The sequence below is a fragment of the Marmota monax genome, unplaced genomic scaffold (genome assembly GCF_021218885.2).
Source record: "Marmota monax isolate L192 unplaced genomic scaffold, Marmota_monax_Labrador192_F-V1.1 WCK01_AAM20220418_F8-fsc00102, whole genome shotgun sequence".
Classification (NCBI taxonomy): Eukaryota; Metazoa; Chordata; class Mammalia; order Rodentia; family Sciuridae; genus Marmota; species Marmota monax.
In genome coordinates this window covers 600175-722070 of record NW_026692494.1, presented here as the reverse complement: position 1 = coordinate 722070, position 121896 = coordinate 600175, and the positions used below count along the sequence as shown (strand labels likewise).

The 121896-nt window shown below is 42.0% G+C and overlaps 9 protein-coding genes and 1 pseudogene across 9 annotated transcripts; 4 read left to right on the top strand and 6 right to left on the bottom strand.

Moving 5' to 3' along the window:
* Positions 1-250: 250 nt before the first annotated feature.
* LOC124092270 (olfactory receptor 7G2-like) lies at positions 251-1204 on the bottom strand. The gene has a single exon (XM_046443733.1). It carries the CDS (start codon positions 1184-1186, stop codon positions 251-253), a length of 936 nt encoding a protein of 311 aa, XP_046299689.1. The 5' UTR covers positions 1187-1204.
* A 16893-nt stretch (positions 1205-18097) lies between these two features.
* Positions 18098-19036, bottom strand: LOC124092269 (olfactory receptor 7D4-like). The gene has a single exon (XM_046443732.1). The coding sequence runs from the start codon at positions 19034-19036 to the stop codon at positions 18098-18100; it is 939 nt and encodes a 312-aa protein (XP_046299688.1).
* A 6124-nt stretch (positions 19037-25160) lies between these two features.
* On the bottom strand, positions 25161-26099 carry LOC124092268 (olfactory receptor 7D4-like). Its single transcript, XM_046443731.1, has one exon. The coding sequence runs from the start codon at positions 26097-26099 to the stop codon at positions 25161-25163; it is 939 nt and encodes a 312-aa protein (XP_046299687.1).
* Positions 26100-36146: 10047 nt separating this feature from the next.
* Positions 36147-37084, bottom strand: LOC124092267 (olfactory receptor 7G3-like; annotated as a pseudogene).
* Positions 37085-46543: 9459 nt separating this feature from the next.
* LOC124092266 (olfactory receptor 7G3-like) lies at positions 46544-64170 on the top strand. Its single transcript, XM_046443730.1, has 3 exons — positions 46544-47036; positions 53759-53769; positions 63238-64170. Exons 1-3 carry the CDS (start codon positions 46544-46546, stop codon positions 64168-64170), a joined length of 1437 nt encoding a protein of 478 aa, XP_046299686.1.
* A 4048-nt stretch (positions 64171-68218) lies between these two features.
* LOC124092335 (olfactory receptor-like protein OLF4) lies at positions 68219-69157 on the top strand. The gene has a single exon (XM_046443790.1). It carries the CDS (start codon positions 68219-68221, stop codon positions 69155-69157), a length of 939 nt encoding a protein of 312 aa, XP_046299746.1.
* A 5387-nt stretch (positions 69158-74544) lies between these two features.
* Positions 74545-87350, top strand: Znf317 (zinc finger protein 317). Its single transcript, XM_046443789.2, has 7 exons — positions 74545-74734; positions 79524-79658; positions 80651-80790; positions 81271-81397; positions 81842-81937; positions 82984-83066; positions 84305-87350. The coding sequence occupies exons 2-7, from the start codon at positions 79628-79630 to the stop codon at positions 85622-85624; spliced, it is 1797 nt and encodes a 598-aa protein (XP_046299745.1). The 5' UTR covers positions 74545-74734; positions 79524-79627; the 3' UTR covers positions 85625-87350.
* A 10935-nt stretch (positions 87351-98285) lies between these two features.
* LOC131424177 (olfactory receptor 7D4-like) lies at positions 98286-99230 on the bottom strand. Its single transcript, XM_058579297.1, has one exon. The coding sequence runs from the start codon at positions 99228-99230 to the stop codon at positions 98286-98288; it is 945 nt and encodes a 314-aa protein (XP_058435280.1).
* Positions 99231-106007: 6777 nt separating this feature from the next.
* On the bottom strand, positions 106008-106862 carry LOC124092337 (olfactory receptor 7D4-like). Its single transcript, XM_046443793.1, has one exon. It carries the CDS (start codon positions 106845-106847, stop codon positions 106008-106010), a length of 840 nt encoding a protein of 279 aa, XP_046299749.1. The 5' UTR covers positions 106848-106862.
* A 10134-nt stretch (positions 106863-116996) lies between these two features.
* LOC124092336 (olfactory receptor 7E24-like) lies at positions 116997-117950 on the top strand (the record flags this gene model as incomplete). Its single annotated transcript, XM_046443791.1, has 1 exon — positions 116997-117950. A coding segment is annotated over one exon (954 nt), but the record flags the coding sequence as incomplete, so codon positions are not given.
* Between the last annotated feature and the right edge of the window lie 3946 nt (positions 117951-121896).

Sequence of the window (121896 nt, the reverse complement as noted above, 5' to 3'; positions counted from 1 at the left end):
CACTAAAATAGAACCCCCAACTCAGCCCTGCCTGATGGAGTTAGAGCAACAATATGAAGCTCAGAGATTGAAATCATGTCTGGGGGACAAAAAACACATGCAGATTCGAAATCCAAATTGATAATTGGACAACATGTATCTAGTCATATTTGGAAGAACTTGATAATGAATAAGTAAGGTATGCCAGGTCACCACTATTTCTGTTACTCCAATTGAATCTGGAAACTCAAACCCAAAGAAGATGACATGATCACAGAGAAGGCCTCCCACTGATGAGATGTCTCAGGGCTCCCTTCATTTCCCTGTTCCTCAAGCTATAGATGAAGGGGTTCAGCATTTGAGGGACCACCATGTACATCATTGAAGCCACTACGTTCTTAATGGAAGAGTCAGTCACTGCAGAACTCATGTACACTCCAAAAGCTGTGCCATAGAATAAGGACACAACTAACAGGTGAGACCCACAGGTGGAAAAGGCTTTATACCTTCCATCCATGGATGGCATTTTCAAAACAGAGGACACAATTTGAGTATAAGAGAAAATAATCCCGGAGAGAGGGATGCCAGCAAATAGGCTAGTCACTGAATAAATCAAGAGGTTGTTGATGAGGGTGTCAGAACAGGCCAGCTTGATGAGCTGAACGAGTTCACAGAAGAAGTGGGGGATCCCCAGGTCTGTGCAGAAGGACAGTCGAAGCACCGTCAGAGTGTGCAGAAGGGCATTCATAGTGGTGACCAGTAGGCACAATAGAACCAGCAGGACACAGAGGCAGGGGTTCATGATGGTTGGGTATCTCAGTGGGTGACAAATGGCTACATAGCGGTCATAGGCCATCACCGCAAGGAGGCAACTTTCTAAACCACCAAAAATCAAAACAAAGCAGACCTGGGAGAGGCAGCCTGAGTAACTGATGCTCTGAGTGTGTGTTTGGATGTTCACCAGCGTCTTGGGGATGGTGGTGGTGCTTATACAGATGTCAGTGAGGGACAGGTTGGAGAGGAAGAAGTACATGGGGGTGTGGAGGTGGGGGTCAGAGCTGACGGCCAGGATGATGAGCAGGTTTCCCAGGATGGTGACCAGGTACATGGACAGGAACAGGCTGAAGATGAGGGGCTGCAGGGCTGGGTCATCTGTCAGTCCCAGGAGAAGGAATTCTGAAACAGCTGTGTGGTTTCTGGGTTCCATGTTCCTAGTGAATCCAATGGAAAAAAAAAAAAACGAGGAGAAAAAGACAGAATTGATGTGTTCTATACAAACAACAGCAGAATCAACCAGGATCATAGCAATACAAAATTCTTGATAACATTTTGGACTTTATTTTGTTATACTCTGGGAATGAGGACCCACCACGTATCTTTGTACAAACATTTCCAGTAAACTCACCATCTCTAAAGTTTAATAACTAATGTTCTGAATTTTTCTCACGTATATTGTGAAGCACAGGAATATTCAGATCTTTATTTACATTCTCCCACCATTCCTCTTGTTCAGACCTCCCCTAATCTCCAATGTCTTTATTAAACTTTTTTTTTCCAAATATTGTGCCAAGTGGTTAGACTGTCACTAAGAATCAGATAATTCCTTCAGAATTATCCCAAGCCTTCAAAGGAAAAGAAAGGTCAGAATGAACTTATGCAATCTGTTTTCTTGAGCAATGGTATCCAACTTTGAAGGACTAGTCGCATTACAGATGTATTAGTTCATGCTTTCATCCCACGGACCCATGAGGAAAGTTCACAGACACAAGGTACACTGTCAGTGTTTGCCACAAACAGGATCACAGCTAAGATCCTCTGACTGCTGAGGTGACTCTCTTGATCAATCTCTGGACAGTACAGAACTGCATTGCCAAACCTTCATGAATGTATCATAATAAAATCTTATAATCTCTTTTTAATCTTAAAAAGTTTCTTCCTGAACATAGCCCCCCAAATTCTCTTGATTTTCAGTTCACTGTAGCAGGTAGAGAGCATCCACCCAACTGGATGAGTTCAAATACTAGAAAAATGTCACCTTTCCACGTGAAGCACATAAGACTGCCTTGGAAATGCAGGCAAACTGCTTTAGCAATTAAGTCTAAGAGAGGCTGGGTAACCATGCTGAAGAGATTATCTGCTTTGTCCTAAGCAAACTTCTTCCAATAATCAGATGGATAAATAACAAACAAGTAGCTAAATGAGAGAAAGTGTGAAAAGCAAAAGTTACTATGAAAAGAGAAATAAACAAAATTTTTGGTGTTCATAAAACAGGGGTTTACAAAGTTACAGGCTTAGTTCATCAGGGTTCATAACAGGAATATCCCTGGGAGAAATGTTGTCCTTTCCTGAGGGAGAAAAGGCAGCTATGACAGGAAAAGATGGTTGGTATAACATTAGACTCCCACACACTGATTGGAATCCAGAATCCAGCATGAGATCTATGGGAGCTGGATGAGCAACTCTGGTGTCCTCCCCCCACTGCTTCCACAGGATGAAATTCTCCTAAGGCATCCGCCCCATCTCCAATGCACACACTAAGTGGCCGTCAGACCCCCTCTGACTCCACTCCACCAACAGTGGTGCTCAGCGTCTCACCTGAAGGTCCAAAGCAGGAGGTCTACTCCCCCCCCTAAGTAGACACAAGGACTGAGTTCTGGTCCGGAAGGCTCATCTCTGGAGGAGGCTCAGGTGCTGCTCCCTGGCTGGGGTAGTGCGTCTGAGTGAGGTGGTCACAGGCTGACTCCTGCAGCCTCCATATCCCTGGGGCTCAGTATGCAAAGCTCCTCATTAGAGCAGCTATTTCACCATCATCCTGATCCCAGGAGTGAGTGTCCTTAAAGACCAAGTCAATGGAGGTGAGAAGTTCAGAATCGCTCATGTCCTGTCCCCTGAGGCCAGGAGTCCAGCACTCCGTTCTCCCCTTTGTGGCACACAGAACACCACACAGAGCATTTCTAATAAACTCCAGTTTTCACTTCAAGTTACAAAGGCATCACTATCGGATGAATGATGTCAGGAAGACTGATCCCTATTTTAGAGTAAAAATATGTCCTTTATATGTAAGTATAAAAATAAAAATATAAGCCAGGCATAGTGGATCACAACTGTAATCACAGCAACTCAGGAGGATTGCATGTTCAAGACAAGCCCAGGGAACTCAGCAAGACCCTGTCATAAAATGAATAAAAAATAAATAAAAATTAAAAGGGCTGGGCATGTAGTTCAGTGGCAGAGTGTCCCAGGGTTCCATCCCTAGATATGCAAAAAAAAAATTATGAAAATATTAGCAAAGATTCAAGGTGCTTCTTCTTTCTTCCTTACTTTCTATTTATTTTTGTGGTATTAGGTTTTGAATCCAGATCCCTGCATGCAAACTCCACCACTGAACCACAACTCCAGACTGATTTTCAATTATGAGGCAATCTCACTGCGTTTCCCAGGCTGGCCTCAAACTTGTGATTCCTTTACCTTGTCCTCCCAAGTGTCTGGAATTATAGGTGTGTGCCACTATACCTAACTACAGTGTCTTTTCTTAAAAGTCATGGAGCATTTGCTGAACTTTATCATTAATTCTCTGTATTTTACACTGAAGATTGTAATCTGTTTTCTTTGATGACCACTGAAGGCCAAAATTATAAATGGGGCAGTTACTCCCTATTAAGAATTTTCTAAATATCTTTTCTAATTCTATCACATTAGTTTGCTTTTGTTTATGTTTTTCTTGGTGCATTATAATTATAGATGATAATGGAAATTCATTAAACATATTTGTTCATGCATATAACAATTTAATTCCCTAGTGCCTTCCTTTCCCTCCCTCCATCTACCCCTGATTCCCTTCCTGTACTCTACCAGTACACCTTCTATTATGTTTAATTGTATGTTACAATTCAGACTCAATTGTGATATATTCCTATATGCACATAGCATCATTTGGTAGATTTCATTCCAATTATCTTCCTTTCCCTTCCTTTCTCCCTTGACTGGTGACAATTTTCTCTACTTTATTGGTTTTCTTTGTATTTTAATGAGATCCTCTTTATCATTCCTTTTTTGTTTTCCCTAGTTTACATATATGAGAGAAAACATTTGACCCTTGATTTTCTCAGCCTGACCTTTGTTAGTTAACATAATGTTCTTCAGTTTCATTCATTTGCCAGGAAATTTCATTCTTCTTTATGGCTGAGTGAAACCCCATTGTGTCTATATGCCACTTTTTTATCCATTCATTTGTTGACAGACAACTAGGCTGGCTGCACAACTTGTCTAATGTCAATTGCACTGTTATAAACATTGGCATACATATATTTCTATAGTATTGTGATTTGGGGTAAATATCAAGGAGTAGAATAGATGGTTCATATGGAGTTTCCACTCCTAATCTTTTGAGGAATCCACGTTCTGATTTCCATTGTGGTTGTGCTAATTTGGAGAACCACCAACAATGTGTAAGTGTTACTTTTCCCAGTATCCCCACTAGTATTTATTATCATTATTTCTATTTTTGGCAATGTCTATTCTAAATGGGGTGACATGAAATTTCAGTGTAGTTTTGATTTGCATTTACCTGATTGCTAAAAATGTTGAACATTTTTCATATATTTCCTAGCCATTTGCATATCCTTTTTGAGAAATATTTAGTTCATTTTCTCATTTGTTAATTGGATAAAATTTTTGGTGTCCAAATACACACACACACACACACACACACACACACACACACATATATATATATATATATTCATCCTCTGTCAGAAGAGGAACTAGCAGAAGCAGAAACTGGGTACAGTGCTTACAGTGCTGCACATCTATAATCCAAGCAATTCAGGAGGCTGAGACAGCAGGATCATAAATTCAAGGAACTCTCAGCAATTTAGCTAGACCATCAACAACTTAACAAGACTGTGTCTTAAATTTTTAAAATAAAATTAAAAGGACTTGGGATAAGGATTTGGAAAATAGCTCAGTGATAAAGTGCACCCGGGTTAAATCCCTAGTACAGGAAAAAAAAAAGTAGTTAGCAAAGATTTTCTCCCATTCTGTAGACTCTCTTTTCATGCTTTAGATTAGTTTCTTTGCTGTACAGAGCTTTTTAATTTGAGACCAGCCCACTTATTGATTCTTGGTTTTATTTCTTGAGCTTTAAGAATCATATTAAGAAAGTCGATGCCTGCATTTACATGTTGGATTGTTGACTCTGTAATATCTTCTAGCAGAGTTTCTTGTCTAATTTTTTGGTCTTCAATCCACTTTGAGTTGATTTTTGTGCAGGGGGAGAGAGAGAGAGATCTAATGTCTACATACAGATATCCAATTTTCCTAGTACTCAAGAAAATATAATCCAAGGTATCCTGACTGCCGAAAAATTACTAAAGTAAAATCCAGTAAGGAATACAAAGAAAATCTGGCACACTGCCAGATTGGGTTTTACTCTAAGAATGCAAGGTTGGTTCATTCTCTATAGAACCATAACATACACTCCTAAAACTGTGTCAGGTCTCTACTCAAATGTCAACTTTTCAGTGAAACTTTGCTTCATCTTTCTCTGTACGATTATAATAATTTTAACACTTTCTTACCTGATTCCCCAATGTGTACTCTCCATAACATCTAGTAGTTGATACCTTTCTCATAGCATCAGGTTGGGCAGCCAGGGGAGACTCAGAGCAAAAATTGGCATGTACAGATTTATTAGGGCGTGCACATGGTATCAATGCTTATGAAAAAAATGAGATAAAGACAAGATTAGGAAAGTCCTGAGCTGAAATATGACACTTTTCCAATGTCCATGTCCATGTTTGGATATGAGGTGCCCCTTATACCTTCTGCATTGATGCAGAAATATTCAGATTAAATGATTGCTTATGAGAGCTGTAACATAATCAGTCCATCCTACTTTTTAAATTTTTTTTTTGAGAGAGAGAGAAAGAGAGAGAATTTAAAAAAAATTTTTTTTAAAGTTTTTGGCGGACACAACATCTTTGTTTGTATGTGGTGCTGATGATCGAACCCAGGCCGCATGCATGCCAGGTGAGCGCACTACCACTTGAGCCACATCCCCAGCCCAGTACATCCTACTTTTAATGGACTGTGTGGCAAAGGTAGGCAATTGAGGCACAAGTGGAGGAGGTGGGTTGCTGGGGTGTGCCCTGGAAGGGTTGATTCCCTGTGGTACCTCTCCCCACAATTCCTAGCTACTGGGAATGGAGCAGCACTCCTCCCTCCACCATACCCTTCTGCCATGATGTTCTTCCTCCCCTCAGGCCTAGAGCAATGGTGTTGACTGACCATGAACTGAATCTCTAAAATTGTGTGCCCAAATCAACTTTTCTTCCTCTAAGTTTTTCTTGTCAGATATTTTGGTCACAGTGATAAAAAGATGACTATCATGGTGTCCATTCATCTGGCAAAGCAATATGGAGATGAGATGTAGCTGGAGAACTGTCCCATATTGTGGCAAATGGACCAGGTTTTAAGTTGTGTATTGATCAGCCTTTGGTTGCATCCTTGGGAAGGAAGCATGAATTTCAGTACAGTAATAATTTTCTTCTGGGGAAGTCCCAGAAAAGGGCTAACAATGACGAGCTGCCTGCCAGCAGTACTCCCAGAAGGTGGGGTAATACATCTAGTAGCACATCACAGTGCCAGCTACACTTACATTTCTTATTTATTGCATATTGCTACCCTCATGGGTGAATGCCCCCAGAGGAAAAGAATTCCCATCAGTTCTTGTACCATTGCATATGCAGAATCTAGAACAGAACATGGCTATACTGAGCTATCAGCTTTTGTGGAATTAATGAATAAACAAACAAACATCTACTGGGAAAAAAATATTTCCACTATAACTGGAGTGCCTAGTGGTAGAGACTTTCACACATATCTTTCTTTTCTTTTTTAAACATTTTATTTTTGCCATGCTGGGCGCTCTATCACTGAGCAACATCCACAGCACTTTTTATGTTTTACTTGGACACTGTGTGTGTGTGTGTGTGTGTGTATACTTACCCATGCTAGGCAAGTGTTCTACCACTGAGCTGTGTCACTGCTCAGTTTATTTTATTTTGAGACAGGGTCTCAGTAATTCACCAACTGGCCTCTAACTTGCAATCCTCCTGCCTCAGCCTCTGAAGTAGCTGGGATTACAGGCATGAGCCACCTCACCTGTCTTGAACTTCTTGATATATGAAATTCCATACACACATGCAGCATGAACCAATCAAATCTAACCACCCTTTTCTACCCTCTCCCAACTGCAAACCCTTCCTATTCTCTAGGAATCACTAGTCTACTTTAAAGTCAACTTTTATTTCTTAGTTCTTACATATGAAGGAGAGCATGTGGTACCTGTAGTCCTGTGTCTAGCTCATTTTGTTTAACATAATGTCCTCCATTTCTATCTGTTTTGCTGTAAATGAGAGGACTGTAACAGGGACCCTTTAAAATTAAAAGCTCCAGATTGACTTTTGCCCTTCCATTTCCTAGTAAAAGTTTTTATGTTTTTGTTTTTGTTTTCCCCTCAATGAACTTTCTCAAGTGGAAACTGAAAAACTATCCCGCTGCCTAGGTGGGCACCAGGGAAACAGGAATTCTGACATGTCCTATGGCCAGCACAGCCTGTGCTGTGTACTAAATCTATGTATACATGTTTCCTGACTTTTGCTTCTGGGAGTTGTGACCCCCTGTGTAGGACTGGTGGAGGTGAGCTACCTGTCTTTCTAGGTTTAGCCACTATTCAATTCACTTTTTCTTTTTACATTTCTGCTTATTTCTTATGTGGGAGGGCAATCAAATGCAGTCAGCTGAGCTTTCCTGATTTGCCTGCCAGTAAAAAAAATCATTTTTCTATTCATAGAAAATGAATAATACTCCATTGTGTATGCATACCAAATTTTTCTCATTCACTTATATGTTGATGGACAGGGAACCTTATCTATTGTGAATAGTGCCACAATAAACAATGGCATGCTGGTGCCCCTTTGGTATACTGATTTCCTTTCCTTTGGAGAGATACCCAGAGCTGGGATAGCTGGATCTGATTGAAGAGCTTTCTCAGAGTGGGGATGTAGCCTAGTGGTAAAGTGCTCTCCCAGCTCGTGTGATGCCCTGAGTTCAATCCACAGCATGTGAAAACACGCACACACACACACACACACACACACAGACTAAAGTACAAAACAGAAGTCTCTTTCAATGTTTCTTTTTTATTATGGTGTGTGTGTGTGTGTGTGTGTGTGTGTGTGTGTGTGTTGCTAGGGATGGAATGCAGGGTCTTACACAGGAACTTTCTTATTGTTTTTATACCAGAAAGGGCAGCAGGAGACTCTCCTGGCTATGGACTCACATGGTTGGTTATAGATCCATCGCTGTAGGGGAGACACTGAGATTCAAGGAAAGGAGGTGAGTATATCCCCGGTCAGCTTGCCCTTTGGTTTGATGGAGGGTCCTGGTGGATTCCAAATGAGTCCTCTTTCTTACCACTCAGGTGTTGTTCTGTGGATGTTCTCTCTCCCTCCTATCTCCTCTTTCTTCCCTGCCTCGCCAACCTCTTCAACACACATTATTTCATTTGTGCTGAGGAAGGAACCCAGGGCCTCACACATGCTAAGCAAGCACTGAGCTACACCTCCAGTCCCAGGCTCATGCCCTTCTCTGGAAGGATCATGTCGGGATTGAGGATCTCTGCTCAAGTCCTACTAACAGGGAAACAAGGATGTGGGCTCCTTCACCTGAATCTCTGCCTCCTTTTTGCAACTGTCTCCTTTGCTCTGAGTCACCTGAGATTCCTGGGGCAACAGGACTGATCAATAAGCATTTTGTGAGGCAACAGAAACTTTCTTATCACCAAAAATGCCCGGCCTGCCAAACCCTGAGATGAAGGTCTATGAGACCATGCCTGGTCAAGATGGTCTGCTTTGACAGCTGTGCAAAGCCTCTAACAATGCAACCCCTGAACGTTTACCCTCATTCTCTTCTACATAATTAAACCTCAAAGTTTGCCAGATCCTTAATAACAAGGCTATTGGCTCTTGTCTCCCTGGTTGTCCTGATTAGAGCTCCTTTTCTGCTTTTCCCCATTACTTTTTCTATTTGTCATTCAGGATGATTGTCAGGACCTGATGACTTGTCTGACACCTCCTTGCTGAGTCAGGCCTCTGGCCTAGGACTCCAGTAATAATAGTAATATTTAAAAGCCCTTTTTATTTTTAAACAAGCTGGTCTCTAACTTATGATCCTCCTGCCTCTGCCTTCCAAATAGCTGGATTACAGGTGTGCCCCACTGGGACTGTCCCACACTAATTATTACTGTGACACTTGTGTGTGTGTGTAGGCCAGGACAAATTTCCCTTTTGCCACATGGCTTCCTATTGTTGAATCAGCAGCAACAATAATTATAGCTGTTATCTCTAGAGTAGTCACCATATCTCTAGGCCCTTAGGTCTTTTCTTAAAGCCCATCATGCATTATTCATAGAAAATGCACAAGCAAACTTGGCTCAGCTTCACTTTCTCTCTGTTTGAGTAGATTAATATCCTTCTTCCCTTGCTTCATAAAACATCATGTGGTCTGTGATCCTGAAAGTGGCCTGAAAGTCAGCACTGACCCTGAAGTGCCCTTCCCCTGCCCAGCCAGTGTGGATGCACAGGGAACACTGCTCTCTCCTCTCCTTTGCTCTCTCCAGAGCCCCTCCCTCCACTTCTGTCATGAGCATGTCTCCTTCCAAAGCTCACATTCTACATGAATAATATCAGTTGTATAGGTTTAAAAAATCTCAACTAATAGTATAACCATTTTTTTAAAGATCACATAGAAATTATCATATGGGTGTGGCATTTACATGACAGATAAAATAGAGACTCATTCTGTCTTTTTGATAAAGTTCTTCATTTCAGAAACAAATAGCAAACTACAGTCCAAAATGCCGCAGTCTGGCTGGGCACAATCAGGAGCCACTTGTCAAAAGAAACTAACTTTATTTTTAGAACCACACACGACAAACAAAATAGTCTCTCAGGAAAAACCCTCAGAGCCTCAACTGCCACCACCGGCTTTCCCCAAGCCTCTCTCTCCCCCACAAGCTTCTCTCCACCTCCCACAATCCTCCTGCTCTTGAGGCCGATTGGCTGGGTCACGTGGGCGGAGCCAAAAAAGTCCCCCAATGAGCAGCTCCGTGGTCTGAAAGGGCAGGGAAACAGTCCAATGAGCATCACCGCAGAGGAGCCAATCAGCTAGATGTTGCTGGGGCCGAGGAGCCAATCAGCTAGATGTTGCTGGGGCTGCTGTGAGCCAATCATCAGCCGGCAGCTGGAAGTTTGCTGGCAGCTGGAAGTTTGCTGGGGCCCCTCAGGCTGTGGCTCTCAACATCTCCCCCTCTCTGTTTAAACAACAAGCATGTGGCTTAGGGACCGTGCCTGTTAGGCAGTCCAATTCAACATATGGTCCTTACCCGTCATCGGATGAACTGACCTCTAGGCGTCAGCCTCCTGTCTTAGGTTGGTACCACTGCAATTGGATCATACCCGTCACTGACTACCGGTCCAGCATACAGCCATACTTGTGGATAGGCCTTTGCACCTGTGGGGGGGTGAGGTTCTTTGCCTCACCTCTGTTGGCCCCCAAATTTTAGACCATCACTAGTAGAGGAGGATGCATGACATTAAGCCAATTGAGGGCTCCTTTGAAAAATTGTACCACCGGTGACATCATCAGCAAAAATACCCCAACACTACCATAAGTCGCTGCACCAACAGATAGTTCACAATGCATACAGGTGAGCTCACAATGTGTCCAGGCAAGTTCTGCAAGCAGTTCAGTGATGGCTATTGTAGAAGCTGTAGATTGGTTTTATCTTTGACTTCACCAGCACTGGGATGAAGATAGGAATTCTGGCAATAATGGCTAAAGAAAAAATTATGTAACATTCCAGAAGGCACTAAAAGAAAACAATTTTCTTAACAATTTACATTGTCTTCAATGTTTAGAGTAAAAAGGGTTATTTTAAGTTTATCTTTGGGGAATATATACCCCTTCCCAATTCCTTCTTTTTGCTTTAATAAGTACATTTTAATAGTTTGATGAGCTCTTTCAACTATGCCTTGTCCCTGTGGATTGTATGGGATTCCTGTTATATGAGTAATGCCAAATGTTGAGCAAAATTGTTTAAAAGAGGTAGAAGTATAACCAGGGGCATTATCTGTTTTTAACTGTTTTGGAACACCCACAGTGGCAAAATTTTGTAAGCAATGAGCTATAACATCTTTAGTTTTTTCTCCGGCATGAAGGGAGCCCATCAAAAATCCAGAAGAAGTATCAACTGTAACATGCAAATATTTTAATTTTCCAAATTCTGGCAAGTGTGTGACGTCCATCTGCCAAATATGGTTAGGTATCAATCCTCTAGGATTGACTCCAAGATTAACTTGTGGTAAAAAGGTCACACAATTTTGACATTGTTTTATTATTTGTCTAGCTTGTTCCTTGGTTATTTTAAAACGCTTTTGTAAAGTATTAGCATTGACATGGAACTTTTTATGAAAATTTATAGCTTCTTCTAGTGTAGAGAAAATATGTATGTCATGTGTAGTTTTATCTGCTAAATCATTGCCCAAACTAAGGACTCCAGGCAATCCTGTATGTGCCCTGATATGTCCTATAAAGAATGGATCTTTTCTGTCCCAGATTAGACTTTGTATAGTGGAAAGCAAAGAGAAAACAGTAGAAGAAGGGGAAATCCTACCAGCATCTTCAAGAGATACTATAGCATTAACTACATACTGACTATCAGAAAATAAATTAAATACAGAATCTTTAAACATCACAAAAGCTTGTAAAACTGCATTAAGCTCTACCTTTTGAGCTGATTGTTTGGGTACTAAAAATGTAAAAGTTTGATCAGGGGTAACTACTGCTGCTGTACCATTATTTGACCCATCAGTGAATATATTTGGAGCATTCATGATAGGTGTTTTTCTTGTCATTTTTGGAAAAATTACAGGATGCAATGACCAAAAAGACAATAAAGGATTAGATGGTAAGTGGTTATCAAATGAAACATTAGATTTACACATGATTATTGCCCAAGTATTTAACTCATTAGCTAACATCAATTTGATTCATAGTATATGGAGTAATAATTTTATTGGGAGAAATTCCAAACACTCCCTTTGCTGCTTTTATTCCTTTGAGTATTAATTGTCCTACAGCCTCAGGATACCTAGTAAGAATAGTGTTAGGAGAATAAGATAAATGTATCCATAATAATGGACCTTCTTGCCAAAATACTCCTGTAGGAATATTTTTTGTTGGTAGTACAATAAATAATAAAGGCAAACTTATATCAATTCTATCCAAATGCATATTTTCCATATATGTTTCAATGATTTTTAATGCCTTTCTTGCTTCAGGCGTTAACATTCGGGGTGAATTTGGATCTGATGGACCTTTTAGGATATCAAATAAAGGTCCCAACTCTCCTGTTGGTATACCTAAATAAGGCCTTATCCAATTTATGTCTCCTAATAACTTTTGAAAGTCATTAAGTGATTTGAGTTGATCTACTCGTATTTGAATTTTTGGTGGACGGACCATGGTTGAGGATAATAGAACTCCTAAATAATTAATTGGAAAATTTAATTGTACTTTATCTATTGCTATCTCTAGATTATAATTTTTTAATAAGTTTGTAAGTGTGGCATAACATTCTAGCAATGTGTTTTTATCTTTGTGTGCTAATAATACATCATCCATATAGTGAAATATTTGTAGTTCAGGATTTTGATTTCTACGTGGCTGGATTACTTTGTTAACATAAATTTGACACATAGTTGGGCTGTTAGCCATCCCTTGAGGGAGTACTTTCCATTCATATCTCTGATCAGGACCTTCATGATTCAGTGCAGGGATAGTAAATGCAAAACGTGGACTATCCTCAGGATGAATTGGAATTGAAAAAAAACAATCTTTAATATCTATAACTAAAACATACCAGGTTTTTGGCAAAGCAGAGAACTGAGGAATCCCTGATTGAGCAGGTCCCATAATAACCATCTCATTATTAATGGCTCTTAAATCTTGCAGTAATCTCCATTTACCAGATTTCTTTTTGATGACAAAAATGGGAGTATTATGGGGAGATACAGGAGGTTGTATATGTCCTTCTGCTAATTGTTGTTTGACCAGGTCATGGGCTGCTTGTATCTTTTCTTTAGTCAGGGGCCACTGAGGAACCCATACTGGTCTTTCTGATTTCCAAGTAATTTTTATTGTCTCAGTGGCCCTTTCTGAAAATCCAACCCATGTCTGTCTGTTCCTTGATCTATTTGTATTGGTGCTGCTATACCTTGTTCTTGTTTTTCTAATCTTTTTCCTTTCCTAAAACCTTGTCTAGTCATAATAGTGGGTGCATTTTGGTTGATGTTATTTGTTAATGTCAAACCTAATTGATCTAGGACATCTCGTCCCCATAAATTTACGGGAAGATGATCCAATACATATGGCTGTATAGTTCCTTCCAATCTAATACCATTGCACTTCTATGGGGATTAGTTGCCACTCCTAGGCCTCGAAGCGTTTGAGTGGCTTGTTGTAATGGCCAATGTTTTGGCCATTCTTGACGAGAGATGATGCTAAGGTCTGCACCTGTATCCAGTAGCCCATTAAATTCATGTCCTTGAATATTTAGTTTTAGCATGGGGCGAGAATCTAAATTTAAAGAAAGCATAGCCCAATCTACACCTGTGGAGCCTAATCCCTTGGAACCTCTTTCTACAGTACGACTGGAAAATTTATCATGTAGGCTGGGTATTATTAGTAACTGTGCTATTCTATCTCCTGGTGAAATTACTGATATACCCTTTGGAGAACTGGCTATAATTTTTATTTCACCTTCATAATCGGGATCAATTACCCCAGGACTTATCATAAGTCCTTTTAGAGTAGAAGAGCTGCGTCCCAATAATAAGCCTACTGTTCCTTTGGGAAGAGGTCCTTTCACCCCTGTGGGAATGATTTGAACTCCCATCTCTGGAGTTAGTACTGCTCTGGCGGAGGCGCAGATGTCCAACCCTGCGCTCCCTCTGGTTTGTCTGATGAGGGATCTGATGGACAATGTGTCCTGGGCACTACCCTGATGGGGTTGCTGGGTTCCTCCAGTGCTCCGTATATTTGTGGTTTTGGGCCCCGGAGCATTGGGCCCCCCTGTCCGTTTTTTGGCAATGGAGCCCGATGCCTTTCTCCACGATATCGTGGATAAATACCTGGTCCTTGTTCGTTTTTTGATAATGGAGTACCCTCTATGGTGGTTTGAGAACGGCATTCATTAGCCCAATGTCTCCCTCTACGGCATCGTGGGCAAATACCCGGTATTCTATTCCTTTGATACCTACTTTTGTTAAACCCTCCTCCAATGGGGCAATTCCTTTTAAAATGTCCTGTTTGTTCACAATTGTAGCATGTTCTTGGCCTGGCATCTAAAGCCTGTTTTACTGCAGCTGCCACAATTTGCCCTTGTTCATTAATGTCTCTGGCATCTAAAGCCTGTTTTACTGCAGCTGCCATGACTTGCTCTTGTTCATTAATGTCTCTACATAATTTAATATATGTGTTTAAATCTTCATGTTTCTATGGTCTAATGATATCTCTGCACCAACGATTCGCTTGCTCATAAGCCAGGTGTTTTAGTAATGGCATTGCTTGTTCTGTATTCCCAAAAACTCTGGTAGCTGTTTGAATAAGCCTATCTACAAATTCAGCATAAGGTTCATTAGCTCCTTGTATGACCTTAGATAATTGACCTTGTAAACCTCCATGTCCTTGTAAAGTCTTCCATGCCTTAATTGCATCTGCAGCAATTTGTGCGTATACGCCAGGATCATATGCAATTTGTTGCTGCTGATCCTCATAAGGTCCCTTTCCTAACAACATATCTAGATTTCTCTGAGGATAACTAGCTGCTGCATTTCGCCTAGCCGTCTCCTTGCAAAATTCCTCATTGGTAACCTTCCATAACAGGTATTGTCCTCCATTTAGCACAGCTTTACACATATTAGCCCAATCTGCTGGCGTCATGTTCAAGTTGTTAATGGATTCGACCAAGCTTACAGTGAAGGGTGCTTGAGGACCATAGGTTGTTACAGCCTCTTTTAGCTGCTTCACTGTTTTGAAATTTAAAACTTGGTAAAATCGCTGCCCTCCTGCCTCAAATACAGGGCATGTTAATATTTGAGACCTTGTCTCAGGATCCCAACTATCAACTGCGGGGGTTGGGGGCCTCCCAGCATATGGAGGTGGCGCTGTTAGTTGGACACTTACGCCCTCTGGTGATAGAAAGGTGTTAGTAGCAGTCTCCTGTAGAGGTGGTGCTGTTGGTTGGACACTTACACCCTCTGGTGATAGAAAGGTGTTAGTAGCAGTCTCCTGTTGTAACTTTCCCCCTAATGGCTTTTTCTGTTTTACACTTTCTTTCTCTGTCTGACTAGCTTGAGAGGCCTTCTCTTTTACTTGAATCTTTTCCTCTGTCTGACTAACTTGAGAGACCTTCTCTTTTACTTGAATCAATATGTCTTCTCCTTCCTCTACCATTGTCTGAACTGAAGGCTTTGGACTAAGCAAACAAGATACGAATGTCCACAATGGCAATGTGCCAACTGGCAGAGTCCCTGGGCTTTTCTTTTCTATTCTTTTTAAATCTTCACCATGATGGTTCCATTGTGATATATTTAACAACTCCTCCTTAAAAAGCCATGGGCTACATTTTTGTATTGTATCAACGTATGCCCTGATTGTTCTTGATTTTACTGAGATGCCTCCTTCCTCTAACAATTTACTTAACACTCTTTCAGTTTGTTTTTTACTAATTTCTGATCCCGTATTTCTACTATAATACAACCCAACAAGATAACGCCTAACAAAACTGAAACTGAGTGAAACAAAATTGGAACAACACAAAATCATTATAATAGCCTCCTGAAATGTCCATCCGTCCTTTCTCCCTATCTGTTCCTCAGATGTGAGCGGTTTTTCTTCCATCTTACACATCTCCAGGGACAGGCAACTTAAAACAAAAGTGAAACAAAATAACAAAAGAAGAATCTTAAAATGGCTACCCATCCTCTCGCCCTGCCCTCAGGGGCGAGCAGTTCACTTACCCTCAGTCGCTCCCCGTGCGAGCCACCAAATGCCGCAGTCTGGCTGGGCACAATCAGGAGCCACTTGTCAAAAGAAACTAACTTTATTTTTAGAACCACACACGACAAACAAAATAGTCTCTCAGGAAAAACCCTCAGAGCCTCAACTGCCACCACCGGCTTTCCCCAAGCCTCTCTCTCCCCCACAAGCTTCTCTCCACCTCCCACAATCCTCCTGCTCTTGAGGCCGATTGGCTGGGTCACGTGGGCGGAGCCAAAAAAGTCCCCCAATGAGCAGCTCCGTGGTCTGAAAGGGCAGGGAAACAGTCCAATGAGCATCACCGCAGAGGAGCCAATCAGCTAGATGTTGCTGGGGCCGAGGAGCCAATCAGCTAGATGTTGCTGGGGCTGCTGTGAGCCAATCATCAGCCGGCAGCTGGAAGTTTGCTGGCAGCTGGAAGTTTGCTGGGGCCCCTCAGGCTGTGGCTCTCAACACAAAAAAAGACCAATTCTATTGGCTACAGATATTTCTTCAAATTAAACAGTTCACAATGGACTAGCTTGATGGACTTGTAAAGTATAATATCTTTAAAGGGTTAAATGACATGTCATGTCTTACAAAGAGGATATATAAGATGTGAGAAAGTAATTTTCAGCAATATCTGAGGTTTGTAATGATAACCTTCTACAGAGAATATCTTGTTAATGACAGAGTTAAGATTTTCTGGGAATTGATGTCATCAAACCAGGTTTGATGCTGTGTGAAGAACTGACTACAGTTTAATGCTAGATTTAGCAAAAGCATTAAGGTGGTTGATAGTTCCTAACCAATACAACATCACACATTTTCATTGTTTTGTGTTCTAGCTTTAGAAAAATGCATACATTTTATTTTATGAATCATGATGAATAAATTCCCTCAAGAACTAGTGGGTGGCATGAAAACAGAAGAGAGATCAGTAGGATAGAGGAAAGGGACTGAGAGGGAGGGAGGAGGAAGGAGGAAAGAAAGGAATGGTGGAAGGGAACTGAGGACACCGTCCTGGGTACACACGTGAATACATGAGAGTGAATTTCACCTTGATGTGCATCCGTAATGCACTGAATAAAAAAACTACAACTACGCAGAAGAAAGGCCAGTAGTATAAATAATTAAAAAAAAAAGTGGGAGAAGAGGAAGACATGAGGGTGGAAATGGACAAAATTAAATTCCATGCTTGTATAATTATATCACAATTAACACTAGGAACTCCACTGTTATGTGCAATTATAATGCACTAAGAAAAAAATTTTAAAAGAGTGCGTGAAGAAAACAATGAGTAGGAGGATGGACAGGAATTATTGTTTGAATATTACTAGAAAAATGGCTTCCCAGCTGGGGTGGCTGGTGGGGCTAGAGGTGGGAGTGCAGGGGCCTCAGCTGCCTGTCAGAGGGGGTTTCCTCCCCAGGGAGCACTCCCACTTCCAGGGAGGGCAGAGTCTGCATCCTGGTGCCTGAGGTCACCTCCCCCATGCCCCTGCCACACCTTGCAGGAGCTTCTCTGCCCTGGGGTGAGGAGGAGCAGCAGCAGCTGTCAGAGGACTCCCAGGTGTGGGGTGGGGGGAAGCAGCAGCCATGACAGCCCATCCTCAGGGTCCTGGACTTTGCTGCTTCTGTGACTCCTCAACTGTTCCACCCTCATGTGGTTTGTCCTTGCAGAGTCCCCGGGAAGGGGTCCTGACTTAGAGGTGCCCCAGGCATGGGAGGTAGGTGGGACTGAGTTTGAGTGACAGGACTGGGAAGGGCACCCACCATGAGCCCTGAACAGCTAACCAGCCACCGGCTAACAGGGAGTCCTTGGAGGGCATTTGCCCTTTTTGGTTACTGAGAGGCCTGAGGGTCTCATCCCCCACAGCTGTTTTACTCTCCTAATCTCAAGAGGTACTATTTTTTCTGGAAGAACTGACTCACTTTGACTCAGTCTAAGAGCTCACAGGCAAGGCAGGTGACAGAATCATGACATGGAAAATGTCCCCAAGGTGAGTTTTCTCAAGGCCCCCTTCATGTCCTTGTTCCTCAGGCTGTAGATGAAGGGGTTCAGCATGGGGGTGACCAGCACATACATCACAGAGGCCACTGTAGCCTTCCTGGGAGAATCAGTCACTGCAGAACTAAGGTAAACCCCAAGAGCAGTCCCATAGAACAAGGAAACCACCGACAGGTGAGACCCACAGGTAGAAAAAGCTTTATACCTTCCACCAGTGGACGGGATTCTCAGGATAGAGGAAACAATTCGAGTATATGAAAAAATTATGCCAGACACAGGACCAATACCCAACAGAGTGGTTGATAAATAAACCACAATGTTATTGATGAGGGTATTAGAACAGGCCATCTTGAGGACCTGAGTCACATCACAGAAGAAGTGGGGGATCTCCAGGTGTTTGCAGAAAGACAGACGCAGCAACAGCAGAGTGTGCAGTAGAGCAACCACAGTGCTGATGAGCACACAGATCAGGACCAACAGGACACAGAGGCGGGGGTTCATGATGACCGTGTAATACAAGGGGTGGCAGATGGCCACATAGCGATCATAGGCCATCACAGTCAGCAGTAAGTTGTCCATACATAGAAAAACCACGAAAAAATATACCTGAGCAAGGCAGCCTGCATAGGAGATGGCTTTGCTTTCTGTCTGGATGTTCAGCAGCATCTTAGGGACTAAGGTGGAGATGCTACAGATGTCAGCCAAGGACAGGTTGGAGAGGAAGAAGTACATGGGGGTGTGGAGGTGGGAGTCAGAGCTGACAGCCAGGATGATGAGCAGGTTCCCAAGCACTGTGACCAGGTACATGGATAATAGCAGGCCAAAGAGGACGGGCTGCAGCTCTGGGTCCTCTGAGAGTCCCAGGAGGAGGAATTCTACTGCATGTGTTTGATTTTTGGATTTCATATTGTTGAGGAACCTGATGAAAGATAGGACCTGGGGACAATGGAATATACAGAGATCAATGTTGGACAGAGGCCTTTGGTCCAGGACTTAAATTCTACAGATACTTAGGCAACTGTTCCCTTCAAATTCTCTTGCTCATTTCTTTCTTTATCCAAATTTATTCCTGAAAATTGTAATTTTTCTTTCTCTACTGCCTTATAATGAGAAGTGACACAGTTCATTTTTCCTTTACCTACTTTATAGTATTTTACAATTGCATTGGAATCTGTGTGATTTGAAGGAATTGCTTTGGATATGAGAATTGCTTGTTGTAGACTACAATTTGTCATTTGTTCCTACAGCTAGGGACATCATTAAAAAGTTTGAATGACTCTATATTCTGTCCATTGTTAAAAATTTTCACACTCATAATACAAATTCCTGTCTAGTCTTTAAAACAAGATAAGTGATGTTGTTTTTGAAGAGCTGTTTTATTTCTTTTGTAATGACATGTTACTTTCATTTATTTTGTTACTGGGAAGTTTGGAGCCAGATGAGTGGACCATGTCTGGAAACACACAAACACATTGTGTATTTTATGAAACTAACCTTTTGTCTATATTTTTCCTTGATTGCTACTTTCTGGAAAATGTTCCTATGGCAATAGTTTTGAAATTATCCACGCCCCCTCCACCCCCAGCACTCCTGAGTGCATTCAAAATTGTGCATTTTGCAGAGCAACCAGAGAGGTTAGTGAAAGTCCAACACTTCCTGAGGACTTTGTTAACGCCATTTCATCCAGTAAACTGAGTCCTCGCTCAATGTCCCTCCAACATCTGGATTCTGGAATAATTAAAAATGGGGTGATGGACTCTTGGCCATACTCACTTTGTAAAATTAACACTCCACATTGTGGGTAAGTCAAGAAGTCAGCAGGAGTGAACAAGTCTAAGAGCAGGTGAGTAAGCACATTATTGATGACAGTGTGCCCTGTCCTACTCTCATCAAAATGAAACAACTCTAGCTGCATACATATTCCTGTAAATGACAGGGTGGAATAGCCCAGGCAGAAAAACACAAACACTGCATGCTGTCACTCAGATGTGAAAACTGAAATAATTTTATTGCAGCAGAAGTAGAAAGTAGAAGAGGGGTCACAAGGGGCTAGGGAGGTGAGGTACAGGTGTGACATGGGGAGGTCAGATAACAGGTACCAGAACAGAGTTACATGGGATCTATAAGTTCTAGGGGTCTATGGCATAGTAGGGTAAATAGAGATTGCAACACCATTTATCATATATTATATAATGACCTATAAAAGAGGAGTTCAAACATTCTGAACCCATAGAAATGATGTGTGAATAAGGAGAAGGGAATGCTGATTACCTTGATCTGACCCATTGGATACATATGATCACAAAGCACTTCATGAATAGGCACAAGTATTGTCTATTAATTAAAATTTCATAAAATTTAAAAAGTGAGTCAATTCAACCCAGTATGTGAGTTTGGGAAGGACACATATTCATACCTGATGTGGAGAAAGGAAGGTGTGCATGGAGTAGAGCACGGGAGATGGTCAAGCACTTTTTCCTGTGCCTCCACGCCTGCCAGGGTTGGGCAGACAGTTGCTGGATGAGCCATTGCTGACACTCAGGCCACTGGACCTCAGCGTCAAGACCATAGGTTGTGCTGGGGATATAGGTCAGTTGGTAGAGTGCTTGCCTCACATGCATAAGGCCCTGGATTCAATCCCCAGCACCAAAAAAAAAACAAAAACAAAACAAAAAAAAAAACATAGGATGTTGTGTAGCAGGGGAGGAAGGACATTATTCTACCCAAAACCTAGAAAACAAGTGAAGCAAATGGCTGTTATCTGGGTCATTAACCCTCAAAAGGTACCCTGGAAACTTGAATAGAGCTTATACATTTGGAAAATTCCAAAGTATAAGAAAACAGTCTTTATATAACTGTGTTAAAATATCAAAATTTTCCTGAAAAAATTGAAAAGATAATTACCACATGATCCAACAATTCCGCTTCAGCCTCTGAGTGTACCTCTGAAATAACTGAAGCAGGGTGTCAACGAGATATTGTGCACATTCATTCACAGCAGTATTATTCACAAGAGCCAGAAGGTGGGAGACCCCAGTGCCCAGGCACAGATGGATAATGACCCACAATGTGGTAAACACACACAATGAGATAAGGCTCAGCCTGTAAAAGGAAGGAAACCCTCACACAGGCTCCAGCTTGGACCAGGAGGACTTTGTTCTCAAGGGAAATCAGCCAGTCACCAAAAGGTATATATGTGATTCCACTTCTATGAGGGACAAAGAGTGTTGAAATCCATGAAGACAGAAAGGAGAATGGGGGAGAAGAGGATGAAGAGCTCGTGGGTATAGGAACAGTCTTCGTGTTGCAAGATGAAAAATGTCCTGAAGTGGATGGTGATAATGGTCACAGAACCATTGTTGAGTGTACCCAATGCCACTGAAATGGCCAAAATGTAACCTCTGTTACGAATATTTTAACCACAATTTAAAAAAATATTAATAAAAATGTTAAAGGGACACTGTCTGATTTTCTTTATTTATGCTCCTCTCCTTGGTGGAGCTTTGACAAAGAACCCACCCCTCATTTCTCACGGGTCAAGAAAGGAATTCCTTCCTTAGTGAATGGCCCACTCTCACCCCAGTCCCATCTCTCTCCCTTACCCATGAAGATTGGGAAATATTTAAAATCATTCATGGAGATGCAGCTCTTACCTCCTCCTGTCCTTGGTAGGATCACCTCCAAGTTCAGCTCAGAAAAGACAGGGAATGCTGAATCCTGGAGGAGGCAAGGCAGGGCCAAGATTCAGTACTCACCAGCTCTGAGCCTCTATTTTAACATCCTGGGGGCTGATCCTTGCATGTGACAGAGGACAGAGAGGATTGGGTGATTCTGAGTGGTTCTTACACAGAAATGGTCAGGAACCCTCCATAATGAGTCCCAAGAGGTCAGAGATATAAGACAGTGAGAGTCACAGAGCTCTCAATACCCAGCCTCCATCTCCCTTCTCTAGGGAACAGAGGGAGGTGAGGAGTTGGCTATTCTCCAGAAAGACAAGGATTGCTTTTCTACTGTGGTCCTCAGACTTAGTGAGAGGCCCTGTTAGCGTACACATTGCTAGTACTTCCCTAGAGTCTCAGTCTTACTAGGGTTGGCCTATGTCCTAGGAATTCTGTTCTACCAAGTTTCCAGGTGACGCTGCTACAGCTGACCCAGGAAACTCCACTTTGAGAACCCACAGTGTAGCTCATTAAAATCGGCAAGGACACAATACATGACAGTGGTTCTGCTATCTTTGTCCAGAAGATCCCGGTGTCAGCAAACTCACAGAAAAACCAACAATCGGGCCACAGTCAAGGATGTTTGTTTTAGGACCTTTAGGAATTGCAATATAAGGAGACCCAAGGGCCAGGAGCAACTGTAGTGTGTGGTGACCAAAGTGGAAAAGGATAGAGTTTAAAAATGTAAAAATCACGACTGTACAAGTTGTTATCCACAAATTGGAATTGGTGGGAGCTAATGGTCACTGATAGGTTTGAAAGCCTATTGGCTGTTGTTGATAATCAGCCATGAGCACAGCAAGAGTAACTGAGGGTCCAGGTGCTACAGATCCTGTAGTTTGTTTGGCCCAGTCCCAAATATTCAGGGGAGGAGATGCATGGGCCCTCCACCCTAGAAGGCTTCCCAGCTCCATTCAAAGGGCTCTGAGACAAGGCGCAGGTACTTTGTAATCTCAGTCCTCACACGTGCAATTCCATAAACAGAGTTCCCTTTTGTGTGCCCACGATGGATTGTACATCCAATACTGCTGGGTGTAGGAGGAGGGTGGGGCAATGGGGACTTTGGACAATTTGGATCCAATATTTACTAACCCTTAGCAGCTTTGCAACTTTGAGGACATTATTCAACCTCTGTATTCCTCTGCTCCTTTATCTGTAATATGAGAAGTAAATCAACTAAATTTTTTTATTTTTATTTTTATTTCTTTAATGGGAATTGAATCCTGGAACAACTTTACCACTGAGTCCAATCAAAAGTTCTTTTTATTTATTTTTTATTTGGAGGCAGGGTCTCGTTGAGTTGAGGAGGCTGTCCTCAAATGTAATCCTCCTGTCTAAGGATTTCTAATCACAGGGATTACAGTTGTGTGTTACCACATCCAGGATTTATTTAAAAATTTAAAGCTCTTTTATTTTAAAGGACCATGACAAATTTCAGTGTGGAGATAAAAGAGTATGGGGCTCCCACAGTGGCAAGCTGAGTACCAGGACTGGTCTTATGCTGAGGTTTAGGTGTCTGCAGACTCAGGAGTGAAGGATGAGAGTCTGGATTCTCCTGCTTGGCCTGGGACCACACAGAGATGGGTCTCAGAACCACAGGTGAATGGGAGGCCAACCATTTGCAAATATGAAGTATCCAGGATTCTCATCACCTGTAGCTCCCAAGGAAAGCTTGTGTACCTGCACTGTGCTCCTGGAAGGAGATTTCAATGCAAAGACACACCCATAGATAACAAAAGTAATTGCATAAAGATTAAACATCCAATGCACCAGGACATTATAAAATTATGAATTAGAACTCCCTTATGATCCTTTGAATGAATCACCAGCAGAAATTGACAAATTATGATGCTATGTGATTTTAATATGTATAGCTCCATGACAATACAACGAGACATCAACAAAATTCGACACAGACAATATTGGAACATGATTAACAATTTGGACATACATAGAATAATGCTTTCGGTACTCATTAAAATTAATGACATTACTTATTCAACACCAGAGAAACACTTCATATGTTTTATGATAGGTGCTATATGCCTCGTTTTTAATTGCAACAGGAGTAAAAATATACAGAGAGCATGTTCTCTGACCTCAGCACAACTAGGCTGAAAATAAGCCACTAAAGTGTGACAAGAGATTTTCCAACTATTCAGACTTTAAGAAAGGCATTTCTACATATCACAGGGATTACATGAGAAATCTTAATGTATTGATTCAAATTTATGTATTTGTACCTTTTCCAGTGGACGAAATTAAGATGAAAATAAAGAAAGGAAAAAGGTGAAGGGAGAAATTGATTTTATAAGTAGTGAATGTGATAGGCTGGAAGTGCGCACACACACACACACACACACACACACAACACAAAATAATGTACTTGGAATTATGGGGAAGTAAGGAAGTTTATGATTTTATTAATAGGAAATTGTAGGTCCATAAATTACTGTTTAAGTTGTCTATGTTGAATGCAGACCAATTTCTATGTACATCCAACACAGTGAATTATTTCAGACATTCCAGTGTAAGAGACTCATTCCTCCAAGTCATTATTAAGTGTGTGACATGCGTCTGAAAGTTATAAAGGTGGGGAAATGGAGATCAGAGTAGAGTTAGTTAGTAAATGACACAGTAAAATATAGAAAAGTGGGATTCAATACCAAGCTACTTGTGTTAAAAGCCCGCCCTTAAATCCTTGGCTCTGAGAACTGAACACAGAGGGAGTCAGGATTCCTGCTGCACCCAGTGTGTGGGGGGGGGGTCCCTCCCCAGGGAGCACTCCCACTTCCAGGGAGGGCAGAGTCTGCATACTGTGCCTGAGGTCACCTCCCCCATGCCCCTGCCACACCCTGCAGGAGCTTCTCTGCCCTGGGGTGAGGAGGAGCAGCAGCAGCTGTCAGAGGACTCCCAGGTGTGGGGTGAAGGGAAGCAGCAGCCATGACAGCCCATCCTCAGGGTCCTGGACTTTGCTGCTTCTGTGACTCCTCAACTGTTCCACCCTCATGTGGTTTATGTTTTCAGAGTCCCTGGGAAGGGGTCCTGACTCAGGGGTGCCCCTGGCATGGGAGTGAGTTTGAGTGACAGGACTGGGAAGGGCACCCACCATGAGCCCTGAACAGCTAACCAGCCACCGGCTAACAGGGAGTCCTTGGAGGGCATTTGCCCTTTTTGGTTACTGAGAGGCCTGAGGGTCTCATTCCCCCACAGCTGTTTTATTCTCCTAATCTCAAGAGGTACTATTTTTCTGGAAGAACTGACTCACTTTGACTCAGTCTAAGATCTCACAGGCAAGGCAGGTGACAGATTCATGAAATGGAAAATGTCCCCAAGGTGAGTTTTCTCAAGGCCCCCTTCATGTCCTTGTTCCTCAGGCTGTAGATGAAGGGGTTCAGCATGGGGGTGACCAGCGCATACATCACAGAGGCCACTGTAGCCTTCCTGGGAGAATCAGTCACTGCAGAACTAAGGTAAACCCCAAGAGCAGTCCCATAGAACAAGAAAACCACCGACAGGTGAGACCCACAGGTAGAAAAAGCTTTGTACCTTCCACCAGTGGACGGGATTCTCAGGATGGAGGAAACAATTCGAGTATATGAAAAAATTATGCCAGACACAGGACCAATACCCAACAGCATGGTTGATAAATAAACCACAATGTTATTGATGAGGGTATTAGAACAGGCCATCTTGAGGATCTCAGTCAGATCACAGAAGAAGTGGGGGATCTCCAGGTGTTTGCAGAAAGACAGACGCAGCAACAGCAGAGTGTGCAGTAGAGCAACCACAGTGCTGATGAGCAGACAGATCAGGACCAACAGGACACAGAGGCGGGGGTTCATGACGACCATGTAATGCAAGGGGTGGCAGATGGCCACGTAGCGATCATAGGCCATCACAGCCAGCAGTAAATTGTCCATGCCTATAAAAACCACGAAAAAGCATAGCTGAGTGAGGCAGCCTGCATAGGAGATGGCTTTGCTTTCTGTCTGGATGTTCAGCAGCATCTTAGGGACTAAGGTGGAGGTGCTACAGATGTCAGCCAAGGACAGGTTGGAGAGGAAGAAGTACATGGGGGTGTGGAGGTGGGAGTCAGAGCTGATGGCCAGGATGATGAGCAGGTTTCCAAGCACTGTGACCAGGTACATCGTCAGGAACAGTCCAAATAGGATGGGCTGCAGCTCTGGGTCCTCTGAGAGTCCCAGGAGGAGGAATTCTGCTGCAAGTGTTTGGTTTTCGGACTCCATGTGGTAAAGAGATCTGCTGGATGATAGAGACATGGTCAGCAATGGAACACACCCAGTTATCACTTGGTGGAAAAAAATCTTTGGTAATGACTTAAAATTGTGGGTCCTATTTAAACATTTCCTCTCTTCAGCTTCTACTCTTTATTCCTTTCTTCACTCACTCATTCTAGAATTTATATTTTTTGATTTAAAAAATAAAATGACTGTGTTTTTAATGTTACAATACAAAAATAAAAATATATGCTATTTCATTTATTACGAATTATCACTCCTAAATGCTCTGACTTAACCTAGTATTAAATGGTCTTCAATTATTAATACAGTTTCAATCCTGGTTTGATGACATCTTTTCCTAAAGAATTTTAAGTCTGTCATTAATGTCATTCTCTCTGTCTCTGCCCATCCTTGCCAAGTTGAGTATTGCTCAAAATTGCTATCTCATGTTTTTTTTCCTTCCTCCTTGTGAGAAATGAGGCAATCCAATCACTCCTTTAAAGATATTATATTGTTCAATCATCTCAAGCATTCCATTATGACTTATTTAATTTAAAGGAATTCCTTTTTCTTTTCTTTTAATATTTATGTTTTAGTTATAGGTGGACCCAATAGCTTTATTTTATATTTATGTGGTGCTAAGGGTTGAACCCAGTGCTTCACGCATATTAGGCAAGCGCTCTACCTCTGAGCCACAATCCCAGCCCCAAGAATTCCTTTTTTCTACATTGACTTTGTGTGTGTGTCTGTGTGTGTGTATGTGTGTGTGCCTGTGCGTCTGTGTGTGATGATGATTTGTGATTTGGTCCTGAAGTGAGAAACATTTCTAATAGTTCTGAATGAATCTCAACATTGTGTCTTTTTTTTTTTTTTTACAACTATTGCAACCATAAAGAAAATGACTCTCTGGTCCTGAAAAGAAAAGTAGATTGGTGTTTTTGAAAGTCTGGTTCATTTATTCATTTTAAAAATTATTTATTTGTAATTGCAGTTTATTTCATTGCTTTGCCTTCTAGGAAGCTTGGAGTCTGATGAGTGGATCATGTCTGGAAAGAACATTTCAGACACGCATATTTTCACTGATTTTTTTTTTCTGAGCAGAAGTTTCCAGACTGTGCCCGTAGGGCAATGATTTTGTTATTATCCCTCACACTTAGAGCTCTCCAGAGGGCCCTCACCTGTGTGAGTTTTTCAGAGAACTCCAAGATGCAGGTGAAGACCAACACTGCCTTGTGTCACGTGTCCACGGCATTCCACCCAGCACACCTTTAAGACACGCAGGCTCCCTCTGTACCTGGCCCTTGTACGAATCCTATGTGTGCTGATGTCCTCTTAGCCATCTTCACCTTGTGAAACGGACACTCCCTATCCTAGCTGAGTCAGGAAATCTGCCAGTGTGAACAGTGCTAAGAGCTGATGTGCAGATATGTGACTGACTAAAGTGTGTCATGGCCAAATGACATGCTTCTGGTTCCATCCACATTGATGGATATGACAGAAAGTGAAATGAGCCAGGCACAAAAAGACAATAATACTCTATGTTTCCTTTCATATTTAGAGGCTAAAAAAACTTGATTTCATAGAAGTAGACAGCAGAGCGGTGGTCACTGGATCTAGGGATGGGAGGAAGAAGGGTGACAAAGGGAGGCTGGGGAACATGGACCACTGTAGAGTCGAGAGCAGGAATGTGTTCTAGGGTGCTACAGCATGGTAGCCTGGCTACGGTTTACAGCCATGTGTTATATATTTCATAAAGAACCTAAAAAATATATTGCAAAGGTTCCCAAACCTAAGCAATGATAAACGTTCTTATGGAAATACTAATCACCTTCATCTGATCACTGTACATTGACACATATACTGAATTTTCATACTGCTCTTTATGTGTAATTTTAATGTATCAAAAGCTCCTTGCTTCTCCTTCTAAGTGGAGTAGGTTCAAATCTCAGTGTAGTTTTGATGTGCGTTTTCCTGGTGGTTAAATATGCTGAACATTTTCTCTTGTAGCAGTTGGCCGTTTGCACTTCTCATTTTGAGAAGTTTGTGTTCAGGCTATTCAACCATTTATTGATTGGATTATTGTGGGTTTTTTTTTAATTTGAGTGGTTTGTGTTTTGAGCTTTTAGTACATCTGGGATCACAGCCCTCTTTCAGAATAGGAGCTGGCCACAACTTTCTCCCAGTCTGACAGTTTCCTCATTATTGTGTTTTATCCCTTGCTGTACAGAAACTTTTTGATTCAATGTTTATTAATTCCTTCCTTATTTCCTGAGCTATGGGGTCATTTAGGAAGACTTTGCATATACCTAGGTGTGAAAGTATTTCTCCTTTTTTTCTCTTAATATTTGCTGTATATCTGGTTTTATAGCCAAAATGCAAGCATAAAGAATAAAAAATAACAAAAAGTGCTAGCTAAGGTATGGGGCATGAATGACCTATGGTGGTGGGAATGACCACTGGTGGTGGGAAGCTAAATTAGTCCAGCCCCTATGGCAATAAAAGAGGTTTTCCTGAAAAAGCTAAAAATGCATCTACCATATGATCCAGCACTCCTTGGTACTGGTCAAAAAGGGCTAAAGTCAGCATGGTTTAGAGACACATGATTAGCCATGTTTATTGCTGCATGATTCACAATAGTCAATTAGGGCAACCGCCCAAGTGTTTATCCATAAAGATAAAGAAAGGTGGTACCACATGATAGACTTGGACAGCCTGATATTGAGTAAATTGAGTGAGACTCAGAGAACAAATTATTACATATATTATCTCCTATGTGGAAGCTAAAAGGGGAAAACAAATTGGAAGGGAAACAAGAAGAGTAGAGGAAGGGGATTTGGGAGAAACCCATGGGAGGTGGGGAATAGCATTGGGGAATGAAATTGATCAAATTGTGTCTTCACGCAAGCATGAGTACACCACAAAGAGTCCGCCATTCTGTGTAAACAATATGCACCAATTGTTTAGATTTTTAGATGAATTTTTAAATTTAAGTATTTATCTGAGGATGTGCACGTGGGAGGATGTGCATTCCCAAGGGAAGTGGCGGAGGGGCCTGCAGGAGTCCTGAGAGAACCAGGGAGACTGTCAAGCATGTTTTTCTTTCTGCCTGTATCCGCGCCACTTGAAAGGATCACAGACCACAGGATGCATTATGAACTGAAGGAAGAAGGACATTAGTCTACACAGGACAGAGAAATGAAATGGAGCCAAGTCCAGCTGTGTCATTCAAGGGACTGAGCTTTGCAGACATTAATGAAGAAAGGTCCACAGTTCTAGGGATATTGTGATGAGTCTGGAAATATTATCATTATTTATTGCTGTTGTTACTTTATTAACAATGGCACAGTTGTTGTAAGAAGAAGAAGCTGTCTTGTTACAACACAGGAGAGAAAAGTTTCAGCTCTGTTTAGAACCTTCCCTTTCCCCTGGATATACTGATACAGGAGCTTCATTGACACTCACTTAGGGCTCTTGAAACGAAAATGGTGCTTATATATTTGTAAAAATAAAAAGTTCAATGAGAAAGGATTTCTTTTAAAATGTTAAAGGTTTTCTCAGAAAATTAAAAATAAAATTAATAAATAGGGGCTCGGTGGCATTTATCTCAGCTACTCATGAAGCCAAGGCAGAGAAATATTTCTAGAGTCCAGGAGTTCATGGTCAGCTGGGCACCTTAGAAAGACCTCACTGAAAAATAAATCATGATAAAAAGAGTGTTACCACACAATCCTGTAATTACAGTTATGGGTTTGCTTATCCAAAAACACTGGAAGCAGGGTATTAGAGAGATGTGTACCCCACATTTACTGTAGTGAACCAGGAAAAATGACTTCCCTACTAGGGAGCTCACTAGAGCTGGGGAAGGAGGCAGAGGAGGGAAACGGGTTTGGTTTACTGGTAGCTTTGAGGAATTCAGAGGAGAGCTATTTTCTGTCTTAAATCTCCATCTTTCAGGAATCAGGCGCTCAAAAAGCTTTTATAAGACAGAGCTGACAATGGGATAAAAGGCAGTCTATGCATATATAGACTGTGGCAGGCTGCATTCATCAGAAACCAGCACAGACTGGGCTTCCTGAGCTGGTCAGGGCCAGACACAGCTGCTCAGCCTCCATTCTCAATGTGAAGAAGTTGAGGAGCTAAATCAATTGGGAGCCTTTGATTTCCAAGGTGATCCATATCATCAGCATTATTCACAGGACCAGCAGGTGGGAGAAACGCTAGCGTCCAGGTACAGAGGAGTGAAGGCAACCAACATGGCATGTGGGTAGAGCAGAGTAGCCACTGCCCTCACCAGAAGGACATTTCCCACGACAGGCTGAGCCTGGAGGACCCTGTGCTCAGTGATGTGAGCAGCCACAGAAAGGCAGAGGCTGGCCTGCACTTCCATGGGACACCAGGTACTGACATTCACATCGAGGGGGAAGAGGAGTGGGGCTGTGAAGGCTGGGGGCAGAGAGTGAGGAGTTAGTGTGGATGGTCCAGAGATTGGGTTTTGCAGGATGAAAAGTGTCTTGAGGATGGACGTTGGTGATGTTTGCAAAACATCATGAACATGACTCAGGCCTTATAATTGTCAACTTAAAACTGGTTGTAATTGTAAAGTTTGTTATGTTTATTTGCCACAAATTAAAAATTAATTAATAAAAAGCATTGAAGGAACACATTTCTGAGTAGCGTCATTGATGCTCCTCTGCTAGATGGAGCTTTGAGAAACCACCCACCCCTCATGTCTCCCTCTGCATGCCGGAGAAAGCCCTTCTCAGGTACAGTCCCACACTCACCCCTGTCCCCTCTCTCTCCCTCAGTCAGGAAGCTGCTGATCAGGGAACATTTAGCACATTTAGGGAGATGTACACCTTTCCTCTGCCTGTTTTTGGTTAGAATCACCTCCATGTCCTGCTCAGAATCAGGGGCTGAGGTGTCTCCAGGAGGAGTGCACACAGGGGCAGGGCTTACACACTCACCGCCTGGGTCCCCTCTCCACTCCGGAACTTGGAAGACTGATCTTTGATGACACACAGAAGCATGAAAGTACTGGCTGATCCTTTTAATGTCTGATGAATGATTTTACAAATAAAAAGACAGGAACCATTCTAATGAGCTCCCAAGGGTCAGAGATTAAAAAGAAAAACAACAAAGCACCAAGTCCTCAATACCCAGCCTTCCTGAACGACCCACAGGGGACAAAAAGAGACCAAGAATGATGAAGTGAGTATTCTCTAGAAAGAAGAAAATTATTATTCCTCTCTGGCCCCAAAACTGCTGTGCATCTTAATCCCAAAAGGGCTTATTAAACACACATATTTAAGGTCTATTGGAGAATTTGGCAATGTCTAGATCTTCAGAAGGATCCTAGAATTTTCCTTCTGTCAAGTTTCCAGGTGATGCTGATTCTAATGGTCCAGGAACTCCACATTGAGAGCCAGTAGTGGAGAACACGGACATTTGCAAGTCCTTCCCGCATGGTAATGAACGTAACATTGCTTCTAAGTAGTTCTTGGTGTCTGCAAGCCTAAAGAAATCCATAATCAGTTTCAAATAAAAGGAATTTATTCTGCTTCTTTTAAGGAATTGCAATAACTGGAGACCCAGAATCTGGGTCACTGGAGAGGAGGCCTGGACTCGAGATGAGTGGGGTCCTTGACACACATGATGGAAAAGAATTTTAGCCCATGTCAGTCAGAGACATGGAGGTTCATTTAGGAAAGCAGATGTACACTCCAGGTAACATGGAAAGCTCGATCCTATTAGGTAGGAGTTCAGGGATACTAAAGTGATGGAGACAGGGTATTAACAAGAAACTGCTGCAGGACAAGACAAAGAGATCAGTCCGTCCCATCCCTATTTACAGTAAGCTCCATTACCATGACAACTCCAGGCACTGAAGACTTATCACCATGACAACTCTTGCCACCTGTTCAAATTGTTAAATGGCCAATGGAAATAAAGTGGATAGTATTCTAATTAGGTTTTCTAAAGTAACCAATGGGGGTGGGGCTGTTGGAAAATATTCTAATCAGGTATCTTAAGACAACCAATTGGAGAAAATGGGGTAAGGTCTTCAATCAGGTCTGTATAGGCAAGAGAACACCTTGCAGTTCAGGATATGTGACCCTAATTTCCAGATACTGGGGCCTTGAGCTGGTGACAGAGGGCTTTAGAAGGGATGCAGGGGTCCCCCTCTCCAGATATGATCAGTGGGTATCATTATGTCCAACTTTAACCTGGAGAGAGCTCTTCTGCCACTTCCAGGTCCATGATTTCTTTGTGGGGGTGGTCTGTAATTGGAAGATCAGATAATTGTGTTTTGGACAAGAATAATGTGAATCTTGTTTTCCTCACAGCTAGTGAAAGGAAGAGGGAAAAGACAAAAGAAGAAAAATGACATGTCTCCAGTCAGAATGGCAGCTAGCAAGAACAAATACAACAATAAGTGTTGGTGAGGATGTGGGGAAAAAGGCACACTCATACATTGCTGGTGGGACTGCCAATTGGTGCAACTATCTGAAAAGCAGTATGGAGATTCCTCAGAAAAACTTGGAATTTGACCCAGCTATCCCACTCCTTGGTTTATACCCAAAGGACTTAAAAACAGCATATTTCAGGAACATAGGCATATCAATGTTTATAGCAGCACAATTCACAATAGCTAAATTGTGGCGCCAACCCAGATGTCCTTCAGTAGATGAATGGATAAAAAAATGTGGCATATATACACAATGGAATATTACTCAGCAATAAAAGAAAATAAAATCATGGCATTTGCAGGTAAATGGATGGAGTTGGAGAATATAATGCTAAGTGAAGTTAGCCAATCCCAAATAACCAAATGCCAAATGTTTTCTCTGATATAAGGAGGCTGATTCATAGTGGGGTAGGGAGAGGGAGCAAGGAAGCATTAGATGAACTTTAGATAGGGCAAAGGGGTAGGAGGGGAAGCAAGAGGGCATGGGGATAGGAAAGATGGTGGAGTGAGATGGACATCATTACCCTAAGTTCATGTTTGAAGGCACGAATAGTGTGACTCTTTGTATATAACCAGAGACATGAAAAATTGTGCCCTATATGTGTATTATGAATCGTAATCCATTCTGCTGTCATATATAACAAATTAGAATAAAAAATAAAATAAAATAAAAAGGAAAGAAAGAAAAATGACATGCCATTTTAAAAAATAAGTTGCCCCTGGTGGAACAGCAAGGTTTGTATCCAAATCTCAGAGTCAAACCCTAGGTTTTGCTGCTCCTATTGGGCTATTTTAAGAAATGAAACTTTTGTTGTCCCCACCTCTCTTCATTCTCTTGTGGAAGGAAGACCTTTTCTGGGGTGAGTACATCTTGGTACCACGCAATTGATTTCTGTTGGTCAGGCTGGTCCCTTTCTGCGTCCTGTTTGTGTGGCCTCTGAATTTGCCACACTCTGGTATTATCTGCCAGTAACCACTCTGTTCTATTTCTGCTCAGCCTGGTTTTTTGGTTTTTGTTTTATCATTTTTTAATATTGCCAGTAATTTCAAATTTAAAGGTAACTACGGTGTTTTGAAAATGGACCATGGCACTTTCTATTTCTCACAAGGGTGGGTGTGGGAAAGTTCCAAGGGTGGCCATCAGTCTAGGGATAACAAGGTGGTTTATGGTCGTCTGGTCATTCTCAGGATCCTTCGACTAATGTGGTCTCCACTATGTGATGCTAGGTGGGGGGTTTTGATTTTGTGATGGTAGAAATGAAAGCAAACCATGCAAGCAGACATGCAGGCAAGGATTTTATTAGGGTTACTATTTGAGAAGAGAGACACAGCAGCAGGGTCAGGATGCCTTCCCCCCAAAAAAGCTAGTTTTACTCATGTGAAAAGGGTGTTGGCAAGGTGCACTATGGTATAGACATGTCCATTGGCATTAGGTGCATTTCAAAGGTGTGTTTTCCCCTCTGTGGGGACTTCAACTTTGAGGCAGGACTGGTCAGCCAGTCACGCTGGAGCCCAGCATGCAGATACCTTGGGATCAGGAGGATCTGCTGCAGCTGTTAAGGAAGACACAGGAGGGAAACAGGAGAGAACCCAGGGCAAGGAGCATGTTGAGGGCCCTGGGAATTTGTCATTTCCCTGTCTCCTTAACAATTTTTATCTTTTGTGATATTTGTCCTTGGAAAGCCATGGTAAGTGCATCCTGGCCTTAATAATGCACCTGCTCTCTGAAGCTGACAAGGGATATTTTGAGCTTTTAATAGCTAATGAATGATGAGTCAAAATGGGAGAGCACAGCTATAGGCAAACTTTTAAATACAAAAAGTTTTAAAATTTATGGTCAGTACATTTTTGACCACAATGCAAAAAGGGGAAGATAAGACAACAGGAAGCAAGAACCTTCCTTGTGTTTGGATATTGAGAAATGCATTTCTACATCATACATAAATTACATAAGAAAACAAAATGGATTTTTTTTTTCCAAAAAAATTTTTTTTTATAAATTCTGGTAGAAAGGAGGATAAAATCAAAAGGAAACTGATGATAACTGAAAGGGAAAGGGGTGAAGTGAGGAGTGATTTAGTGAGGATTAAGTGGTTCAGGGGAAGAGGGTGTGTCTCACATGTGCAGGGCCTGTGTTCAATCCCCAGAACCACACTTCCTGATAAAATCATATTAACAATGGATGTTGAAGCAAGAAAACATCTATTATAGTTTTACTAACACAGCATTATGCACCAGTAAGTACTGGTTTAATTCTACTTACTTAATGCAATTTGGTTTTTGTGTACATATTTTTATGGTGATATTGCAATAAATCACCAAGTTGATCTTAAAGAAGGAGACAGAAACTTTATTTACCAGCTGGCGGTCAGGATCCACCAGCTTGTGGACCAAGGGACAGGTGACAAGTCTACACCTTTTGAACCCCTCCCAGGGTCTGAGAGCACATCTTGTAGTCCAAAACCATGTTAATCATAAGTGGCTGTTGATATAATTCCAAACCATAACCAAATGTCATGAGATCTAAAATCATAAGGAGAAGGGGAAGTGGGTCAAAATGACCCTAGTTGAGTACAAGTAAAAGCATTGCTACTATCTTCTAGACAATCAACCCCTGACAGGGTACATTGTCCAAGAAAAATGGGAACCAAAAAGAATAATTTTACATGGTATCAGAATTGCCATTTTGTGCTGCCAAACATGAGATGATATGCAATTGTCTATGGGTACAGAGGCAGGGTGTTCCCATGGGAGAAGCATTTCTTACATGATGTGGAGTCTCAGGGTAAAACAGAGTCTTTTGGGTCATTGCCCATATAGCCTGGCCCATAACAATATCATACATTAAGGTATCTCACACATACGTATAAGATAGAGATAGTCCCTAAGTAACTACCAATGTGTGATGCTTGTCTGACCCTTTCACAAGTGTGGAAACTGAACTCAGAAAGAAAAGATAGTGGGTCTGTGATATGGAGTAAAACATGGGAAAACAGGATTTCTTACAAAGCTATTTTCTTGAAAGTCCATGACTAACCATTGGCTAGGAAAACAGGATTAAGTCAGACTCAAGCATATTTTTTTAATCAGCTCCTCATTGCAGTGACCAAAATGACTGAAAAGAACCACATAGGGGAGAAACAGTATAGTTTGGCCTCAAGGTTTCCGAGGGGCAATCCATGGTTGTCCACATTCATAGCTGTGGACATGAGGTAAGTCACAACAATATGAAAGAAGGGCTTGGCAGAGAAAGCTTCTTGGCTGATGGTTGACTGATGGGAGCCAGGATGGAGAAGGAGAGAGACACCAGAGACAAATTATATCCTTCAAGGACATGGTCCAGGGTGATGAAATTCATCTAGCCATATCCCACCTGCATATAATTACTAACAATTAATACATTAAAATTATTAATGAATTAATTCACCAATAAGGTTACCATCTCATAGTCTAATCACATCACCTCTAAGATTCCTGCATTGCTAGTTGAGCTTTTGCAGGGACATCTCATATCAAAATCATAACATATGCCCAATATTTAATCTCTTTGCCTAACTCTAGAAGCCCACACCAGGATACTTGAGATATCAGAAAAAAGAAAAGTTCCCCAAGGTGAGTTTTCTCAAGGCACCCTTCATGTCTTTGGTCCTCAGGCTGTAAATGAAGGGGCTCAGCATGGGGGTGACCACAGTGTACATCACCGAGGCCATGGCACCCATTCTGGGAGAATCAGTAAGAGCAGAACTCAGGTAAACCCAACTAGCAGCCCCATAGAACAAGGAAACCACAGACAGGTGAGTCCCACAGGTAGAAAAAGCTTTATACTTTCCACCAGTTGATGGGATTCTCAGGATGGAGAAGACAATTCGAGCATATGAGAAAATTATGCCACACGCAGGACCAATGCCCAAGAAGATGGTTGCTAAATATACAACAATGTTATTGATGAGAGGATCAGAACAGGCCAGCTTAAGGATCTGAGTTAGTTCACAGAAGAAGTGGGGGATCTCCAGGTGTTTGCAGAAAGACAGACGCAGCAACATCAGAGCATGCACCAGGGCATCCACAGTGCTGATGAGCAGACAGATTAGAACCAGCAGGACACAGAAGCAGGGATTCATAATGACAGTGTAATACAAGGGGTGGCAAATGGCCACATAGTGGTCATAGGCCATCATGGTCAGCAGTAAATTGTCCATACATAGAAAAACCATGAAAAAATATGCCTGAGTGAGGCAGCCTGCATAGGAGATGGCTTTGCTTTCTGTCTGGATGTTCAGCAGCATCTTAGGGACCACAGTGGAGGTGCTACAGATGTCAGTGAGGGCCAGGTTGGAGAGGAAGAAGTACATGGGGGTGTGGAGGTGGGAGTCAGAGCTGGTGGCCAGGATGATGAGCAGGTTCCCAACAACAGTGACCAAGTACATGTCAGTAGCAGGCCAAAGAGGATGGGCTGCAGCTCTGGGACCTCTAAGGGTCCCAGGAGGAGGGATTCTGCAACCCATGTTAGATTTTCTGGCTCCATGTTGTTGAAGACCCTGCTGTAGGACAGGGACACAGTGGCAATGGAACACACAGAGATCAGTGTGGGACAGAGGACTTTGGTCCATGACTTAAAGTCTAGTAATATTTAGAAAATTAATCTCTTCAAATTCTCCTACTCAATTCTTCCTTTACCCACTAATTCTTGAGTGAATTTATACATTCTAATGCATAAAATTCAATGTATACATTTTTCTAATACCAAATTTCAAAAATAAACATGTGGTATTTATGTTTGAGAACTATGAAGTTGAATTCAATCTTTAAATCTAGCTTTAACCACAGTACTTCCTTAATAAAGCATCCAATTTGGTAAAATTACAATATTTTTTCATAAAATCTCCAGTGTGTCGATCACATCATTTTTTCTGAGTATGATAATCTTTTCTGATTTCAGGTATTGCTAAGAATTATAATCTTACATGCTCTAGTACCTTATTGTAAGAAATGACTTATTCATTCATTTATTCGAATATTTTAAGTCTGCTTCAAAGAATTCATTTGGGGCTTATATAATTTTAATTCATTGGCTTCTAGATTTGCTATTGTTTCTTTTTGAATGGTGATTCATCATTTTTCTTATGTTCCTATAGTGAATGACATTATTAAAAGGTAGTCTGAGTCTATATTTTGCCTATTATACAAACATTACCCCCAAAGTGTAAATTCCCACCTCCCACAATTTTGTTTAAGTGTTACTTGGTGCTGACCCTGGGCTCCTGCATCGGAGACCTACACCTCCCTCCCTCACTTTGTATTTTCCATTTGGAGACAGTGTATCACTACATAGCCCAGGCTAGCCTTCAGTTTGCAATTCTCCTTCCTAAGCCTCCAGGAAAGGGAATGATAGGTGTGCCCCACTATGCCAAGCTACCATCTGATCTTTATAACAAGAATAACGGGCTACACCTTCAAGTGTTACTGTGCCTGCCCGGCCCCTCAGTGTCTGGCCCTTCTAATACTTTGATGTGTGGTGATGAACTCCCAGCCATCCTCACATAGTATTTCCACACCCTATCATAGCTGAGACAGAAAATCTGCAAGACTGAAAAATTCTAAAAGCCGGTGTGCAAATATGTTACTGGACAAGGTGTGCCATGCCAAAATGAAACTATTCTAGACCTATGCATGCTGGTGGAAATAAGAGAAAGTAAAATAAGCCAATCTGAAAAAAGAATACTGCTTATTCTCACTGATATGTGGAGGCTAGAAAATTGAGGTCATGAAAAGTGAGAGTAGAGTAGTGATCACTAGAGGCCAGGACTGGAGGGAGACAGGAGAAAACAAGAGGTCAGACAGAAGGTACCAAAGTGCAGGTAGGTGGGTGAATAAGTTTTGATGATTTACAGCACTGAAGGGTGACTATGGTTTATAAAACTTGCAACAGATTTTCAGTTATTACTCTGACACTGGCATTTGAATGCAGAAGTACTCAGCCATTGATTATATTCCCAGGCATTTTATTTTTATGTTGAAAGATAGACTTGCTAATTTTCCAAGGCTGGCATTGAACTTGGGAGCCTCCTGCTTCAGCTGGTGAGGAGCTGGGATCACAGGCATTTGTCAATGAGCACAGCGTATTACATATTTTATAAAGAACCGGAAGAGATGAGTTCAAAAGTTCCCAACTCATGGAAATGAGCAATGTTTAAGGAGATGGAAATCCCAGTAACCGTGATCTGATTATTGTACTTTGTGCATGTCTCTCTACTACTTGGTTGTCATATTGATCTATTATGATGTACCTTAAATATATGTTCAACTTTTTGTGTTAATTAAATATTTTAAAATATACAACTGAAGGGGGACAAGGGAAGAAAGGAGGAACTTTGGATTGAGCAGATGGGAGGGAAGGGGAAGGGAAAGGGTGTGTGGCTGGGGGAGATGGTGGAATGAGATGGACATTATGACCCCATGTATGGGTATGATTGCACAAATGGTGTGACCCTACATCATATGCAACCAGAAAAACGAAAAAAAAAAAATATATATATATATATATACAAGTGAAATTATTGACCTAGAATGTGAGCTTTGGAAGGATGTTTACTCATAACACACAAGCGGAGGAAGGGCGGCAGGCATAGGCTCTAGGAGAGCACACAGAGGAGCAAGCAGTCTTCCCTGTGCATCCATCTGGCTGGGGAGGGAAAGGGCACTGCAGGATCAGCCAACGCTAATTTCCAGGCCAGTTTCGGGATCACAGACCACTTGATGTTCATGAAGCAAGGGGAAAAGGACATTAATCTATGAAAATGGAGAGAAAAGAAGCTGAACAACATCTTCCTGTGTGCGTCCAACGAAGACGACTCTGTGGGTTCTAAGAAATAATGAATTAATTTTAAAAGTTTTCTGTGCTAGGAACAAACAACTTTTAGAAAAATGAATGTACTTTAAACAGTAGCTAGGGTCATTGCTGCTGTTATTTTTATTAGGAAGAGTATGGTTGAAGATGCAGCAGCAGACGTGTGGCACCACAGCGGGAGGACTGGAGCACTCGGGAGAGGAAATGTGCAGTGAGGTGTGGGATGGTCCCTGGCCTCAGTTTCCTGATCCACAGGCTGCCAGCTGCCTCATTATTTGCTAAATATTCCAGATGCATGAACGGAAGTTGCACATTTGAAAATTTCAAAATGCAAGAACAAGTCTTGAATGTCTTCTGTGTTAAAATATTGAAAATTTCCTCAGAAATTCAGAAAAGGAATTCCCAAAGGATTCAGCAATCCCACCTCTGTGTAATGGTATCTACCTAAAATAATCAAAGTCAGGGAGTCAAAGAAATATTTGTACACACTCATTCCTAGCATAATTATTCACAAGAGCCAGAGGCTGGGAGAAACTCCAGCACCCATGGACAGGTGGAAGGGCTCGTGAAAAGTGCTCTTTGCAGATAATGAATAAAGACTCAGCCTTTAAAAGGAAGGCAACTGTCTCACAAGCTCCAGTGTGGACCTTGACGATGTTGTGCTCAGGGAAATCAGCCAGGCACAAAAAAGGCCAGAGATTCCACTTCTATGAGGGACACAATGTGTTGAAATTCATAAGGACAAGAACAGAGGACTGGGAGCCAGGGCCTGGGGAAGTGAAGGCAGAGCTCCTGATCAATGGAGATGGAGTGTAATTCTACCAGATGAGAAATGTCCTGAAGATGGATATTGGTGATGATTGCTGAACAATTGTAAATGTGCCTGTTGTCCCTGAACTGCATTTAGAGATGGTCAAGATATTAAACTTTGCTATGTACACAATTTAAAAAACAATTTGATTTAAAAATGTTTAAGGAACACTTTCTGATTTACTTTATTTATATTTTTCTTTGGTGGAGTTTGGACTAACCACTCTTTTCCCCACCCTTCATGCATGGGAAGGCCCTCCTTAGCGAATGGTCCCATCCCGACCCAGTCCCATCTCTCTCCCTCACCCAGGAAATTCTGCAGATCAACAAGTTTTTAACATGTTTCATCCAGACACAAACACCACTTCCTCCTGATCTTGGAAGCATCACCTCCAAGTCCAGCTCAGAAATGTCCTGGACCAGGCAAGGCAGGACCAAGGCTTCAGTACTCACCAGCTCTGTCCCTCCACTTCAGAATCCTGGGGGCTGATCCTTGCATGCTACAGAGGGCAGAGAGGACTGGATGATTCTCTAAGTGGTTCTTACAAATAAATGGACAGCAGTTCTCCATAATGAGCCTCAAGGGATCAGAGATACAAGGCAGTGAGAATCACTGAGCTCTCAATAAATATCCCAGCTGCCCTCTCCAGGGAACAAATAAATGGAGGACGCTATGTTGGCTATTCTCAGATTGACAAAGATTACTCTTCCACTGTGGCCCTAAGACTCAATGCCATGCCAACAGCTAAAAGGCCCTTTAAGAATACCCATCCTGGTCCTTCCCTAGAGTCTCAGACTTACTAGGGTTGGCCTGTGGTCTTAAGAGTTCTATTCTACCAAGTTTCCAAATGATGTGCTCCTGCTGGCCCAAGAACTCCACTTTGAGAACCCCCAGCGTACTGCATTACAATTGGCCAGGACCCAATACGTGGCAGTTGTTCTGATATCATTGCTCAAAACTTCCTAATATCAGCAAACTTGCAGAAAAACCAACAATCAGGCCAAAATCAAGGGCATTTGTTCTAGGACCTTTAGGCATAACCGGAGACTCAGGAGTCAAGAGCAACTGTAATGTGTTGTGATAGAAGGGGAGAAGGACACAGTTTAGAAATGAGAAAATCGCAACTGTACAAGTTGTTCTCCACAAATTAGGACTGGTGGAAGCTAATGCCTAGCTTATGGGTCTGAAAGTCTTTTGGCTGTCATGGATGATCAGCTCTGGACACAGCAGGAATAGGTAATGTCCAGGGATGGTAGCTGCTGTGGTTTGGCCAAGTTCAAAATACTCAGTAGAGCAGATGCAAGAGGCCCTCCATCTGGAAGACTTCCCCACTCCATTTAAAGTGCTCTGAAACAAGGTGCAGGCACTTTGCAGTCTCAGTCCGCACACATGCAATTCCAAAAGTAGAGTTGCCTGCTGTGAGACCATGATGGATTGTACATTCAATACTGCTTGGGGTCGGATGGCAGGTTGGGGCAATGGGGACTTTAGACAGTTTGTACCAACAATTACTAACCCAAACCAACTGACATTACTCAACCTCTATATGCTTCTGCTCCTTCATATGTAATACGATCAACTAACAATTAAAAACTATGTTTTTTTAATTTTTTTTTCATTTGTTCCTTTTAGATATACATGATAGTAGATTATATTTTGACACATTATACATATTGGAGTATATCTTATTCTAATTAAGACTATGGTTTAAAAAGTTTCATAAAACAAATCCCATTTGGTCACCTATAATCCTAACAGCTCAGGAAGCTGAGGCAGGAGGACTGCAAGTTCCATGTCAGTCCCAGCAACTTAGCAAGGCCCTAAGCAACTTGAACCCTGTTTCAAAATAAAAAATAAAGGGGCTAGGGATGTGGCTTATGGTTAAGTATCCCTTGTTTCAATCCCTGGTTCCCTGCCCCCCCAAAAAAATTCCAGTGCAGAGAAACAGAGAAGGCAGGGCTCCAGATAGGTAAACTGAGCTCCTGTATCTAGATTGCATGATAAATAAATGAATTTTTTTCTAATCATGTGTTTGTATAAATTCCAGAAAAAAATGAAGACAAAATGAAGAGGAAAATAAAGGGAAAAATGAAGTGAAGTGAGAATTGATTTAATGAATATTTAATATGGCGGGCTGGAACACACGCACATGCACACACACCCAAATAATACATTTCTGATTATGTGGAGGCAAGTATTGTGCCCCACAAGTTTACTAATGTGGTGTTGTAGTTCCAATACTTACTGTTTAATTTGTGCTGAAACAGACACATTTCTGTGTATATACAATATATTGAATTGTCTCAGACATTTCAGAGTATTCCCCAAATACCACCGAGTCTGACCTTTTCTGGCTGGGCACAGTGGCTCATACCTGTGATCCAAGGGGCTTGGGAGGATAGGGCAGGAGGGTCACAAGTTCAAAGTCACTCTCAGCTACTTAGTGAGGTCCTAAGTAACTCAAAGAAACCCTGTCTCTAAGTAAAATACAAAAAAGGGAAATGGAGATGTGGCTTAGTTGGTAAGTGCCCTGCCTTCAATCCCCACTACCAAAATAAATAAATAAAACATTTCTCTGAGTATTGTATAGGTGTGGAAATGGTAATCTGAGACTCTAGGGAAGGACCAGGATGTGTACTCTGACAGGGCCTCTCAGTAATTGATGTGTGCACTAAGTCCGAGGGCCACAGTGGAAGAGCAATCTTTGTCTTTCTGGAGAATAGCCAATATAGCACCCTCCCTCTGTTTTGTTCTCTGGAGATAGCAACTGGGAGGTTGGGTATCGAGAGCTCTGTGATTCTCACTGTCTTGTATCTCTAACCCCTTGGGGTTCATTATGGAAGAATCCTGTCCATTTATTTGGAAGAACCACTTAGAGAACCACCCAGTCCTCTCTGCCCTCTGTTGCACGCAAGGATCAGCCCCCAGGATACTGAAGTAGAGGGACAGAGCTGGTGAGTACTGAAGCCTTGGCCCTGCCTTGCCTGGTCCAGGACATTTCTGAACTGGACATGGAGGTGATGCTCCCAAGAACAGGAGGAGGTGGTGTCTTTGGCTGAAAGGTGTTAAATACTCCTTCATCTGCAGAATGTTAACAAAGAATTTAAAAAGAAAAAGAAAAAGAAAGGTTTCATCCCTTTTAAATGCTGAACCTTACTTAATTCACTGTCTGCATAGAGCCCTATGTGTGCCCTTTTGTCTGTGCATGGGTGCTGGGGTTTCTCCCACCCTCTGGCTCTTGTGAACAATGGTGCTAGGAACAAGTGTGTACAAATATCTCTTTGACACCCTGGTTTTGATTAGTATAGGTAGAAACCCTGACACAGAGGTAGAATTGCTGAATCCTTTAGAAATCCTTTTCTAAATTTCCAAGGAAATTTTCAATATTGTAACACAGAAAATGGTCAAGACTCTACTCTTGCATTTTTAAATTTTCAAGTGTGCATTCCATTCATGCATCCAAAATGTTCAGTGAGGAATAGTGAGGCAGCTCACAGCCTGTGGGTCAGGAAAGCGAGGCCCAGGGACCATCCCACACCTTGCTGCACCTTTCCTCTCCTGCTCTAGGCCTCTCCCTGTGGTACCAAATCTTCTGCTGCTGCATCTTTAACCTTACTATTCCTAATAAAAATAACAGCAGCAATAACTTAGCTACAGAGCCTTAGTCATTGGAAGCACACAAACATTGCTGAGCCTCTTTTCTCTCCATTTTAATAAATTAATGTCCTTCTTCCTTTGCTTCATAAATGTCCTGTGGTCTATGATCCCAACACTGGCCTGGAAGTTAGCATTGGCTGATCCTGCAGTGCCCTTTCCCTCCCCAGCCAGATGAATGCACAGGGAAGACTGCTTGCTCCACTCCTTTGCTCTCTCCAGAGACAGTGCCTGCCACCCTCCCTCCACTTGCATTATGAGTATGCACCCTTCCAAAGCTCACATTTTAGATGAATAATTTCGGTTGTATATTTTTTTAATTTTTTTTATTGGTTGTTCAAAACATTACAAAGCTCTTGACATATCATATTTCATACATTATATTCAAGTGGGTTATGAACTCCCATTTTTACCTCAATTACAGATTGCAGAATCACATCGGTTACATTTTTAAATTTTTAATTAACACATAAAATTTGGACATATATTTAGTGTACCTTGTTTTAGGTCTATGTAGATAACAGAGATAGTAGAAATATATGCACAAAGTACAATAATCAGATCAAGGTTATTGGGATTTCCATCTCCTTAAACATTGCTCATTTCCATGGGCTAGGAACTTTTGAACTCATCTCTTCCAGTTCATTATAAAATGTGTAATACACTGTGCTCACTGACAAATACCTGTGATCCCAGCTTCTCACCAGCTGAAGCAGGAGGCTCTCAAGTTCAATGCCAGCCTTGGAAAATTAGCAAGTCTATCTTTCAACATAAAAATAAAATGCCTGGGAATATAATCAATGTCTTCTGAGTACTTCTGTATTCAAATGCCAGTGTCAGAATAATATCTGAAAAATTGTAGCAGGTTTTGCAAACCATAGTCACCCTACAATATTGTAAAACATCAAAACGTATTTATCCCACCCACCTGTATTTGGTACATTGTATCTGACCTCTTGTTTCTCCTGACTCCCTCCTGTCCTGGGCTTCAGTGATCACTACTCTACTCTCTCTTTCCAGGACCTCAATTTTCCAGCCTTTATATATGAGTGAGAACAAGTAGTATTCTTTTTTTTTTTCTTCCTGACTGGCTTATTTCATTTTCTCTCATTTCCAGCAGCATGCATAGAACTAGAAGAGTTTCATTTTTGGCAGTGGGGGTGGGGGTGTACCAGGGATTGAATTCAAGGGCACTCGACCACTGAGCAACTCTCCAGCCCTATTTTGCATTTTATTTAGAGACAGAGTATAAATGAGTTGCTTAGCACCTTGCTTTTTCTGAGGCTGGCTTTGAACTCTTGATTCTCCTACTTCAGTCTCCCAAGCCTTTGGGATTACAGGTGTGCGCCACCATGGCCTGACTAGAATGGTTTCATTTTGACATGGCAAAACCTTGTTCAGTAATATATTTGCTCTTAGAATTTTTCAATCTTGCGGATTTTCTGCCTGCTATGAAAGGTAAGGATAGCTAGGAGTTCATCAGCACATGTGAAAGTATTAGAAAGGCCAGATACTGAGGCTCTGGGAAGGCACAGTGAGCACTAGAAGGTGTAGCAACTTATTTTTGTTTTAAAGATCAGATGATAGCTTGGCACAGTGGGCCACATGTATCTTTCCCTTTCCTGGGAGCGGAGGCAGGGGGATCACAAACTGGAGGCCAGCCTGAGCTACTAAATGACACCCTGTCTCCAAGTAGAAAATACAAAGGGAGAGAGGGTGGTGTCCATCTGTGGTGAGTTGCCAGCACCACTAAAAGAGAGGTTGGGAAGTGGGAATTTCTACTTTGGGTGTAATGTTTCTCTAGTAGGCAAAATATAGATTCAGCTTTTTGATAATGAACTTCATGTAGGAATATAAGAAATATGATGAATCACCATTCAAAAAGAAAAATAGAAAATCTAGGGACCCAATAATTAAAATTTTATAGAACCCAAAAGAGTTCATTGAGGCAGACTTAAAATATAAAATATTTGAATAAATGCATGAATAATGGGATTTATTACAATAACATAGTAAAGCATGTAAGGTTATAATTTTTAGTGATACCTGAAATCAGAAAAGATGAGCATATACAGAGAAATTATGTGAACTACACACTGGAGGTTCTGTGGCAAAATATTGTTAATTGAAATTATATAGGCCCCAAAGGAGTTGGTTGGTGTAGTTTTGAAATATGTAATATTTGAATAAATACAAGAATGATATCATTTCTTACAATAAGGTAGTAGAGAATGTGAGATTACAATTTTTAGCATATACCTAAAATTAGAAAAGATGAAAATATTCAGAGAAATTATATGAGCTACATGCTTGAGCTTCTATAGTAAAATGTTGTCATCTGACCAAGTTGGATGCTTTATTAAGGAACTACTAGAGTTTAAGACTACATTTAAAGATAGCATTCAAACTTCATAGGTTCTCAAATATAAATACCACATGTTTATTATTGAATTGTGGTATTAAAAATGCACACACTTAATTTTCTGTATTAGAATGTAAAAACTTAGTCAAGAATTAGTGGGTAAAGGAAGAAGTGAGTAGGAGAATCTCAAGAGAAGAATTTCTTAAAGATTTCAGATTTTAAGTCATGGACCAAAGTCCTCTGTCCCACACTGATCTCTCTGTATTCCATTGTCACCTTGTCCCTGTCCTCCAGCAGGGTCTTCAACAACATGGAGCCAGAAAATCTAACACAGATTGCAGAATTCCTCCTCCTGGGACTCTCAGAGGACCCAGAGCTGCAGCCCATCCTCTTTGGCCTGCTGCTGACCATATACCTGGTCACCGTTGTTGGGAACCTGCTCATCATCCTGGCTGTCAGCTCTGACTCCCACCTCCACACCCCCATGTACTTCTTCCTCTCCAACCTGGCCCTCACTGACATCTGTAGCACCTCCACCTTAGTCCCTAAGATGCTGCTGAACATCCAGACAGAAAGCAAAGCCATCTCCTATGCAGGCTGCCTCACTCAGGCATATTTTTTCATGGTTTTTCTATGTATGGACAATTTACTGCTGACTGTGATGGCCTATGATCGCTATGTGGCCATCTGCCACCCCTTGCATTACATGGTCATCATGAACCCCCGCCTCTGTGTCCTGCTGGTTCTAATCTGTCTGCTCATCAGCACTGTGGATGCCCTGGTGCATGCTCTGATGTTGCTGCGTCTGTCTTTCTGCAAACACCTGGAGATCCCCCACTTCTTCTGTGATCTGACTCAGATCCTCAAGGTAGCCTGTTCTAATACCCTCATCAATAACACTATTTTATTGTTAGCAACCATCCTCTTGGGTTTTGGTCCTGTCTCTGGGATAATTTTCTCATATGCTCGAATTGTCTTCTCCATCCTGAGAATCCCATCTACTGGTGGAAAGTATAAAGCTTTTTCTACCTGTGGGACTCACCTGTCTGTGGTTTCCCTGTTCTATGGGGCTTCTATTTGGGTTTACCTGAGTTCTGCTCTTACTGATTCTCCCAGAATGAGTGCCATGGCCTCTGTGATGTACACTGTGGTCACCCCCATGCTGAACCCCTTCATTTACAGCCTGAGGAACAAGGACATGAAGGGCGCTTTGAGAAAACTCATCTTAGGAGTATTTTCTTTCTTGTGATCTGTCACATGTCCTGGTGTGGCCTTCTAGAGTGAGTCATAGACCATGAAACATTGGGCATATATTATGTTTTGGATATGAGTTGTCCCTATAAAAGCTCATGTGGCAATGCAGGAGTGTCAAAGGTGATATGAATACACTATGAGATGGTAACCATATTCGTGGATTAATTCATTAATAATTTAATGTATTACTGGGAGGTAATTGTAGACAGGTGGGATATGGCTAGGTTGAGTATATCACTGGGGGCATGTCCTTGAATGACAAATTTCGTCTCGGGTCCCTCTCTCCGTCTCCATTCTGGCTGCCATCAGTCAATCATCGGCCAAGAAGCTTTCTCTGCCATGCTGCTCTGACTTACCTCTAGTCCACAGATATGAATGTGGACAACTATGGACTGCACCTCAAAAACCATGAGCCCAAAATAAACCTTTTCTCCTTTTTCTCCTCTGTGTTTTTCTTTTCAGACTTTTTAGTCACTGCAATGAAGAGCTGATTAAAACAGTAGCCATGGCCCAGGGTTGTGGCTCAGGGGTAGAGCGCTTGTCTAGCATGTGTGAGGGTTCGATCCCCAGCACCACATAAAAATAAAAACAAATAAATAAATATTGTGTCTATCTACAACTAAAAAGCAAAACAAAACAAAAAAGCAGGATGCCAGAATCCCTGAGTCTGACTTAATCCTATTTTCCTAGCCAATGTTCAACTATGGGCTTTAAGAAAATAGCTTTGTAAGAAATCCTGTTTTCCTGTGTTTTACTCCATTTCACAGACCCATTACCTTGATTCTCCGAGTTCAGTTTCCACACCTGTGAAAGGGTCAGACAAGTGTCACACGTTGGTAGTTATTTAGGGACTATATCTGTCTTATATGTGTGTGTGAGATATTTTAGTGTCTGGTATATACACTAAAATTGATTGCATTAAGCAAATAGAATCAAAGCAGTAGTTATTGGTGTACATCCTGTATTAGTAAAATTGTAGTGTCAGAACCTGCTGACAATCTGTAATTCCTGGTACAGCAGAGATGCTTAAAGAAAGACACATGCACAGACACACACATCCAGTAGAAATGAGCACTGTCTTTACTTTTTTCTCTCCTACTTTTATACAGCATTGTTAATTAAAACAAGGGAAAAGAAAAAGCATCCTTTCAGCAGCTTAATCCTTACAAATATGGATAAATATTCTCAGGAAAACTTTGTTTATGGTCACAGTGCTCCATATTTCTTATCAATTAACTTGTGGTTAGTTATTCCAGGCAAACACACACACACACACACACACACATATATATGTAAAATTTATATATATATATATATATTACACTTGGCAGAACTTTCTTTTCTTTTATCTTCTTAAGACAGCAACAAGGACACAGTTCAAAGAGTTCATACTTTCTCACAGAACTCCTGTTTTGCTAAGCACAGCAAAACTTAACTGTTTGTGTGCGTGAGCACACAGTTCCCCCTTAAATAGCAATGACGGCGATTGCGCCTGTCTTAGGTTGTGAACCATACTGCCACATTCTTACCCAACATGGAGGACTTCCATTGATGGGAAATGAAAGCCTCTGTCTTAGGTTGATATGGGCAGTGATTCATCTTACCCGTCATTGGCAACAATCATCCAAACCATCGGGGGGTGGGGGGGGCGTATGAAGTCACCACAGGAGGACGAGATAAGAGACAAGTGATCATACAGTGACCAATGAAACAAACAAGTATAAACATGCCAACTATCAAAATCACACATATCATTAATTCTTTTAACCAGGAAATATTAGGAAACCAAGATGTTAACCATGAAAATAATTCTTCATTTCCTTCATATTGTCTGATATTATCAATCATTTCTTTCAAATGATGAATTTCTGTATCAATAGGAACACTGTTATCTGTCAGATTAAAGCAACACATATTTTTTACTTGAATACATTTTTTATGGTGTAACAATAGTAAATAATCTATAGCAGCATATTATCCAAAACTCCTTGTCGTAAAACCTGCTGTTCTTCATTCAACAAGGCTAGAGCAGTAGATGTACAATTAATGTTTTTTGCCATTACACATGCCAATTTCATAGCTGTCTTATAAGCTCCTGCTGCCGATCCAGGGATCCCCACAAGGGAAAAGGTCAATGCATCAAACTCTGCTTTAGATAATAAATTTATATCGTCCATACAGTCCGATGTTAGCATAGCCATTCTTCGTAAGCGACGAAAAGGATGTTCAGGAAGCAAATCATCAAAGGAGGGAAGGAAAAGTGTGAGGTGACTAACAGCAACGTGTTCCATGAGTCATATTTGCCAGTATGTAGTTGAATGTATAAGTTCCACAGGAAAAAAAAAAAAAACAGCCTCTTGGAAGTGGCACATGTCCATAACTTGAAGGAACCGCAAAGGAATTATTACATGCAAAGGAAGGTCCCATAGATCTACATTTAGTTGCACAATTGTGAAACTCAGTGCAGGTGTCATTATCTGTTACAATAACAGTAGTGGTTATAACTTGAACTGCATTGTGGAGTAGGCAATAAGAAGGGGTGCCCCAATTAGAATAATCAGCATAAGTAATAGTTTTATCAAAATTGGAGGAAAAGGTCATATTTTTTTATTTCTTCTGCTGGATGACAGACAGGAAGCAAACAGGAACCCAATACTGCTCCCAGATGGACATCTTGTTTTAGGCAGATATTATCAGTCCCTGCCAATTGAGCCAATCTCATCCATACATTGGTATGATTGAAAGAGGCAACTTTCACAGCTCCAAAAAGGAGAAAAAAGGTTAGGGACAGCATCTATAAGATATAAAACAAACCAAAGAGGTAAAAGAATTCATGATATATTTTTGGAAGAGTCAAACCGTATTAAACGAGAAGGAATCCATTGAGGTCCAGGATCATTTTGTGGAAAAACACAGGCAGCTCCTTTTCCACACATTAATACAGGATCAGGACCCATCCATTGTCCTGTTAAAACATCTTTCCACCTTACAAGTGGATGGGCTGTTTGTCCCTTAGCATGCCATAAGAGATCTGAAGCTGTCAATTTTGTAGCTGGGTCTACAGTTAAAAAATTTAAAGTAAATAATACATGTGCCAAACGAGAGCAGGGACTGCCGCTATTCCCTCCTTTTGTTTTTGACAGATATGCTTTAAGAGTTTGATGAACTCGTTCTACTATACCCTGTCCTTGAGGATTATAAGGAATACCTGTTGTGTGTTTACATCATAAGTGTGAAGAAATCTTGCAAATTATGTACTAGTATATGCTGGTCCATTATCTGTTTTAATATATTTAGGGAGACCCATAATGGAAAAAGCTTCCATACAGTGAGCAATTACATCTTTGACTTTTTTCCCTAAATGAGGAGAAGCATAAATGAAATGAGAGTAAGTATCTATAGACACATGAACATATGCTAATTTGCCAAAAGAAGGATAATGAGTAATATCTATTTGCCATAAATTACCTGGTAAAAGGCCTCTAGGATTAATGTCAAAATTAGGAGAGTGTATCTGTGCAGAGCAGAGGGAACAATCGTGAATAATTTGAGAAGCCGCTTCACGAGGAATTTTATAATGATGAGCTAAAGAAGAAGCATTAAGGTGAAATTGAGGATGTAAAGTTTGGGGATCCCTAGATAGAAAGGCAGACATTTTTGGAGGCTAAATCAGCAGCAGCATTTTTTTTTTTTTACTAAGTGGTCCTGGTAAAGTTGAATGACCTTTGTGTCTAATAAAGAAACCTTTAATTCTGTTACTCAGGGCTGGATAATCATACTAACAAATACCAAGCCTACCTGTGTAGGTTAGGAATATCTGTAGGCCTTAAACTAAAAACTTCTGTCTCTGGCATCTCCTCTTGATAGTCTCTTTTTATAGTTATCAGACATTTCTGTCTGAGAGTCCTTCTTTGTAGCCTCCAGTCTTACTTATCTTACTTATCTCAGGCTAACATAAGGTGTATACCTTAAATTATTATTATTATTATTATTATTATTATTATTATTATTATTATTATTATTTAAAATGCCCAGGAATGGCTGTGTTTTGGTTTTAACTGTCTTTGCTGAGTGTTTAAGATGAAACAATTAAACTGACTTTTGTTTTTATCTATTATTAATAGTCAGCTGAGTGTTTATGGGAGTCATTCCTGGGGAAACTTTACAGCAGCTTCTCAGTTCTGCTAGTGCCATTTGCGCTAGGATGGGACCAGGTCTTGCTTGAACATGTGGCTTCCCTCGGAAGCATCAGGGATATCTTCCTTCTCTAATGACCCTCCTCTTTATAGCAAATGCACTGATTGGCTTTCTGTTCTCCAGTGGTCTCATTAATCTCCCTGATCGAGAGGTCATGTGGCCCAGAGTTGCAAAGCTCTTTAGAGAAGTCCCTTGTTCCCTCGATTCAGACTGACTCAGAGGGCAAGAGCCAAATATTGGTTTTCTTGGCCCTTTTGATTTAACTTTAATTTTAAATCTTTATCTTAAACATCCAGCAAATAAATTTTAACAGCCTTATATTAAGAGTACTGGGCTTTAATGTCTATAACTTTATAATTATTTATCTTTTTATTAATTGGGGTCTGTATTATCCTATCTGTCTCGTAGGTGATGGCTTATTAACTTAAATTAACCCAGGTTGTGTGTTTTTAAAGCAACACCTCTGCAAAACATTAACAGGCAATCTTTAGACTGTTTATAAGAAAACCACAAAATAAAATTAAAAAGGGTGAAAACATATTTAGTTCGTGTAATAGCTACCTTGAATTTTGGCTGAGTTATACATTATACCCCCTGTTTGAGATTTTAGTAATCTTGACAGAAAAAAAACGACTTTTGAACATAACTTTAAATGAACTAAAATCTGGCCTACTGCTTTTGTAGTCATTCTCACATGTAGTAAGATGGGACACAGAGCCTTATCTCAGGTAAGGCAGGGCTTTTTATAAATCTTAAGTGTTTTAGTTCTAAAGTTGACCTTTGTCTTTTAAATATCATTTTTCAAAGTTTACATAAATTGTTTGAGGTCACATGAACATTAGCTAACACCATATGATATCACATTTAAAACATGAATTAAAGAAAGGCTGAAAATTTTTAACCATTTGTGGAAAGATAGCAAAATATTTTGTGCTTTACAATATTAACCTTTACATAGATTAGGCTCTCATTGACTTAAAAATACATTTAAATTATTTCCCAATGTAAAAAGTAATATAAAACTTTACATATCTTATTGATAACAGTTAATAAATCCCCAATATGTTTTTTAAGCTTAAAATTACCATACAACTTTAGAACACCAGCTTGATATAATGCTCTTTTAAAGCTTCCACCTTACAGACTTCTATACCTGGAAGATATGAGCACATTAATAGCATCACAATTACATTGATGTTTTTATATTAACCAAGTTTAGCTTTTAAAGAAATGACAGTGCAATGCTCTAAAATAACAGTTCTTATTTAATCAGTTGTTTAATTTTTATGATTGCTTGCTCTTAGAAAAAATAAAACTTAATAAACACAATGTTATGGGTAAACTTATGTTTTAAGAAATTTTTGTCTTTTTAACACATGATTGATTGTAAAAACAAACTTATACAGACCTTAGTAAATCAATCAGATATCTAACAAAAATACTCATGAATGAGTAATCCCATATCAAATTTACTTTACTTATTTTATCAAAATATTAGACAAGTATATTGAACAGTGATAGCCATTTTTTGTTGTTGTTGTTGTTGTTGAAGGAAAAGTCCTAGAACCAAGGCATATTCGACATTTTATAGACATTAATACTTTATTAGTTTTTTTGAACACCTAGAAAAACTTGTAAACTTAAATTTAAAGACATTTATTTTTATCTGTTTATTAAATTTAAATTGAACCATTTTAATCACGTGAATTAAAGATCTTTGGATCCATTTTTTTAAATTTTTATGAGTGCTCCTTATATATTTTAATTTGTATATCATATATATGATATATGGACATATGCACATATAGACATACAACACATAACACAAGTGTGCACACATAACACAATAGTAAAGGCCTTGTAGCTTTTTGCAGGTGAAATCTCCATTGCAATGTCTTAAAAACTCCACAGTTGTCAAAAATAGAACTGATCAGAAAAACATTAACCTACGTCTGTAGGATCAAAATCATGAGTCCAAAAAATTCCAGAATCTAAGAAAAAGCAAGAGTCCTAGAAAAAAATGACTGGCCAGTAATTAGTAAATACCATACAATTTACTTTTTTTTTTTTTTAGGCCTCATGTCAGTCTCGTACTGAGCTTGCAGGCTTCCTTTATTTGCATTTTAACGTAAGTTTTGACTGAGGTCTGGAAGGAGCAGGGAAAACTGTTATTCTGAGCAGACACCTCATGTATAAGGCATTTTAACCATAAGTCATAATTTTTAGATTTGAATGTTGAGAATTATGATACAAGTTTAAGACACAATTCACAAAATTTTATATCTTTACATCTTGCTTTGTCAACAGATACCATACTATGATTTGCTATCCTTGTCCAAATTAATGCACTGGTACACACAGTGACATTTTGTTAGGCTACCCAATTCAAAATTGGAGAAAAACTGAATGATTGGGAGTTACTTGTCAACTTGGAAGTAAAGTTCTTTAGTTTTCCATCCTAAGTATTTAAGTTCTCTGGCATGAATTATCTGAAATCATAAACTGAACAATTACCTAAACCCAACTTTTAACTGCAAGATTGTGCAATACTTCTAAAACCCATTTAGATAAGTAGACAGAGGTAGCATAATCCTCACAGTGCAGGGAAGGAAGGCGGGAGTTCCCCGAAGCAAAAAAGGGCTTCCGCAGTGCTGGGAGTCCCTCGGTCCCTCCTTTTACTTACAGGATTAGCTCCTCTTTTGTAGAAGGTGGATCCTCTGTTTTAAATTTAGAAGCGTCATAAATGGGGGCCTCATCATCTGAGGAATCACTTTCACTCACTGAAACTATTGATTCCCTGTCCTGAACCTCCATCCAAGTTCCCCGTGTCTGCTGTAAAAATTCACGCACTTTTACATCTGGAGATAAAAGTGCATCTTTTACCAACTTCCACAAAGAAAAAGTAGCTACAGGTAAACTGTCCAGACCCTTTTCCCTTAAATATTTTTGCAAATCTTCTTTTACATGTTCCTAAGCAGGAACCATTAAATTCCCTGAGTGCAAAAACCAAGGAGATGCAGTTTTAATAGCAAGCATAAAAACAGAAGCTGTTTTTCTATTAATTACAATTCCTTGCTCCTTAAGCAAAGTCATAATTGCCTGTTACATTTGACTTCTTGAGATTTTTGATCCCATGGTACCTCTCCCCTTCACTTACCTTTGCCAGTAAGTGGAATCTCTGCTGCCCACCCAGGGACGCCGTCTGTCAGACCCGCTGACAATTTGTAATTCCTGGTACAACAGAGATGCTTAAGAAAGACACACGAGCACACACACAAATTCAGTAGAATATAAGCACCATCTTTACTTTTTTCTCTCCTTCTTTTATACAGCATTGTTAATTAAAACAAGGGGAAAGAAAAAACATCCTTTCGGCAGCTTAATCCTTACAAGCATGGATAAACATTCTCAGGAAAACTTTGTTTATGGTCACAGTGCTCCGTATTTCTTATCAATTAACTTGTGGTTAGTTATTCCCAGGCAACCACACACACACACACACACACACACACACACACACACACACACACATATATATATATATATATATATATATATATATATATATATATATATAAATATAAATTTTACACTTGGCAGAACATTCTTTTCTCCTATCTTCTTAAGACAGCAACAAGGACACAGTTCAAAGAGTTCATACTTTCTCACAGAACTCCTTGTTTTGCTAAGCACAGCAAAACTTAACTGTTTGTGTGTGTGAGCACACATCAAATATTAATGAAATTTTATCAGGAAGAGTGGTTCTGGGAATTGAACACAGGCCCTGCACATGTGAGACACACCCTCTTCCACTGAACCACTTAATCCTCACTAAATCACTTCTCACTTCACCCCTTTCCCTTTCAAGTATCATCAATTTCCTCTTGATTTTCTCCTCCTTTCTGCCAGAATTTATAAAGATAACTGAACTTGCAAAAAATCCATTTTGTTTTCTTATGTAATTTATGTATGATATAGAAATGCATTTCTCAGTATCCAGACTCAAGGAGGGTCCCTTTTCATGCTTCTGTGATTTATCTTGACATTGTTGCATTGTGGTCAGAGAATATACTGCCCATATAATTTTAATTCTTTGTATTTAAAAATATGCCTATAACTGGGCATGGTGGTATTTGCCTGTAATCCCAGTGACTGCAGATAGTCATGCAGGAATATCTCAAGTTCAAGACCATCCTTAGCAATATACCAAGGCCATAAACAACTCAGTAAGATCCCATCTCAAAATATAAACTGATCATTGCTGGGGCTGTGGCTCAGTGGTTATGTGCCTCTGAGTTTAATCTCTGATACCAAAAACAAAACAAAAAAGTTACCTACATATTGCTTTTGGTCATATTTTAGTGAAGAGTCCATCTGTGCTGATTAAATATATACATAGTCTTTTGTTTTCTTCCTTCCTTTTTTTCTTTTTCTTTTTGCTATTGTTGTTTATCTGGTCCACAGGTAGAAATGTGAAGCACTTAACCACTGAGCTATAACATTTTTCATTTTGTGACAAAATCAATCACAATTGACAAGGCTGGCCTTGAACTTGAAATCCTCCTGCTTCAGTCTCCCAGCTAGCTGAGATTAAAAGACATGTGGATCCTATAGTTACAGTTCTCTGCATTTCCCATCAGTCCAACTTGGAAATCATATTCAAATCTGGGCGATGCTTTCTGATTTTATTAGTCTCCTTGGTGAACAATTATGAGAAGATGTGTGGTGAATTCACCCAGGATATTATTTTGCTTGTCTATAGTAAAAATTCATTCAAGTAACCATCAGGTGGGTGCAAATTCAGAATTGCCTCTCTTGTGATTACCATGGATTTTTCATGTTTATGAAATCACCTTTGTCATCTCTGAGCTTCTTTTGCAGGAGGGTCTGCTCTGCCTGACGGGAACCCAGTGCAGTTACACAGGCTTCCCTGGGTTCTCCAGATGACGGGAGCCTGGAGCAGTCCATACTTGCAGGTGGCTTACTTCCCATTCGCCCTAGTTTCTACCAGGCCAAAGAGGAAAGTGCTGGACTCTCAGCCTTCACCCCTGCCCTGCACACACCCTCAGCTCACATTGGGCCCTCAGGCACCCCTCCCAGATCCCACCAGGGGTGCCTGGTTCAGCTCTCTGGGGTCCTGTCCTCTCCGTGTCTCTACACGGTGATTTGTTGCATCTACCTTTACTTACATTCTGTTTTTAATTTTTAAATGAATTAATGTTAGTTCCTGTGCTATAGATGGGTATGCAGAGGCACACAGAGGTTGATTTATATCCCCATTATTGCACAGCTCATGAGGGTTAATAGAGGTCTGGACACTGACCACCCACAGTCCATACTGTGCCCACCACGCCATGCTGCCTGAACAAGCAGTGAATCTATAAGTCGTCCTGGTTACACAGCAAGGAACTCTCTGAATTTACCCCTGTGTGAGCCTAGATCATGAATGGCGGTTCTTTCATTTAGAGCCCCTCAAGGAGAGCCTGGGAGCTCCGTGGACATCCTCAGGGGAGTTCATTTTGTGAGCTGAGAGGTTTGTGGGTTGAACCCAGGGCCTTGCACATGCTAGGATAGTGCTCTGCCTGTTTGTTTTGTTTTGTTTTAATTATTTGGGACAGGTTCTCCTCAGTTACCCAGGTTGACTCAAACTGTCAATCTTCCTTTCTCAGAGTCCAGAGTCCCTGGGATTACAGCAGGTGTCACTGTGCCAGGCACAGTGTTGTGGAACTGGTGTGTCCTGGGCCATTGCTTCCCCTTCCTATACACACAGCAGATGAACAGCAGAATGCAACAGACCTTGGGCTCCACAAACTGCCACTGGCCTCCACCTGTCATAGTGTGTTCCCAACAACTTGTCCAGGTGGAATTTTTGTCATTCCCTGTCCCTTGTCCTCAGAACACATACCACTTACTCCTAGACTTTTAGTAGAATATAAAACATTAGAAAAGAACATCAGGTAGAAAGCAGATCAAAGGAAGGACAGGGCTGTCATTGTAAAGATCCACAGGTCTCTCTAGACTAGTCACACCCAAGTGAGTCTCTTTCTCAGACCATTCTTTCTCAAATTTTAGGGAAATTTGTAATCCTGAAAGGTACCCCGTATTCACCCAGGGTTAATCCGTGCATTGTTCATCGCCTTATGCACTATACAGAATAATATCTGGAGAGGAACCCTGCATCCCCTCTAAAGCCCTCTGTCCCCAGCATGTGCAATGGCAGCCTCTGTGATGTGAGGAGGCTCTTGAAGATCTCCTTTGCTAGCAAAGCAGTCAAATTTCTTTCTTCCTTTTTTTTTTCTAAAAACCTTGTCCTGGTTATTGAATCAGCATCAGGGACAGGAACTGTTGCCATTGGGATTTCCAGTTGAAGTCCAGGACCTTGGGGTCAGGAACAAAGAACTGAGCAAGACACCAAGAAGTAACAGAGTTTATTGAAGGTAAAGATGGCACTCCATTAGGTAGAACACAGTGGGCCCAGACGGGGGCTCAAGACCCCAATGTCTGGAATTAGAGTCTACATATATCCTGAACTGTGGGATATTCTCTTGCCTATACAGACCTGATTGAAGACCTCACTCCATTTTCTCCAATTGGTTGTCTTCAGATACCTGATTTAAATATTTTCCAATCCCCCCTCCACCATTGGTTACTTTAGAAAACATAATTAGAATACTATCCATTTTATTTCCGTTAATCATGTTAAAATTTGAACCTATGGCAAGAGTTGTCACGGTGATAAGTCCTCAGTGACAGGAGTTGTCATGGTGATGTCCCCAGTGCCTGAGGTTCTCATGGTAATGGGATTTATTGTAAACAAGGACAAGACTGGTCTCTGTCTTGTCCTCCATCCGTTTCTTGTTAATACCCTGTCTCCAGGTATTAAACAGGTTAATACTCTGTCTCCTATTAGGTCCTACCTATAGGACCGAGCTTTCCCTGATACCTGGTATGTGCATCTGCTTTCCTAAATGAATCTCCATGTCTCTGACTGAAATGGGCTGAAATTCTTTCCCATCATGTGTGTCAAGGACCCCACTCATCCTGAGTCCAGGCCTCCTCTCCAGGAACTGCTCAGTCCTCTTCCAGTGACAGACTCTGGGTCTCCAGCTATTGCAATTCCTTAAAAGAAATAGAAAGAACTCCTTTTATCTGAAGCTGATTATGAATTTGTTTTTAGGTTTCCTGACACCAGGAACTACTTAGCAGCAATTTTACGTTCATTGCCGTGTGGGAAAGACTTGCAAATGTCCATGTTCTCCACTCCCGGCTCTCAATGTGGAGTTCCTGGACCAACAGAATCAGCATCACCTGGAATCGTGACAGAAGGAAAATTCTAGAATCTCTCTGAAGATCTAGTCATTGCCAGATTCTCCCATAGACCTCAAACATGTGTGTTTAACAAGCCCTTTGGGAATTAAGATGCATGCCAGTTGTGGGGCCACAGTGGTATAACAACCTTCTTCTTTCTGGAGAATACCCACCTCGTCATTCTTTGTCTCTTTTGTGTCCCCTGTGTGTGGATCTGGGAGGCTGGGTGCTGAGGACTTTGTGATAATCCATAAGTTTTGTTGTTCTTCTTCTTTTTATAATCTCTAACCCTCAGGGGCTCATTACACATAGTTCCTGTCCTTTATTTCTAAAGACATTTGTAGACCTTAAAAGGAGCATCCAGTTCTTACATGAATCTCTGTACCATCAAAGATCCTTCTTCCAAGTGCTGGAGTGAGGAGGGGACCAAGGTGGTGAGTGAGAAAGCCCTGTCCTTGCGTGCACTCCTCCAGGAGACCCATTGCCCTCCTCATTCTAAGCTGGACACTTCTGTGATTCTAACCAAAAACAGGCAGAGGAAAGATCAGCATCTCCCTCGATGGTGCTAACTGTTGTCCTCTCTGCAGTTTCCTGGCTGAGGGAGAGAGAGGGGCCAGGGTGAGTGGGGGACTCTTCCCTGAGAAGGGCTTTTCCGTGCATGCAGAGGGAGACATGAGGGGTGGGTGGTTTCACAAATCTCCATCTAGGAGAGGGACATCAATGAAGCTACTCAGAAAGTGTTCCTCCAATGCTTTTTACGAATTAATTTTTAAGTTGTGGTAAAATAGACATAAAAGTTCTATGGTTACAACCACTTTAAGTTGCCACTATTACAGCCTGAATGAATGCTCTTGATGTTTTGGACATCACTCGCGTCCATCCTCAGGACACTTTCATCCTGCAAAACCATCTACACTAACTCCTCACTCTCTGCCCCCAGCCCTCACAGCCCCGCTCCTGTCCCCGTCTCTGTGAATGTCAGTACCTGGTGTCCCTTGGAAGTGCAGGACAGCCTCTGCCTTTCTGTGGCTGCTCACATCACCAAGCACAGGGTCCTCCAGGCTCAGCCTGTTGTGGGAAACGACCTTCTGGGGAGGGCAGTGGCTACTCTGCTCTACCCACAGCCTTCCTGGTTGCCTTCACTCCTCTGTACCTGGACGCTTGCTGGTCCTGTGAATAATGCTGCTGATAAATTAGCTCCTCAACTTCTTCACACTGAGATTGGATGCTGAGCAGAGAGAGCTGGACCTGACCAGGGCTGGCCAAATCCAGTCTATGCTCCTTTCTGATGAATGCAGCCTGCCACAGTCTACATATGCATGTCAGTTGCCTTTTATCCCCCTTTTATCTGTCTTATAAAAGCATTGTGTGCCCCTGATTCCTGGAAGGTGGAGGTTTGAGACAGAAAATAGCTCTCCTCTGTATTCCTCAAAGCTACCGGTAAATAAAACCCGTTTTCCTGCCTGTGCCTCACTCCACAGCTCTAGTTCTCCCCCTAATGGTGAAGGAAGTCCACTACAGTAAATGTGAGGTACACATTTAATACTCTGCTTCCAATTGTTTGTGGATAAGCAAACCCAGAACTGTAATTACAGGATGACAATTAACACTCTTTTAATCATGATTTAGTTTTCAATGGGGTCTTCCTATCTTACCCCGCTGAGCCTGAACTCCTGGGCTCTAGAAGTATTTCTGCCTTGGCTTCATGAGTAGCTGGCATATATGCCACTGAGACCATATTTATTAATTCTGTTTTTAATTTTCTGAGAAAATCTTTAACATTTTAACAGAAAATGTATGAAGACTTTCTCATTGCATTTTTTTATTTCTGGAAATATATAAGCATCATTATGTTTAAAGAGCCCTTAGTGAGTGTCAATGAAGCCCGGGTGTCAGTATATCCAGGGGAAAGGGAAGGTTTTAAACACAGCTGAAACTTTTCTCTCCTGTGTTGTAGCAAGACAACTTCCTCTTCTTACAACAATTATACCATTGTTAGTAAAGTAACAGCAGCAATAATTAGAGCTAATATTTCCAGACTCTACATCACGTCCCTAGCACAGTAGACTTCTCCTGATTAACATCTACAATGCTTAGTCCTTCAAATCACTCAGCTGAACTTGGCTCCATTTCATTTCCCCGTCCTGTGCGGAGGAATGTTCTTCTTCTCTCACTTCGTAATGCATCCCATGGTCTCTGATCCTTTAAAGTGGCCGGAGCGTCAGCAATGCCTACTCCAGCTGTCCTCTTCCCCACCCTGACCAGGGTACAGGCAGAGAGAAAAACATGCTTGACAGTCTCCCTTGTTCTCTCAGGACTCCTGAAGGCCCCTCCACCACTTCCCTTGGGATTCCTCCACATGCACATTCTCAGATAAATACTTAAATTTTAAAATTAGTCTGATAATCTACACAATTGGTGCATATTGATTACACAGAACGGTAGACTGATTGTGGTCATGCTTGCATAAAGACACTATTTGATTAATTTCGTTTTCAAATGCTGTCCCCCCACGTCCCCTTGACCTCTCCCAAATCCGCTTCCTCTGTTCTTCTTGTTTCCCTTCCAATTTTAGGAGTCCCCTTTGTTCCCTTCTAGCTTCCACATCAGTGAGTATATATATGTGATACTTTGTTCTCTGAGTCTCATGTAATTTGCTCAATATCATGCTCTCCAATTATGTCAATCATACACCACCTTTTCTTTATCCCAGAATGGTCACCTAGGCTGATTTCCAAATTGACTATTGTGAATTGTGCAGCAATAAATATGGGCACTTGTGTATCTCAAAACTATAATGACTTTCGTCCTTTTTGACCAATACCAAGGTAGGCTATTTATAGCTGGATCATATGGTGGATGCATTTTTACCTTTTTTAGGAAAACCTCCTTCCTGATTGCCATAGTGGCTGGACTAATTTACATCCCCACCAGCAGTGTATAAAAGTATTTCTTTTATTTCCCACATCCTAACCAGCACTTATTGCTCTTTTTATTCTTTATGCCTGCCTTTTTTGCTATAAAACCACAACATTACAAATATGAGAAACAAATACGGCAAATACTTCTACTTTTAGGTGTTTGAAAAGACTTCCCGAATAACCCCATAGGCTCAGGATATAAAGAAGGAATCAATAAACAGGATGATATTAAATCAAAAAGGTCCTGTACAGCAAGGGATTAAACACAGTGAAGAGGCAACTGTCAGACTGGGAGAAAGTTGTGCCCAGCTTGTACTCCGAAAGAGGGCTGTGATCCCAGATGTACTAGAATTCAAAACAAAAACAATTCAAATTTAAAAAAATAATAATAATAATAACCCAATCGGTAAGTGGTCAAACAAATTGAACACCCACTTCTCAAAATGGGAAATGCAAATGGCCAACTGTACAAGAAAAAATGTTCACCGTATTTAGCCACCAGAAAATGCACACCAAAATCACACTGAGATTTGACCAATACCAAGGTAGGCTGAAGAAATGAATAAATGAACCATCTTTTCAAAAAACAGCAACCTACTTTTCTTTTAAAGACCAGATAGTCATTTTCACTAGAGCTGTGATATTTGTAAAAATGATACAATGTGGGGACTCATTCAGTGCTTTTAGAAATATCCTTCATTCTAGGATCAAATCACAAATCATCACACCCGAAAAACAAACAAAAATCAGTTCAAGGATTTTAGTGGCTAAAGAAATCCCTTCAAATTAAATAGATCCCAATGGAATGGCTTGAGATGAATGAACACTCTGATATCTTTCAAGGAGTGGGTAGATGATGTCATTTCTCATAAGGAGGCAGGAAAAGACCTGAGATGGTGATTTTCAGCAACACCCAAGACCAGCATTGATGAGCAGAGACAGAGTACGACATTCACAACAGGTTTAAGATGATTTGGGAAAAGAAACTGTCTTAATAATTGATGACAATTTAATACTAGATTTCGTGAGAGCATTTAGGCCTGAAATTTCCAATAAATAAAATAGCAAATTTTCATTTCAGGGCTGTTTTTACAATTATAAAAAAGAAGTCATTTAATCTTATTAATTGCAATATATAAACTTATTCTTGAATTAATAGGTGAAGGAAAGAATGAGTAAGAGAACCTGAAGAGAATCATGGTTTATATACTTACTACCCATAACTTTAAGTGATTACCAAAGACTTCTTTCCACCAAGTAGTAACTGGTGTTTTCCATTGGTATCCATGTCTCTACCCTCAGCAGATCTCTCAACCACATGGAGTCCGAAAACCAAACACTTGCAGCAGAATTCCTCCTCCTGGGACTCTCAGAGGACCCAGAGCTGCAGCCCATCCTATTTGGACTGTTCCTGACGATGTACTTGGTCACTGTTGTTGGGAACCTGCTCATCATCCTGGCCACCAGCTCTGACTCCCACCTCCACACCCCCATGTACTTCTTCCTCTCCAACCTGGCCCTCACTGACATCTGTAGCACCTCCACTGTGGTCCCTAAGATGCTGCTGAACATCCAGACAGAAAGCAAAGCCATCTCTTATGCAGGCTGTCTCACTCAGCTATGCTTTTTTGTGGTTTTTGTATGCATGGACAATTTACTGCTAACCGTGATGGCCTATGATCGCTACGTGGCCATCTGCCACCCCTTGTATTACATGGTCATCATGAACCCCCGCCTCTGTGTCCTGTTGGTCCTGATCTGTCTGCTCATCAGCACTTTGGATGCCCTGGTGCACACTCTGCTGTTGCTGCGTCTGTCTTTCTGCAAACACCTGGAGATCCCCCACTTCTTCTGTGATCTGACTCAGATGCTCAAGATGGCCTGTTCTAATACCCTCATCAATAACATTGTGGTTTATTTATCAACCATGCTGTTGGGTATTGGTCCTGTGTCTGGCATAATTTTTTCATATACTCGAATTGTTTCCTCCATCCTGAGAATCCCGTCCACTGGTGGAAGGTATAAAGCTTTTTCTACCTGTGGGTCTCACCTGTCGGTGGTTTCCTTGTTCTATGGGACTGCTCTTGGGGTTTACCTTAGTTCTGCAGTTACTGATTCTCCCAGGAAGGCTACAGTGGCCTCTGTGATGTATGCGCTGGTCACCCCCATGCTGAACCCCTTCATCTACAGCCTGAGGAACAAGGACATGAAGGGGGCCTTGAGAAAACTCACCCTTGGAACATTTTCCTTTTCATGAATCTGCCAACTGTCTTGTGTATGAGCTCCTAGACTTAGTCAAAGTGAGTCAGTTCTCCCAGAAAAAGTAGCACCCCTTGAGATAAGGAGAGTGAAACCCTGGTGGGGGATGAGAACCTCAGGCCCTCTCACCAACCACAAAGGGCAAATGCAGCTCTGGCCAATTAACTGTTCAGGGTTATGGTGGGTGCCCTTCCCAGTCCTTTCACTCAAACTCACTCCCATGCCAGGGGCACCCCTGAGTCAGGACCCCTTCCCAGGGACTCTGAAAGCATAAACCACATGAGGGTAGAACAGTTGAGGAGTCACAGAAGCAGCAAACTCCAGGACCCTGAGGATGGGCTGTCATGGCTACTGCTTCCCTTCACCCCACACCTGGGAGTCCTCTGACAGCTGCTGCTGCTCCTCCTCACCCCAGGGCAGAGAAGCTCCTGCAGGGTGTGGCAGGGGCATGGAGGAGGTGACCTCAGGCACCAGGATGCAGACTCTGCCCTCCCTGGAAGTGGGAGTGCTCCCTGGGGAGGAAACCCCCCCTGACAGGCAGCTGAGGCCCCTGCACTCCCACCTCCAGCCCCACCAGCCACCCCAGCTGGGAAGCCAGCGCCCTTCCTGTTGGGGGCAGCTGCACACTCTTGGGCAGTGCTGTGTCCTTCTGCCCCAGCAAGAGTCTCCAGTAAAGAGTCCTGTTCCCACTGTGGCTGTGCCTGTTCTGAATCTTCTGGTGAAGAAGCCACCCAGCTGCTCACAAGGGCACTGAGCACTGGGTGCGGCAGGAATCCTGACTCCCTCCGTGTTCAGTTCTCAGAGCCAAGGATTTAAGGGGGGGGGGGAGGCTTTTAACACAAGTAGCTTGGTATTGAACCACAGTCTCCTATAATTACTCTGTTACTTACCAACTAACTCAAATCTGATTTTCATTTTTAAATGCTCCTTTTTTCTTTTCTTTTTTTTTATTATTATTTTGATGGCTCTGGGTATTGAACCCAAGCCCTTGTGCATGCAAGGCAAGCACTTTCCCAAATTAGCTATCTCCCCAGCCCTAATTTTCATTTTTATACTTATAAAATTCTTACAAAAAAATATCACCCACTTAATGGTGATTTGAGGAATATCTGAAATGTCTGAGACAATTCAAAGTAATAAATATAAACAGCAATGTGTCTGCTTCAGCACAAATTCCACAGTCATTCTTCCAACTACAGCACCACAGTAGTGAACTTGGGGTGCACAGTTAACTTGCCTCCACATAATCAGAAATGTACTATTTGTGTGTGGTCTGTCTCAGCCCACCATACCAAATATTCATTAAATCAAGTCTCCACTTCTTCTCTTGATTTTCTTCTTCCTTTTGTCCTCATTTCTGCTGGAATTTATACAAACATAAAAATCTGAAAAAAGTCATTTATTTATCATGCAATCCAGATATAAGAGCTCAGTTTACTATTGATTTATCTCCCTTCTCCTTGTCTCTACACTATTTTTTTTCTTCTTATTTTGGTAGCAGGGATTGACACGGGGGGCGGCGGGGGGTTACTAACCACCACTCTTCTACATCCTCAGCCTGGATTCATTTACTTATTTATTGATTTATTCATTTGTTCAAGACAACATCTAAGTTGCTTAGGACCTCACTAAGTTGCTGAGGCTGACTTTGAACTTGTGATTCCCCCTGCATGTACCACAATGACCAACTATTTATTTTCTTAATGCCTTTTTAAAAATATTTCCTATTGGAATAAGTTACACTCTGTGTTTGTATAATATGTCAAAATACACGCTACTATCATGTATCTAAAAAAGAGCAAATAAAAAAAAACAATAAAACACAGCTTTTAATTGTTAGTTGATCTATTTTGAGTTCTCCTATTACAGGTGAAGAAGCAGAGTCATATAGAAGTTGAGTAATGTCCTGAAAGTTGCACAGCTGTATGGGTTAGTAAATGTTGGATCCAAACTGTCCAAAGTCCCCATTGCCCCCACCATGCCATCCTACCCCAACCAGTATTGAATGACAAACCACCGTGGTCACACAGCAGGGAACTCTACATTTGGAATTGCACTTGTGTGGACTTAGATTGCAGAGTGACTGCACCTTGTCTCAGAGCCCTTTAAAGGGAGCTGGGAAGGATTCCAGGGTGGAGGGCCCTTGCATCTGCTCCACTGAATATTTGGGACTGGGCAAGCCATAGCAGCTACAGCACTTTTACCCTCGATTACTCTTGTGTCCACGGCTGATCATCAACAACAGCCAATAGACGTTCAGACCTATCAGTTGGCTTTCTGCTTCCACCAATCCCAATTTGTGGAGAACAACATGGACAGTTGTGATTTTCTCATTTTTAAATTCTGTCCTCCTCCCCTTCTGTCACAACACATTACAGTTGCTCCTGTCCCCTGGGTCTCTGGCTATTGTAATACCTAAAGGTCCTACAACAAATGCCCTTGACTCTGGCCTGATGGTTGTTTTTTCTCACTTTGCTCACACTAGGAACTTCTGGGCAATGATATCAGAAGAACTGCCATCCATTGGGCTCTTCACAATCAGTGCAATACACTGGGGGGTTCTCCAAGTGGAGTTCCTGGGCCAGCAGCAGCATCACCTAGAGACTTGGTAGAACAGAACTCCTAGGACCACAGGCCAAGCCTAGGAAGTCTGAAAATCTAGGGAAGGACCAGGATGTGTGTTCTAACAGGGCCTTTCAGTAATTGATGTGTGCACTAAGTCTGAGGGCCACAGTCTTTGTCTTTCTGGAGAATAGCCAATTCAGCGCCTTCCCTGGGGAGGGCAGCTGGGAGGCTGGGTGTTGAGACCTCTGTGATTCTCACCGTCTTATATCTCTGACCCTTAAGGCTTGTTATGGAGGAATCATGTGCATATATTTGTAATAACCACTTAAGGAACCACCCAGTCCTCTGCCCTCTGTTGCATACAAAGATCAACCTCCGAGGATGCTGAGGTAGAGCAACAGAGCTGGTGAGTACTGAAGGCTTGCCCCAGCCTTGCCTCCTCCAGGATTCAGCATTCTCCTAATATTCCTGAGCTGTGTTTGTCTGCAGACATGATCTACTCCATGGTCTCCAAGTTTGGCAACAGTCAAAGGAATGAGAGAAAGATGTAATTATAAAAGAAAATTAATCAGCTCATCAAAAGTAGTAAGTTATGCTTGTTTTAAATACCAGATAGGAGCTGAGTACAGTGGGCCACACCTGTAATTCCCTTACATAGGAAGCTGAGGCAGGAGGATCACACACTGGAGGCCAAGTTGGGCAACCTAATGAGGCTCTGTCTCAAAATATAAAATCAACAGCACTGGATGTGGGTCGTGATTCAGCACCCCTGTGTCAGTCCCTATAACACCACAAAAGGGGGTCGAGGAGATGGGAATTTTCACTTTGGATGTGACATGTCTGTATGAAACAAAATAGAGAGTCATTCAGCTTTGTGAAAATGTCCCTTTCTGGAGAAATATATGACAAATGTCAAATCAAAATCTGAAAAAAGAAGAGCACCCGTTCTAGGTCTAGAGCACGCAATTGAAATTACATAGATGCTGTTGGAATTATTTGATGTAATTATATGATATGAAATATTTAAAGAAATATACAGGTAATGTCATTTGTCAAAGTAAGTCAGTAGAGTACGTGAGATTGTAATTTTCAGCAACATCTGAGATTAGATCAGTGTAAAGTACAACTTAGAATTCCATGAAAAATGATTGATTTCACCCATTTGGTGCTTTATTAGGAAACTATTATAGTTTCAGCTAGATTTAAAGTCTGCATTCAGACTTTAAGGTCCTCAAGCATAAAATAGCACATGTTTGTTTTGTATTTTATTATTGGAAAAATTCTCACATTTAATTTTATATATGATAATACATAGAATTTATTCAAAATGCTAGGGCTAAAGAAATGGGTAGGACAACCTGAAGAGAACTTTCTAAATATTACTAGAATTCACATTGTAGACCGAAGGACTGTGTTCAGCACTGATCTCTCTGTGCTGTGTTTTCACTATGTCCCTATCTTGCAGCAGACGTCTCAAAAGTATGAAACCAGAAAACCAAACCCATACAGCAGAATTCCTCCTCCTGGGACTCTCAGAGGACCCAGAGCTGCAGCCCATCCTCTTTGGCCTGCTACTGTCCATATACCTGGTCACCGTTGTTGGGAACTTGCTCATCATCCTGGCCGTCAGCTCTGACTCCCACCTCCACACCCCCATGTACTTCTTCCTCTCCAACCTGGCCCTCACTGACATCTGTAGCACCTCCACTGTGGTCCCTAAGATGCTGGTGAACATCCAGACAGAAAGCAAAGCCATCTCTTATGCAGGCTGCCTCACTCAGGCATATTTTTTCATGGTTTTTGTATGTATGGACAATTTACTGCTGACTGTGATGGCCTATGATCGCTACGTGGCCATCTGCCACCCCTTGCATTACATGGTCATCATGAACCCCCGCTTCTGTGCCCTGCTGGTTCTAATCTGTCTGCTCATCAGCACTGTGGATGCCCTGGTGCACACTCTGATGTTGCTGCGTCTGTCTTTCTGCAAACATCTGCAGATCCCCCACTTCTTCTGTGAACTAACTCAGATCATCAGGATGGCCTGTTCTGATGCTCTCATCAATAACATTGTTGAATTTTTAGCTACCATCTTCTTGGGTATTGCTCCTCTCTCCGGGATAATTTTCTCTTATGCTCAGATTGTCTCTTCCATCTTCAGAATCCCATCAACTGATAGAAAATATAAAGCTTTTTCTACCTGTGGGTCTCACCTGTCAGTGGTTTCCTTGTTCTATGGGACTTGTATTGGAGTTTATCTTAGTTCTGCTGTTACTGATTCTCCCAGAATGAGTGCCATGGCCTCGGTGATGTACACTGTGGTCACTCCCATGCTGAACCCCTTCATTTACAGCCTGAGGAACAAGGACATGAAGGGCGCCTTGAGAAAACTCACCTTGGGGACATTTTTATTGTTGTGACCCTGTTAAGTTTCCTGAGTGTGGGTTTCTTCAGGCAAAGAGAATGAAATATTGGGTCTCTATCATGGTTTAAATATGAGATGTTCCTATAAAAGCTCATGTAGCAATTTAGGCATATTCAGGGGTGAAATGATTAGATAATAAATCAGTGGGTTAATCCTTATTTGGAATTAATAATTTCAATGTATTAGTGGATGGTAACGATAGGCAAGTGCTAATAGCTAGAGGAAGTAGAACACTCAGGAGATGCCCTTGGAGACTCTATTTTCTCTCTGGTTCCTAGTTCTCTCAGTCTCTCTGTTTCCTGCCTTTCATAAGCTAAAGAGCTTTTGTATGCCACACACTTCTGCCATTATTTCTTCATCTCTGGGGCCCATTAATGAAGTGGGCCAACCATGGACTGGACATCTGACACCATGAAGCCAAAATAAACTTTTTCTCTTCTATGTTCTTCTTCTCACATATTTGGTCACAGCAATGAAAAGGAGACCAATACAACAGGCAGGAAATCTTGAATCTTCCTTAATTCAGTTTTTCTTGCAAACAAATGGTGAAACACAAGCTTTCAAGAAAGTGTCTTTGTATGGAATCCTAAGAACTGTAGTTCTTACTAGCAGTTAATATGTTTTGCTCCATGTCACAGACACACTAATTTCAACTCTTGGTTCAATTTCTACATCTATCATAAGCTCAGACAAATGTCACACACTTAGTAATCATTTAGGGAATATATCTGTCTTATAGAAATATGTGAATTTTTTTCAAATATCACAATGTTTATGGATATATATATATATATATATATATATATATACACATCAGGGCATGGACATGACTTAATAAATTAAGTAGATTTAATTTCAGTACTATAATAAAGGGACCAATTCAAATTCTCACCATTTGCTTCACACCCACAAAAACCACTTTAAGGGCATTGAGAGGTTTTAAAATGTATACAAAAAATTGGTTGCATTGAGCAAGTAATATTAAACAAGTAGTTACTTTATCAACAATCTTGTATTAGGAAAATCATAGTAGACGCGTTCTTGGTTCTACATTAATTGTTAATGTAACTTTTTTGACAAATGTGGTTCTGGGGAATGAACCCAGGCCCTGCAAATGTAAGCCCCACTTACACTTCATCACTTCTCACTTCATACCTTTCCCTTCTAGTGATTGTCAACTTCCTCTTGATTTTGACCTCCTTTCTACCAGAATGTCTAGAGATAAATGCATTTGAAAAAAAAATCCATGGTTATTTCTTATATAATAGGTATATTATGTAGAAATGCATTTCCCATATCCAAACACATGGAGGGTTCCTAGTCATGCCATTGGGACTTATTTTAACCTTGTTGCATTGTGGTTGTAGAACGTATTCTCCCTATAATTTTAATTCTTTTAATTTAAAAAATGGCCTTAATTCTCACTGTTGTCAAACGATTACATGTTCCAACTGTAGTGATGAAATAAATGTGCATTCTTTGATGGGTGTGTGTGTGTGTGTGTGTGTGTGTGTGTGAGAGAGAGAGAGAGAGAGAGAGAGAGAGAGAGAGAGAGAGAGAGAGAGATTCCCAGAACTTTTTATTTATTTATTTATTTATTTATTTATTTATTTTGGGGGACAGAGTCTCCCTAAATTACTGAGGCTGACCTTGAATTTGGAATCCTCTTGCTTCAGATTCCCAAGTAGCTGAGGTTACAAAATATGTGTATTTGGGCTGGGGATATAGCTCAGTTGGTAGAGTGCTTGCCTTGCATGCGTAGGGCCCTGGGTTCAAGCCACAGTACCACAAAAATAAAATGTGTATTCTACAGTTATTGAAAGCATCGTTCTCTGCATGTCCAATCAGTCCAACTTGGTAATCATGTTCAAATCTGGGTAAAACTTTCTGATTCTGCTGGTCTCCTTGTTGTACAATCATGATGAGACGGGTGGTAAATTCACTCAGTGTGATATTGATTTGTCTGCTTATGCTTGTAATTTCATCAGATGACTCTTAAGTGACTGCAGATTCAAAATTTCACCTCTTCCTAGTGCATCAGATTTCTCATGTTTACGAAATCACTTTAGTTATCTCTGAGCCTCCTTTGCATTAAGGTCTGCTCTCTTTGACAGGAACACAGTGCAGTTACACAAGGCTTTTCTGAGTTCTCCAGATGAGGGGAAGCCTGGGTGTAGTTCTTACTAGCAGTTAGTTTATTTCCCATTCTCCCTCATTTCTAAGGCCATCCCTTTGCACTACCAGAACAAATAGAAAAGCCCTTTATTCTCGGCCTTCACTCCTGACTCTGCAGACACCCACAGCTCACATCTGTGTCTCCCAGACCCCTTCATTGGTAAGATCCGTTCTAGTGCCTGACTCAAGCTTCTGGAGCCCTTGTCTATATACAGTGATTTATTTTATGTTCCTTTATTTGAATATAGTTTTAATTTTAATTAAAGGATTTTTTAGCTCCTGTGCTATAAATGGGGAAGCAGAGACATGGAGAGGGTAAGTAATGTCCCCAAATTTTGCACAGGAGACTTCTGGATACAAACCACCCAAAGTTCACACTGTACCCACCATGAATGATTCTGCTTGAATGATTCTCCCAGGAAGACTGCAGTGGCTTCAGTGATGTGCACTGTGGTCACCCCTATGCTGAACCCCTTCATTTACAGCCTGAGCAACAAGGACGTGAAAGGCGCCTTGAGAAAACTCATTTAAGGAATATTTTCCTTTTGTGATTCTGTCAACTGCCCTCAGTATGAACTTCTAGAATGAGTCAAAGAGGATGAAATATTGGCTGCACCAGAAATCCTGACTTTAAGTTTTCTTTTATTTTTCAGTACTAGAGATTGACTCCAGGAGTGTTCTACCACCAAAATATATCCTTATCCCTTTGTATTTTTTATTTTGAGACAAGAGTGTCACTAAATTGCCTATGCTGCCCTCAAACCTGTGATTCTCCAGCCTCAATTTCTTGAGGTGATGGAATTACAGGCTTGGGCCACCGTAGGAGGCCTGACTCTATCTTGGTGCAATTCTCTGAGCAAAGTGGTTAATTATGGACTTTCAAGACAAACAGCGTTGTATTGACCCTGCTTTTGTGTGTTTCCCTCCATTTCACATACCAACTAACTTACTTTGAGTTCAGTTTCTGCATCCATAAAATGGGCAAAGTAATATAGTGCAAGTAAATAGTGATTTGGGGAATGTGTCAACTATATTGGGATGTATGTGATAATTCAAAACATTTGTATACATAGAATTTTGACTGTCTGACGTACCTGTAAAATGAGCATCAGGTGTGTAGCACATATTAATCAACTTGTATTGAACACTTCCACATTAATCACTGGTTGTTTTTTGTTAGTTTGTTTTGTTTTGTTTTGTTTCTCTCTTACTTGGGATCAACTCCATGACTGCTCATGCTTGGAAAGTTCTCTATCACTGAGGTCACCACCAATCCACCACATTAATTATTAATTAAATCAGTTCTTACTGCACCCTGTTCCCTTTGAGGGTGGAGATCCTCTTTGTTTTGTCCTCAGTACTTCCAGAATCCATACATATAAATGAATTTAAGCAAAGTCCATTTAGAGTTTTACATAATACATGTGCTAAGTAGAAATTCAGCAGAAATGCATTTCTTTCTTTTCTCTTTTTTTTTTTTTTGTTCTCTCCTGGTTTTGAGGATTGGACCCAAGGATGCTTTATCACTGAGCTATGTCCCAAACCCTTTTATTTCTTTATTTGAGTTGGTCTCACTAAGTTGCCCAGGCTGGTCTGTAACCTTGGACCCTCATGCATCCGCCTGCCAAGCATCTGGAATTACCAGTGTGTAGCACTGTGCCCAACTAGAAATGTACTTCTTAATATGGGAGACCTCTTATTATGTTTTGGTGGTTCATTTGTAGTCCAGTTACATTGTGGTCATATTCTTTATATAATTTCAACAGTTTGAAATTAAATGTTTGTCTTACATGGCATTTGTGGTCAAATTTAGTAAATGTGCTAAAACATAAATGTGCATTCTATAATTATTGATTGCATATTTCTATATATGTCCAATAAATCAAGTTTTTAATCATGTTAAAATCTTATGGATTTTTGCTGATTTTGTTCTTTGTTGGTCTCCTTTTTTGTATAAATCATGGAGGAATACATGTTAAAGTCACAGAATGTGGTTTTTAAGTTTCTATTTTGCTTTCAATTCATTCAAAGGACCAGGCCCTTCCTGCCCAGATTACTCAGCAGGCCCTTCTGCCCCTCACCTTTTGGGTCTCCCCACCTACATTCTATCACTGCAAGATAACAGAACAAAGGACAGGAAGCTGACAGAAATGTAGGAAAGCTGAAGGAAGACCTTGGCTATGAAGAGGGGAGACATCGCCCTTCCACGGATTCCACCTCTTGGGTCCCCTTCTTCCTCCAGGAGAAGTCTTTTCTGCTGTCCTTTAATGAAGCTTCTACTTTCCACTCTACACTTGCCTCGGCATGCTTCTCTGGTGTTGTACTTCAGCATTGGGGAAGCACGGACTTGTCACCAGTAAACAACAGTAACACCAAGGCATGAGTTTCCAAACCTGGGTTTGGTAATAAGAATACAATCCAGTTGCTACTGATCCTGGGTCTCCAGGATTGCAATTCCCAAAAGACACTGAATAAATGTCTTCTCTCAAGCCTACTTATTGGTTTTGTTTCAGGTTTTTGGAGAATTCCTGAGCAGTGATTTTATGATCGTTGCCATGTGCTAGATACTTACAAATTTCAATGTACTAATAAAGTGAAGTTGCTGGGCAGGCCGCATCAGTACCACCTGGGCTTGTTTGAAATGCAGACTCTTTGACCCTACCCCAGACTTGCTGAATCAAGTTGCTGGGCTGGGGATACAGTTCAGTAGTAGAGCATTTGCTTAGCATGCATGAAGCCCTGGATTCAATCGCCAACACCACATACACAAACACACACGTGTAGCTCAGAGGTAGAGTATTCCTGGGTTCAATCCCCAGTACTGTGGAAAAGAGTATGTGCTATTTGAGATTGAGAAAGTTTTGAAGGAAATTGGTTTGCCGCATTTTAACAGACCTATAAAATATGCAAGTGGCAAATGTCTCAGGCAGTATGCAATTTAGAGTTGTGGACAGTATGAACAGTTAAAACAGTGAGATTCACTGCTACCTTAGAGTGAATGATTATAGGACGAGAAGGTGGCTGAGGACTGAGCCCTGGGGCAGCCAGACAACTACAACTTGGGAAAGCTGCTAGAGGGTGAGACACCACTTGGGCAGCTCCGCCAAGTCCGTTAAAGCTTGTGAACTACATTTCCCAGAATCCCCTCTGTCCGCGCTTCCTGGCTAGAAGCGGCCAATGAGGTACCGCGAGATTTGGAAGGCGGAAGTGAAGCGGAAGCCATTACTCTCGAGAGGCGATTACTGTAAGACACATGGGCAAAGGAGAGGTCTGCGGCTTCTCCCTTCGACCTGTTGGGGACCCTCGACTTCCTTACAGCATATGGAGCCTGTCATATGAACTTAGTCTCCGGCGGCGGCTTCCGAGACCTCCGCTCCCTCGATTGTACCCCAGCCCTGTAAGCCCGGTTTTCATCACTAATCCTTCCACCCCCCCGCCTTCCTCAGGACCCGAGAGGCCCCGGAAGCGGGGGACCAGGGGCAGGAATGAGGGTGCCGGGAGGCCGGGCAGACACGCGAGGAGTGCCTCTTAGGTGGCACGGTCGGTGGGGGTGAGAGGCTGCGGGTGCTGGAGCGGAAGTCCACAGCCTTTGAGTGACGGCGGAGGTGCTGGGAACCTGGTTAGGAATGGAGCCCTGGAGGTGGGGCCGGCGACAGACCGTCGGTTTTGCTTCTGTTCTTACGGGCACGCTGCTTTTCGATGTTGTTTGCATTTGACTTGAATAGTACCTTGTATGTATCAAGTCTCCGGTGCACCTATTTTAGTTGTCATTCTTGTGTCAGAGGCCTACAGGTAGCTTTAAAATTCCGTCTCACATCCGGTTTTTTAACTTTTCGAGAAGAGTTAAGTCTATTAATACTAGCGCTGGTTACTAATATTTTGCATTGAATTCTGCCATCTTATGTTGTGTTGATTAACCTTTTACTTTCAAATACTTGCACATTAAAAAGCAGGGCATATACCCCACCCGCAGCCCCGAAGAAGAAAGAAAAAATGTGAAAACACACACACAAACTTAGAATTGAAAGTTTGAGAATTGAAATTGAACGCGAATTCCTCAAACTAGGCTGAGAAAGAGGTTATTTAACCTCAGATCTGAGTGCTTCTATACCGCATCCTCATCTTCCCCATGGCTTTCTTAGTTACTTTCTTTTTTTCTTCTTTTTACTGTGCTAGTCAAGAGCTCTGCCACTGAGGTACTTGCTCATCCCTTTCTGGTGGTTAATTTTATTCTTGAGACAGGGCCTCCAAGTCGCCCAGGCGGCTTCCAACTTGTGATCATCCCAACTCAGCCTCCTGAATAGTGTAGTGCACCCAACTCCTCCAGGATTTTCTTTATGAATTTTACTGCTTATATATGCTTTCTCAAAAATATGTTTGTTTGTTTTTAGGGGCGGTACTGGTGATTGAACTCAAGGGCACTCAACCACTGAGCCACATCCACAGCCCTAGTTTGTATTTTACTTAGAGACCGGGTCTTACTGAATTGCTTAGCAATTGCCGAGGCTGGCTGTGAACTCGGGATCCTCCTGCCTCAGCCTCCCAAACCCCTGGGATTACAGGCCTGTTCCTGTAAATACAAAAATGTATTTGTTAATTTTGGTAATTATTAGTGAATAGACTCACATGCTTAAGTACTTTCATAGATATCCTTTTTTTTCCATATTGCTGCAAGTACACATCCATGATTTAGCGATTTCTAAATAACTTACAGGTGAAGTGCTTAACTTTTAGCAATTATTTTTAGGAACATCATAGCTTAAATTTGAAAATAATTTTGCCAAATTCCACAAACTGGGCTTTAATTTGAATTTATATATAAATTTTGAGAATATTGGCATTTTCAAAGGATATTTATTAATTGGGCACTAGGCATTGAACACAAGGGTGCTCTAACACTGAGCTACATCCCCACCCCTTTTTAAATTTTTTTAAAAATTTTGAGGCAGGGTCTTGCTTAGTTGCTTAGGCTGATCTTCAACTTGCAATCCTCCTGTCTCAGCTTCTGGAGTAGTTGGGATTATAGGCGTGAGCCACTGAGCCTGGCTCCTAACTGTCTTCATACTCTTCATCTTTCTGTGCTGCCCCAATGTTCTTTTGAAGAACTACTTTCTAAACTTAAGCATGCATAGTGTCACCTGTAGAGCTTGTTAAAGCACCAATTCTTAGGCCCACTCCACCAAGTCTTAGTTGGACTGGCATATGATCTGGTATCAGAATTATTACATTACCCTGAGCGATGTTTGTGCCCTGGCCTGCAGACCACACTTTGGGTCATACCTAGGAAACAAAATCCATTTCTTTGGTTGTGTATAATCCAGAGTTCTTCATTTAGGGTAGTTTGTTGTGGTCGTGGAGATGATGGTGGTGGTGGTTTTCTATTTTGCTTTTATTTCAACAATTGAATTTGGTCTTTTAGAAAAATTACCTTACGTATTTGTTTGTTTACAGTGCTGGGGCTTGAGCCCAGGGCCTTATGTGCACTAGGCAAGTATTTTACCTTGAGTTACATCCTCAGCCCCTAAATTACAATTTTTAAAATTACTGTATGTTTATTTGTTGTCAGCCCATGAGTAGTTTTGAAGATAGTAAATGTCTATATTTTGTATTGCTTTGTTTTTGGCACCAGTGATTGAACTCAGGGCACTTATCCACAGAGCCATATCCCCAGCCCCTTTTTATTTATTTATTTATTTATTTTTATTTTGAGACAGGGTCTCCCTAAGTTGCTGAGGTTGGCTTTGCACTTGGCAATCAATCCTCCTGCCTCAGCCTCCAGAACCCCTGGGATTACAGGCCTGGCCACCACACCTAACTGTTGCTTTTTTAAAACAGGTTGAGTGGAGGGTTTGGTTAGGGTACCTATATTACCTGTTGGAAACAAATCTGACCCTACCTTTTTAGCTCCTGCAACATTTTATCTAGTTGGTTGAAAGCTTAAAGATGGTGGAGTATACATAGATATGTTGAATTCCTAGTGCAGCATACTTCTGGACTGAGAAAACAATAGTTGTATGATGTTCTCACCATATTTGTTGCTTTGTGTATGTTTGCTTGCCTGGATAACACTGGTAGAAATAGTTGTGGCAAGGGCAAACATTAGTAAAATAATTTCTGCCTGTAGTGTTTGCATATGTTAATTCTGAATGTCCTGGTGCAGCATTGTAAAGTTGAATATAGAGATAAAGTTATATTGGAAGAATTATAGCCACAAAAGAAAACTCACATTGGAATCATCTGAAAGGGCAAAATTAACCTTAGACTGTAACTAGATGGAAGAGGCAGATCTGTCATTGTGAGAAGTGTGGCTGGGCCTCAGTGGGACATGGGAGGTTCCTGGGGTGCTGATTCAATAAGGCACTCACCCTTGGTGCCAACTCTGTGTTCACGTGAAGCTGAAAGCACTGTCTTGAATTATGTGCCCTGGCACCTTGTAGCCCCCCCCCCCCCCGAGTCCTGTCCCTGATCCTCTTAGGGTAGAGTAAGATTTGTGGAAATGGTGTAGTAGAGCTGCTTTTACTGCATCATGAAGAGCTGAGGGAGAAGTTAAACGACTCATTAACTCTGCAAAAGTAATCTCCATTCTCACTTACCCTTATGATGTCGTTCTGATTTTCATTGTTTTGTGTGTCTCGTAGAAAACTTCTGAGTTCATGGACTTACACTTCTTCCTATATACCTGTGCTCCAGCCAGTCTTCCTGCTGTGCCTCTATATTCGGGGGCCACCGATTCTTGGTGACTCTCATTGAGCACTGATAAGCCGTGAAAGTGGTACAGTCATTGAGGTGAGAAATGGCCCAGAATTTCTGCTCTGACAGTGAAAGGGTCCCACAGGCCTGAGTTTGATGGGGATCACTCTCTAAGCCTGAGCCACCTGAGCACTTTGCCCCACGTGGAAAGTGTAGATGACGGGGCTCCAGGTCCTGGCCTCAGCCAGTGGCTGTGTCTTAGCCACTTGGTAGCCTTTCTCTTCACAGGGGAGAGTGGATATTTGGTTGGATATTCAGAGACTCCAGTCTCGCATTTCATGAGTTCTTCCTCTGTGTTATTGTCAAGGTTATGCCAGCTTTTACTTGATTAATTTTTAGGTACTTTATGTGTGCTAAAAGAATGTGTGTAAATTTTCTTTATGTAGCATACAGAAAATTGATTTTTAATCTTCATTCTCCAGTTCTTTGCCAAGGTATGTTTTTTTCTGTATATGATTGTTGTGGAGTGAACTCCAAGATTATTTGCTGAAAGAGTAATGGTGAGGGAGATTTCTGACTCAGAAACACTGGTGAGACTTTCTTGGTCTCTGGGAGACTGGAAGGTGGGATGGCCTAGTTCGCTTATTTAGTATAGGTGTCCTTTGGGGGTTTGCAACTCAGTTTTTACCCCAACAGGGAGACTTTGTGTGCACACTGGTCTTTCCAAGTGCCTTCAGGGAGGAGGAGACAGATGGCTGGAATTACCAGGCTTTTCTTGCTGGAGACGGGTAGAAGGCAGAAAGAAAAGAATTTGGACAAAGAAGTGGTTGAGGTGATGTGGCTTGTGCAGCAGTGAGAAGCATAGGTGCCCGCAGTCTTCTCTGAGGGAAGAGGTAATAGGATGAGAAAGATATGCAGGGCATTTTGTGCAGAGAATCAAGTTTCTTTTTTCTTTCTTGTTCTTTTTTGGTTTTGTTTTGGTTTTTTGTTTTATTTTGTCTGTTTGCTGGGATTTGAACCCAGGGCCCTTGTGCATGCCAAGCGAACTCTGTACCATCCCAGAAGAGGTGAGGCTGATTTCAGTGGTGAAGGTCGTAATCCATGGCTGTGTGTGCCGGTGTGGGTGCAGAGGGTGTTGGAGAGAGGCACTTGTGTCCTAAGGGGAGCATCCTCTTAGACAGAGAGTCCTCCTGAGTGAGGCCAGCCTCCATGGTGAAAGGAAGATCAATAGCCTGAGGCCAGAGAATTCAGTGAGTGAGGGCTTGAGCAGTTGTGCCTGGTGACACATCAGTTGGGGACAGTGGATATGGCTTCCCACTTGAGGCCAATCAGGGAGCTTCTACCACATGGCCCGGAAGTTTGACCTACGTGAGGTAGAGGCCAAGGATTGGGCAACTTGCTGCTCAGAGAAAATGCCAAAAACAAAACTCAGAATTGTCCTCAGTGAGCAGGAGAGACACGGCCTCTGACCTCCTGCTTCCCTCTCATTTCCACAGAGGCCAGCCTGTTGAGAGCCGTGGAATCCAGAGAGTAGCTTCCTGCAGGACTTCCACAGGACTCCAGTGCCCTGCTGTCCAGGAAATTGACTCCTTCTCACAGGATGGCAGCTCTTGGCCTGTCTCCCACATTTGGTAAGTTCTGGGGTCAACTCATGCCCTTGGGTATGAGTGTAAGTGTACCCTGCAGCTCTATTGAGATAAAGGGGACATGCACCCACAGGGAGGGCTGCCAGGGGAGGGAGGGCTGCCAGGGGAGGATGGGCGAGTTGAAGAATTATGGGAGCCGTCCACTGACTGTGTCTGATTCAGGGTTTTCGGGGATTGGGGAGAGGGGAGAGTGGATATTTGGTTGGTGTGTGAAGAGGGGACGGTGGACGGGGGATCGTGTACTATCCATTTGTTATTTTAATAAAATTAGAGCAAAGTAATAGCTCCATCTCTCAGCATTTCAATTCTTCACTCAGAAACTGAAACTTTGTACAAATTGAACATCCCTAAGTAAAACATTCAGAGTGCTCCAAAATCTAAATCTTTTTGACTGCTAGCACGATGCCACAAATGCGAAAACTCCACTTAAAACTCGGGCATACCAGCTGGGTGTGGTCGTGCATTCTAGTAATCCCAGCTCTGGAGCCTGGGAATTCCAAGTTTGAGGCCAGCCTGGGCAACTTGATAAGACCCTGTCTTAAAATAAAGAGGGCTGGGGATGCAGCTCAGTGGTAGAGGGTTTGGCTTAATGCCCAGTACTGGGGTGGGGGCATTCAGACACACTAAAAGTAGTCTATGAGATTACCTTCAGGGTCCTTGTATGTTTATGAAACATAAATGAATTTTGTGTTTGGATTTGGTCCCCATCTCAAGATGCCTCATTATGTATGTGCAAACATTCTAACACCCGCCTCCTCCCACCACCAATGTGAAACACTTCTGGCCCCAGGCATTAGGGCTATGAAATACTCAGCCTGTGTGTTGCATCCTACTGGTAGGTAGGCCTGGCACCCCTCTCTGTCTTTGAGAGGTGCAGGGCTGCTGTGGTTCACAAATGGGGTGTCGGTGGTGTGTTGTTTGGGTGGGGACACTAGTGGGAGACACGGGATTCTCATGGAGCTTCTTTTCTCCTGTAGCTGTGTCCACCCAGAACCCTGCTTTTCTCCAAGAGTCAGAATTTCCTCTGTCTTCAAAACACCATTCCTGTCCCCAGAATTTAGACCTGTTTGCTTCCCATGGTCTGGAGCCTCCTACACCACCCAGTGTTTCTTCTCAGGTATACAAGGTCTCGGGGCCCTGAGGGGTAGAGATGTTTTCTAGAATACCTTCATCGTTGCACATTAAATTTTTTCAGATCCTCCTTACTCTGGCAGATGCCTGACCAGGACCCCGAAAATAGCCAGGGAAGGGCAAACTCTTGTCCTAGTATCAGGGAAGTCACAGGAAGTGATTTATGTAGCAAGAATTTCTCTCCTGCTTGCAGAGTACTCAGACCTACCCATGCTCAATCCTAGATATGGCTGGGGCTGGGGGTAAAGCTAGGCTGGGTAGTGTGTAAAGAGGTCTCATTAGTTCACAGTACTGGAGACTCGGTGCCTCGCGGAATTGTATTTGAAGCAGAGAGATAGAATAAGGTCACCTCATGGGGAAGAGACGATGTTTGAGAGCACACCAGCTGGAAGTCCAGTCTTCAGCCTCCTCCATCTTCCTGTGAACTCTGACAGGCTTCTTACCCCAGGTGTGTGTGGTGTTTCAGGAATCCGTGACTTTCCAGGATGTAGCTGTGGACTTCACTGAGAAAGAGTGGCCCCTGCTGGATTCTTCTCAGAGAAAGCTGTACAAGGATGTGATGCTGGAGAACTATAGCAACCTCACTTCACTAGGTAACCCTGGCCACATTCAGAATTCATTCTTACCAGAACCACATGTTTTTGTTCAAGTATTTTCAGTGACTCAGAAACTAGGCAGGGGTTTGAAACACGACTGAGTGAGCAGAACCAGTACCCACCCGCATGGTGTCTCCCAGAGATTTTGAACCCTGATTGCTGCATTGATTTTGGAGACACCCACGTTTGTGTTCTGAGCTTGGACATGGGCTCCTGGGATAAGAAATCCCCATTCTTTTGGAGAGAAAATGTGTGGGTATGGTTTCATTTGTTTTTGTTTTTAAAGATTCACTGTGTTCTTAGAAATGAGGCACCATCATTTTGTTACTCTTAAGTCAGACTCCACCTTCAGAACCCTGAAGATCAAAATGTTGGCCGCAGTCTAATGGAAGGGTTGTCCTCTGCACAGTCCTCCCTCAACATGTCTTTCCCTGTGAGTAGGGTATCAGGTTGGCAAACCCAGCCTCATCTCACACTTGGAGCAAGAAGAAGAGCCGAGGACAGAGGAGAGGGGCAGTCAGCACGGCACCTGTCCAGGTGAGCAAGCATGAGGGCAAATAGGAGTGCTTTAGACTGTCCGCTCTAGGCAGCGACTGGAGTGAGGGAGTGCGTGGGCCATTTCCTGTTTCTAGAAAAATGTCCGAGGCTGGATAGTGTGTAAAGAAGAGGTCTCGTTAATTCACAGTACTGGAGACTCGTCATCCTGGAAAGAGTCGTTCCTCCCAACACATGCACATTTTACTGTGTCACAGTTTGGCAGATGGCATCTCAGAGGGAGTGTATTTTAGAAGGAAAGATCCTATGGTAAGACAGAAAGCAAGATACTGAGGAAGATACTGCTGATCTCACTGATTTCCTAACAGCCCACTTTTATCAGAACTAATTCACCCAGGAGAACAGTATCTCTCCATCTGAGCAGGCCCTACCATATCTGCAGAGTTCCACCACCTTTATATGACCATACTGAGGACCAGGCCTCCAGCACATAAGCCTTTGGGGGACAGATGACTTCCATACTTTAGCAGGGAGGTCTATTAGGTAATGTCACCTGAGGAAATTAGAAAATGCTGTCTTTATTTTACTGGCCATTCATTCTCGCACAAGTCCTTGGTTCTCTATGCCTCTTTGTTCATTGAGGTGCTAGGGATTAAATCTAGGGGTACTTTACGACTGAGACAACGTCTCATTAAGTTGCTTAGGGCCTTGCCAAGTTGCTTAAGGCTGGCTTTGAACTTGCAGTCCTCATGCCTCGGCCTCCCAAGTTGCTGAGATTACAGGTGTGCGCCACCATGGCCAGCTTGCCCTGTTTAATTTAATGTTTCTGTGTTGTCTGTCTGTCTCATTTTTTTATGCTTGGCCTTCCTGATCATGCACTATTTGAATATCTATCTGAAGTGACTTAAATTTATCCTGCCATCATTTCTAAACAGCTCATGTAGCCACATTTTCAATAATTATTTTGCTATTGTGTGTTCTTCCCTTTTGCATTTTCTTGTGTACAGGTAGTATTTGCAAAGTCTGCCTGTTTTGTCACCGTCATTTTATTTTTTCATCAAGTTAGTATTTTGCTAATTTTATTTCAGATTGGGAGACTCCATCTAAGACCAAGTGGTCAATCCTCATGGAAGATATTTTTGGGAAGGAAACATCCAGTGGTGTGACAATGGTAAGATTTACCTGAGATAATTCTGGATCCTCCCCATTAGAGAAGCCTCGGGCAGCTGGAGTTGGCAAAGCTGCTTAAGAAGGAGACCTGTGGAACAGTTCCAGGTCTCCTGTGGAGACCAAAATCTGCGGATGCTCAAGTCTTTTATATAAAATGACATAGTATTTGCATGGAACTACACACATCCTCCCGTATACTTTAAATTATCTCTAGATTGTCTTTAATAACCAAAGTAGTAAAAATGATACTTAAATATTCATTTTACTGTGTTATTTAAGGAATATGAAAAGAAAAATGTATATGTACTTAATACAGATGCAATTTTTTTTTTTTAATTTGGAGAAAAATCCTAAATTTAACCTCAGACTTACTCAAGAATTTTGATGGATAAATATTTTTTATAACTTGCTGGGCACAGTGGCACACACCTGTAATCCCCACAACTTTGGAGGCTGAGGCTAGAGATGGCAAGTTTGAGGCCAACCTTAGCAATTTAGCAAGGCCCAGTCTCAAAATAAAAAATAAGAAGAGCTAAGGATGTAGCTCAGAGGTAAAGTACCCTTGAGTTTAATTCCTAGAACAAAAAAAAAAGAAAAGAAAACCACCCAAAATACAAAATCCATAACTTATCTTAGATGTTGAGTATTTGAGCTCAATTTGGTTGTGTGTGTGAGGGTTTGTTTGTTTGTATTGCTGGGGATTGACCCTAGCAGCTTGCGTATGCTGGGCAAGTGCTGTTATCACTGAACTACATCCCAACCCTTTTTACATTTTATTTGGAGACAGAGTCTCACTGAGTTGTCAAGGCAGACCTCAAACTTGGGGTACCACTGCCTCAGCTTCTAGAGTAGCTAGCTGAGATTACAGATTTACAGATGTGTATTGTCGTGTTTAGCTTAATTTGGTTTTAAAGAGTAGACAAGCTGCAAAAAATGCTTTGTAAAAGTAGCACACATGGAGCCTTATGGTATAGCATTTGCCTTTCCTCTTGGATAGAGTTCCAGTGAGACAGGAACAGCATATTTGCACTGCGTATTATGGCATCTTCAGTCACAGTGGTGAGCATCTATCTTTGAATGTTTAGGCTGAAAGGGGCTGGGGTACAGCTCAGTGGTAGAGCACGAGCTTAGCATGCATGAGGCCATGGGTTCGATCCCCAGCACCAAAAGAAAAAAGAGGAAGAAGAATGCAGTGTTTGTGGAAAATGACCTAGTCAGCTCTCCTCTCTTAACCAACAGGAAAGAGCTCATCTTGGGGAGAAATCCACTGAATACGCCCACTTGTTTGAAGTCTTCAGCATGGGTGCTCATCTTACTCAGCCAATGGGGAGACACCCCGGCAAGAGGCCCTACCATCGCCACCATTGTGGGGCAGCCTTCAAGAGCAGGACACCTCTCACTCAGCACGTGAACGTGTATGATGGGAGGAAGATGCACGAGTGCCAGCAGTGCCAGAAGGCCTTCACCACGAGCGCCTCCCTCACCCGACACAGGAGGATCCACACTGGGGAGAAGCCCTATGGCTGCAGCGACTGTGGGAAGGCCTTCAACGACCCCTCTGCCCTCAGGAGCCACGCACGGACACACCTCAAAGAGAAGCCCTTCGACTGTAGTCAGTGTGGGAACGCCTTCCGCACCCTCTCGGCCCTGAAGATCCACATGAGGGTCCACACTGGCGAGAGACCCTACAAGTGTGATGAGTGTGGCAAGGCCTACGGCAGGAGCTGCCACCTCATTGCACACAAGCGAACACACACTGGGGAGCGGCCCTATGAGTGTCAGGACTGTGGGAAAGCTTTCCAACACCCCTCACACCTGAAGGAACACGTCAGGAATCACACCGGGGAGAAGCCCTACGAGTGCACACAGTGTGGCAAAGCCTTCCGCTGGAAGTCTAACTTTAATTTGCACAAGAAAAACCATATGGTGCAGAAAACCTATGAATGCAAAGAATGTGGGAAATCCTTTGGTGACCTCTTGTCACGGAGGAAACACATGAGAATCCATATTGTGAAGAAACCAGTGGAATGTCGCCAGTGTGGGAAGGCCTTCCGAAACCAGTCCATCCTGAAGACACACATGAATTCTCACACAGGAGAGAAGCCCTACGGGTGCGATCTCTGTGGGAAAGCCTTCAGCGCCAGCTCCAACCTCACCGCACACAGGAAGATCCACACTCAAGAGAGACGCTATGAATGCGCAGCCTGTGGGAAGATCTTTGGTGATTATCTGTCACGGAGGAGGCACATGAGCATCCATCTGGTAAAGAAGCGTGTAGAGTGTCGGCAGTGCGGGAAAGCCTTCAGGAACCAGTCCACCCTGAAGACCCACATGAGGAGCCACACAGGAGAGAAGCCTTACGAGTGCGACCATTGCGGGAAGGCCTTCAGCATAGGCTCCAACCTCAACGTGCACAGGAGGATTCACACCGGGGAGAAGCCCTACGAGTGCCTTGCCTGCGGGAAGGCCTTCAGCGACCACTCATCCCTCAGGAGCCATGTGAAGACACATCGGGGAGAGAAGCTCTTCCCGGCCTCAGTGTGGAAGAGGCTCCAGTGAGCACTCCAGTAGGTGACGGGAACACTCGGACCAGAAAGGAACCTTCAGATGTGAGGGAGAAGCTCTCACCTTACAGAGCACAAAAGGAACGTAGGCGAAATCCAGTTGGTGTGAAGCCTGTGAGAAGACAAGTTGTTTCTCATCAGTTGGGAGAACAACACCGTGGGGGGATGTATCTGGTGTGGAAAAGCCTTCAGTGTACATCTAGTTTGTAAACACATGAGAACTTAGGGGAGAGGCCCAGCTTGGCATTTAACGTCAAGATACTTCAGCAGGCTGGACTGCGGCCCTGTGGTAGAGTGCTTGCCTAGCATGCATGAGGCCCTGGGTTCCATCCCCACCAAAAAAAAAAAAAAAGAAATAATTTCAGCAACACTTTCTCAACCTTTTGGACACATTAGGGAGAATTTTTGTCAGTGCATTGATGGGGGAAATCTTTTCATTCTCACACTGAAGAGAAAAATCTATGGGGTGAGGAATGTGGGAAGTCCATAAAAGGGGTGAGCAAACTAACCAGCTGTCTGTGTTTGTATGGTTCATAAGCTAAGAATAGTTGTTCCATTTTAAGAGGAGAGTTTGTGCAGAGACCCTCTGTGGCCCTCAAAGCCTGAAATGCTTGCTATTTATAGAAAAGCTTTGCTGAGCCTTGGTCCACAGCAGTGGTCCTCAACAGGTAGGGGTTTTGTTCCCCAGGGGACATTTTTGGTTGTTACTGGGGGAGGAGCCACTGACAGGTAGTGGGAAGACATTAGGATGGTGCCAAGCATCCCACAGTGCCCAGGAGCCCCTGCCCCCCCCCCACTTCAAAGAATTGTGTGCCCTACAATAACAGTATGCTGAGGTTAAGAATAATTGTACTTAACGTTGGCACCAAACTAGAAGAAATTTCTTTTTAATTTTTTTTTTTAATTAACATGGTTCTTTGAAGAAATTTGTAAGAACTTAACATTGCTGATAATCCCTATGTGTCCCCTCACTAGTGCAAATGAGAAGCTTTGATGGTATTCTCCAGTGAACGCAGGATTGCACTTCTCAGTCCTTCATCATGAAAACAGGCCCTAGCTCATGAATTTCTAGTCTTTATTTTTAAGGTTATGCTCCTCTAAATAACCATTAGGCCTCATCACAAAAGGTTTGTATATAGTATTTTTACTGTAGCTTCATTCTTAAAATACCTAATTTCCTTTTGGACAACTTTCTTGACCAATGGCATATTTAGAATTGTGTTACATACTGGGTGCAAAGGTATTTTATAGTACCTATTACTGGTATCTGATTTCAGATGCATTGTGATCAAAGCATGAAGTCAAAAGAATTCAAATCTCATATTCGTAAGGTGTGCTATTTTTTAATGTCTCTTAAACAGATTTTCTTGCAGTTGGTACTGTCTGCATCCCATAACCCTGGCCATTGACAAATAAGCAGAGGCCACTGTATGGGTTTCTGAGAAAAAGCTCTTGAAAAATAGTCCTTCTTACCTAGATTCTTCTCTCCACATTTGGTTCTTTTCTCCCTACGTCTCACCTTGCAAGGAAATTCAGCTCCTAGTGTTGAAAGATTTGTGGTTGTGAAGACAAAAGCCAGTCTAAGGAGGATGCTGCAGCAAAGTCACAGTGAGCAGGGCTTCCCTGTGGCCTCCGAGTGTCTGTGCCAGCCCTGGGTTTGTTAATTCCAGACCTCCTATTACATGAGAAGAAATAAAACTGATTACTGGCTTATGACGCTATGAATATTATTTTTGTTTGCTTTATTTCTTGGTGGGAAGATGCACTTGGTATTTGGTGAGTTTTGATAACTTCTACTTTTGTATGTGGGTATAATGTGTATATTTTGAATTATTGGATAAAGGTTTTTGAATTCTTTAAACTAGATTTCAAAGTTATATTTTAAGTATTTGATGTACTTAGACATTTATTTTCTTGACTTATTTTTTGATAGAAGTCCACAGATGTTCCTTCGCTTACTGTTCAGGTATGTCCTGATAAACCCATCATAAAGTCAAAAAGCCCTAAGTCAAACCATTCTAAGTCAGGGACTGCTGCTAGTTTTCACAAAAGTCCAAGGAAGCAAGTGTTGTCGGCATCTTCATTTTGCACAGGGGAAATCTCAGACAAAAGATTCTTGGTTGCTTATTTGAAGCCAGCCTATTGGCAGGCAGTAGTGCTTGGATTTCAACCCTGGGTCTGGCTCTAGAGTCCATGCCTCTTACCTCAGCCATTGGTCTGAGATGCTTAGGGTTGGTCTGGGGATTCTTGCCCTCTGGTGCTTATGTTTTAGGTGGGATTGGGACATCTGATAAGTAAGGATGTTGTGCATCAGGTGTGGCAAATATAGCAGGAGGAAGCATTAAGCATGGTGATGACAAGAGTGGAGCCGTTGGGTGGGTAAGGAAGGCTTTTCACTTAAAGGGACGTTTGAGCAGAGGTATGCTGAGGGCATATGACAGTGTAATCTGGGGATGAGAACTCTTGGCGGTTCAAAAGTGACATACAACTCTGCTTGGGCCAGCCTTGCAACAGTAGAGGTGTCAGTGGGATGAGTGGAGCAAGTTTGGGCCTCACGATTGATGAGGTCAGAGCTGTACACTGGGAACAAATCACGGAGTGTTTTGTGAGTGAACTGGAAGAACTTTTCCTTCTATTCTCAGTGTGGCAGGTAGTCAGTGGAGGGTTTTGAACAGAGGAGTGATCACTACCTGGTTTATATTTTCAGAAGGATGACTGGACCAAGGTACACACCAAAAGCCAGCTGGAAGGCCATTGCAGAATTCAAGTTAGGTGCAGTGGTGGCCAGATTATTGGTAGTGGGGGTGGTTTATCAGTGAATCAGGATGAAAAGAGCTGTGTTTTCAATTTTACTATGAGATAGTGGTCCCCTGTTTTATATCAATTTATTTCCTCTTCTGCTGATGGTACAATTAGTTGTTTCCATCTTTCCATGTTATGGATAATGCTGCTACACGATATCTTGTGCATACCTTTTGGAGCATTACTTTCTCTAGGAATGTGAAATTTCCAGGTTGTATTAGTAAGTATCGAGGTAATTTGTATGGTAGTTATAACACCTGTGTTTAAAAAGAGGTTTTATTTATTTATTTATTTTTTAAAGAGAGAGAGAGAGAATTTATTTATTTATTTTTTTGGCAGACACAACATCTTTGTTTGTACGTGGTGCTGAGGATCGAACCCAGGCCGCACGCATGCCAGGCGAGCGCGCTACCACTTGAGCCACCTCCCCAGCCCCAAAAAGAGGTTATTGAAATGTGACATAAACATTAAAAAAGGTGCTTAGTTAATGAGTGGACAGTTCTGTTGGTTATCACAAGAACACATCCTTAAAACCACCAAGTCAAGAAAAAAGGATTAACATTTCATAAAACCCCTCTTGTCCTCTCCAATTAAAACATTATGTTGTTTCCCTTGGGTATTTAATCGTTCATCGGAAGTAATATTTTTTATGCCATTACATCTTCTATTCAATTTGTGTATATGAAAACTACTGATTTTATGTCTTAATTTTATAACCTTCTGCTTCACTGAATTATTTTTTTTAGTTTTATCATTGCTTTTCTGAGTTTTTTCAAGTATACTACGCAGCAAATTGAGATAGCTTTACTTGTGTACCCATTCTTAGTCTCTGGTTTTGCTTGTCTGATTGCATTGGCCAGTACTACTAATACAGAGATGTATTAGAAGATCTTTACCTTTACTGTAGATGAAATGACTCAAATGTTTTTTTCTTAAGATATTATCTTGTAGAAGTTAGGTAATGAACAATCCCCCACACTTTCCACTTATTATTCTTCGTTTTTTCACCAGCTTTCTGAGAGCTCTGTCTCAGATACTTAAGACATAAAGTCTCAGGTACCGACAGCAGCCAGATACATGTGACATCATTACAAAGTGGTATTCCAGCCCATGGGAGCCCAAGCTTCACACTGAGGAGGCTAAGAATGGGCCTGGAGAACCAACAAGGATCTCAAACTGTACACACAGATCTTGTTGCTGTGGACTGTGTTCACTCCCTTGTATAGGATCTGCCAATCAACTCACCCCACCGTGGAGAAGCAGCAGCAGCTGATTTAATACAGCCTATGACTATCCTAGGTGTTTAAAGGGTGAGCACAGGGGTGGACTCTGACTTCGAGGCCAGATTTGTTTCTTCTGCTCTTGCTTGGTTCCTTTGAAGGCCTCTCCCTCCCTCCCTCCCACCTAGGGCTTACCACTGAGCTACATCCCCTGTCCCTGCAGCCTTCTGCCTTCTCCCATTTCCACATTGCCATTTTTTGAGTTTCCTTAGCTCATTGCTTGGCTTCACAGTCTTGTTCTGCCTGCCTAGGCGTCATTCCTCACCCAAATTCCTAGGGGAATGCATCAAACACTGCTTAATATTTGTGTGTGGGGACAGGCTGTGGGATTTAAGAGTAGAGTGGCCAAGAAAACACATGGGCCCTTGGGTTTTCAGCAGTTTGCCTCAGAAAGATTTGTGCATCATGCTGACTTACTTTCTCCTTTGTACAAAGTCTTGGGAGTCTTATCAAGTGTATGTCTAAGCTTGTTTCTTGGTTGGAGATTTCCCCGGTCCTTTTGATGCTGTGAATGACTTGTGTTTCTTTGGAAGACCCCAGAGTTCCTTTGGTGGTAGGACACAGCATACTTGGAGACCCTGTTATGTTGACCTATTTGTTTACATCCTTTTAGTTAAACAACTACTTTTATCAACCACATTAAAAATTCTTTGTAATTAAATTCTTGCATACACTGGGAATGAACCTCTGTGGTATCCTCAGAATTCACAACAGGTTGCAAAGGTCTGAGGGGAAAAAATTGCTGACATGTACTATGTAGTTAGCCTTACTGTGGTTGTGTTCATACTGAACATGTACAGATTCTTTTTCTTGTCATTCCCTAAAGAATACAGTATAATTACTATTTATGTAGCATTTACATAATTAATATTAAAAGCCATCTAGAAATAATTTGAGCACTTGCCTCATATATATGAGACACTGGGTTCAATTTCCTAGCATCACATAAAGGTCCATCAACAACTAAAAAATATATTTAAAATGTATATATATGGGAGGGATGTGCCTATGTTCTATGCAAATATGAGGCCATTTCGAATGAGGGACTTGAGCACCTGAGGATTTTGGTATTTGCAGAAGATTCTGAAAGCAGTCCCCCACAGATATTTGAGGGATGACACTTATTTTCTGCTTTTTCCAGGTATTCATAGGCACTTGCTGTGCACACAGGTCACATTCACATGCATCTGCATGGCACTGTTGGAGCAAGAGGACACTCAGATGTACAGCAACCTGGTGGTCAGTACTGTTGAGGAAGGGTGTGGGCTCAACCCACGAACCCTGTGCTGTGCATAGTACACAGTCATGTTTGGTTGCTTGATCTTTTCAGGAAATATGGTCTTCTCAGAAATCCTCTGGAGGCAATTGCCTCTCAGCCTCCCAGTCTCCAAGAACAGGCAGGAAGTAAAAGTAAGAAGCAGGTTGGCAACGTCTACTGAGGATCACATAGTGCTTTCTTTCTGCTCTGATAGCAATTCCTGTTGGCTCTATAAGGCCCTGTATTACTGTATTTATTCGGTTTTCATGTTGCAAGAATTGAAAAATGGTTGCTCAGTCAGAGAGCACTTGCTTCTCCCTGACTTTTTCATGCCTGTGTCAGGCGATCCATCAGTGGGGCTCAGGGACCTGATGGACAGCTGCATGACCACAGGGCTTTCAAGTCTTCCTTTGGCCACCTGTAGCCCCAGATCCCTTCCTCTGCACTTGCAGTCTTCCGCACAGTTCCTTGGATGTGGTCCAGGGCAGTTGCGCATCCCCAAGTGGCAGTGCCGAATGTTCAGTGGTTTTGTCAAAAGTTTTCATAGCTCATTAGTAACATTAGCAATCACTTGCTGGCTTTTGCCTAGGATTGGGAAAAAAGGATGCGTACCACAGAGGCCATACCGCAGGGGAGAACGCTTAGCCTGGAGTAAAGTGGTGCCATTTCTGTAATTAGAAGCTTTGGGAATCTAGCAAAACTGTTCCCTCTGTGCCCAATTTTTCTATCACATAAGTTAGCTGCAGGAAGAAGTAATGAATTCCAGTGGGATTCATTAGTAAAGTGGCCCAGGGCTCTTGCTTCTCATTGCACTTCCCTGCCAGCACTCAGGACAAGGGATCTTGCTCTCTGGAGGGGACTTTTAATTAACCCAATCATCTTGTCTCATTTTCAGTTCCTGGAGCCACTCCAGCAAGGCCGTCTCTGTCTCGTGTAACATTTAAAGAAGTTTCAATTCATTCAGATATTTTCCTCTGTGGGAAACCTATGTATACATCATGAGTTTCATGGTGTTCCTTATACTTAGGTATTGGGAAGAAAGAGATCAATAAGACATGTTCTTGTCCTTAACCAAGTAAGGGTTTGGGAGCAGAAGTGAACAATAACAGCTATTAGGGCTAGTCCATTCAGGAGACCCCAAGAAGGGGATGTTGAGTGGGGACAATCAGCATGTAGAAAAGTTGATACAAGCTAAGTGAGAGGCTTACTAAGAGATTCAGGAACAGAATTTAGTGGTTATGTCAATCCTGAATGCAGAGGCCCAGAAAAAAATGACTTCATCAGGTTCTTGAGATAAAAGGATCATTGGAGTAGGAGATAAAGCTGGAGGGTTAAGACAGGATAGTTTATATACAGCATGCACCAAGGATACATGTGTCACTTAACATTGGGGATTTGTTCAGGAAAATGTGTTCTTGGGTGCAGGTGATTTCATCATTGTAAGCATCAGGTGTACTCGAACACCAGGCAATATGATCCTGCGGGACCTCTGTGATGTGCCACGTAGGCAGTCCTTCCTGTCAGCACTCATTTGTGGCACATGAGTGCATATTAGTCACAAATGTTAATTGGAAATTGATGAGAATCCATTGGCATTTCATGAGCTTTTCAGTTTAGCAAGGTGACCACTATTCTTTCTTGGGAGATGGATTGAAGGGGACCTATTTCTGTTAACTTCTGTCACATATCAAGCCATCTAGAACAGCAGTTTAAAACAACTATTTGGCCAAGAGTAGAAGGTACACACCTGTAATCCCAGGGAGTAGGGAGGCAGAGGTAGGAGGTAGGAGGATCACAGGTTCAAGACCAGCCTCTCAGCAACTTAGGGAGACCATGTCTCAACACGGAAAAAAAAAAAATAGACTATGTGTAGCTCGTGGCTCAGAGGCAAAGCGCCCCGAGTTCATTCCCCAGTAACAACCATTTGTGTAATTTTTCACTGTTTGATTGACAATTTAGGTCACACTCAGCTGAAGAGTTTTTTGCACTGGCATCTGCAGGGTGTTACCAGGTTGAGTGGATGGTTACTTGGTCTCCGCTCCTGGCTTATCCTCTAGCAGTCCAGGCAGGGCCTGTGCACACACTGCCCAAGGCTCCCCTGGTTTTCAAGCCCCTGCTTGCGTCAAGTTCGCCTACTCTGTATGGGCCAGTGTAATCAGGTGGTGATCCCAGAGTGGAAGGCACATGGATATGGAGAAGAAATGGAGTGGAGGTTCATTTTGCATCTGCCACAATGTCCGTGTACTTTTATTGTAAAAGTCCAAGTGAGAGGGAACAGTTTTATTGAGATGCAGTTGACATAGGAAACAGTGCATATTTAAAGTGTTCAACTTGGCAAGTTTGGACCTAAATGAAACCATCCCCACAATCAAGTTAGGGAGCCCCCAGAAGTGTCCTCAGGTGTCTAATTATTGAACAGTTCAAACCATGTTTTCCTATGAAGAATCAAAGTCTGATTTCTAACCACTAGCTTCCTTTCCCACTATCCCCCATCCTTTATCTTCCCATCCATGTGGTAACCTGGAAGAGCTCACAGTGAAGTCCCCATGTTCTCTCATGGGAGATGTAGAAATGGAACACTATTTGGAGCCCAGAGTTTCTTTGGTAACTATGTGTGGAAATTCTGCATAGAGAATTCTAGGGATAGGGACAAAACTGCACAGGTGGAAGGAAATTTGGTTTGCAGTTCTGAAAAGCGGATCAGTGAGTTGTCCAGAGAAAGCCCCTTATTTTATATGAGATTGAAATTCTTTATAAAGCCACTCAGACACTGGGATTAAATTTAATTCCTAAAAAGCTTCCAATGTATAAATCTGACTAATTTTCTAGATTCTTGTCTGCTCCTGGGACAGAGTGAACCCTACAAGCTCTAATTGGTGACCCCCATGCTTCTGCACTGTAAGGTCCCAAAATGCACTTTCCATGCAGGTTCTACATGAGGACTGTCATTCATTTATTTAGAGACATTAGAGCCCCCCCTCTTTTTTTTTAAATTTCTGGTCATTGGACATAGGAAGGGAATTGTCTGTGGATGGTATCTCATATGATTGATTGACAGAAGTCCTCTTTTTCAGTGGAAAAGTCTGACTCAGAGTTGGAAGACCGTGACTTTCCCTCCTATGTGTTTCTATCTCTAGGTCTTTTTTCTGGTTTGAAATAGGTTTTATGGTAAAGTTAGGTGATGGTCCTGGGTGGAGTTAAATTTGGCCATAAATGGGACAAAAGGATAGTGGGTCCGCATCCCTAAATGAAGGCTTTGGAAATTGAGCCAAGTCTGTGCTAAAATATCCCTTGGTCCTTTAACTCCTAAAGGAATTGCGTCTTGTAGGCTCCTGAGACTTAACTTCCTGCAGAACCCCTCCAAGAAGAAGAAAGGTCAGCAGAAAGACACATATCTGTACCAAAAATATACTTGGAGGCAAAATCCATAGGAAAGTTTTGCCTTTTACTCAGATAGTGGAGATTTTCTGATATCGGCAGGCCAATGATTGCTACTTTGTCCTTTTTTCCAAAATGGAGGTGGGGTACTGCCTCCCAGGGTGAAGTGTGAAACAGGTTAATACAGTGAGGTAATGGGCACAAAGAAACCTCCAGTTTAGCAAAAATTTATTTAGAACTTTATTTAGATTCTCAGGACTTATTTATAACAGACAAGGGTCCTGTTTCAAGGTTCTTGGAGTGTGAAATAACTAAAAATGTTCATCAACTTATTCAACAAATGTGATTTGGTGTTTCTTCTACTCCAGACCTGAGGCCTCCTGTACCCAAGGATACTTGACTAGAAGCCAGTATCTTGGTTCTACTCTGTTCTGGGTCTTAGGACAACCAGGATCTTCGCCTCTTTGAATTTTCCCTTTCCTTGACTCTTCTAATTCACGATAGATCAGTGGTTCTCATCCAGGGTAGATTTTGCCCCAAGAGGACTTCTGGCAATGTCCAGGGGGCATTTGGGGTGGTTATGGCTTAACAGGGAAAGAGGGGGGAGATTGCTACTAGAATCTAATGACTTGAGGACACAGAGTTGCTAAATGTCTTACAATGCACAGGACAGCCTGCAGCACATGCATGTTCACAATATCTGACCCCAACTTCAACAGTGCCCAGGTTCAGAAGCCCTGGGAGAGAGTAACAATAGAATGCAGTTGAGGGAGAAATGGGGGACTATCAATACCACTTCAGGCTCATAAGGACAGTCATCCTTTGGAGCCCACCTAATTCAGCTCAGGTCACTAGGGCAAAGGCTTCCCTAGAGTAGCTGGAAGGTTGGAAATGCACTGAATCAAGTCTTTTTTCTTCTGGAGCAATCAGTTTGTATCTCACCTTCATACATGTGCTGGAGGTGTGACATACAGGGTCCAAGGCAGAGCACTACTTAGTAAAAAAGTACTGTGTTCATAAATATGTCCCTACCACTTGTTGAGAATCTTTAGACACTTCACATTTTCTGTACTCACTCCAACATCATCTACAAATGAAGAGTCAGGCTGCTGACAAGGTAGACATCCTGGTAAATGGCAGAGTTAGGACTCACATTGACCCTGCCCCAGTCCAACCCAGTGCTCCCCAAGAGCATTCAGTAGTCCTCAAGCCAACCCAAGAGGGTTTTAGTTTTGTGCCCTCAGTTCAAGAGCATCTCCCCATGGAGCCGAACCATGTGTAATGGAAGCTTTGTCCTCTCTGCTCCCTGTTGGAGGAGAGTTCTCATTGGGGGCCATTTCCTGGTTCAATCCACAATTTCCAAGAGAGTTCTGCGCTGTACTCCACATATCTCACCTCCAGCAAGCAGTGCTCTCTTCAGAGGGCTGAGGCTAGGATAGGGCACTCCTCTCCTATGTGACTTCCTTGGTGCCATGAGTCAAGATGGGGTGCATGCACTCAGCCCTGTGCCACCTGCAGCCTAATCTGCCCTTACTAGTTAGTTTTCTCAACTTTGTTCTGCTGGTAAGGGATTTTTCCTTGTCCCCTCCCCTAGTAGCAGTGTAAGCTATTGCAGTTGAAAGAGGAGAATTAAAGGGAGAATTGGGCCTCTGTCTGGCTCCTCTCCATCCTGAACCGTCATATAGTCCACATAGACACTATGGCCCTTGTGAATCTTGTGTCACTAATATTTATTGAGTCCCATGCCAGGCACTGTTCTGGGCTCTCTCATGCAGTTAAAAAATTCAGAAAACATTCTCATTCACATTACAGATGAGGGAATAGAGGCACAGGGAAACTTAGTAACTTTCCCAAGATTTTGCCATTAGCACTGATTGAGATTTGAACCTGGAACCCCCTTAACCATTATGTTCTGTTAATGGCTGGGAAGGTGGTAGTTAGGCCCAAGAAGTTGACAGTTTTATTTGAAAGCTAAGTTGTGAGAAGGGACTAAAAGTGACCACTTGGGTTGCATAGCTATTAGATATGGAAAGCGAAGCGAGAAGGAAATATATACAGTGAGAACATTGATCCTTTCCCAATACATTCTTCCCCGGTGATAAAACAAACCCTGAGGAAGAGGTGTCCATCAAACTTGGAAAGGCAATCTCTGGGAAGAGGATGAAGCATAATCCTTCTATAAACAAATCCTTTCCAGATACCAACCACTGACCCCAGGCCCTCCATCAGGTCCAGTAAGGTAAATCCTCAGAAACTGACCACTGGCCCTAGACTCCCTCCCATTTTGCTCCATAAAACAGACCCTAAATTCCTAAGCACTAAAACTGACCCCTTCACTGGTTGATAGAACAATCTCCAAATTCCTGGGTGCCCAGAGAAAATCGACATGCTCCCTAGACCACCTCTCAGGGTAACCTAGACAAGCCCAGGCCCTTTCTTTTGTTTGGGGGCTCATTTTCCACCAGGAAAGTGGGTCCCACCACGGCATCATTTCGTCCCTACATCCCCTGCTCCTGTGTGAACCTTCGTTCCTGAACAAAGTGCTGAGCTGATTTGTGAAGTTTGCGTTCCTCCAGGTCTTTTTGCATTTACGGTAGTCTTGCAAGGAATGGTGGCTTTGTTCCTGTGTTTCAGATCTACTGGCTTATACACACTGACAAAGGCCAGAGTTTTCTTCCTCTTAAAGAAGACGCTACAATGGGTTTCCTAAGAAAGCGTCTTATGAAAGTCCTCGGTATAGGTCAATGGCAACCACCTTTATCTTATTTTATTTTTTTGTGGTGCTGGAGTTCAAACACAGGCATTCCCACATGCTGAGGAGGTACTCTACTGTTGAGTTACACCTCTGGTACTAAGAGCAACTATGAAAGCAAGACTCAATAAGTAAATTTTATGATGAAGGAGAGCAACCAGTCTGGAACAGTCCAGGTAACACACTTTCTAGATGGGGTCAAGGGAAGAGTGTGGTCCAGCAGGCGTGGTGCTGGAACCTAGAACATAGCTGAGAAGGGTGAAGATGAGCCAATAATGTGTAAATATATCTTGTTTTAGTCAGCTTTTCACTTCAGGGACCAAAGGACCTGACGAGCAATTTTAGAAGAGGAAATATTTATTTGGCTCATGGCTTCAGAGGTCTTAGTCCTGAGATGACTGACTCCATTTCCCTGGACCCAAGGTAAGGCAGAGCATTATGACAGAAGACTGTGATGGGGAACAGTGGCTTAGGACGTTGCACCAGGAAGCAAAGAGAGAGTCCTCCCTTCACCACAAACAAAATTTAAACCCCGAGGGCACACTGATTAGGTTACATTCATATCCTAATCATTCCACCTCTAAACTTTCTTGTATTGTCTCACACATGAGCTTTTGGGGACACCTAATATCTCAACCATAACATAGGCAGTTGCGGTGGCACATGCCTGTAATCCCAGTGGCTCAGGAGGCTGAGACAGGAGTGTTGCAAGTTCAAAGCCAGTCTCAGCAACTTAGTGAGACCTAAGTAACTTAAACCCTGTCTCAAAATATAAAAAGGGCTGGGGATGTAGCTTAGTGGTAAAGCACCCCTAGGTTCAACCCATCCCTTGTACCAAAACATAAAACCAAAAACCTCATAACTTGTATTGTTAGTCTTGTCCTCTCTTCTCTCTTGCTGAGTTTGCTTTCTTTCTCTTGCCTTGGTGCTTATAAGAATCTATGTGCTTGAGTTAGTCTATTTTCAGATGAAACATAGTTATTGGTTGCCCATCATTCATTGTCCTTGATGGATGCTGAGCCTTTTGATGTGCTGCTTCAAGTTATCTTCAGTGCCAGAATATTTTCTTCTAGTATTTCAAGAGTAGTGTTTTTTTTCTGTCTTCAGAATATAGAGGGATGGAACTGGTGCAGAGACACAACAGTCCTCAGCTCTCTGAATTTCTGTTGTTTATCTTTGACTTGCATTATCTCTCTGAGAGCAAGACCCTCGGCTGAAGAAGTCTCCTCAGAGCTCCCTTCAGTTCCCTGTTCCTGAGGCTGTAGATAAAGGGATTCAGCATGGGAGCAACCACGGTGTACATCACCGAGGCGATTGAACCCTTTCTGGACGGATGGGCTGTTCCAGAAGTGAGGTAGACCCCAAGGCCTGCGCCATAGAACAAGGAAACCACTGAGAGGTGAGACCCACAGGTGGAAAAGGCTTTGTACTTACCTCCAGCAGATGAAATGCCCACTATGGAGGAGATAATTCTAGCATAAGAAAAAAGAATCCCAGACAGGGGAATAATGCCCAGAAGGCCAGTTACACAATACAGCAGGACATCATTGGCAAGGGTGTCTGAGCAGGCCAGCTTGAGGATCTGAGCAAGTTCACAGAAGAAGTGAGGGACTTCTGTTTCTTTGCAGAAAGACACCCTCAAAACCATTAAACTCTGCAGCAAAGAATATGTCAGGCAGATTAGCCAAGAAAGCAGAAGCAGAAGACCACAAAGGCGAGGGTTCATGATGACTGTGTAGCGTAGCGGGTGACAGATGGCCACGAAGCGGTCATAAGCCATCACAGTCAGTAGCAAACTATCCAACCCAGAAAAAATCATGAAAAAGTACACCTGAGTAATGCAGGCTTCATAGGTGATGGCTTTGCTCTGTGCCTGGGCATTTGCTAACATCCTGGGAACCGTGGTGGAGGTGAAACAGATGTCCACGAAGGACAGGTGAGAGAGGAAGAGGTACATGGGGGTATGGAGGTGGGAGTCAGAGCTCACGGCCAGGACGATGAGCAGGTTCCCCAGGATGGTGACCAGGTACATGGACAGGAACAGCCCAAACAGGAGAGGCTGCAGGGCCTTATCTTCCCACAGTCCCAGAAGGATGAATTTTGAAGTAGCTGTTTGGTTCTCTGGTTCCATATAGCTCATGGAAATTGGCTAGAAAGAGGAAAGCATAGTTAAAACAGAAATGTGCCATACATTTAAAAATCATTCACTCATGAGCCTGATGTTTATCTAAGTATTTCTGTGTTCTTCAGCTGACCAACATCTCTCTAATACTGCCCTCTTTTCTGTGCTCTGACCACCAGCACCTGCAATGACTCGTCTTTAAATAACTGTTCCATGCTGTGCAGAATTCTCCTTTGCATTGTCTCTGACCCATGGAGATTCCTCCTCTGTTGTTTAATTCCTGAGAAAGAGCCATCATCCTCACCAATACCTTATTTATGCCTTGCAGCTTTGGTCATTTTTTGTTCCAGGAAAATGGAGAGAGAGAGAGAGAGAGATATCAGTGGGAGTTGCAGAATGTAATGGCAACTTATAGTCTTTATGCCATTGACCAGTGTCATGAAACAGACTCTTCTGTCTCAAGTTGGACTCACAGAATACTATGCAAATTTTTCATCCCTCTGTTTTCCCTCTACCTACACCATGAAGACCAAGGCATCTGCATGCCTCCATATGCCAAAGGTCAAATCAGACCCTCTACCGTGCATTCTAAATGTGTCTGCATGTTTGTGGAAGTTCTTAAATTTCTTTTAAGTCAAGGCATTTTTTTAAGTTTATTTATTTATTTATCTTTATAGTACTGATGATTGAAAGCCTTCTACCTTTTATTTTGCTCCATTAAAAAAATAAACCTTAATTTCTGTGTGAATATTAGCTATCTGTCACAGAAGGAAGTTTCTAAACTCAGAGAAGGTCTTTTAGAACTTCATTCACAGGAGGAAGAGGAAGTTCTCTTGAGCTGAAATGCACTTCTGTTTAATTTACACAGTCCTGGTTCCTCTCTCTGAAGATGGTTTCTCTCGGCTGTGAGAGTCTTTAGATACCTGAATACATCTAAATTACTCTCTTTGTCTCTTCATATTTTAACTTATTCCTCCCTTATGCAAGTGCCCACTCTGTCAGGCAGAGGGTTAGACCAAGAATACAAAGGGGAGAGGCCCAGGCTCTACCTTCCTGGAGCTTTGAGCACCTTGGAAATGTCGGTGGGTGCAGTGATGATTGTGATCAAAACCCTGATGATCCACTTGAGGAGTGAGAGTCTTGGATGCTCTCAAAATATTAGCTGGTCAAATTTAAGGACCACTGTATGAACTTCACTGAAAATTAGCATTAGATACTCGGCATCTTACAATCCCAGGAACCTCCTGTGCAGTGTCATGGATCTGATTCTTTGTACTTACCTGTCCTCTTCCCTGAGAGCCCTCTTTCTCCCTTATTCATTTGAAAAACTTCTGCCTTTCCTTTCACAGATTGTCCCCAGATCTTTCTTGACCGCCCCAGGCAGCGAAGACCACTCTCTGGCCTCTGCTGTACTTTAGAAAACTGGACTGCATGAGACGGGCGCTCTCACATTGCCCATGTGGTCAGGTCTGGACTTCTCTTCCTCCCACCTCTTGATGTGCGTATCTAGCTCAGTGCTCCCCTGGGGGAGATGCTCTGCAGATGTGCTACATCCTCTGGGGAAGCGTCCAAGTGGGCGGAGAGGGAGCGATGAGGGGGAGGCCCAGGAGATGAGAGGTGGGGAGACAGGAGAGCCAACCTAAAGATGCAGAGCAGAGCATAAACGACAGAAGGGCTGGGAAAGCCCTGTTCAGAGCCAAAGTGTGTATTTGATTTCCCTTTTTTCTGCCTCTGGGGTCCCTGCCTAGGCACCAGGAAAGTGCATAAGTGAAAGAATTGGCCCCCCTTGCCTCTTTGCCACACCACTTCCTGAGCAAACTAGGTCATTACAATGGAATTTCTATTATCTTTGCTTCTCCAAATGGGGGACCAAACAGCATTGCACTGGGAGCCCAGAGGGGCAAGGACAAAAAGCTAAGCACACCTGGTCAGAGCAACACCTGGGTGGCCCAGGGGGGGCATTTCCCTGTGGCCTGGGATAAGTGAACATTGAACTGCAAATGGGGGAAGGGGGATTAATCCTCTAACTTCTTATTAAATAAATTGCTGTTTTGATTGTCTTTCTGGAGAGGTTCCCTCCTGGGGGTGAGAGGAGTGATCTGTTCTGCCATGTTTACCATCCATGCCTTTTACCTACCCCAGCCCCACATCTTAAACCTGACTGGAATTTTTTTCCTTTTTTGCTTTTTCCCTGATGCTGGCTATTGAACACTGAACCAACCTAAAGAAGCAGAGTGGAGCATAAACGACATAAACGTCCTTGCCCCTCTGGGCTCCCAGTGCAATGCTGTTTGGTCCCCCATTTGGAGAAGCAAAGATAATAGAGCCCAATCTTCAGAAATTCCATTGTAATGACCTAGTTTGCTCAGGAAGTGGTGTGGCAAAGAGGCAAGGGGGGCCAATGCTTTCACTTATGCACTTTCCTGGTGCCTAGGCAGGGACCCCAGAGGCAGACCCCAGCCCTTTTTATTTTTTATTAATTTCACTTTGAGATAAGATATTGATAACTTGCCCAGACTGTCCTTGAATTTGGAATCTTCCTGCCTCAGCCTTCTGATAACTGGGATTACAGGCATGTAGTCACCCAGCCCTGCAGGGTTTTTTTTTTTTTTTTTTTTTTTTTCTCCTAAAACTATTATTCTCTCAGGTGTGGACTCCAAAGTACCCAGCTTCCCTTCAGGAACATTTTACTCCATCTCCAGTTTCTTAACAAATCTAAGGATTAAGAATCATCCTTAGTCAAATCTTGTTCGGTGTCCAGAGCACAAAAAGATCTCCAAGAAATCTGGAGAGACAAAATATATTTTATTTATTTATTATATCATGAATATTCAGTAGGATTTTTCTCTAATAGCACCTATGAGATGGACTCATAGAATTAAGGGTAAACTTGAATGCTCTGTAAGTAATGAAGGTGTAGCCAGGCACAGTAGCACACTGTAATCTCAGCTGCTCTGGAAGCTGAGGCAGAGGGATCACAAGTTCAGGGACAGCCTAGACGAGGTGGAGGCAAGAGTTGGTAATATGGTGAGACTCTGTCTCAAAATAAAAAGTAGAAACACCTGGGCATGTAGCTCAGTGGTAGAACAACCCTGAATTCAATCCCGTGGCTGCAAAAAAAAAAAAGAAAAATGCCAGAATGTTGGCACAAGTGCCAAATTCCCTAACAAGAACCAAATATGAAAATTAAATAATCAGTGGGATGGCATCAAACTAAAAATCTTCTGCACAGCAAAGGAAACTGTGAAATCTTCTGCACAGTAAAGAAAGAGACTACAGAATGCAAAAAGTTCTTTGCCAGCTGCTCCTCCAAAGGAGGATTAATATTCAGAATATACAAAGAACTCAAAAAAACATCAAAGCCCTCAAATAACCCAATTAATAAAATGGCCATTTACTAAGGAGGTTGGTGCTTATGCCATTTTTTGGGGTGTCATGCCTGTGTATACTCTAACAGTTGCAAAGTTTCTGCTTTAATTGTTAGGAATCTCTATTTTCACTCTTCCAAATAAATTTTAGAAATGTTTGTTCTAGTTTCTTAAAAAAAAAAAAAAAAAAAGCTGAGGATCAGATGGATTCTCAGTCAAGTTCTACCAGACCTCTAAGGAAGAACACACACCAATCCTCTTCAAATCATTCTGTAAAATACAAAGGGTGGGAACACTGCCAAATTCATTCTATGAAGAAGTCAGCATCACCCTGATACCAATACCAAGGGCATATCAAGGAAAGAAAGCATCAGACCAAGAAGTCAGCATCACCCTGATACCAATACCAAGGGCATATCAAGGAAAGAAAGCATCAGACCAATATCTATGATGAACCTAGACGAAAAAAATCCTTAATAAAGTTTTGGAAAATCATATTCAAAAACCCTCCCTCCCTCCCTCCCTCCTTTTCTTTCTTCTTTCTACAGTGGATAATGAACCCTGGGAGGCTTAACTACTAAGCCACATCCCCAACCCTTTTAATTCTTTTTACTCTTATTTTTATTTTGAGACAGGCTCTCACAAATTTGCTTAGGTCCTTGAAAACTTGCTGGAGCTGGTTTTGTGTTTGTGATACTCCTGCCTCAGCCTCCCAAGCCACTGTGATTACAGACATGTACCATCAGGCCAGTCTAACGAAGCATTCTTGAACATTATTTTTTTCTGGGCTTGGTGGCTCACAACTATAATCTCAGCTCCTGGGGAGGCTGAGGCAGGAGGATCGTGAGTTCAAAGCCAGCCTCAGAAACTTAGCGAGCCCTAAACAACTCAACAAAAACCTGTCTCTAAATAAAATATAAATGTGGCTCAATGGTTAAGCATCATGGATACAAAAAAAAAAAAAAAAACCCACAAAAACAAAAACTTTCCCTTTAAACAATGCTCTATGGTTTGAATAGAGTTTCTGTCCTTGGTGATGAAGGCTGGGTCTGCAGGGTGGTAATATTAGCCATTTTCCAAAAGAAGATAAAAATGTTCAGCAGATTTATGAAGAACGACTCAGCATCACAGATCATCTGGGTAATCATAAGGAAAACCACAATGAGACATCAGGTCACACCAGTTAGAAAGTTTAATCTCAAAAAACAAAACAAAACATGTTTGTGAGAATATGGAGAAAAGGGACCTCTGACTGCAATATTGGGCAACATAAATCAGTGTAATAATTATGGGAAACATTTGCAGGTTCCTTCAAATTTAAAATACAGCTACCATAAGATTCAGTAATCCCATTACTGCACATCTGTATAATGTGCATGAAATTGGAATGTCGAAGTAGATGTACAAACCTATCATCGTGGCAGCAGTACTCACAATAATTAATGTAGGGAATCACCATTAGTGTTTATTATCATGTAAATAAATAAATATGCTGTACATACGCAATGAAATACCACTGTGCATGAAAAGTAAAACAATCTGGGTATTTGATGCATTATGGAGGAACCAGTGTGACATGATGTAGGTGACAGGGCCAGCCATAGGAAGACAAGCACTGCCAGAGCTCACTTAGAGGTGGATCTAACAGCAGAACTTAGACAGAAGATGGTGACCAGGTCAGCTGTGGGGTAGAAGTTAGGGAGTTAGCAGTCAGAGTCACCAAATTTGAGATAGATTTGATGAACAGCTGATTAGCTAATCATTAACAATAAGCTTCCAAGTGGAGACATGGGAAAAATCATACAGAAGGGGGAAATATTGCTAAAACCATATATGATAAGGGTGGTATCTAGACCATGTCATGAACTCTTACAGGTGAGAAACAAAGGTACAACCTGCATAATTACGAAATGAGCATCAACTCCGTAAGACATTTCCCCACAAAAGATCCATCAACTGCCAACAAGCCCCTAAAAAAGATGCTCAATTAGTTACAGGGAAATGCAAATCCAAAGCAACATGAGATTGCTTCACAGCCAATAGAAAGCTTTAATTTACATCAGATTGAAGATGATGAGTTTTGGCAGCAAGGTAAAGAGGCCTGAACCTCCCACACTAGACATGAAACGTGCCAGCTACAACGAAAAGCAGTTTGGTGATTCTTCATTAAGTTGTACCTACCATTGCCTTATTACCCAGTATCTCCTTCCTATGTACATTTTATCCAAGCAACTGAACATAGAGTCTCGCATGAGTATGTCCTGAGAAGTGCACAGTTGGGCAGTTTTGTCATTGTGCAAACATCACAAAGTCACTTACATAAATCAGCATGGGTGTGACATCACTAGACAGCCTGAAGTTACGGGACCACCCCCGTGTGTGCAGTCTGTCATCTACCCAAGCATCATCAATGTAGCACGAACCCGTCCTCGAGCTCTGAACACTATTGTGAGTGCCCACAGGAGCAGGACCATTCACACAGGACCATTCAAATCACCCAGGTGTCCATCAGTGCATGGGTGGATGAGCAGTTTATGATGTACCCTGGAGGAAAAAAATTATTCCACCATAGAAAGAAGATAAATAGTTAAGATTCATTCATAAGATAGCCAAAACCAAGGAGGAAAACAGGAAAGGAAGGAAGAAAGGAAGAGGGCAAGATCACAAGGAGGGAAGCAAGATGAGGCACTGTATCACCACATTCATGAAATTGGAATGTCAAGTTCACATTACACTCATTGAGCCAAAGTAGGATAACAGAGGGAGAAGGGTGTGCTCAGTGCAGACTTGCTCTTACGCACCCATGGAGAGTCTGCTCCCTTCAGAAATTATGTGCATGAGAGAGAATACGTCAAAGAACTCTTTGCAGGATAAGTAAAATCAAAGATGAAGATCAACAAGCACAGGACAGACGTGGTAAGCACCTTGATGATTTTCATTTCACTGCTAGGGAAAACAAGAATACATTGATGTTCAGGTGAAGAACATTCATAAGTTTTGAAGAACCCATGTTAGCACTTGATGTGGGTTCTTATTTGTTTTTTAGATGTCGATGGATCTGTATTTTATTTTTTATATGCGGTGTTGAGAATCGAACCCAGTACCTCACACATACTATACAAGCACACTACCACTGAGCCACAACCGCAGCCCCATTGATGTAGATTCTATGTCAAATTGGAAAACTCAGAAATTCCTGTAAGAAAACTTATGGACTATGTTTAGGGAAGAAAATTGAAATGGATCACTAAAGCAGTAAATAGGGTGAAATACATACAAAAATATAAAGCAGCAAAGTCATAGGGAATGAAAGCAATTAATCATTTACTCAAGGAAAAAAAATAAGCCTAGATAGTCAAGTTCACATTTGAATTATGAAATATATTTTCCACTAATTCTGAGGTCAGTTATCCATCCATCAAGGGTCAAAACCTGCTCTGCTGAGGAGTCTCCACAGGGCCCCCTTCACATCCTTATTTCTCAGGCTATAGATGAAGGGGTTCAACATGGGGGTGACCACAGTGTACATCACGGAGGCAATCATGGTTCTCTGGGAAGAATGGGTCCCAGCAGAACTGAGGTAAACCCCCAGGCCTGCCCCATAAAATAGGGCAACCACACAGAGGTGGGACCCACAGGTGGAAAATGCTTTATACTTGGCCACAGAAGAGGACATCCTCAATAAGGAGGAGACAATCTGAGAGTAGGAGAAGAGGATCCCAGTCATAGGAAAAACCCCCAGCACAGTGGTGCTCACATACAGAAAAATATTATTGATGAGTGTATCAGATGTGGCCACCATGAAAAGCTGAGCCAGTCCACAGAAGAAATGTGGGATAACAGTGCCAGCGGAGAAGGTCAGTCGCTTCACCAGTAGAATATGAACCAGGGAGACCCAGAACATGATGAGCCAAGACAGAAGAACCAGAAGAACACAGAACCGTGGATTCATGGTGACTATGTAGTTCAATGGATGACAGATGGCCACAAACCGGTCATAAGCCATCATGGTCAGTAGGAAATTATCCATTGCAGCAAATGTATTTAAAAAATATGCCTGTGCCAGGCACTCTGTGTAGGAGATGTCTTTGTTCTGTGCCTGGATGTTCACCAGCATCTTTGGGACTGTGGTGGAGATGAAGCAGATATCAACAAAGGACAGGTTGGAGAGGAAGAAGTACATGGGGGTGTGGAGGTGGGGGTCAGAGCTGACAGCCAGGATGATGAGCAGGTTCCCAAGCACTGTGACCAGGTACATGGACAGGAACAGTCCAAAGAGGACGGGCTGCAGTTTAGCACCATCTGAGAGGCCCAGGAGGAGGAATTCTGATTCACTTGTGCAGTTTCCACTTCCATAGAGCTGGTGCATCTGCTGGGGAAAGAGGGAAATGCAACCTTCACAGAATATCCCACTAGCCCCTCCCATGTTCTCTCTTTACCATCTCACCCTTGGGTGGATGCCACTCCTCTTGCATTAAACCCTCCAGACGACAATGACCCACTCAGCAGAATGACAACCCAGTTCTATTTCCAAGTGTGTAAAGACAGTCTGCCTTCCTCAAATTAGCAGAGAGTCCTCTCCCTTTATCATCCACTCTCTAGTTTTGGTTGTTCTATCTGAACCTATGGACATCAACTAATTCCTTCTTTCATGACTCCTTGAAAGTATTTGAAGATATTTCATGATGTGTTCTTGATACCTACCTCATTAGGCATTCTAATAGTGCTGTAATAGGAATTAAATATGGAATTTGAACTCAACCTATAATTTTGACTGGACACTTTATCAATTTGTGACAGCTAAATCACACTACCTATTTTTTTTCCTAACAGTACAGTTATTAATATTACTGTATTTTTGAGGTTTAAAATTGCTTTAGACCCTATAGGGCCTTAAAATGGATTTCTGCCATTGTTTTGTTTTGTATTTTAATTTTTAATATTTATTTTTCAGTTTTTGGCAGACACAACATCTTTGTTTGTATGTGGTGCTGAGGATTGAACCCGGGCCGCATGCATGCCAGGCGAGCGTGCTACCGCTTAAGCTACATCCCCAGCCCCTGCCATTGTTAATATTAACACAATCATTATTAATCTCCTCATCTGTGATACATATTGTGGATACATAACACACACAAAGTGCAGCATGTAGCTGTGATTTACTAATTGGATTCTTGCGTAGATTTCATTTAATACAATATTGGTTCAGCAATGTGCCACCTGGGGAAACATGAGAAAATTACTTCTGTTACATTACATCATTTATCTCACAGTAGGAGTCATAAGTATTCACTATATCATAGGTGTACAGAGTGAAATTAAATGTAATACTGCATGAAATTCCTCCACTGTGGTTTCTGTGACACATTACAGGCACTTCGTAAGTGTGAACTTCTGAAGCATTCTTAACATTGCAATAAATCTGTTGGCATGGCTACCACTTGTCAATATCCCTCTTAATGGGGACGTCCTTAAGGGTGAAATTCTAATCGATAGAAGCAATATCTGTGTTTCCAGTTTTAAATGCACATAGTTCTTATAATTAGTGATGATCCCTATGGCTCCTTCTTTCAGAGAAATCCGCCATGTGAATCAGTCCAGGAAGAGGAAAAAGTCTGCAGACTACATGGATAAGAGGAAGAATCCTAAACACACCACCATTACAGAGAAAAGCAAAAGCCAGGCACTGTGACGCACACCGGTAATCCCAGCTACTCAGAATTCAGAGGCAGGGGCACTGCAAGCTCCAGGCCAGCCTTGGCCCAGCCTCAAATTAAAAATTAAAATGTGCTGGGGATGTAGGTGAGTGGTAGAATGCCCCTGGGCTTAATCCCCACAACTAAAACAACGAATATGTGAAGAAACATAAGTTATAATGAAATGAAGTTGCTCACTGGTACAGTGCTCCTGAGTTCAGTCACCAGTACTTAAAAAAAAAAAAAAGTCAAGTACAAGGGATGCATGGAAATGTGTGCCCATATGATCTTGAGTAGAGAGATATTATTTTAAAACCTTCAGAATCAATGGCCAAAATAAACAATTGATGGATCTGATTGCCAATATTCAAACAGTATATAAACCCAATAATGGTAAAACAGGCCAATTTATGATTTAAGAATAAAAGATCATCAAGAATCAGAACTGTGTTGCCTTTGCAGCACACTGACTAATTCAAGACACAAAAAAATCACTGAGCACAATCTAGTCAGTGAAGGTGGGAAGGAGAGGCTTCTCTGAAACAGGAATGTTTGAACTGAGAGAGGCAGGACAGGTCATTGCTCATCAGGGGAAAGAAAGAGGAGACTTTCTAGCTGGTGAGAAGAGCCCGGGATTGTCCTACCAGATGGTGGGCTGCTACACTGCTCAGTCAGCATGTCCTCCTGAGATGCCAGCAGAAGACACCTGAGCACCCAACATCAGGTGTAGCTGTGTTATCATATTTCATGGCCCCATTGAAGTGAACAGATAAAAACAGCGAATCAGGCACACTCTGCGGCTATTCAGTGACATCATTAAGTTAGTCTGACAGCAGCATAGGTAGATTACAAAAGAACAACCGGTCACATCAGAGCAATACCTGATGCAGAAGGGATCTTCAGAGAGCAGTTAGCAAATAAATGATTGAAAGAGGAAATCTAATAGGGACCTGTCATTCAGGGAGGGAGTGGAGGAGATAGGGAGACTCTCCAGAAAGCACTGCCTTCAAGGAATGGCCATTTCAGACTCCTCCAGAGAGTAAAAGTACCTTGCACGTGCAGGACCTTCACCTTCAGAGACTGGCTACCCTGGGCTGCCCAGGGTCACTGTCCTGGAGTACAGCCCGGTGCCCACCTCCCTTTTCCTTCTTGCTGCACCAGCCACACTGGACACGCCGACTCTCTCCAAGGGCTACCACTGGAGATGTCCCTTCTGCACAGCCGGTTCCAGGGAGCCACTTGGGTTTTCACAGGGGCCTGGAACAAAGAAGTCAGGAGAGGGGAGCAGGGGCTTGCTTCAAATTTCTAGCAGCTCAAGGGTTGAATTCTCTGTGCTCCTCACTGAGTCAGTCTTTGTGTTGTATTCTCACTCTCCAAACAATTCAGCTCCCCTGGGCACAGAGCAGAGAGCACAGTGGAAAATTTTCAGTCTATATTTCAGCAAGAGGGTGAGATGGACTCATTTCCTCCAAGGAAAACATCTGTTTTCTTTGTTTTCACTAAATGTACCAAGTGTCCCCTAAGGAATGTTTAATTTCTACAAGGAAATAATCAGAAGAATCATTCCTCTGTGAGGGGCCTCCCCCAAACAATCTTTGAAGGTTTAATGAATTACTTAATTTCCACAATTTAAATTCATGATAATTAATAGTGTCAAGGTTGATAGTGAGGGGATTGACTCCATTTACAATCCCCTCACTATCTACCTTGACACTATGGGTGTAAGAGTTTTATAAATTGGGAATGTATAGTTTATGCTCACACATGTACCACCAATGTAATTTTCAAAAAATTTCTTCATACTTTCCTATGGTTTTTATTCATTTTCAAATTTTATTTAGTTTGTTTTATGCATTTTTGTTCATCTTTTTAAGGGATAAGGAGGAAATAGCTAAAAGGGGTCAGAATCTGTTTTTGCGGTGATAGATGTTCTAAAATTGACCTTCATAAGGTCTCACATGTGAATGAAAAGGCTAGAAGACATTAAGTTATACACTTTCAAAGGGTGCATGACATTGCAAGTGAATTATATGTCAATAAAGCTGTTAAGCAAAACTAATCAAACTAATATCAGATATTAAAAGACATTATTGTGGTTCAGGATGCAAGAGTGATATTGTACATAATGGATTGTAGGTTCTAGAAAGACATAGAGAAGGATTTTACTTTGTTATCTCTAACGGGAATGACATCACTTGGGAGGTATTGAGGGTTGGCTGAATGGTTTGCAGTGCTGGGATGGAACCCAGGGCCTCCTGCTCACCAGGCAGGTGCTCTGCCACTTAGCTACACCCATGGCCCTGGGAGGTACCTTGTGACTCTGCTGAAGGAAGGAGGTTTACACTCCAGTGCCAGCTACCTGCAGAGTGCCAGCATTGGGAATTCACCCACCCTCCATGTTTGCAGGCAGAGGTGTAAGGAACATGCCTGCAAGAGGAAATCAGTTCTAAAGTTCATTTCCAAATTTCTTTTCTTCCTCATATTGAATCTCATAATATCCTAGAAAACATTCTATAGATAATACCATAAAACAGGATAATGTAATATTAGCTACCGTAAAAGATGTAATTAATATAATTAAAATCTATTATTAAATAATTAATTATTGTGCCAGAAACTATGCTTTAATGTTATATAACATATTTCATAGTACTATAATATACATTGTAATATTCTACAAGATCTTATGTCAAAATAAATACATAATTTGTTAAATTAAAATCAATATTATCAAATGCAGGTGCTCAATTATAATAATTTCCAATTTTACTTAAATTTGAGTGATATTTAGTTCAATTTTTTTTTTATTCTCTTTGTCTGTTTGTAGACTCAACTTTAGGTTCATCCTATTCTGCAACAAGATGAACTTTTTTTCACTTGACCCAAAATCATAAGCCCTGGAGACATTTGTTAATTATTGGTAGCTTGATGTGATGTCAGTGAACAGACACTGTTGATGGAAAAGAAATCCTGTTGGCTTTCTGACTGCATGACCTGGAACAGCATGAGGCCATCTTCATAAATATCAAGATCAGAGTCCATTTCTGTTCCCATGCCAGTTCTGCTACAGGGATCTTCTGGTAAAGCATGGTGGTGTGATGGACTGGGGCTGTGTCAGACAGTGGAGGAATGTCTCCAGAATCTTAGTGTGGGAGGAGCCAAGTGTCCTGACAGAGGGCAAGCATATGTAGTGGGCCACTTCTGACATGTTTCTAACAGATCTAACCTCCTGTGTGCGAGTCATTGTGCACACCCATTTCTTTGAGCATGTCCTGGACCTGGCGATTTACTTCCAACCAATGCTACGTGACAGAAGGGACCAGATGTCACTTTTGAGATTAGGGTATAAAAAGACACTGGATTTTTTCTGGTTTTCTGTTTTTACCCCACCTATCAGTTCTTTCTGATGGAAACCAACTGCCCCTATGTGATCTGCTTCATGCAGAAGTCTATGCAGCAAAGAACTAAGGGTGGCCTTTGACCAACAGCCCCCAAAGAACTGAGTCCTCCACCAGCCACAGGAGTGAGCTTGGAAGCAGGTCTTCTCCAGCAGACTCTTGAATGACTGCAGCCTTGTGTGACACCATAGGTTATTAAGGGAAATAGCAAGTTATAAGTAACACATCATAGATAAGAAAAAAAAATCAATTTTCCAGCTTTATTGAAGCAAAGTTAACAAAACATACAAATTCAAGGTAGACAATGTGATAATTTGATATACTTATACATCAAATTAATTAACATATCTATCACCTCATGTGATCACGTGTGTATTGTGGTGAAGACACTTAAGATCCCTCAGTAAATTTCTTTTTTTTTTTTTAGACTTCATTTTTATGAGAAATTCAGAACAAGTTTTGGTAATAGGTTTACAATTAACAATTAAATATTTAGGGACATTTACAGAACTAAGTTGTGCAAACAGTGGCATGTTCATTGGCTGTGAGGAAATGTCATCTGCCTAGTGAATGTAAAAGGAGAATGAGCAGGACTTTAACCCCAGCACCTTCCCTGTGGCTCTCCTCCCCATACACAGCAACTCCCTGACTGGCAGGTGGGCTCCATTTCCTGATGCCCTGTTCTTCCATCCCAAGGGTCGAACTTCCCACTACACCAGTTCATTTTTCTCAAGATTGCTTTAGCTAATCCTCAAAGCACACAATCCGTATCCAGCTGGGTGTCCACTGCACAGCACTGGCCCTCCTCCACGATCAACCCATCGCACAATCCAGAGAGAAGAGCAGCATTGCGCCAACTCCACAGCTCTCAGTAAATTTCAAGTAATCAAAACATAATTACCTACAATGATACCACTATGCATCAAGCTTCAGAATTTTTTCATTTCATAAATAAATATTTATACCCTTTTACCAACATCTCCCACCCTGACCTGATAGCAACCACCTTTCTACTCTATTTTTATGAGTTTGACTTTTTTGGATTCCACATGTAAGTGAGATCATCAGGAGTTTCCTTCTGTGTCTGGTTTACTTCATTTATCAAGATTTCTTTCTTGTTTATGGCTGAAAATATATTAAATATTATATATATACACACCATATTTTCTTTATCCTTTCACCCACCAACAGACACCTTGGTGTTTTCCATATCTTGGTTCTGGTGAACAGTCCTGCAAGGACATGAGAGTACAGAGACCTCTTTGAGATGCACATTTTATTTATTTTGGACATATACCCCAAGCGAGATTGCTGGTTCCTACTATTGTTCTAGTTTCACATTTGTGAGGCACTTCCACATGGTTTTCCACTATGGCTGAAGCAATTTACATTGTGACCACCAGTGTGCAAGGGTTTTCTTTTCTGCACATCCTCATTGGCATGTTATCTTCTGTCTTTTTCATAAAGGTCATTCTAACAAATGGGAGCAGTTATTTCATTGTGATTTTGATTTGCATGCCCGGATGTTGAATGATGTCAAGCAACTTTTCCTATTCCTGTTGGCTATTTGTATGTTTTGGAAAAATGCCTATTCAGGACCTTTGCTTATTCTTAAATCCAGTTATTTACTTACTCATTTATTGCTTTGGGGTTGTATAAGTTTCTTTTATATATTTTGGATACTAACCTCTTGTCAGACATGTGGTTTGCAAATACTTTCTCCTATCGTCTGGACTCATTTTTGTTTTGTTGATTATTTCCTTTGCTGAAAAAAAAAATGAACAAAAACTCAAACCACAAAGATTTTTAGTTTGATGTAGTCACACTTGAAACATTTTTGCTTTAGTTGATTTTGGTGGCCATTACAAATTGCCAAGACTAATGTCAAGGAAGTTCAACCGTGTGTCTTCTACCAGAGGTTTTATGGTTTCAGGTCTTACCTTTAAGTCTTTAATCTATTCCAGTTGATTTTTGTGTAAGTCCAATTTCATTCCTTTGCCTGTGGATGCCCAGGTTGTCACACACCATTCCTTCAAGAGGCCCTCCTTCCCTGTAGGGTGTTCTTGGTATCCTTGTCGAAGACTAGCTACCTTCATATGCATGGGCTTATTTCTGCATTCTCTGTTCAGTCCCATGAGTCGATGTGTCTGTTTTCATGCCAGTATCATTCTCTTTTGATTACATGACTTTATAATATAGCTGGAAATCAGGATACTTTTGTTATTTTTCTCAAGATTGCTTTGGCTATCAAGAGACTTTCACATTCCATATAAATTTTAGAATTGTGCCGGGCATGGTGGTGGCACATGCCTGTAGTCCCAACAGTTTGGGAGGCTGAGGCAGGAGGATTGCAAATTCAAAGCCAGCCTCAAGCAACAACAAGGCGCTAAGCAACTCAGTGAGACCCTGTCTCTAAATAAAATATAAAATAGGACTGGGATGTGGCTCAGTGGTGGAGTGCTCCTGAATTCAATTCCCAGTACCAAAAAAAAAAAAAATTAGAATTGTTCTAAAAAAATGCTATGGGAATTTTGATTGGGATGGCACTCAATCTGTAGATTGCTTTGGTTAGTAGACATTTTAACTGTATTCATCCACTTTATGAACAGGAAATATTGTTTCATTTATTTGTGGCTTTAATTTCTTTCATCAATAGCCGTTTTCTAGTATACTAATATCACACTTTTAAAAGAAAAATTAGGACTTGGGCTGTTATGTAAATAAGCAGAAGCCCCCATAAATATCCCATGCATATAAACCAAAACTCCCAAGCAAAGACTACCAAACAGAATGAAGAAGTTTTTTCTTAGAGACATAAATCTTAACTGGGAACATGGAATTTGCCTCAGATTCTTTATAGAAAACCCAGTTCTTCCTCAAGTGGTTGATGAAAACGATGGACTTACAGATATCAAGGTCAAAAGTCATAAACTAAACTGAAGAAAGAATCACATTTTGTTTTAAGAGAAGCCAAAGGTTGCAGGCCAGCTTTCTCCCTAGAGGAGGAAGGACCCTAGCCCTCATCTTTTCCTTTCCATTAAAATTAGCAAGTCCTCAGAGACTGGGAGAATGTGGACCAATTATGCTAATCGTGAGCTCTGTGCCCTTTGTCTAAGTACAAATAATGAATCTGTGTCCTGGAGATGTTCAGGTTGCTGGTGCCAGTCTGGTGGGCTCTGATATCTATGTCTCTTCTTCTCAAAGCCACTGTTTGCATCAGTCAGTCCATGACTGACTCTGCCTTCCTGCTGCCCCTGAGGACGGAGCCTGGACCCTCACCATTCACCAAGCTGGGAACAGCAGTGGATCCCAATTCCTCACCATGCCCCAACAGGGACAGAGCACAGCCCAGTGAGTGCAAGGGGGGCGGGTGGGGGGCCAGACACAGGGACAGAGCACAGCCCAGTGAGTGGAGGGGGAGGGTCAGATGGCGATGGCGGAGGGAGTGTGGGGAGCCCTGATTCCTCCTCACAGGCAGGACAGTTGGCATAGGCAGACAGAAGAGCCCCAGTTCCCTTTTCTATGATGCAGGAGCATTCAAGGAAAGAGGCTGCCTGTGGCTTTCATTGTGGTGAGGATGGGCTCCTGCCCATGAGCATGAACTTCTAGGGATCCCATCTCCTGCCACCTCCATAGGAGGAAACAGGTTTCCTTCCTTCCTTCCTTCCTGCCTTTCTCTCTTTCTTTCTTTCTTTCTTTCTTTCTCTCTTTCTTTCTTTCTTTCTTTCTTTCAGTAATGGGGATTGAACCCCTTAGTGCTCTACCACTCAGCTATATCCCCAGTCCTTTCTTTTTTAAAAAAATTTTTAAATTTTTTTTATTTTGAGAAAGGGTCTCACTAAATTGCCCAAGCTGAACTCAAACTTGTGGTCCTCATGCCTTAGTCTTCCAAATCACTGGGATTACAAGTCTATGCCTATATCCAGCCAGGTTCTTTGTTATGCAGCTATTAAAGGATATTTTTATTGTTGTTGTTATTGTTTCTTTATTGGTTTTCATGGTGGATAAGGCTGGGCTTCATATGTGCTAGGCAAGCACCCCACCACTGAGCAACATGTCCAGCCCTTTCCATGTGTCTTGCTATTCTCCGGCTGGCCTCGAGCATGTTCCTCCCTCGGCTTCCCAGGTTAGCCGGAATTACAGGTGTGCATCACCATGTCTGACATGAAAGGGTGCTTATAAATAAATAGTCCACTACAAAGGAATTTATGGAACTGCATTTGAGTAAAATAATTACACTTGACTATTTAAAGCATTCTTTATCTGGGCATGGTAGTGGACACCTATGATCCCAGCTCTTGGGAGGCTGAGGAAGAAGAATTCCAAGTTTGAAGCTAGTCTAGGCAATTTAGCCGGACCCTGTCTTGAAATTAAAAAAACAAAATAGGAAGGGATAGGGATGGGGCTGTAGCTAAGAGGTAGAGTACTTGCCTGGCATGCACCTCTGGGCTTAATTCCTTGTATGGGGGGGAGGGAGGACTCCATAATTAGAACAATTTTTTTTTCTTTAAAAGAGAAGGATAATATTTACTGCTATAGAGTGGATCCAAAATGTCCCCCAGAGTCCCATGTGTCAAGGGCTGGGTGGCCAACCTGTGTGCTGTTGGTAGTTAGTGTAACCTTTAAGAGGAGGGGCTAGTGGGAGGAAATAAGCTCACTGGGGGCATCCCCTTGAAGGGAATATTAGGACCCCAGCCCCGTCCTCTCTCTTTCCTTTCTGGCCACCGTAAGATGAGCAGGCCTCCTCTGCCACAGCCCCCATCATACTTACTGTGTCACCACAGGCCCAAAACAATAGGACCAAGTCACAGACAAAATAAACATCTTTTTTATTTTCACACTGGATATCGCAGGTATTTTGTTTCAGTAAGAGAAAGCTGACACATTTATGTTCCAGTCAATGGGGGAGACTCATATTTTAGAATGTTTATGGATTTTTCTTAATCTCTAAATATCCATGCTCCCATAGATTCTTCTTTCTAGAGTTTCTAAAGTGGATTTTCATGGATTTAGATTCAGCAGATTAATGGAACTAAAACTGCAGAGAGAATCCAAAGGAGAAAGTATTTGCCATAATTAAAAAATATTGCTAATGTGTATGATCCTCAAGTGTGTATCTTTTTTTTTTTTTTTTTTGTGGTGCTTGGGATTGAACCCAGGACCTTGTGCATATGAGGCAAGCACCCTACCAACTGAGTTATATCTCCAGCACAAGTGTGTATGCTTTCATTATGAATTGCTTTAATTCATAACACACAGTAATGGGTCCCGATGTGCTTGTTTTTTCTTTATTCCAACCTTTATTTTTTATTTTTTTCTAAAAGGTGCTTCTGCTATGTGGAACCACAGAATTTAACAGGTGTCTTGGAATTTCTGATCCAGGGCCTTTCAGATGATCCAGAGGTGCAACCTATCCTCTTTGGACTGTTCCTGTCCATGTACCTGGTCACGGTTCTTGGGAACCTGCTCATCATCCTGGCCGTCAGCTCTGATTCCCACCTCCACACCCCCATGTACTTCTTCCTCTCCAACCTGTCCTTGGCTGACATTGGCTTTAGCAGCTCTACAATTCCCAAGATGCTGGTGAACTTCCAGACACACAGCAAATCCATCACCTATGCAGGTTGCCTAACTCAGGTGTCCTGTTTTTTCCTTTTTGGATGTTTGGATAGTCTACTGCTGGCCGTGATGGCCTATGACCGCTTGGTAGCCATTTGCCACCCTTTACATTACCCAATCATTATGAACCCCCGCCTCTGTGGCCTGTTGGCCCTGGTGTCCTTCTCCATCAGTCTTGTGGACTCCCAGGTACACTGCTTGATGGTGTCACAACTGACCTTCTGCCAAGATATAGAAATCCCTCATTTCTTCTGCGATGTTCCTCAGTTATTCAAACTTGCCTGTTCTGATACCTCTGCTAACAACATAGTCATATTTCTCGTTGGCACCATCTCTGGTTTTCTGCCTATCGCAGGCATCCTCTTCTCCTACTGTAAAATTGTTTCCTCTGTTCTAAGAGTCCCATCCTCAGGTGGGAAGTGCAAAGCCTTCTCCACCTGTGGGTCTCACCTAACAGTTGTTTGCTTATTTTACGGAACAGGCCTTGGGGTGTACCTCAGTTCATCTGACTCGACTTCCTCCAGAAAGAGTATGGTGGTCTCAGTGATGTACACCATGGTCACCCCCATGCTGAACCCCTTCATCTACAGTCTGAGGAACAAGGACATCAAGAAGTCCCTGCAGAGAATTGTCAGCAGAATAACCTAATCTCACTGCCTGTGCTATCCTTTGGTAGTAAGGCTGTAAATATGAGCAGATTCAAAGGTGGGCAGCAAGAAATCCTGAGTCTGCACTCACAGTGTATATGACTCTATTTATCTATATGGCCTTCTGATTTATGTTAATACAATTATTCCTCTTAGCGTATCTTTAATGGAGTTGAGAAATTATTATGGATAAACACTTAAGTGATAGTCCCTCAAGGAATGTCTTCAGAACTCAGTATAAACCTCGTGCTTTCCTTATCTACTACCCAGGTCTCTGAATCATGAGAAGTCTCACTTCCTTTCACTGAACACAATCCTGCTTCTCTCTCTCTGTCTCTTTCTCTTTTTCAGTACTGGGGATTGAACCTAGGGAATTACATGCTAGGGAAGTGCTCTACCACTGAGCTACACTCTCAACCTTTTATTATTATTATTATTATTATTATTATTATTATTATTATTATTATTATTATTATTATTATTATTTGTTATAAGACAGGGTCTCTCTAAGTTGCCCAGACTGGCCTCAAATTTGTTATCCTCCTGTATCAGCTTCCCAAGGAGCTGGGATGACAGATATGTAACACCACGCCTGGCTCTCTCTTTCTTGTTCCAAAGCTGCCTTCTTGAAAACAGAGTCAGAATTCCTTGTTCCTTTCTGCCATTTGTTCTTCACCCCAACAGAGCCAAATGGCTTGGAGACTACATCTCAGGAACAATTTATTTGATGAGCAAGGATAAAAAATCAGTCTCCTCCTCGGGCTCAAGAAGCCATAAATACTTGCCTGGTACTGTCCTTCTATAATTCAGTGACGCTTGATCAGGACTAGACCACACCCGTGCCTCTCACAGACATGAGTTGGGAAGGCTTCAGGCCAAGTCCATCTCCCTGCCATTCTCTGGTGGAATTTGACCTCAGCCTCTAACTGACAGAGAAGAAAGAGGCTGTCCAAATTTTTTTAATGCAACACCAGCTGAGTAGAGGGAGGATCACCCTGTTCTATTGAGTGAGTTCTGCATGTGAAAAGAAGGATTTAAAAAGTAGCAAGGAGGGGGCTGGGGATATAGCTCAGTTGGTAAAGTGCTTGCTTTGTATGCACAAGGCCCTGGGTTTAATCACCAGCACCACAAAAATAAATAAATGAATAAAATGGAACAGAGATGGAACTCCCATGGTGGTAATGTCCCCTAGAAACTTTTTGAAATCTCTGGAGTGTGTTTCTCTGGTTATGTATGTCTTTTTAGATTCCATTGTGACTTCTTCTGTCACCAGAAGCTGTGATGGCTCTTCCTTGTGGAAATTAGTGACTTTCTCAATGTCACTAAGATTTGGTGCTCCCTGAGTAGTTATTTACTTTTTTAAATATATTTTTAGTTGTAGATGGGCACAATACCTTTATTTTATTTTTATGTGGTGCTGAGGATCCAACCCGTACCTCACACGTGCTAGGCAAGTGCTCTACCACTGAGCTACAGCCTCATTCCCCTGAGTAGTTTTTTGCTAAGAGTCTCCAACCCACCTACTAACACCTTCCTGGTTCCTTGCTAGTATAGTAGTTCTCAAAGTGGGAACTTAAAAATAAATAAGTAAAATTAAAAATTAAATTAAAAATAAATAAGTAAATGAATGGAAGATAAACCAGCAGAGGAAGGGAAATAGGGGGATGGAGGAGGGGATGGAAAAGGAGGTACCAGGGACTGATATGGAATAAGTCAATTTTCTTGCACGTGTCATTATGTCAAAATGAACCCAGCTATTATCTATAACTGTAATGCCCTAATAGATGAAATAGAACCAAAGTAACGGCGTTTCATTCTGCCCTGACTCCATTTTATGCTTGCTTAAAATATCTCCTTTTCAGCCTCCTGACAACTATATCTGTGTTGACAATAAGAGTAGGACCTTCTGACGTCCCTGACTATGGCCCTGATGTAAAACAAATGACTCTGAAATGTATAACCAAAACAATTCTTCCATGCAATCCAAATATCTGTCAACAGGGTCTTGTGATGTGTGTGGTAGTCAGGCCAATTCTGATTTCAGGAGAATGTGACTCTCTGGATCAGGAGGAATAGGGGTGTTTTAAAGGAATTACAAGGGTTACATTCCACTTGTGCTCTGATAGGGGGGCCCCAGGGCACCCTGATGGAGTTTCAGGATTCATTTGTCAATTTGGGACATATTCACTTCCTAGATCCTCAGCAGGCATCTCCTTCCTATATATTGTATATGTTGTTGTATATGTTGGAGGGCTATTAACTAGGAGAAGAAAAGATAACACTGTCTCTTTAATCTTGTTAGAGAGAGAGAGAGAGGAAAAAAATTAAAAAAAAATAAACTTTAGAGCAATGAGGGCTATATTCAGAAGGTGAAGGGACCTCTGTTACAGAAAGTGAGGCTCTAAGAGCAAACATTCATGCACACACAGGCACAGGATACAGAACAAAGCAAACCTTCAAAAGTGATAGAGGGATCAATGGCAAAAGCAGGACTGAAGCCCAGAACTCTGACCTGAGACTCTATTCTTACCTAACAGGCTGCACAGACATTTGTGTGGGTTTTGGTGTTGTGTGCACTGTTGGAATGAACGTCACTAGTGACTGACAGTATCTCTGGTTGTCCTCTCTTATTTGACACCAAGAACATTGCATTTCCTTTGACATTACACATGGCAATGAATGGCGTGGAAATGATTTGTTGACTGGCCTGTTCCATAGCTCCACCCTCCTCTTTCTCTCCCCCACCCTCCCCTACCCCTACTCTCTGGAGCTTCTTCGTAAGGGCCTTAATCTTTATTAGCCTCTTCCCCTCTTAAATAGGCAATACCTGAATGTTGGACATTCAAACTCCGCCAATATGTACAGTAATATGTATGTGCTTCACAGATGTAAAGAGAATTAATATAACTGTGCAGGAAATACAATTTGAACAGTAAATAAGTTCCTTTTTCCTTGTTTTTTTTTTTTTTTTCTTTTTCTTTTTTTTTAACCATCTGGGGATTGAACCCAGGGCCTGGCACATGCACTCTATCACTGAACTGCATCCCTAGCCCTCTTAAATTTTTAAAATTTTGAGACAGTGCCTCTCACTAAGTTGACCAGGCTGGCTTTGACCTTGCAATCCCGCCTCAGCCTTCTGAGCAGCTGGAATTGCAGGCGTGTGCTCTCATGCTAGGCTGATAAATCCCTTAGATCTTAATCATCTGTAACTGAAAGTTTGGTCCTTGTCCTGGATGCCAATTCACGAACATGGACACGGTTTTGAGAAAAAGGAAAAAGAAGTTTTATTGTTTTGCTAGCAAAGAGAAACACAGTGGGCTCCTGTCCCAGATGCAGCAATTCTGCCCATTAGGAGAGACAGGGAGATTTTAAGAAGCTATTCAAAGGCTTCATTCCAGGTGTGCCCTGACTGGGGGTCCCAGGGCCCCCTGATGGTGTGTTGGGATTCACTTGTTAATTTGGGAGATAATTCCTTCCAGTAGAGCACAAATAACTCAAGGTAATCTTGTTGCCTGCCCCAGGTTAGAGAGGGGGAGAGGGAGAAGAGGAAAAGGTGAAGTGGAGCACTGTTAAAATTCCTGGAGTATCCTCAGAGACCCCACTGTCTTTAAGGAAAGTTGTCATTGTCACTTGCAGGACATTAGAAGATATCTCAGGGATCACATTGCCAAAAGGATCTTTTAGAAATATTGATGTGGTTTCTGAAATTATAACCTGAACAGGATTTTTAAAAGGCGAAATCCCATTCTGTTTCTGTCATTAGTTTTCACTACTTTTACCATAATATGGGGTATCTGTGACATTACCATGACATGATCCTCATGACCAGAATGAGAGTGGTGTCCCAGGACAGGCAATCATTACTTCATTTACCCCAAACACTTCTAGGAATGGAAAGACGGCATTGTATCCAGTGGGCTGAAGCAGGACCCCAGGAGAGGGTGTCC

What these genes read in the sequence shown, in the direction of transcription:
- LOC131424177 (XM_058579297.1), bottom strand. Translation starts at nt 99,230, where the DNA reads ATGGAACCAGAGAACCAAACAGCTACTTCAAAATTCATCCTTCTGGGA.
- LOC124092268 (XM_046443731.1), bottom strand. Translation starts at nt 26,099, where the DNA reads ATGGAGTCCGAAAACCAAACACTTGCAGCAGAATTCCTCCTCCTGGGA.
- LOC124092270 (XM_046443733.1), bottom strand. Translation starts at nt 1,186, where the DNA reads ATGGAACCCAGAAACCACACAGCTGTTTCAGAATTCCTTCTCCTGGGA.
- Znf317 (XM_046443789.2), top strand. Translation starts at nt 79,628, where the DNA reads ATGGCAGCTCTTGGCCTGTCTCCCACATTTG. An exon ending in TAGCAACCTCACTTCACTAG is followed by an intron (nt 81,398 to 81,841) that starts GTAACCCTGGCC and finishes CCCTGTGAGTAG; the next exon opens with GGTATCAGGTTGGCAAACCC. An exon ending in TCAGCACGGCACCTGTCCAG is followed by an intron (nt 81,938 to 82,983) that starts GTGAGCAAGCAT and finishes ATTTTATTTCAG; the next exon opens with ATTGGGAGACTCCATCTAAG.
- LOC124092266 (XM_046443730.1), top strand. Translation starts at nt 46,544, where the DNA reads ATGGAGCCAGAAAATCTAACACAGATTGCAGAATTCCTCCTCCTGGGA.
- LOC124092269 (XM_046443732.1), bottom strand. Translation starts at nt 19,036, where the DNA reads ATGAAATCCAAAAATCAAACACATGCAGTAGAATTCCTCCTCCTGGGA.
- LOC124092337 (XM_046443793.1), bottom strand. Translation starts at nt 106,847, where the DNA reads ATGTACCTGGTCACAGTGCTTGGGAACCTGCTCATCATCCTGGCTGTC.
- LOC124092335 (XM_046443790.1), top strand. Translation starts at nt 68,219, where the DNA reads ATGAAACCAGAAAACCAAACCCATACAGCAGAATTCCTCCTCCTGGGA.